Source organism: Dendrobates tinctorius, unplaced genomic scaffold, assembly GCF_039654945.1.
Source record: "Dendrobates tinctorius isolate UK_male_01 unplaced genomic scaffold, ASM3965494v1 ptg000240l, whole genome shotgun sequence".
In the NCBI taxonomy this organism is placed as follows: Eukaryota; Metazoa; Chordata; class Amphibia; order Anura; family Dendrobatidae; genus Dendrobates; species Dendrobates tinctorius.
In genome coordinates this window covers 4,535,655-4,679,833 of record NW_027361907.1, presented here as the reverse complement: position 1 = coordinate 4,679,833, position 144,179 = coordinate 4,535,655, and the positions used below count along the sequence as shown (strand labels likewise).

The 144,179-nt window shown below is 43.6% G+C and overlaps 1 protein-coding gene across 3 annotated transcripts; it reads left to right on the top strand.

The window, feature by feature from the left end:
* The first annotated feature begins 45,700 nt into the window (after positions 1-45,700).
* Positions 45,701-113,782, top strand: ANKRD10 (ankyrin repeat domain 10). 3 transcript variants are annotated; one of them, XM_073556839.1, is made up of 6 exons: positions 45,701-46,020; positions 50,016-50,168; positions 71,637-71,728; positions 99,197-99,435; positions 103,807-103,890; positions 111,912-113,782. In XM_073556839.1, exons 1-6 carry the CDS (start codon positions 45,814-45,816, stop codon positions 112,343-112,345), a joined length of 1,209 nt encoding a protein of 402 aa, XP_073412940.1. In that variant the 5' UTR covers positions 45,701-45,813; the 3' UTR covers positions 112,346-113,782. The 3 variants fall into 3 exon arrangements, with proteins under 3 accessions (XP_073412940.1, XP_073412942.1, XP_073412941.1); XM_073556841.1 differs by lacking the exon at positions 45,701-46,020 and adding an exon at positions 46,027-46,619; XM_073556840.1 differs by lacking the exon at positions 45,701-46,020 and adding an exon at positions 46,665-47,070.
* Positions 113,783-144,179: the final 30,397 nt, after the last annotated feature.

Below are 144,179 nucleotides of genomic sequence, written 5' to 3'. Positions count from 1 at the left end.
CCACGCCATGCCAGCACTCCATGCAGACTCCATAGCTGACTCAACCCCTCTGGCTGGGCTGCCCAGGACTCTCATTCAGCTCCTTCTTTCACCCAGGCTTCCTTGAGAATGACTAACTCACAATATCACCAACAGTGATCAAACACACCTGACACTCATTTATAGAGCATCACACCTGTTTTATAATTACGTGCAGCAGTTTTTTGGTGCTGGGGGGACTCCGGCGACATTATGTGAAAGCATGAATCCCCCCGCAGTTCTATTGTGTTGATTGTTATGAATGGGTCACTGTGGAGGAGAGCAGGTCCAGGCTAAGCCACAGAAAACCAGAGAGGTTGGTACCTAAGTGGATTGCAGACCCCTGATCCTATCCACACAACTAGCAGTAGCCGTGGAGCGTGCCTACGATGATCCTAGATGCCTCAGAACAGCCGGAGAGCTAACAGCCCAAAGCAAGAAAGGGGAAATCTAAACTGCCCCAGAGCATACCCCAAAGGAATAGATAGCCCCCAAACATATATTGTCGGTGAGACAAGATGAAAACACAAACACAGGCAGGGAAATAGACTGAACAAATGATGGGGCCCACACTGACTAGACAGGACAGGAAAGGAAAGACACTGTCTGCAATCACGCAAAAAACCCTGCAAAAAGTCCAACACGTCTGATGCAAAAAACACTGAAGTCACATGACTTCGCCCCCCACTATATCAGCACTCTGGTATATTCTGAAAGCAGAGCAAAAAGAGACCAATCTAACAGGGGATAAAACAAACTGGCACAAGCAGTAACATATGGGCGGTGATTCAGCACAGCCCCAGCCGGAGCTGGCTGACCCGCACCAAGAAGAGATAGACAAAACCAGATCAAATGCAAACAGAATAGCAAATAAACCACTTAGTTGAACATGCAGGGACAGAGCTGGAGAAATCAGACCTCAGGAGGATCAAGAATCACCAGCAGGGATAGAGGGAGTCGGCTGTCTTAAATCCCAATCTGAAACCCTAGATCTCCAATCGTCATCATCATTATCAGGTGGCAAGCCTCTGTCAATCAGATCAGCTCCATTACCTCCAGTAACCACCAGAGGGAGCCCAGAAAGAGAACTCGCAACCCCTCTGCCGATCTGACCAGCTCCACTACCGTCAGTAATAACCAGAGGGAGGCCAGAAAGCGAATTCACAACAGTTGATGCTGTAGCCTCTGGGAAAATGGCCACCGGAGGCGGCTGGTGTGGCAATTTTGATGGTGCTCGGTGCTGCCAGGGCTGTGGAGTCGGAGTCGGTATAAAATGGACCGACTCCTAAAATATATAATAAATTGGGTACAGTAGTTCAATGCAGAATGTGCTGAATATTTTTTCATAGGAATTTGGGAAAGTTATGAAATGTCCTATAAATGGCTGTTCTATTCCTGATCTAAGGCTACATTCACACACAGCATTTTTGCTGCGTTTTTTGAGGATATATTTTTCAGCTGCAAAAGTAGATCAGCTTTTTAAAAAACTGCATCACCTGAAAGGTTTTTGAGCTCATAGATAATGTTCTCAATAGCAAAAGCGGATTAGAAAAACACCGCACAAACTGACATGCTCATTCTTTGTGAGGCTCCGTTATGAGGTTCTGCGGAACAGTATGAGGTTCTGCCCCCCCCCCTTTTATCCTGGCTACGCCCATGGTGTGAATGTAGCCTGAGGATCTAGGCTTTGTCTTAGCTGAGATAAGTCAGTGGTGCACTCCAGCACCAGTCAAGGGTACAAAGTAAACACACTTAGAAAGAAGGAAGTCCTGCACTCATCTCAGAAGAATGCTAGAGTGAACAGGATAACAAGATTAAGGTAATTACTTCTTAAAGCATATTTAAACTTTCAATAAACTGTGCATAAATCAATAGTCCAGTACACTGTATGTTCTCTCTGTATGCTTGATGCTTGTTTGTTTTTTCTTTGAGCTCATATACTTTTGGGAAGCTAGCTTTTATACAATATACATACAATATACAGGGAAAATACAGCAACAGGATTGATGAGGACTTGTATAGGTATAGAAGCCAAACATCAAGTTATTAGCTCTGTTATCAGTTTCTTTGTTCCTGGAGTATGATACACAACAAACTTGTTCCCTCCCTCCTCCCCTCGTCATAGACTGTGAAGCATTTAGTGAGCTGTACCCTAAGAAAAGCCTGAGATTGGAGATTCAAAGTAAAGCTATCTAATAACATCTTTTACAAACTTTATATTTGTCATCTGTACTATTGATTTATGCAGTGGGGAAAGTATGTATTTGATACACTGTCGATTCCCACCTACAAAGAATGGAGAGGTCTGAAATTTTTAATCATAGGTACACTTCAACTGAGAGAAACAGAATCTACAGGAAATGTCTGACCTCTGTAATTGCAAACAAAGGTTTCTGTACCAAATATTAAGTTCTGTTTTTCTATTGTATCAAATACGTATTTCATGCAATAAAATGCATATAATTTACCGTATTTTTCGGACCATAAGACGCACTTTTTTCCCACAAAATTTTGGGGGAAAGTGGGGGTGCGCCTTTTGGTCAAAATATACTAACCTCCGGAGGCTGTTGCAGGTGCCGCGGGGCTCTGTAGTGCGGTGGTGGCAGCAGGCTGTGCTCTGGTGCAGGGGTAGTGGCTCTCTGTGCTCCGGTGCAGGGGCGGCGGCTCCGCCTGCATTTCCTCCAAGCCCAGAGGCCCCCGCACATCCCTTGCTGGCCACCGCCATGTTGCGGTGGCCTCAGGGAACATGGACGCCGGGAAGATGGCTGCCGGTCCAGAGACGGCACATGCGCAGGTTCAGATCTCGTCCCGAGATCTCGGGGACGACATCTCATTGCCGAGATTTGAATCTCGTCCCCCGAGATCTCGGGACGAGATCTGAACCTGCGCATGCGCCGTCCCTGGACCAGCGGCCATCTTCCTGGTGTCCATGTTCCCGGAGGCCACCGCAACATGGCGGCGGCCAGCTAGGGATGAGCGGGGGCCTCCAGGCTTGGAGGAAATGCCGCCGGAGCCGCCGCCGCCCCTGCATTGGAGCACAGAGAGCCGCCACCCTCACCCCACAGAGCCCACCTGCTCCAGCCCCAGCCCAGCACAGCTGCCCCAGCCCCAGCACAGCTGCCCCAGCACAGCCCAGCTGCCCCAGCCCCAGCACAGCCCAGCTGCCCCAGCACAGCTGCCCCAGCCCCAGCACAGCTTCCCCTGCCCAGCACAGCTGCCCCAGCCCCAGCACAGCTGCCACAGCCCAGCTGCCCCAGCACAGCCCACCTGCCCCAGCACAGCCCAGCCCAGCTGCCCCAGTACAGCCCAGCTGCTCCAGCACAACCAACCTGCCCCAGCAAAGAGCCGCCACCGCAAGAACCTGGACCACTGAATGACCCCTGTGACCACTCCTCCACCTGTGCCGGATCCCTTCCCAGGTATGCTGAATTCGGACTGTAAGACGGATCCACATTTGACACATTATTATTTTTTTCCCTATTTTCCTTCTGAAAATTGGGGTGTGTCTTATGGTCCGCTGCGTCTCATAGTCCGAAAAATACGGTAAATCATGCAATGTGATTTTCTGGATTTTTTTTAGTCTGTCTCTCACAGGTGAAGTGTACAATTGCAGACCTCTCCATTCTTTGTAGGTGGGAAAACTTGCAAAATTGTCAGTGTATCAAATTCTTATTTTCTCCACTGTACATGGTTCCCTGTTCTTGCTGGAATTATAATATACATTATTTTATTTTATAGGATAAAATTATTTTGAGCGTGAATTTATATAATTACAAAATGTCTAAGAAGCTCCCCATGAATTCAGCTGTATTTGAGCATTTCACAGTGACTCAAGATGAAAAATATTTTGTGTGTCAATGTATGACAAGTGACCCAGAGGAAAAAAAAATGCTGTGATGCCAAAATCAGTGCATACTCAGGCAGTGATAAAAATGCTCCTAGAAGAGCTTCCAATCTAAAAAGACATTTACAACGCTTCCACCCAGAAGTTTTCAAAGCTGTGACTGAGAAAGATAACAGCAGCACCAAGAAACCCGCGCCCAGCACTTCCTGCCAGGCAAAGGAGGAGGAAAGAGCATCTCAAACATTATTAACAAGATATTTTGTAAGTGACAGCAGATGTTTAAAAGACAGCTCATACAGCTTGTTGTGAAGGACGGTGTACCAATATCATTATTTGCACGACCAGCTTTTACAGCTCTTAATGGAGAAATGGCCTGTAAACTTGGTGTTTCTCTGGAAAGAGAAAATATTAGAAAATTAGTGATTGAAGAAGCCATTAAACAAATGGAAGATCTTAAAAAGACTCTCAAAAGACGCTCCATGTTTCTTAAAATGGATGCCTGCACATGTCACAGAGTGAACTATTTTGCCATCAATGTTCGATATGTTTGTGACAACAAAGAAATTGTTACCAAGACACTGGCAGTAAAAGATACTAAAGCTCATCACAGCAGCCAGTTTCTCCAGGCCTTAATGGAAATAGTTCTGCAAGATTACAAACTCAAAAAAGAACAGGTTCTTGCTATTGTAATGGACAATGCTTCAAACATGATAAGTACAAATAAACTGATGAATGAGCGTAATGAACAACAGCTAGAAGAAAATTTAGGATTCAGTATGTTTGAGATGGAAGGCCACAGTGCTGTTCATGTAACTGAGGAACAAACAGATATCACAACAGAACAGCAAAATTATACTTTAGAAATAGATGATCTTGTTGAAGCTGCTTCAAAACACTTTCATATTCATCACATGCGCTGTGTTGTGCACACGCTGCAGCTGGCAATAAGAGATAGTCTGCAAGAGGGACATGCTGGAAATCTGATTGGAAAAGTGAGGAAATTGGTTATTGCTGGCAGAACGCCTAAAATTGATTCCATCTTGAAGAGACATGCTGGGAAAGGGGCAATTGTCGATCAAGCCACTCGGTGGGGCAGCACTTATTTAATGATTGAGCGACTGATTGAACTAAAACCATTTCTTATAGATATGGCGAACCCTCAGGTAACCCTATATGAAGGTCAATGGACACAGGTGTCTGAATTGAAGGAATTGCTTAATCACCCATTTACCGTGACTAAAAAAATTACAAGCTGAGGATTTAACTCCTGGCATTTTCATAAGAGAGTGGAAGAACTTGATATTTTTCCTGTCCCAAAGAGGAGGTTTAATCGCAGATGGTATTTCTGCTTCAATGAAACGTAGAGAGACACAGCTATTGGAAAATAAAATTTTTCTGGCAGCTGTTTATGTGGACCCAAGTCATCATATACTGCTTGATGATCAACAGCTTACTAAAGGAAGAGAAGCTCTGACTGCGGTAGCAGTTAGGATGAGTGGCCTACAGGAGGACTGCCAGGCGCAAGAGGACTTGGGTCCTGACAGTGCTACTGCTGCCATATCTTCATCCTCATCAGATGAGGAGTTTGACTTTGACAAGTATTTGGATGACATGGAGCAGGCAAAGCATTGCCGCAAGCAAAAAGATTCCACCCTGTCTCCTATAGCAAGCAGTTTGACCATATTTCAGCAAAATGTTTCACTTGCTCTCAAAGAAATAGAAAAATTCTGTGACGGACTCAGCTCCTGCTGAGCCCATTTTCCTTTTTAGAGTGGACCCTCTGGGCCGTGGCACCCACCCACCTAGGGCGAGCTGACCTAGTGAGTACCCACCCCTGTACAGGGAGTGTCAGGGGCAAGACCGGGGGAGTGAGCCACCACGACTGCTGGGACCAGACGGCCGCCTCAGGGGGACACTGCGGGAGTGTCTGACGACCAGGGACAGGCAGGATACCAAACATAAAGCGAAGTCACACAGTTTCTTCCTCAAACGTGGATTCACACTTTATTCAGGTGCAAGGCATAACAGGGAATCAGGTGCAAGGCACAAACAGTGAAACACGGCAGGATGCGTGCAAGGGCACGCCAAATGTTCCAGGCATAGTACGTGCACGAAAACATACCAGGGTCCACGACAGGATACGTGATAGGGATCACACAAGAGTTCCTAGAAGGGATGCATGCTAGGACACGCCAGGATCCAAGACTGGGTGCGATGGCATCGGACTCCGGACTACTGGCAACGACCGACAGGGTCCAGGCATCAGGCTGCGGACATCAGCTCCGGACATCAGGCCGCAGTCATCTGGTTCCGGACCTCTGGCAATGGTCGGCAGGTTTCGGGAATCCGGCAGGCAAGCCAAGGTTCAAGGCAGGGTGCGTGCTTGGAGCCACGCCAGGGTTCAAGGCAGGGTGCGTGCTTGGAGCCACGCCAGGGTTCAAGGCAGGGTGCATGCTTGGAGACACGCCAGGGTTTCAGGCAGGGTGCGTGCTTGGAGACACGCCAGGGTTCCAGGCAGGGTGCGTGCTTGGAGACACGCCAGGGTTCCAGGCAGGGTGCGTGCTTGGAGACACGCCAGGGTTCCAGGCAGGGTGCGTGCTTGGAGACACGCCAGGGTTCAAGGCAGGGTGCGTGCTTGGAGACACGCCAGGGTTCAAGGCAGGGTGCGTGCTTGGAGACACGCCAAAGAACAAGGTAAGACAGAGTGCGTGTGTAGAGACACGCCAAGGCACAAGATACTAGACAAAGTCCTGCGCGTGCAAAGGGGCACGCCAGGGTTAGGCGAGGCAGAGTCCTGTGCGTGCAGAGAGGCACGTCAGGGTCAGGGATCCAGGACAGGGTTAGGGCCTGTGCGTGCAAGAGGGCACGACAGGGGACATGGCAAAGCCTGCGCGTACTTTTACAGAAGCACGGGGAGGTATGCCATGGGCAGGCGAGGGCCTGCGCGTGCTTTAGAGAGCACGCAGAGCACAGTGCGGAAACAGCGTGAAGTGCAAGGGAGCACAGAGGGCACGGCTGGGGCACTGGCTAGCTGATCGGGCTGCGGCACTGACAGACGGGCAAGACTCCAGCAAACCCGACTGAGGCATGGCAGGCGACCCAGCTGTCACTGACCGACGAGCACGGCTGAGGCACAAGCAGGCGGGCACGGCTAGGGCGGGCACGGCTGAGGCACAAACAGGAGGCTAGGAAGGCCAGGCGCATGCAAAGAGCATACGAAGAAACAGAGCAAGGGAAGACAAGACGAGAAACAAGGCAGGGCTTAAGCAGAGTACAGAACCAGGAACGGAAGCATAGGCAGAAACACGGAACAGGAACAGAGCCAGATCAGAGCTAGCAGCGGAGTGTAGGCCGAAGCACAGAGCCGGGCCAAGGGGGAACCTTGGGACTAGCCTAGAAACGTGCAAGAGAGCATAATAGGAAAGAGTCTAGCAGCGGAGCGTAGGCCGAAGCCCAGAGCCGGGCCAAGGCAGAGCCTTGGGACTAGACATGGAAAAGAGCACGAAAGGAAAGAAAGGAGGGATGGTGCGTGTGCCAGGGAGCACTACAGAGCACCATAGGAGAGAACGAGGCAGAGCAAGCAAAGACTGAGACCATAGGGAGGAACAAGGCAGAGCAAGGCAAGGTATGAAACAAGGCATAGCGAAAACAGGCAAGGCAGAGAATAACAGAAGGACTACAAGTCCAAGCAGGACAAGGACGAACATGGCACAACGGACAAACATAAGACAAGGTACGGGACAAGAGATGGAGTACGAGCACGGAGTGTGTGCAGAGACACACGACAGAGCAGAATGCAAGGGCACAGAATAGAGGGAGCGCCCCACAGACCAAGCAGCCATGCAGGAACACCACACAATACTCAGGCCCTGAGCATAGGAAGGGGCGGTCTAATATAGGGCATAGCACCTCCTCTTCCGGGTCAGGACCAGGGGAGAACTTCCTAGTTCAGATGCTCCAGGATCACAGAGCGCAGTCACATGATCAGGGTTTCAGACATGATGAGATGATCACAGAACCAGACAGTGCAGGATCTTAGGAAATGTCACATGATCAAGGTTTCAGACATGACGAGATGATTGCAGAACCAGACAGTGCAGGATCTTAGGAAACGTCACATGATCAAGGTTTCAGACAGGACGAGATGATTGCAGAACCAGACAGTGCAGGATCCTAGGAAAGACACATGATCAGGGATTCTAGACATGACGAAAAGATCACAGAAGGCAAAGCAGAAACGCAGGCATCTTGCAGCTCAGCAGACATGAGGTGAGTGTGCACACTGCTCTAGGGAACAAGAAGGATAGCAGACATGAGATGCGCATGCACACCGCTCCAGGGTCATGAGACAAAACAGACATAGCGGACATAACCGACATGGCAAGCATGACAAATTCAACCGTTCATCAAAACTGTCTGTGCATGAGGCAATTTTTTCCTTTATACCCGGAAATTGTTAGAGATGTTGCCCATGTGGTTACGGCTTTGCCTCCAACCCAAGTTAGTGTAGAGAGGTTGCTCTCTAGCCTTAAAATTATTAGGTCAGATTTGAGGTCATCTATGAAGGAGGATCTGACGGAGGCAAATCTATTTCTTAGAACAAATTCATAGACTGCACAAATGTTATTTAGCATGTTTTTGTTGAAAACTGTTTTTTGCCACTTACATAGTTTATTACATAGTGTTATATACAGTATATATACAGTGGGGAAAAAAAGTATTTAGTCAGTCAGCAATAGTGCAAGTTCCACCACTTAAAAAGATGAGAGGCGTCTGTAATTTACATCATAGGTAGACCTCAACTATGGGAGACAAACTGAGAAAAAAAATCCAGAAAATCACAATGTCTGTTTTTTTTTCATTTTATTTGCATATTATGGTGGAAAATAAGTATTTGGTCAGAAACAAGCAATCAAGATTTCTGGCTCTCACAGACATGTAACTTCTTCTTTAAGAGTCTCCTCTTTCCTCCACTCATTACCTGTAGTAATGGCACCTGTTTAAACTTGTTATCAGTATAAAAAGACACCTGTGCACACCCTCAAACAGTCTGACTCCAAACTCCACTATGGTGAAGACCAAAGAGCTGTCAAAGGACACCAGAAACAAAATTGTAGCCCTGCACCAGGCTGGGAAGACTGAATCTGCAATAGCAAACCAGCTTGGAGTGAAGAAATCAACTGTGGGAGCAATAATTAGAAAATGGAAGACATACAAGACCACTGATAATCTCCCTCGATCTGGTGCTCCACGCAAAATCCCACCCCGTGGGGTCAGAATGATCACAAGAACAGTGAGCAAAAATCCCAGAACCACGCGGGGGGACCTAGTGAATGAACTGCAGAGAGCTGGGACCAATGTAACAAGGCCTACCATAAGTAACACACTACGCCACCATGGACTCAGATCCTGCAGTGCCAGACATGTCCCACTGCTTAAGCCTGTACATGTCCGGGCCCGTCTGAAGTTTGCTAGAGAGCATTTGGATGATCCAGAGGAGTTTGGGGAGAATGTCCTATGGTTTGATGAAACCAAACTGGAACTGTTTGGTAGAAACACAACTTGTCGTGTTTGGAGGAAAAAGAATACTGAGTTGCATCCATCAAACACCATACCTACTGTAAAGCATGGTGGTGGAAACATCATGCTTTGGGGCTGTTTCTCTGCAAAGGGGCCAGGACGACTGATCCGGGTACATGAAAGAATGAATGGGGCCATGTATCGTGAGATTTTGAGTGCAAACCTCCTTCCATCAGCAAGGGCATTGAAGATGAAACGTGGCTGGGTCTTTCAACATGACAATGATCCAAAGCACACCGCCAGGGCAACGAAGGAGTGGCTTCGTAAGAAGCATTTCAAGGTCCTGGAGTGGCCTAGCCAGTCTCCAGATCTCAACCCTATAGAAAACCTTTGGAGGGAGTTGAAAGTCCGTGTTGCCAAGCGAAAAGCCAAAAACATCACTGCTCTAGAGGAGATCTGCATGGAGGAATGGGCCAACATACCAACAACAGTGTGTGGCAACCTTGTGAAGACTTACAGAAAACGTTTGACCTCTGTCATTGCCAACAAAGGATATATCACAAAGTATTGAGATGAAATTTTGTTTCTGACCAAATACTTATTTTCCAACATAATATGCAAATAAAATGAAGAAAAAAAAAACAGACAATGTGATTTTCTGGATTTTTTTTTCTCACTTTGTCTCCCATAGTTGAGGTCTACCTATGATGTAAATTACAGACGCCTCTCATCTTTTTAAGTGGTGGAACTTGCACTATTGCTGACTGACTAAATACTTTTTTTCCCCACTGTATGTAATCGATATTACATAGTGTATTACATATTTACAATTTATTACAGTTTTTTGTGTTCTAAAGTTGTATTCTAATAAATATATAAAGTATTATGTTCTATCTAAATATCTTGATTATTGTATCATAAAAATGATTAAATGTCTGATGTTCACATTGTGCTGCAATACATTTTTCATTTAAATATAAGCAATATATGTGGGAGTCGGAGTCGGTGTAAGGGAAATTGAGGAGTTGGAGTCGCAGGTTTGGCTTACCGACTCCACAGCCCTGGGTGCTGTGGGGGGCTCCGACAACATTATGTGAAAACGCGAATCCCCAGCAGTTCTATTGCATCGATGCTGTGGCCTCCGGGAAAATGTCCACTGGAGGTGGCACATGCACAGATTGAGATCTCAATCTGCGCATGCACCGCCTCTGGCGGCCATTTTCCCGGAGGACAGATTGATTCCCGAGGCGCAGATTGAGATATCTGCAAGGAGATCTCGTCCCAAGATCTCGGGAGACAAGATCTCGGAGCGGAGATCTCAATCTGCATATGCGCCGCCTCCGGTGGCCATTTTCCCAGAGGCCACAGCATCAAGGCAATAAAACTGCGGGGGCTTCAGGCTTTCACATAATGTCGCCGGAGCTCCCCCCCAGCACCGAGCACTGCCGAAACTGCCACACCAGGCTGGGATGGGAGCGAGATCACCGCCCTCCAGCGTAGGACCACTGGAAGAATCGCCTGACTCCAGCTGCCACCACGCTAACTGTAATTACATTCAACTATTAGACGCAACCCCGTTTTCCCCAAAAATTTTGGGGAAAAAGTGCGTCAAATAGTCCTAAAAATATACAGACATACACACTTTCTTGAGGCTACCATATCATCTGTGTAGGTTCCAGTACTAATGTCCAAGTGCAGTTATATGCATAGCCTTAAAATGAAGTGTGTGATGGTTTCGGACATATGCTGGAGATGTAATGGGGCAGTGGGATCCATGTTACATATATGGTGGCGCTGTCAGCGTGTCAGATCCTTGTGGAATGAAATATTTGCGGTATATAATTATATTACTAACAAACAAGTGAAGGCGACCCCAGAGATAGCATTGTTATCCATTTTTCCGGACTCATTGTCCAAAATTAAGAAGAGTATGATGCCATATTTCATGACTGCAATGCGTCAAATTATACCCAGGCTTTGGAGGTCTCCAGTTGTACCGGGACGGATCGACTGGGTGGAGGCGGTGGATGTTCTGTGTCGGTTGGAAGAGGTGAGGGCTTTTGACGACAGGTCGGGTACCAGCTGGTTTGCGGTGTGGCATCCGTGGATCCAATTTAAAGAGTCACAACACTTTCAGTCTTGGCTAACGCAAGGTGCACTACCTCGATTCCCATAGTGAATAAAATATGTGGGGTGTTGGGCTTTTGATGTTCTCTCTATATTCTTGTCTCGCTTTTCTCTCTCTTTCTCTTTAATATTTTCTTCTATTTTTTCATTTTCTTTTTCTTCTACTTAACTAAGTCTTTCTCCCTCTCCCCTTGATATACCCATTTAAGATATGTATGATGATGTAAATGGGATAGGGTAACCTTAGTGGTGGCAATACTGCTGATAAAGGGGAGGAGGGTTGAATGTATCTACTCTCTTAATGTGTGTTAAAATTATGTTTGTTAATATTACTTTATCTGTTTAATAAAAATATATTGAACAATAAAATGAAGTGTGTGTGTGATATATAAATAATGAATCAACTATTTATAACTTAGTAATTAAAGCCAGATACTAATAAATATTTATCTTTCTAACAATAAAAAACATAGCAGCACAGTGTTCATTCAGTGGTGCAATCCTTCCCAGGACAGTAGCCAACAAAGTCATTTGAGTATAACAAAGAGAAGAAATGGAGGCAGCATATTTACTATACTTAGAAATGGGAGGTTTATAGTGCATATTTTCATCAAATTGTGTGAGCCCATCTGCCTTTGTTTTGTTTTTTGTTTTTTTTTTTGCATTATACAGTACACAGCTGTTACACAGTATTTTCAGTCATGTTATTTTCTAGATGATGATCATAACAGAAAACTGTTCCTGCAATATATTGTCACTCGGTGCTGTATGTCTTGTAAATCTGGGCAATCCCTCTCGTGTAGGGAGAATCTAGCAACAAAACAGCCATCTGCTGGCGAGATAGCGAAGCGCTGTCTGCTTGTTATTCTGCAGAAATGACATCATACCCTAATTTCTAAATTTAGCTCAAGCTAACAGCAGTAAAAATATAAAGGTCAGTCTGGGAAGGATGCCAGCCTCTATGACCAGCTGCACAACAGGGAAGTTACATTTATCTCCAGGTTCAATGTTTATGCTACGTACAGAAAGGCAGATTTGTAAATTGATTTTGTATTATCTGAATAACAAAAATTATTTAAGCCACAATAAAGAATCATACGGCAAAAATGTATTCTAGCATGACATCCAGATGCAGGATTCTGTAACAATGCAGTATTAGGATTGTTGTATCCGATTTTGCAATATGATATAAAATATACAGAAATATCATGTATAGAGTACAAACCATAACGATGTACTGACAGACACAGCAAACCTTCTTGCCACAGCTCGCATTGATGTGCCATCCTGGATGAGCTGCACTACCTGAGCCACTTGTGTGGGTTGTAGAGTCCGTCTCATGCTACTGCGAGTGTGAAAGCACAACCAACATTCAAAAGTGACCAAAACATCAGCCAGAAAGCATTGGTACAGAGATGTGGTCTGTGGTCCCCACCTGCAGAACAACTCCTTTATTGAGGGTGTCTTGATAATTGCCAATAATTTCCATCTGTTGTCTATTCCATTTGCACAACAGCACGTGAAATTGATTGTCAGTGTTGCTTCCTAAGTGGACAGTTTCATTTCACAGAAGTTTGATTCACTTGGAGTTATATTCTGTTGTTTACGTGTTCCCTTTATTTTTTTCAGCAGTGTATAAGTATGCAGTATATAATATATATATATATATATATATATATACTGCTCAAAAAATAAAGGGAACACTTAAACAACAAAATGTAACTCCAAGTCAGTCACACTTCTGTGAAATCTACATTGACTGTGATTCAATTTCTCCTGCTGTTGTGCAAATGGAATAAACACCAGGTAGATATGATAGGAAGGTCACTAACATCCATGTGTCTGCTCAGTAAAGCCCCCGTTACACACTGCGATATCGCTAGCAATATCGCTGTAAAGTCACCGATTTTGTGACGTTGCAGCGATATTGCTAGCGATATCGCTGGATGTGATACCTCTGACTGGCTCCCCCGCTGATTATCGCTGATCGCGCGAGAAGCTCCTGGACCATTCCTCGTCGGTCACTTACTGTGGCGCTTCCTGCTGTGACGACGAGCGACGCGTGGAGCCGGGCGGGAGGATGCAGGATCGCTGCGTCTGACGGGTAAGTAGCGATCCCCGTCCCCAGCGATGTCGCTAGTGAGATCTGCCTGTGTGGCAGCTCACTAGCGACCACCTAGAGATGCACCAGCGATCCTGACCGCGTCATATCGCTGGTCGGGATCGCTGGTGAGTCGCTAGGTGTAACGGTACCCTAAGAGTGTCTAGTGTTCCCTTTATTTTTTGGAGCAGTATATGTGTGTGTGTGTGTGTATATATATATATATATATATATACATACACACACTGCTCAAAAAAATAAAAGGAACACTTAAACAACAGAATATAACTCCAAGTAAATCAAACTTCTGTGAAATCAAACTGTCCACTTTGGAAGCAACACTGATTGACAATCAATTTCACATGCTGTTGTACAAATGCAATAGACAACATATGGAAATTATTGGCAATTATCAAGACACCCTCAATAAAGGAGTGGTTCTGCAGGTGGGGACCACAGACCACAACTCAGTACCAATGCTTTCTGGCTGATGTTTTCATCACTTTTGAATGTTGGTTGTGCTTTCACACTCGTGGTAGCATGAGATGGACTCTACAAGCCACATAAGTGGCTCAGGTAGTGCAGCTCATCCAGGATGACACATCAATGCGAGCTGTGGCAAGAAGGTTTGCTGTGTCTGTCAGCATAGTGTCCAGAGGCTGGAGGCGCTACCAGGAGACAGGCCAGTACACCAGGAGACGTGGAGGGGGCCGTAGGAGGGCAACGACCCAGCAGCAGGACCGCTACCTCTGCCTTTGTGCAAGGAGGAACAGGAGGAGCTATGCCAGAGCCCTGCAAAATGACTTCCAGCAGGCTACAAATGGGCATGTGTCTGCACAAATGGTTAGAAACTTACTCCATGAGGATGGTCTGAGTGCCCGATGTCCACAGATGGGGGTTGTGCTCACAATCCAACACCATGCAGGACGCTTGGCATTTGCCACAGAACACCAAGATTGGCAAATTCACCACTGGCACCCTGTACTCTTCACAGATGAAAGCAGGTTCACACTGAGCACATGTGACAGACGTGACAGAGTCTGGAGATGCCGTGGAGAGCGATCTGCTGCCTGCCACATCCTTCACATGACCAGGTTGCCAGTGGGTCAGTAATGGTGTGGGGTGGCATTTCTTTGGAAGGCTGTACAGCCCTCCAGGTGCTCGCCAGAGGTAGCCTGACTGCCATTAGGTACCAAGATGAGATCCTCAGACCCGTTGTAAGACCATATGCTGGTGCGATAGGAACTGAGTTCCTCCTAATGCAGGACAATGCCAGACCTTATGTGGCTGGAGTGTGTCGACAGTTCCTGCAAGATGAAGGCTCTGAAGCTATGGACTGGCCCTCCCGTTCCCCAGAACTCAATCTGATTGAGCACATCTGGGACATCATGTTTCGCTCCATCCACCAACATCACGTTGCACCACAGACTGTCTAGGAGTTGGCGGATGCTTTAGTCCAGGTCTGGGAGGAGATCCCTCAGGAGACCATCCGCCGCCTCATCATGAGGATGCCCAGGCATTGTAGGGAGGTCATACAGGCACGTGGAGGCCACACACAGTACTGAGCATCTTTTCCTTGTCATGACGCATTTCCACTGAAGTTGAATCAGCCTGTAATTTGATTTTCCACTTTGATTTTGAGTATCATTCCAAATCCAGACCTCCATGGGATACTCATTTTGATTTACATTGATAATTGTTATGTTTTATTGTTCTGAACACATTCCACTATGCAATGAATAAAAATTTGCAACTAGAACATTTCATTCAGAGATAGCTAGGATGTGGTATTTTAGTGTTCCCTTTATTTTTTTGAGCAGTGTATATATATTAGCTTAGATATTTATTATATGGGGCTTTGCGTGTGGAGTGGGCGTGGCTTGATACACGCACACATACATACACTCGGTTTTACATATATAGATATTCTATCTATCAATGTTAAAATTAACCTACCCTTAATATTATAGACTGCTCATGTCTTTGTCAGTGGGTAAACTTAGAAAATCAGCAAGGGATCAAATACTTATTTCCCCCACGGTATAGACACACTTTTTACTGAAAGGTCACAGAGGTTGCAACTCCATTAAGCACACAACACAATGAAGACCAAGGAGATCTCCAGACAAGTCAGGGACAAAGTTGTTGGGAAGTGCAAGTCAGGGTTGGGTTAGAAAACAATATCCCAACCTCTGATGATCGCCCGTAGCGCCATCAAATCCTTTATCATCAAATAGAAAGAAAACCTGCCATGAGAGGGCCTCCCACCAAAACTCTCAGGCCAGGAAAGGAGGGTATTAGTCAGAAAGGCCGTACAGAGATCAAAGGTAACCATAAAGGAGCTGCAGGCTCCATCACAAAGGTGAGCCTCACAAAGTAAATTGCAATGTTTACTACTAAAGAAACAAGAAAACTTTTCCAGCATGTATGATAAGTGCTCTAACCAGCAGAGTGGATTGTTTTTAGAAATACAAAGTATTCCCATCATTGAATATTATGGCATATCACTAGGGTGTGTCGTTGTGGGGAAGGTGACTTGACGGACAGATGTGACTGGCAGTAGGAGGGGACGGTTTGAGAAATGACCACAAGATGGCAGGGGAGAGTAGTTTTAGACTTAACAACAGCTTATGGCTCGAGAAACGCACAGTCATGGGGGGCGAAGAGAACCCAGGAGGGGAATTCCCGGTGAGAGAGGGGATAGTTAGAAGTAGTTGGGGTTCCAGAGAGTTCAGTCCCGGGAGGAGCTTAGCAGAGGAAAACAGAAGACGGGGGACAGAGAAAGCTCGACCAGGGGACTAACCGGAGAAGAGACAGTCAGGGGGGTGGCCCTGACCCGACGGACCGCAGGACAGGCGAGGTGACGTACCGCAGGACAAGTGAGGCCCCGGGGGTACCGACTGGACGACGACCTCGGACAGGTGAAGCGCTGGGGATAGATTGGTCTAGGACAGCCCCCAGTGAAAGATCCGCGGGGTGCGTTACTGTGACTGGAACGAAGGCGCAGGTACCCGGGTGATGGAGACAGTGTGAAGAAGCGGCGGTGCGTGTTTGGTGGTCGTCAGGAGGACGACGAATAAATTCGGAACTGTTACACGTGAAATCTGTCTCCGCCACGTCCTTGAGTCGCCTGGTGTCTGCAGCTTCCGAACAGGGTAAGCAGTGGTCCACCCCCCAAGCCCGGCCCCTACCACATCGTAACGCTGTAATTGGTTGTTGCTCAACCTGTGGTATTTGCCTGCCTCAGGCCCTTATTTGGTGGTTTTGGTCGGTATTTACCCTTCTTTTCAATAGACAGCATACAGACACATTACCATTTATGAAGCTGACGGCTTGTCCCTTTATTTATTTTTGCAAACTGATGGTATGCAGAAAAAATATCAAGAGCATCTGATCTGATCTGCACCACAACCATGCCTATTCAAGTGAATGGATCCACAAAAAAAATGGGAAGCACACAGATGACATGTGTTTTCCACTTTTCACGCACCATTGCTCAGACACACTTGTGGAATCTCTTATTGGACCTTTTTTTTTCATTTTTTAGCAAACATTAAAAATGGATAACACACCTATGGGAAAAAAGGTACACAAGGTACACAAATTAAAAATATGAATGATAAATATTAAACTGAGATTAATATGCCCTAAAAAAGGGGAGTCTGAAGTGACAGTTTAATTGTAAAATTGTTTGGATTGGTAAAGGGGTTATCCATACTTTAACATTGATGGCCTGGAATATTAAGTGGCTATGCTTGGTATTAAAACTGTGTCCCATTTACAGGGTTTGTACAGCCCTGGGGAAATGTTTCATAATTGGTGCATCTTGATTAATTTTACCAGTTGCTTTTTGGTACGAGCAATCATCTGTACACATTGTCACGCTTGCAGGTGGTGCACATGGTTTGTGGATCCACTGTGCCACAGAGCCGAGAGTCCCTAGGAAGGGGCATAGCTAAGCGGCCACCTGGTTTTCACTGGAGCTCCTGATGGTGGAGACAGGCTGGGCAGCAGGTAGCCGTCAGGTACCTTTCCTAGGCAGAACCCAGTACTGCAGCTGCTGACCCCAAGGGTCAGGGTCAGATTCGCTGATACGGATTTAGACCTAGAGCTCCATTCAGACTAATAAGTTCATCTACAGAACGGTTACTGACATGGATTCGGGCTACATTCAGACTGGGCTGATTCGGAGACTGGTTTTAGCAGACTGGATACAAACGGACCGGGGGATGATGTTTCAGGCCTGGGCGCACACGGATCAGGGGAGCAGGTTCAGGCACAGGGCCGTACATTGGTTATTCATGATAACCCTATTTATATTCTCACTGTCCCGTGTCTTGTTTGCTTCCATGTTGTCAACATTTATGCATTATGTCTAGATAAAAATTAATAATTTTTTTATGCTAATTACTTATTGTGTATGGAGCCTCTATTGTATCAAGGAGTAATGTTACTACATATCTATATTTATGAAAAAAATAAATTTTTAACAGCCAATGGCGCTGTGCAGGGGTATAGCAGCTGCAAATTAACAGACTACGCCACCTATCCGTCTGAATGTTAAAACCATTAAAAATACAACAGGAATTTGCGCTAATAATACCCGCATAAAAAAACTCTCTCTGTAGGGAAAGCAAAGATAGATGCCAAAGAATATTAATATGCTTCTGTGCAAAACGATAATAATGACCCCCTTACTCACGTGGGGGGTGTGCTATAAATATATGTCTCACTATAAAAAGTGAGTAACAGTTTGTAAAATACAACCAGTCTCACTGCCCAATAAACATGAATGAGTCTGTCACTAGGAAGAAAAAATCATACTGACCGTCCAGATTACTGTTCATGTCATGGGCAATGGTAACAGTCTTGAGTTCAGAACATAGCAACTCCTCTCCTGATGGACTTTGATGAATTCCAGTAGTGGTGTAATGCTCAGTCCAAAAAAAGTTAGCAGGCTAGTAGTGGGTAGACTCCAAAAGAAGGGGGTCACCTCTGCTATAATCGCGGGCGATGCTCCGGCCGGTAGCAATCGCCCAATTCCCCCGATAATGCACTGCCCGTTAACAGTGGGACATGCAGCGGGAGACGCGGTGAATGCCGGCAAGGTACAGGACCTTGCGTGACGTCACAGTCACGTGTTGAGTCACGTGACCGGCTTAGAATGACTGACAGGATCAACAACCAATCCTACGCGTTTCGGAGGCTTACTGCTTCCTTCCTCAGGGATGATTCCTGTCATGGAGGTGACACCTATATACCCAGCCCGTATAATGTATTAGTCCTATTTGTTGAAGGCAAAAAGTTCAATCTCGCTATTCAAGCCATTTGGTCTGAGAGTATTCATTTTAAATATCCACTCACTTTCTACTTTTGACATTTGCTCAATGAAGTTACCTTTTCTCCAGCATTTCTTAACTATTTTAATACCGGTTACCGTAATTCCCTTAATAGAACCTCCATGATGTGTAACAAAGTGATTAGAAAGAGGATGACCGGTAAATTTATTAGTAATATTGCGAAGATGTTCAGCAATTCGTACCCGCATTGGACGAATAGTTCTTCCAATGTATAGTTTACCACATGGACAGATTATCCCATAAATAACCCCTTTTGTATTACAATCAATAAAATCAATTATATTGTTCTCAATACCTTTAACAACAAAATGATTATTAATAAAGGTATTGAGAACAATATAATTGATTTTATTGATTGTAATACAAAATTGCTGAACATCTTCGCAATATTACTAATAAATTTACCGGTCATCCTCTTTCTAATCACTTTGTTACACATCATGGAGGTTCTATTAAGGGAATTACGGTAACCGGTATTAAAATAGTTAAGAAATGCTGGAGAAAAGGTAACTTCATTGAGCAAATGTCAAAAGTAGAAAGTGAGTGGATATTTAAAATGAATACTCTCAGACCAAATGGCTTGAATAGCGAGATTGAACTTTTTGCCTTCAACAAATAGGACTAATACATTATACGGGCTGGGTATATAGGTGTCACCTCCATGACAGGAATCATCCCTGAGGAAGGAAGCAGTAAGCCTCCGAAACGCGTAGTATTGGTTGTTGATCCTGTCAGTCATTCTAAGCCGGTCACGTGACTCAACACGTGACTGTGACGTCACGCAAGGTCCTGTACCTTGCCGGCATTCACCGCGTCTCCCGCTGCATGTCCCACTGTTAACGGGCAGTGCATTATCGGGGGAATTGGGCGATTGCTACCGGCCGGAGCATCGCCCGCGATTATAGCAGAGGTGACCCCCTTCTTTTGGAGTCTACCCACTACTAGCCTGCTAACTTTTTTTGGACTGAGCATTACACCACTACTGGAATTCATCAAAGTCCATCAGGAGAGGAGTTGCTATGTTCTGAACTCAAGACTGTTACCATTGCCCATGACATGAACAGTAATCTGGACGGTCAGTATGATTTTTTCTTCCTAGTGACAGACTCATTCATGTTTATTGGGCAGTGAGACTGGTTGTATTTTACAAACTGTTACTCACTTTTTATAGTGAGACATATATTTATAGCACACCCCCCACGTGAGTAAGGGGGTCATTATTATCGTTTTGCACAGAAGCATATTAATATTCTTTGGCATCTATCTTTGCTTTCCCTACAGAGAGAGTTTTTTTATGCGGGTATTATTAGCGCAAATTCCTGTTATATCTATATTTATGGTTATTAATCGGTGATGGATATTCATTTTTGAGATTTTATTGACAATTTCTGATAGATACATATATCCTTCTCCCTCACCATAATCACGTCCATCCTTGATTCCCTTTTTGACCTTTATGGTCTTCTTCTTTGGTTTTTATGTCTGTGGTCTAGAGGTTTCCTTCCACTTGACCATGTGGAATTTTGTTTTGGTTATACAGGGCCGTACATTGACCAGGGCACTGTCATGATTCAGGTTGGATCTGACAGATTAAATGCACAAAGTAACCTTTTTTTTCCTTTGGCTTTGTGCCAAAGGTGGTTTTACCCACGGTGGCCATTAGGGTCATTGCACTGTGGTGATTTCAGTTGTAGTTTTCCCCCCGGTGGCCATTAGGGTAATTGCACTCTGGTTACCTTAGTTTGTGCACGTGATTATGTAACAGGTGTGATTGCTCTATAAAAGAGTGTCAGGTGTGTCAATCACTGTTGGTGATAGTTCCTCATTTGCAAGCAAGCCTGAGTGAAGAATGGAGCTGAAGGAGAGTCATGGGCAGCTCAGTGACAGTCCTGGAGTGTCAGCTAGGTGTCTGCAAGGAGGGCTGGCATGGCTTGGTGGAGCCGCAGCTATGGTGCCAGCAAGGAGTTCTTGCATGGCTTGGTGGAGTGGCAGCTATGGTGTAGAGCTGCACTCAGGATGCTGGATTCGGTTGCTAGAAAGCTGGACTCAAAATGATGGACTCTTTGCCAGAAAAGCTGGACTCATTTGCTAGACTCTGTTTCTGGACAGCTGCACGCAAGTGGTGGACTCTGTTTGCTCCAAGGCTGCACTATGGTGTTGGATCCGGTCGGAGGAAAAGATGAAAGAAAAAAGTAGCACACACCAGCATAACTGCCATATGGGGGATATATCATAGTATAGGCAATATAGCAGCAAAATACCCCATAATACTCACAGTGCTGTGGACTGTAAAAAGAGCAATTGTCAAACTGACATGAGAGGAGGGGGAAGATAAAATCTTCCAAACGACAATAAAGGTCAAAATATAAAATTGTTTTATTGGACACAGGGCAAGGGACAATACAGATTTAAAATAATAGCTGATAGCTTGTCACAAAGAGGTCAAAAGCACCGTGGTGCACACATGCTGCTTCAATAAAACCCATATAGGGAGGACAGAAAAGTGGGACCATCATTCCGTATAAAATAAAGAAGCAAAGCCTACTCGATTTAACAATGACAGCACATACATACACTAAAAGTGACCATGTAATAAGTAATAAGTACGTCCTACATTACCTAATATGTGCAAATGCACGCAGACAATAGGAGAGACCCGGTGCCCGCCCCGACGTGCGTTTCGGGAACCTTCGTCAGGGGGCGCTATGACACAGTAGTAAAACGTGCTATAAATAGTACAGGGGCTGGAAGAACCATTCAGTTGCACTGGCCGGATGTACGTCATCGCTGCCCAGGCAACCATAGATCTGCCCCTTCGCACAGCAAATGCCCGGCCGTGACGTCCGGATGACGCGGGGCCCCACGTGACTGGACGCCCAAAGCCATCATGCGCCGGCCAGGAGGAAGGATCATCTAGCTACTCTGAACAGGAAAGACCGCGCATGCGCATAAGGTACATACCGGTGTAGACGCCATATTCACTAAGGGCACCAATGCCCTGTATGAGTGGAAGGACACAGACCGCTGCAATACATGTCAGTGCAATAATACCACCCCCACAAAGGCAAAATAGAGTAACCGGTGCCCTAAAGGAAAAGGCAAATACCATAAAGGCAATATAAAAAAGTAACACATAAACATTATAAGTATACCAAATATATAACTATATAAAATTAGTGTTGCAAACAAAAGGCGCCATATAAAGTATATACAGTGGGGAAAAAAAGTATTTAGTCAGTCAGCAATAGTGCAAGTTCCACCACTTAAAAAGATGAGAGGCGTCTGTAATTTATATCATAGGTAGACCTCAACTATGGGAGACAAACTGAGAAAAAAAAATCCAGAAAATCACATTGTCTGTTTTTTTTTCATTTTATTTGCATATTATGGTGGAAAATAAGTATTTGGTCAGAAACAAGCAATCAAGATTTCTGGCTCTCACAGACCTGTAACTTCTTCTTTAAGAGTCTCCTCTTTCCTCCACTCATTACCTGTAGTAATGGCACCTGTTTAAACTTGTTATCAGTATAAAAAGACACCTGTGCACACCCTCAAACAGTCTGACTCCAAACTCCACTATGGTGAAGACCAAAGAGCTGTCAAAGGACACCAGAAACAAAATTGTAGCCCTGCACCAGGCTGGGAAGACTGAATCTGCAATAGCCAACCAGCTTGGAGTGAAGAAATCAACTGTGGGAGCAATAATTAGAAAATGGAAGACATACAAGACCACTGATAATCTCCCTCGATCTGGTGCTCCACGCAAAATCCCACCCCGTGGGGTCAGAATGATCACAAGAACGGTGAGCAAAAATCCCAGAACCACGTGGGGGACCTAGTGAATGAACTGCAGAGAGCTGGGACCAATGTAACAAGGCCTACCATAAGTAACACATTACGCCACCATGGACTCAGATCCTGCAGTGCCAGACGTGTCCCACTGCTTAAGCCTGTACATGTCCGGGCCCGTCTGAAGTTTGCTAGAGAGCATTTGGATGATCGAGAGGAGTTTTGGGAGAATGTCCTATGGTCTGATGAAACCAAACTGGAACTGTTTGGTAGAAACACAACTTGTCGTGTTTGGAGGAAAAAGAATACTGAGTTGCATCCATCAAACACCATACCTACTGTAAAGCATGGTGGTGGAAACATCATGCTTTGGGGCTGTTTCACTGCAAAGGGGCCAGGACGACTGATCCGGATACATGAAAGAATGAATGGGGCCATGTATCGTGAGATTTTGAGTGCAAACCTCCTTCCATTATCAAGGGCATTGAAGATGAAACGTGGCTGGGTCTTTCAACATGACAATGATCCAAAGCACACCGCCAGGGCAACGAAGGAGTGGCTTCGTAAGAAGCATTTCAAGGTCCTGGAGTGGCCTAGCCAGTCTCCAGATCTCAACCCTATAGAAAACCTTTGGAGGGAGTTGAAAGTCCGTGTTGCCAAGCGAAAAGCCAAAAACATCACTGCTCTAGAGGAGATCTGCATGGAGGAATGGGCCAACATACCAACAACACTGTGTGGCAACCTTGTGAAGACTTACAGAAAACGTTTGACCTCTGTCATTGCCAACAAAGGATATATCACAAAGTATTGAGATGAAATTTTGTTTCTGACCAAATACTTATTTTCCACCATAATATGCAAATAAAATGAAAAAAAAACAGGCAATGTGATTTTCTGGATTTTTTTTTCTCAGTTTGTCTCCCATAGTTGAGGTCTACCTATGATGTAAATTACAGACGCCTCTCATCTTTTTAAGTGGTGGAACTTGCACTATTGCTGACTGACTAAATACTTTTTTTCCCCACTGTATGTATATACACGCATGGAACATAAATATTAGATGCCACTGACCAAAGCCCACACAAGAGGACCAATAGGTATTCAAAAAGGTTACATAATCAAAATGCATGTTAGCAAACAATATTAGTGATATCATCATAGCAAATTAAAGAGAGTACATAACATCAATAATAATAATAATAATATGAAAACAAAAAAGTAAAGACTTAGTTATTACATAAAATAGAAAATGGCAGAAAAACATCAGATATCACCAAAAAATATATAAATGTATATATACTGCCGTATTCAAGGAGATAAATGCAAAATGCAAAAATTAATTACATGTAACTCTCCTCTTATAGAATAACATGGAGAGCTGTGTACAGGCCAGCCATAAAGTGCAATAAATCATATCAGGCAAATATGTATCAAGTCATAACAATGCACACAATATGTAAGTATAAACCTTGCCTAATACCACATTAACGATGCCTGAATCATACAAATGACACATTATTGATGAAATAACACTCTTCAAAGACTCAATAGGTCCAGTTGAGGAAACAAATCCAGGTTTACTTCATCCGTGGGCCAACGAACATTCCGGACTCCAAAAGTACTCATATAGGCAAACACTAAAAAAGATATAAAAAAAAATAAAAGTTAAAAACATGTGACAAGAGAACAGCTATAAGTGGAAAAACCACAAACTGGATTCCTACTCCAAAAATTGGGCAAAACTCAGATTTTCGTTCAACCCATGAGGGTGCACAGTTTTGAGCGTCCAAATCCACCGGGATTCGAGGCGCGCTAGCCTGGAGGACAATTTGCCACCCCTAATACCAGCATTGATCATATCAATGCCTCTAAAACGAATCAATTTACTGTCACAATTATGAAACAGCTTAAAGTGCCGTGGAATCGTCTTTAACATGGATGCGTCCGGGTGGTCAGCTGCTGCCTCAATACCCAAAATGTGGTCTCGCACACGCACCTTGAATTGACGTGATGTCAGTCCCACATAGATGAGCTTACAAGGACAAGTGGCATAGTATATAACAAAACGGGTCTCACAGGCGATAGTCTTTTTAATCCGATAGACCCTGCCATTTGAATCCACAAAAGTAGAAGCTCGATCTATGTTTGGACAAGCGACGCAATGACCACAGGGACGACATCCACGTTGGAGAGATCCAAGATCCAAGAATGTAGTTTTTGGTTCTCCTACATATAAACTATGAGTTAAATGGTCTTTTAAATTTTTAGCTCTCCTAAAGGACATAGCTGGCTTTTCAGGTATTATTTTAGAAATAATAGGGTCTACTTGTAAGATGGGCCATGATTTTTGGAGAGCCTTGCGTATACTGTCAGCTTTAGAATTATAATTGGTCACAAATCTAATCTGCTGTGACTTTGCTGGCAGAATTCCCTGTCTATTGACCACCTGCGAAACACCCCGGATAAATTTGCGGTAATAATTGGCGAACCCCAAGAAGCGCTGAAGACCCTTAAGATCTCAGGGTTGCACCCAATCTGCAATGGCCTGCACCTTCTTGGGGTCCCTGCGAAAACCCTCACAGGATGCAATCTGCCCTTGAGCCACCGTCCTCCATTCTGCACCCTGGGGTGGTGTTAGCAGGGATCTTGTCTGAATTGGAATGGGAAATTGAGGGGACCCAGTCGCTGGCTCCTGCGGCCAAGCCATGGGGAAAGTTGTTTGTCCCAGAGCAACTCCGCCTTAAACTCTTGCAAGAGTTCCACGAATCCAAGTTGTGTGCCCACCCTGGTAGAAGAGTCTTGAGGAGATCATTTGCATATTCCCAGTGCCTTCTGGGATAAGTGAAGAGTCTCCGCGAGCTCTACGATCACTGGGTTTTGGCCGTTGCAGCTGAAAAGAGGAAATCGGAAAACCAGGGGAAGAGTCTTGAGGAGATCATTTGCATATTCCCAGTGCCTTCTGGGATAAGTGAAGAGTCTCCGCGAGCTCTACGATCACTGGGTTTTGGCCGTTGCAGCTGAAAAGAGGAAATCGGAAAACCAGGGGAAGAGTCTTGAGGAGATCATTTACATATTCCCAGTGCCTTCTGGGATAAGTGAAGAGTCTCCGCGAGCTCTACGATCACTGGGTTTTGGCCGTTGCAGCTGAAAAGAGGAAATTGGAAAACCAGGGGAAGAGTCTTGAGGAGATCATTTGCATATTCCCAGTGCCTTCTGGGATAAGTGAAGAGTCTCCGCGAGCTCTACGATCACTGGGTTTTGGCCGTTGCAGCTGAAAAGAGGAAATCGGAAAACCAGGGGAAGAGTCTTGAGGAGATCATTTGCATATTCCCAGTGCCTTCTGGGATAAGTGAAGAGTCTCCGCGAGCTCTACGATCACTGGGTTTTGGCCGTTGCAGCTGAAAAGAGGAAATCGGAAAACCAGGGGAAGAGTCTTGAGGAGATCATTTGCATATTCCCAGTGCCTTCTGGGATAAGTGAAGAGTCTCCGCGAGCTCTACGATCACTGGGTTTTGGCCGTTGCAGCTGAAAAGAGGAAATCGGAAAACCAGGGGAAGAGTCTTGAGGAGATCATTTGCATATTCCCAGTGCCTTCTGGGATAAGTGAAGAGTCTCCGCGAGCTCTACGATCACTGGGTTTTGGCCGTTGCAGCTGAAAAGAGGAAATCGGAAAACCAGGGGAAGAGTCTTGAGGAGATCATTTGCATATTCCCAGTGCCTTCTGGGATAAGTGAAGAGTCTCCGCGAGCTCTACGATCACTGGGTTTTGGCCGTTGCAGCTGAAAAGAGGAAAGAGAAACCAATCACAAACTAAAATGTTTCTATACTAATGCACAAAGCATGGGCAACAAACAAGGAGAATTGGAACTACTAACACAGGAAAAGAAATATGATGTCATTGGAATCACTGAAACTTGGTGGGACGATACACATGATTGGAATACAAGACTAGAAGGATACAACTTATTTGCAAGAAACAGACTTGATAAACGAGGAGGAGGTGTTGCATTGTATGTTAGAAACGCGTATATCTGCACAGAGATTGAAGCTTCAGAGACTGGGAGTTCTGTGGAAACTGTTTGGGTAAGAATACAAGGACAGAACAATGGAAAGGACACCATTGTAGGCATTTACTACAGGCCGCCTGTGCAAGCTGAAGATATGGATGAACTCTTTATGCATCAAATGGCCAAGTTCTCCAAAAAATATGACATAGTTGTCATGGGAGATTTCAACTATCCAGACATTTGTTGGGAATCTCTCTCAGGCAAAACTAACAGGTCAAGGAAATTCTTATCCTCTCTTGCTGACAACTTTATCTTCCAAAAGGTAGGGGAGAAAACAAGGGGAACTGCTACCTTGGATCTAATCCTTATAAACAGGGAGGAAATGGTTGAGGAGGTAAAAGTGGCTGGAACCCTAGGAGGTAGCGACCATGCTATTTTAGAATTTTGGATAACTAGAGGCGGAAGACCTGTGAAGACTCAGACGTCAAGGTTAGATTTCAGAAAGGCAGATTTTAAGGGATTCAGAAAGATAATTGGAGGGATCCAATGGCTGGATATCCTTAAAGACAAAAATGTCCAGGAAGGATGGGAAATCTTGAAAAATGAAATTCTCAAAGCACAGTTGTTAACAATTCCGAAAAGAGGGAAGAATAGGAAGCATTTAAGGAAACCAGGATGGGTGAACACAGAACTTAAGCACATGCTAAAAAGGAAGAAAAAAAATGTTTATAAAATGGAAAGAGGGAGGCATATCTAAAGAAGAATATAATGCTGTCTGCAGAATCTGCAGGGCACAAATCAGATTAGCTAAAGCTGAAAATGAATTGAGGCTTGCAAGAGATGTCAAAAGCAATAATAAAGGATTTTGGGGATATATCAAAAGTAAAAGAAAAGTCAAAGATGCTATAGGATTTTTACAGGATGAAAATGATGAAATGGTAAGACAGGATGTTGAGAAGGCTGAACTTTTAAATTCCTATTTTGCATCTGTTTTCTCTCAGAAAGGAAATGTAACACCAACTGTTATTCACTGTCCTATTAAGGGAATAGAAGAATCCAGGATATCTATAAACAGAAAGATAGTGAGGAAACACTTAGCTAACCTAAATGAATTCAAGTCTCCAGGTCCAGATGAATTACACCCCAGAGTACTGAAGGAGATAGCAGAAGAAATTTCTGAACCACTCTCCATAATCTTTGAAAATTCTTGGAGAACAGGAGAAGTGCCAGAAGACTGGAGAAGAGCAAATGTTGTTCCTATCTTCAAAAAGGGGAAGAAGGTGGACCCAGGCAACTATAGGCCGGTGAGTCTGACTTCTATACCAGGAAAGATCTTTGAACAAATTATTAAACAACATGTAAGTCAATACCTGGATAAGAATGAAGTGATCAAACAGAGTCAGCATGGGTTTGTAACTAATAAGTCATGTCAGACTAACTTAATTTCCTTCTATGACGGTATCACTGATTGGGTGGATCAAGGAAATGCTGTAGATATAGTATATCTTGACTTCAGCAAAGCATTTGACAAAGTCTCTCATACAATCCTTATTGAAAAAATGACTAAGTATGGAATGGACAAGGCAACTGTTAGGTGGATTCATAGCTGGCTTAGTGATCGGACCCAAAGAGTGGTCGTAAATGGCTGCACATCCAGTTGGAAGAATGTCTCAAGTGGGGTACCACAGGGCTCTGTCCTGGGCCCTGTATTGTTCAACATCTTTATCAACGATTTAGATGAAGGAATTGAGGGTAAACTGATTAAATTTGCTGATGACACAAAGCTAGGAGGGATAGCTAATACTAGAGAAGAGAGAGAGAGGATTCAAAAAGATTTAAATAAACTGGAGAAGTGGGCAGTAACTAACAGAATGGTTTTTAACAGGGAGAAATGCAAAGTACTACATCTGGGCAATAAAAATGAAAAAAGCATATATAGAATGGGAGGAATAGGGCTAAGTGACAGCACATGTGAAAAAGACTTGGGTATACTAATAGATCACAGACTGAATATGAGTCAACAGTGTGATGCAGCAGCAAAAAAGGCAAATGCAGTTCTAGGATGTATTAACAGAAGCATACAGTCTAGATCACGTGAAGTCATTATTTCCCTCTACTCCTCTTTGGTCAGACCTCATCTGGAATATTGTGTCCAGTTTTGGGCACCACATTTTAAAAAAGACATCAACAAATTGGAGCAAGTTCAGAAAAGAGCGACCAGAATGGTGACCGGTCTGCAAACCCTGTCTTATGAGGAAAGGTTGCAGGATTTGGGAATGTTTAGTTTGCAAAAGAGAAGACTGAGAGGAGACTTAATAGCTGTCTACAAATATCTAAAGGGCTGTCACATTGTAGAAGGATCAACTTTATTCTCATTTGCACAAGGAAAGACTAGAAGCAATGGGATAAAACTGAATGGGAGGAGACACAGATTAGATATTAGAAAAAACTTTTTGACAGTTAGAGTGATCAATGAGTGGAACAGGCTGCCACGAGAAGTGGTGAGTTCTCCTTCAATGGAAGTCTTCAAACAGAGGCTGGACAGACATCTGACTGGGATGATTTAGCAAATCTTGCTTTGAGCAGGGGGTTGGACCAGATGGCCCAGGAGGTCCCTTCCAACTCTACGATTCTATATCAGCCACGCGACTGGCGGTGGCTAGGATCTTCTGGTGGCCTACCCTTGGTTCTGATATAAAGAAATTCATTTCTGGTTGTGGGGTCTGCGCTCGTTCTAAAAGCTCCCATAGCCGGATGGCGGGGGAGCTGATGCCCTTGGAAGTTCCCGAAAGACCGTGGACCCACCTGTCCATGGATTTTATTACCAATCTTCCCTCTTCCAGGGGTAATACGGTGGTATGGGTAGTGGTGGACAGATTTTCAAAGCAGGCTCATTTTGTACCCCTGTCCGCATTACCTTCTGCTGAGACCTTATCCAGATTGTTTGTGCAGCATGTGGTCCGCTTGCATGGGGTACCCCTGAATGTGGTGTCTGATTGTGGTGTGCAGTTTGTGGCTAAGTTTTGGCGTGCTTTCTGCAAAAAATTAGGGATATCTCTGTCCTTTTCGTCTGTATACCATCCTGAGAGTAATGGTCAGACGGAACGCACTAATCAGTCTCTGGAACAGATCCTCAGATGTCTGACTTCTGCTAGACAGAATGACTGGTGTGATATACTGCCGTTGGCTGAATTTGCCTTCAATAGTCGGGTGAGTCAATCCACTGGTATGTCCCCTTTCTTGATCAACTATGGGTTCAGTCCTCATTTTGGTGAGTTTTCTCGTCTGGATTCTGGATGTCCCGGGGCTGAGGACTCTGTTCAGAGGTTAAAAGATACATGGGCAGAAGTCCAGTGGCGTATATCTAGGTCTCAAGGCAGGTATAAGTTTTTCGCGGACAGGAAATGAACACCAGGTCCCATGTTTCAGGTTGGAGAGAAAGTTTGGCTCTCCACGCGAAACATTAAGTTAAAGATTCCGTCAGCCAAGTTGGGCCCCAAATTCATTGGCCCGTACAAGATTGTGGAAAAAATCAACCCAGTAGCGTACAGGCTGTGCCTTTCACCCTCTTTCAAGATCCCTAACGTCTTCCATAGATCTCTACTGAAGCCTTTTGAAGCAGTCCGGGGAGAATCCGAGTCCGCTGCTCCTCCGGTTTCGGTTGAGGGACATGTGGAATATGAGATTGGTCACACCATAGATTCTAGGTTGGTACGGCGGTCAGTACAGTACCTAGTTCATTAGAAGGGGTATGGGCCGGAGGACAGGTCATGGGTGCCGGCCCGGTTGATGCATGTGGATCGCCTGGTTCGGGCTTTCCATGCTAGGTACCCGGGCAAGCCTGGGGATCCATAGGCCCCCCGTTGAGAGGGGGGTACTGTCATGATACCAGTGCTGAGTGACCGGCACTTCTGGGATTAATGTTTTGATCTCAGTGCAAACTCTTACCTGCACACCTGGGACCTATTATGGTGGCCTCTCATTGGTTCTGGGAAAGCTTCTTATAGCCTCAGGAAGCTCCTATCCCCCGTCAGTTGTACTTTCGCCCTTGGCATAGTGTGGTGACCCCTGAGTGTGTTTGTGCTGTGCTCTGGTTGCTTGATTCTCGGTGTACGACTCGGTCTGTTCTCTGGATATTGCTTTGGATTCTGCTTGGTACCTTCTATGTCTGTTTGGTTTTGACTTCTGCTTGGCCCTGACTATCCGTTCTGTCTCATCCCTGGTACTTTACTGATATCTCTGTGTATGACCTCCGTTTTGCCTGACTCTGAGTATTTCTGTATAGTGTCCTGTCTCTGAAAGCAGGACGCTAAGCCCCGCCCCCTTGCAGTCACATGACCGTAGGTCCGGTGACTGCTTGCTAAACTTCAGCGTCCACAGGTCCTGTGTATCTGTACTTTCCGGCTGTACCTGACCCTGGGCCAACCTACAGTGCGGGTGAGTCCCTGCTCAGTGGAGGCTGCACGCCGGCACTGACAGGATCCTGACAAGCAGGACTTGCTCATACAGGCGGACGTACCCAGACAGGTGCATGCAGTTGGTCCCCATGGTGCTGTCTGGGGTTCCCCGAGGTGAAGGGGTGCGTCCCTGTAGTGAGCAGACTGGTGTGATAGTCCGTGGGGTTTACGCCAAATCTTCCATACCACCGAGGAAGCCGCCCCTCCTGGTCGTTCGGAGGAAGGCGACCAGGGAGTGTATTTTTCCTCCATATCCTGGGCCCCTTCCCTCCAGTGTGAGCAGCAGGTGTGCAGCAGGAGAGTAGGGGCATGTCTCAACCCTCTCCATTAGCCAACCCAGAGAGGTGCAAACCTCGTGGGGAAAAGGGTTGGAAGGTGGTGTTCCCGTCGTGAATAGCGGGGGTGTGAGTGTGGTGACACAGGGGGACGCCTCTGTTGTCGATCCCAGAATGAGTTCACCGAAATATGACAAACGAATGTTTGACCTGTGTGTGAACGAGCATGTATGGGTGGCCACCAAAAAACATCCTGTGGAAGTGTGTTGTGGAGTCTTACCAGCTCATACCGAACATGCACATACATAACTCGTTCCCCAGGTCGGCGCTTTGGAGATTTGTGGTGCCTCCAGAACATACTTTGCCAATACCAGCGGTACGTTTGTCATTAACCTGAAGTGTCAGGTAGTGGTTGGGGTGAACTCTGGATCTGGGCGTCCCCGCTGTAGGTGATGTCCTGATGAGGAGTGGGCTTGAGGGTTCAGAGGCCCCTCATTAAGGGGAGGGTACTATCATGATCCAGGTTGGATCTGACAGATTAAATGCACAAAGTAACCTTTTTTTTTCCTTTGGCTGTGTGTCAAAGGTGGCTTTGCCCCCGGTGGCCATTAGGGTCATTGCAATGTGGTGATTTCAGTTGTAGTTTTCCCCCCGGTGGCCATTAGGGTAATTGCACTCTGGTTACCTTAGTTTGTGCACGTGATTATGTAACAGGTGTGATTGCTCTATAAAAGAGTGTCAGGTGTGTTGATCACTGTTGATGATAGTTCCTCATTTGCAAGCAAGCCTGGGTGAAGAATGGAGCTGAAGGAGAGTCACGGGCAGCGTAGTGAGAGTCCTGGAGTGTCAGCTATGGTGTCTGCAAGGAGGGCTGGCATGGCTTGGTGGAGTCGCAGCTATGGTGCCAGCAAGGAGTTCTTGCATGGCTTGGTGGAGTGGCAGCTATGGTGTAGAGCTGCACTCAGGATGCTGGATTCGGTTGCTGGAAAGTTAGACTCAAAATGTTGGACTCTGGCAGAAAAGCTGGACTCATTTGCTGGACTCTGTTTCTGAACAGCTGCACGCAGGTGGTGGACTCTGTTTGCTCCAAGACGGCACTATGGTGATGGATCCGGTCGGAGGAAAAGATGCACGCAGGTGGTGGGCTCTGTTGCTGGGAGCGTAAGCAACAGAGCAAAGCTAAGTGGTGTTTCCCCTGTTTTGTCACTTTTCCTTATGTGTGTTTAGTGCAGTGGTGGGATTAGTTTCCGCACCGACCATTTCCCTATTGAGGGCTTAGGTGCAGGGCGAGTCAGGGTTTTTAGGTTCCTAATCGGCGCCCGGTGCGGAACCGGCCTAGGGAACGTTAAGGCCCCGTCACACTAAGCGACATACCAGCGATCCCGACACCGATATCAAGGTGTCAGGATCGCTAGTAAGTCGCTATGTGATCGCTGGTGAGCTGTCACACAGACAGCTTCACCAGCGATCAGCACAGCGATGCCGAGCGCCCGGCATCGCTGGCCATCGCTGAAAAAAATAGAATCAAAATAAAAAATATAGTTATTCTCACCTTCTGACGTCGCGTTCAGCCATCCTGCCTCTCTCCACGCTCCGGTCCCAGTGATCCTTTGCACGAATGACCGCGAGATGTCACAGTCTGAAGGAATAAGAAAGTCTCGCGGTCATTTGTGCAACGGATCACTGGGACCGGAGCGTGGAGAGAGGCAGGATGGCTGAACGGGACGTCGGAAGGTGAGAATAACTATATTTTTTATTTTTTTTATTATTTTTTACACCTGATCGCTGGTCTCCCGCCTGTCACACACAGCGATGCGTGCTGGTCAGCGGGAGACCAGCGACCAAAGAAATGTCCAGAGATTTCTTGCAGCGATCAGCGATACCGGCAAGGGGGCCGCTCGCTGATCGCTGTCACACATAGCGATCTCGCTGGTGAGATCGCTGTTACGTCACAAAAGTTGTGACTCAGCAGCGATCTCGCTACCGAGATCGCTTAGTGAGACGGGGCCTTTAGGTGTGTAGAGACACTGACTCAGGGGAGTGCACGTCCCCGTTCCCTATCGCAGGGCCACCATTGTTATTATTACCCAGGTTTTCCCTATTCCCTGTGTCTGGTTGTATTAGTTACCGGTCTGCGGGCCGCGTCACACAGGACAATTACACGTGCCGCGTCCTGTTGTATTAGTTACCGGCCTGCTGGGCATGTCACACAGGACGGGGCATGTGACAGGCATTGGTCACACCGGGACCAGGGATTCGGGTTGAAGACGCTGGCCACACCTCACAACTCACTAGTAGGAGAAATAAATATTCCCTAAGGGGAAGGGAGGTTTTTTTTATACAGGATGACTCTTAGCAATTGGCTGGGAGCCATCATACAGGTGTACTAATTATACTAAATGCCTCTCTGATACATTCTGAGGGCATTTCACTATAAGCGTGCACTGCCCCTTTAAGAGCAGGGGAGCAAACGCACCGCCAGGAACTGTGGCGTGCACTACAACAGAAAACAGGGAGCACGCAGGGAACCATGCCACGAGGCCTGGGCGGTAACTATGCCAACGTCCCTGCATGGAGGGGGAAGGGGAGCCATATGGAGACGCCAGCAGGGATAATTACACACACGATCACAAGTATGCAATTTGCTTCCTTTTTGTCACGTGCTGCTAGCTTCTCTCAACAAAACATTGAGTAAAGCATATAAGAAGCTGGTTGGCGTGTGGCCACAAGTAAGAAAATCACAAGTCAATGGCATCTACTCAAACCGGCAAGCACAGGTGAATCCTAACAGTGTGTATATTGCAAACTGCTAGGATTTGACAGACTGCAGTGCTTGCTGAAAATTTCTTCAGGACTTGACAACCCCTTTTAAAATGAATAGGACAAAGTTGCAATGCCAGGCACTGCAGATACTAAAAGTATGGTGGAGTCTAATACAGACTAATGTACTCAATGAAGGGCACACAATACTCACAGGAGTACCACAGGCCCCTTATATCAGCTGTTCGTCAGGGATGCCGAGAGTTGGACCCCCAATAATCTAGAATTGTTGTTACAAAAGCAGATGAGCTCTTTCACCATAATGTCTACCTGTAAAACAAACATGTTAAAAAAGTAATACCGTATATAGAGTGAAATAAATACAATTATTATAAATAGATCAGCCAAAATAATATGCAATAATGCTAAAAATGCACAGCAGCCAAAAAACTTAATAAATGACATGAATTAAAGGAGACACTGACGGCAGAAATCACATCTAGGGAATTCTTAATAACTTGCACCCTACATGTCCACACCCAAGCCAATCCCAAATCTCACCTGAGCTCGAGACACAGTGAGAAAACTCCCAGGGATAACAGGAGTGTGCGATGTTGTTATCTATGAATCAGCGTCATGTAGATAAAATCCCTTTTAGGTCACAATGGTTGTTGCTGTGCTAAATGTCTGTGTACAACCTCTGATATCCCTGCTACAATATGGATTTACTGTGAATATATGACTGTAAAATAATTAGCAGCCAAGTTCCTTTATTTCCATAAAAACTGATTAATAGAAAAAAAAAGTCCCTAGGTAGAGAATATAAATAATAATAACAACATGGACGGAAATACCGCCAGACTTGTCTTCTTGATCTGTAGCTTCTGGAATATGTTACTACAAAAGATACCTTGTCTGACGGAGCTTCCACAGGCCACAACATGATCCTCTCCATCACAGCAATGGAAGCATGAACTTACAAGAGGTAAAGCTGCTACATCTGAACACTGAAATGTTGTGACTTAAAGGGGTTTTCCAGGCCAGGCAGGGGCTGTATCATGCTGAATCCTATTAGGCTTATCCCATTCTCGCCACGTCAGTAGCTCCCTCAGAACTTCCATCTCAAACTCTGAAAATTGTGATTCAGCTGTATCTGACTTCAATGAAGCAGACTGATTCGCTTAGTGCTTTCTCATCTCAATTTCATCTGTATCCGCCTTTTTTCAGTTGACCACGCTTTTGTGACAGCTCCTTTACAGTTGACACTTCTCTCCCCATGTACACACATGTGAGAAACCTGTCAATCAATTAAGGGGGTGAAGGGAGAAGCTGGGAAGGGGCAGTGCCGGACTACTCCGGTCTTTCCATATAGTCCTAAGTCGGCTCTTCAAACTATATTTTCTCCGAGATGCCTCAACGTTTCAAAGAAAGACATACCTGGCTGCAATCACACAGCACCGTGGATCAGGCAATATGAATCTAATGCCTGTTTCCCTTTACCACTTCCATCATTTTGAAGTGAGCATTGTGTGTGAACCAGCCTTGGACCTAATGAGACTAGTGTTCTTACTCTGAAAATCCACGTCAGTATGGGCTGTACAATGTTAATACAAAAATGTGCATTTTATGAGTCCAGCTACAGCTAAATGCACATTTTAATATCAGATGGGAAACATCTGGAAGAGGATTATACGTCATTCTGACAGTGATAGTTGGACATGCACCCAATGATTACAGCAGTGTGTGATATATTTCAAGAGGCTGGTATGAAAACCATTTGTAGATGGGATTACGTGACTGCAGTATCAGAAACATACAGCAACGTGGTGTGCTGCAATCACATCCCCGAATGCATAGCTCACAACCATCCCGAATCCAGCGGGACTGTGCTATATTATGGGGAGCTGTTCTGGGAAGTTGTATGTCCTCAGGGTGCAGAAACAGCTGAATATAACAGAGGAGCAGGGAGCTAACTAGTCTTTCCTCCAAAATTTAAAGGGGCTGCCCACTACTAGGGCAACAACCCTTTCTTGATATAAATGTTTGGCCATGATAAAATAAAAAAAGCTTATACTTCCTCCCGTACTGGCGCCATTCCCGTGGTGTCAGCAATCGCTATCTGTAGGGCTGCTGTGCTGTTGTTGTGACATATGAGCCTGCCGCCCAATCTAAGCTGGCATCACTGTCCCCGCCTCCTGTCGAATTGAACATGACGAGGAATTCCGGGCTGCAGGTGATGCCTGACATTTTCTTCATGTGCAATTAAACAGAAGGCGGAGACAGTGAGGCCAGCGCTGATTGGGAGGCAGGCTCAAATGTCACAACAGCACGGGAGCCCTAGAGAGGGCGAGTGCTGACACTGCGGGAACTGCGCCGGTACGGGAGATGAGTACATGCTTTTTACTTTTATTGGGGCCAAGCAATTTAAGTCTATGCAGTCTGAAAGGACATTTGGGTCATGTGGAAATCTCAGGTCACGTGATTAAGCAGTGAGGTAGAGGAGCAGGACAAAGACATGGAACGTGTTTGACAGAGCAGTTATATGTTGATGTAGCAAATCGGAGTGATGGGGGGGGACTGGACCATGTGAGGAGACTCTGCCGGGGGCATCACGCTGTGGGGGGCACACTAATAATCTTCACTAGACTCAGGATGGGATTTCCCATAGGGCCAGCGCAGGCCATGGCTAAGGGCGCAGTAGTCAGGGGGGCGTATGTACAGAAGAAATAACCAAATATTTACAAATTTTTCTGTATTATTTGGAAAATGCCATATGAAATGCTGTTTTTTGACATCACTATAAATAAATTGAGAGTTAGATTTACGTTGTCTGTATCTACAGCTTGCGCTGTCTTGGTCAGTCACACACGGCATAAATTGCGTGTTCAAGGAAAATTCCAGATTTGCTGTTACAGTAGTGATCCACTGCACTTATGTCGCTTCATGGCTACATATCTACTGCCATCATAGATGCTCTAGAACACCCCCAAAGTGCCAAAACCCAAAAAGCAGCACTCGAGCAGCAGCTAGACAGGCACTCGGCGAGCTGTGAACACGTAATACGGCGCTTGGGGTTGGGGACCGCCGCTGCTTAGATTACACCACATGGGCAAGGATGTGCAGAACATGGGCATTGATGGCTCTGATCACTAGTAACCTTCCTGACAGGACTGCGAGAACAGTTTGATTTATATGACAAAAAAGTATAAATATTTGTGAGAGGAAAATATATGAGGAGAGGAAAGTACACGTGCTTCTCACAAAATTAGAATATCATCAAAAAGTTAATTTATTTCAGTTCTTCAATACAAAAAAATGAATCTTATATATTATGTAGAGTTATTACAGAGTGATCTATTTCAAGTGTTTATTTCTGTTAATGTTGATGATTATGGCTTACAGCCAATGAAAACCCCAAAGTCATTATCTCAGTAAATTAGAATAAACAACAAAAAACACCTACAAAGGCTTCCTAAGCGGTTTAAAAGGGTCCCTTAGTCTGTTTCAGTAGGCTCCACAATCATGGGGAAGACTGCTGACTTGACAGATGTCCAGAAGGCAGTCATTGACACACTCCACAAGGAGGGTAAGCCACAAAAGGTCATTGGTAAAGAAGCTGACTGTTCACAGAGTTCTGTATCCAAGCATATTAATGGAAAGTTGAGTGGAAGGAAAAGGTGTGGTAGAAAAAGGTGCACAAACAACAGGGATATCCGCAGCCTTTAAAGAAAAATTGTTAAAAAAAGGCCATTTAAAAATTTGTGGGAGATTCATAAGGAGTGGACTGATGCTGTAGACACTGCTTCAAGAGCCACCACACAAAGACGTATCCAGCCATACTGGAGTCCTCAACTATTTGGCTAGAGTCAATACTGATGATGGCGAGGAGGCATACTCGCGCAGCCTGGCCTTTTACCTTCGTGCCCTTTCCCGTGAGGTGAGGCTCCGTATTCGAGGATGTTTTCAGATCCTGCTTGATGCTTGCACACACCCCAATACCCCATATGAATTATTTGAATATCTGGAGAGGTGGCAGCTTTCACCCAGAAATCTAATGTGCCATAGACACCCCACACACATGCTTGCTCAAGCAGGCTCTGAGGATCCTCAAATACGTGGGCCTACACCTCACCCCCTTCCTCCCCCTACCCAACCTTCCCAACAGCAGTCACATATGTCTGCATCTAGCCAACCTCACCAATATGGCCACTTGTTCTCACCCAGTGTTGGAGGCTGGTCCCAACCTGGTTGGGGACGACATGGATATATTGGTGGGTATGAGACACGGGCCTACCAGACCCAAGATGCCCCTCTTCAGTCTCACTATGGCCAGTACCCACAGCAATCCCAGGAGGCAGTACATTACCCACATCATGGGCAACAGTATGCCCCCACACAGGGCGATGTTGGGCAAAGTAGCCAGCAGCAACCACAGGCTGGTCTTCCGCCTTCTCCTTCCCCAACTTTCCACAATTTATAATGTAGCCATTTTGGTATTGCATAATGTTTTGTTTTTATTTTTGTCTCTATGTGTGCAAATGTTATTTTGAACAAATGTTGACATCTGCAAAAAGGCCAATTTGGTCCATTGCCACAGTTCTCATATGGCAATAATATGCTTGGCTTAAAAAAAAAACAACCAAAAAAATAGGCAAAAGTAAACATTTGTCTACTACATTTAATGTCTCTGTGTCAATTATAAAAAACAGTGTCAGCATACTAACATACGCTTACCAATGCAAAAAAACACTCAAAGAATCATAAGGGGTCGAAATATATATATATATATATATTTAGACACACATAGACCAAAAAATTATAACATAGACAAAGCATGCTCTTGCCAAGAAGTTTCACCCTCAGGTGACATAAAGTAATTTGTGAAAATATCACGCACTTTGAGCCCAGAGAGTGGTCTACGTTGAGGGTTGATAGGTGGTCTCGCCCTACGCACATTGTCCAACCCACGCACAACACCAGCAGAGGAGGAACAATCATGTATCCTGGTAAAGTTATGAAGAACCACACAGGCTTTAACTACTTCATTAACTTTTTGTTCACTCAGCTGAATGGCAGATTGGAGTACCCGCCATTTGGCACAAAGAATGCCAAAGGAACACTCCACCAGTCGCCGAGCACGTGACAGGCGCAAGTTAAAAATTCTGCGCCGGTGGTCAAGGTTGCGCCGGGGATATGGCCTCATGACATTGCGTGTTAACTGAAACGCCTCATCTGCCACAAGGACATAAGGGACAGATTCTTGAGTGGAGCCTGGTAGCTGGCATGGTGGGGGTAGATCCAACTTGTTGGTGTGTAGCCGCCGAGACATAATGGAAGTATTGAAGACTCGAGAGTCTCCCGTCCTTCCATAGGCCCCAATGTCAACAATTATAAATTTGTATTGAGGGTCGACCAGAGCCAACAATACAACAGAAAAGTATTGTTTATAATTGAAGAATTGGGAGCCAGAGTTCGGCGGCTTACGCATCAGGATATGTTTGCCATCAAGGGCCCCAATATAATTAGGAAAGTGGCATTCCTCCTCAAAGTCCCTTGATATCCTCAACCAGTCTTCCATCCTGGGCTCGGGCATGACGAGTTGATGTAGTCTTGACCATATCTCACTACATGTCGACCTGACTATGCCAGAAATGGTAGATCTTCCAATCAGAAACTCATGGTGGAAGGTGGCATAAGACAGGCCAGTGAACAGGAAGCTGAAGAACAACATAAAAGGGACATTTTAGAATGCACAAATTAAACAAAAAGCAGGTACATACATACCAAACTTGTTAGGATTTCAGATCTACTAACACACACATATTTGGTTGCACAATGACTAAGTGATATTCAGTACATATTACACATAACATTCTGGTCTGTAAGTTTCAACATATCTGGAATAAGATGAGGGCATTAAAATTAGTCCATGAAGTAATAAATACATACTTTTGGCAACACATCATGAACATAGAGAATGTGGTTGTGTAGTACATACCGTAATGTGAGTAGAAGTCGCTCCTCTGCAGATATAGCTTTGCGCATCCTTGTGTCCTGAAAGGTTATCCTAGGGCGCACTGTCTCCAAGAGTCGATCAAATGTTGCAAGGCTAATGCGACAATATTGGTAGAATTTTGCAGGATGCTCCCGCAGAGAATAGAGGCGGTGAAAATGACCTCTTGTGACTCGTTGCCTCAAAATTGGATGTACCCACATGCGTCTCCTCCTCCGCGGATCCACTATCACTGGGTATGGTTGACCAAAGCGGCGTGACAAAAGCCAGTTGAAGAGAACCTGCTCAGTTGTGTTGAAAGTCAGACTGTCTGCCATGTTGCACATACAACAGCAACACACCTAGTGAAGGCAAGGTCACAAATGGACAGAATGGAGGCAGCCACCTGTTCCTGAGGCAATAAATAGGGTGCAGGCTAATGATTTAAATAGTTAGCAGGCCTCAAAACCGTTAAATGTCCATTTTGCAAGCCTGCGAGAAAATCTCGCAATACGGATTCCATACGGATGCTGACATGCGCAAAATACGCCACCATCCTTGCGTACGGATGACATACAGAGCACAATTTAGGGGTCATTCATGCGCATTACGCATGTAAACTACGGACCGTATTTTGCGTCGGTTAGTGTGACCCCGGCCTTAGGGGTGTGTTGGGCTTAGGGTTGGAGTTAGAATTGGGGGTTTCCACTGTTTAGGCACATCGGGGGCTCTCCAAACGCAACATGGCGTCTGATCACAATTCCAGCCAATTCTGCGTTAAAAAAGTCAAACGGTGCTCCTTCCCTTCCAAGCTCTGCCATGCGCCCAAACAGTGGTTTACCCCCACATATTGGGTATCAGCCTACTCAGGACAAATTGCACAACAGCTTTTGGGGTCCAATTTCTCCTGTTACCATTGGGAAAATAAAAAATTGGGGGCAAACAAATTTTGTGGAAAAAAAATATAATTTTTTTTATTTTTATGGCTCTACGTTATAAACTTCTGTGAAGCACTTGGGGGCTCAAAGTGCTCACCACACATCTAGATAAGTTCCTTGGGGGGTCTAGTTTCCAAAATGGGGTCGCTTGTTGGGGGTTTCTACAGTTTAGGCACATCAGGGGTTCTCCAAAGGCAACATGACACCCGCAGACCATTCCATCAAAGTCTGCATTCCAGAACGTAACTACTTCCCTTCTGAGCCCCGACGTGTGCCCATACAGTAGTTTTCTCCCACATATGGTATATCAGCGTACTCAGAACAAATTGGACAACAACTTTTGGGGTCTAACTTCTCCTGTTACCCTTGGGAAAATAAAAAAATTGGGGACTAAAAGATCACGTTTGTGGAAAAAATGTTTTTTTTTTATTTTCACGCCCGTGCATTATAAACTTCTGTAAAGCACTTGGGGGTTCAAAGTGCTCACCACACATCTAGATAAGTTCCTTGGGGGGTCTAGTTTCCAAAATGGTGTTACTTGTGGGGGGTTTCCACTGTTTAGGCACAACAGGGGCTTTCCAAATGCGACATGGCGTCTGATCTCAATTCCAGCCAAAAAAGTCAAATGGCGCTGCTTTTCCTAGCTCTGCAAAGCGCCCAAACAGTCGTTTACCCCCACATATGCGGTATCAGCGCACTCAGAACAAATTGCACAATAACTTTTGGGGTCCTGTTACCCTTGGGAAAATAAAAAAGTGAGGTAAAAAGATCATTTTTGTGGAAAAAATATGATTTTTTAATTGTACGGCTGTATGTTATAAACTTCTGTGAAGCCCTTGGGGGTTCAAAGTTCTGATCACATATTAAGTTCCTTGGGGGGTCTAGTTTCCAAAATGGTGTCATTTGTGAGGGTTTTCCACTGTTTGGCCACATCAGAGGCTCTCCAAATGCGATATGGCGTCAAGCCAATTCTGTGTTGAAAAAGTCAAACGGCGCTCATTCCCTTCCGAGCCCTACCATGCGCCCAAATAGTTGTTTACCCCCACATATAGGGTATCAGTGTACTCAGAACAAATTGCACATTAACTTTTAGGGTCCTGTTTCCCTTGGGAAAATAAAAATTGGGGGTGAAAAGATCATTTTTGTGGAAAAAAATATGATTTTTTAATTGTACGGCTGTACGTTATAAACTTCTGTGAAGCCCTTGGGGGTTCAAAGTTCTCACCACATATCTAGATACGTTCCTTGGGGGGGTCTTGTTTCCAAAATGGGGTCACTTGTGGGGGGTTTCCACTGTTTAGGCACATCAGGGGCTCTTCAAACATGACATGGCGTCCGATTTGAATTCCAGACAATTTTGTGTTGAAAAAGTCAAACGGCGCTTCTCCCTTCTGAGCTCTGCCATGCGCCGAAACAGTGGTTCCCCCCACATATGGGGTATCAGTGTAATCAGGACAAATTGCACAATAACTTTTGCAGTCCGATTTCTCCTGTTACCCTTGGTAAAACAAAAAAAATTGGACCTGAAGTATTTTTTTTGTGAAACAGTTGAATGTTCTTTTTTAAACATTCCAAAAATCCCTGTGAAGCACCTGAAAGGTTAATAAACTTCTTGAATGTGGTTTTGAGCACCTTGAGGGGTGCAGTTTTTAGAATGGTGTCACTTTTGGGTATTTTCTTTCATATAGACCCCTCAAAGTGACTTCAAATGTGATGTGGTCCCTAAAAGAAGATGGTGTAAAAATGAGAACTCGCTGGTCAATTTTTAACCCTTATAACTTCCTAACAAAAAAAAAAAAAAGTTTTATTCCAAAATTGTGCTGATGTAAAGTAGACATGTGGGAAATGTTACTTAAGTTTTTTGTGTGCCATATCTCTGTGATTTAAGGGTGTAAAAATTCAAAGCTGGAGAATTGCAAAATGTTCTAAATTTTTGCCAAATTTCCGTTTTTTTTCCACTAATAAATGCAAGTTATATTAATGAAATTTTACCACTAACATGAAGTACAATATGTCATGAGAAAACAGTGTCAGAATCACCGGGATCCATGGAAGCATTCCAGAGTTTATTACCTCATAAAGGGACAGTGGTCAGAATTGTAAAAATTGGCCCGGTCATGAACGTGCAAACCACCCTTGGGGGCAAAGGGGTTAAAAACAACAGTATCACTGTGCTTTAATGGCCAGCAAACTCGCCTGACCTTAACCTCACAGAGAATCTATGGGGTATTGTCAAGAGGAAGATGAGACACCAGACCCAACAATGCAGACGAGCTGAAGGCTGCTATCAAAGCAACCTGGGCTTCCATAACACCTCAGCAGTGCCACAGGCTGATTGCCTCCATTCCATGCTGCATTGATGCAGTAATTGATGCAAAAGGAGCCCCGACCAAGTATTGAGTGCACTTACTGAATATACATTTCAGTAGGCTGACATTTTGGATTTTAAAATCATTTTTCAAGCTGCTGTTATAAAGTATTCTAATTTACTGAGATAATGACTTGTGTTTTCATTGGCGGTAAGCCATAATCATCAACATTAACAGAAATAAACACATGAAATAGATCACTCTGTAATGACTCTATATAATATATGAGTTTCACTTTTTGTATTGAGGAAATGAAATAAACTTTTTGATAATTTCGTCATTTAGTGAGACGTGCTCGTATAAGGCCTGTTTCACATATCAGTTTTTTTCGTGAGTTAAAGTCCGCTAAAATGGCAGACAACGGATCCGTTCCTGTACTGACCACAACGTTTGGCACTGGACCATTGTTTTAACGGATCCGTTGAAGGAAGAATTTTAAAGGAACCCGCTGCCTGGGGGGGGGGGAAGAGAATTTTTTTCAGCCGCCAGAACAGGGTTTAGGGTTAAATTTGCGGCTGAGGCAAATCCTCCGGGCATGCGCAATGTAAAATGCGGATCCGGCCGCCTGAAAAAACATTGCATTGTCCGTCCAGGCATGTCGGCAGACGCCAAAATTTTGGCGGATCCGCAAAAAAACGGATCCAACGGATGGCCATCCGTTAAGATCCGCCAGTAATGCAAGTCTATGGGGAAAAAAAACGGATCCGCCAAGAAAAATGGCGGATCGTTTTTTTTTGCAAAACGGCGGATTTTGACTGATGGTAAAATTCGGATGTGTGAATAAACTTTTTGATAATTTCGTCATTTAGGGAGACGCGCTCGTATAAGAGAAACATTTTTTCCTCAGAAAGCTTCAGTCTCATGACTCCGGTGATGGCAGAGAGCAATGAAGAGAGGACTCTCTTCCAAGCTATACAGTCCTACGCTTTAGGCCTGTTTCACACATCCGTTTGTGACCATCAGTCAAAATCCGCCGTTTTGGGAAAAAAGCGGATCCGTTTTTTCCCCCATTGACTTTCATTATCGGCGGATTTTGACTGATGGCCGTCCGTAGCATCCGCATTTTTGCAGATCCGCCAATATTTTGGCGTCCGCTGACCTGACCTAACGCGGTAACGTTTTTTCTCCCTCCGGATCCGCTATTCTGTGATTTAACCCGCAATTCTGTCTGCTGGATGAAAATCTCTCTCTCTCGCCTTACCTGCCTCCTCCATTTGTCGCGCAGTACTGCCCTCCCTCATGCCATCACTGCTCACCGCAGATACCAGTACATCGCCCGGTATTAATTTTTGATTGTTTCTTTATTCCCAGGCACGGTTCCTTTAAATTTTTACCATTGGCGGATCCGTACATCCGCCGTCCCCCGTTTCTGTCAGTCCGCCTGCGGATCCAGTTTCCGCTATTTTGGCGGATTTAGACTGACAGAAAAAAACTGAAGTGTGAAAGAGGCCTAAGGGTACGTGCACACGCTGCGGTTTCCGCTGCGTTTCCGCAGCGTGTGGACACACCCTCAGGCTGTGTGCACACGCTGCAGATTATGTGTGGATTCATCCGCACGGATTTTGTAAAATCCGCAGGTGAAACCGCAGGTCAAAAGACCTGCGGTTTTACCTGCGGATTGCTCTGCGGTTTTTCATCTCCTCAATAGAGATGGCAAACCGCAGGGGAATCCGCAGAAAGAATTGGCATGTCAATTCTTTCTGCGGATTGAAAACCGCAGATAATCCGCGTGGAAAATTCCGCACCGTCTGCACTGCGGTTTTTGATTCCCATAGGGAATCATGGTACTGTACACCGCAGCGGCCAAAACCGCTGCGGAACCGCAGCGTGTGCACACAGCCTTAGAGGGCAATGCTATGCTTTGGCGGATGAAGCAGTAAATCCGGCCCAAGTACACCACTCTGTGAGGGCACATACAAAGGACTCGGGGGTTAGGGCATTGCCATGCGCAGTGTGTGTCCGCTCATCACTGAAGGCTGGGCGCTACTAGGACTGTCACACCCGCTATTCCCGCGCACTGCCCTGTGAGCAGCAGCCACCTTATCACAGCTCAGATTAGCAGTATTCCTCCGCCAGCACCGCCCACCTGTGGCGCAGAGCAGGTCACATGACCCGGTTGGGCGTGTCCGTGCGCGCGAGTACACAGAGCCATGCCGCTGGGAGCCGCCCCGGCAGTGAGTGTCGCGGGGCGGGGCTGTGCATAGCTCCTCCCGGTCCCGGTGTGTGCTGCGTTGTCTAGTGGCGGCTCTCGGAACCATGATGTCTGTGTGCTCAGAGCCCGGCTTCTCCAGTGAGGAGCTGCTGAACCTGCGCTTCCCTCTGCACCGAGCCTGCAGGGATGGCGACCTCGGCTGCCTTCAGTCGCTGCTCCAGGGCCCGCCAGGGAGCACCGCACAGCAGCTCAGGAAGGAAGACTCGTGCTACGGCTGGACTCCCATACACTGGGCCGCACACTTTGGGAAGGTGACGTTACGGGGACAGTTTGTGTGTGGGGTAGCACGGGAACATCACTGAGGAGATGCACGGTGGGAGGAGATGGCGCCATTTTCCTCGGCTCCTTCCCTCCCTGTCGGGACTGAGGCAGGAAGACGAGTGAGGGACCAGAGTGACAAAGAAAAAGGGGAGGTGAAGCGGGCGTGGTCTGCGCCGGCGGGGGAGGGGCGTGTAGTGATGGCGAACAAAGGTGGGAGGAGCTAGCTGTGCCCGAAAGCCCGGAGATAGTGATGGGAAATCGAGTTCGTTTTGGTGATTAGTTCGTTTAGTATTTCTCTGGATTCTGCTGAGAAGAGATTGATCAGCTCTAGTTCGTTACGCAGAAGTTTTGTTAAAATGATCATAAATAGTTAATAAATCTGATCAAACTCTTGGTAAAGGGTTACTCAGTCTGGAGAAAAAAAAATTCTAAAGTTATTTATTCAATCTAGTAATTTCCTTTTTTTTCTTTTTTAAATCTTCAAGCCTCCCAGTCCTTCTCAGCTGCTGTATGTCCCACAGAATGTCAGGTTGCAAGGAGCTCGGTGTCAGATGGGAAAGATTATATGGCTTCCGGCATACAGCAGCTGGTAAGTACTGGAAAGCTTACCTTTTTTTTTTTTTTTTTTTTTTTAAATGTATAACTTTCATCAGATTTCACTAGCCAGAGCAATATCAGAAAGCTGACCTGTGATTGGTTGCTATGGGGCAAAGAAAATCTTTCTGTAAGGCAGCCTGATAATTCTCCACCCTATCCTGTAATAGGAAATGCATCATGTGACCTGTGAACTAAATGAACTGCTGAACTAAATGTTCTATTGAGAATGAATCCGGACAGCCTAGTTCAATCTGATGCATCTCACTGAGCCCAGCAGCGCCGCCTGTGGTAGTGTAGAGTACTGACTGCTAATGATTGTGTATGAGGGAGCGGAGAAGCAGTTCAGAATCCACCATTTTGAGAACAGAACAGGAGCCAGTGGTAAAGATTTTAGCAAGACTGATCTTCTAGGCTACAGGAGGCTGATCTTATCACAAAGACAGGTGAGGGACATGAACCACACACAGAAACACTCTCATACACACATGAGCTTTGTCTACTGTGCAACCCCAGATTTTAATAATATTATTATTACTATTATATTTGTATTTGATGTGTGGTATAGTGTTTTACTACCTTCTTTTCCAGCATCAGGAGCTATAGAGCAAGTGTGAGACAGACCAGGGAGCTTCCTGGAGCTGTATGACGGATCAATCTGTCTCCTCCCACTTGCTGTTTAGTTCATAATGAACTAATCTCTGTCAGGATGGTGACTAGATGAACTAGTTCACTCTGAAGATTAGTTAATTTTGAACTACTCACTCACGAACTACCCATCACTAATACTATACCCTGTACACAGTCGGAAAGCCCCGAGACACAATACTGTACTCCATATACATAGACGGAAACCCCCGAGACACAATACTGTACCCCGTACGTACACATAGATGGAAAGCCCCGGGACACAATACTATACCCCGTACACACAGATGGAAAGCCCCGGGACAGGATACTATACCCCGTACACAGAGACTGAAAGCCCCGGGACAGGATACTATACCCCGCACACAGAGATGGAAAAGCCCCGGGACAGGATACTATACCCCGCACACAGAGACGGGAAAGCCCCGGGACAGGATACTATACCCCGCACACAGAGACGGAAAAGCCCCGGGACAGGATACTATACCCCGCACACAGAGACGGAAAAGCCCCGGGACAGGATACTATACCCCGTACACAGAGACTGAAAGCCCCGGGACAGGATACTATACCCCGCACACAGAGACGGGAAAGCCCCGGGACAGGATACTATACCCCGCACACAGAGACGGAAAAGCCCCGGGACAGGATACTATACCCCGCACACAGAGATGGAAAAGCCCCGGGACAGGATACTATACCCCGCACACAGAGACGGAAAAGCCCCGGGACAGGATACTATACCCCGCACACAGAGACGGAAAAGCCCCGGGACAGGATACTATACCCCGCACACAGAGACGGAAAAGCCCCGGGACAGGATACTATACCCCGCACACAGAGACGGAAAAGCCCCGGGACAGGATACTATACCCCGCACACAGAGACGGGAAAGCCCCGGGACAGGATACTATACCCCGCACACAGAGACGGAAAAGCCCCGGGACAGGATACTATACCCCGCACACAGAGACGGAAAAGCCCCGGGACAGGATACTATACCCCGCACACAGAGACGGAAAAGCCCCGGGACAGGATACTATACCCCGCACACAGAGACGGGAAAGCCCCGGGACACTACCCCATCATTTGTTGGGAATGCTACAGGCCTCCATGTAATGCCAAAGGCACGACATATGATATCTCTATTTTTTTTTTCTCTTTTGTACAAAATCACTATATATAAAAATGAATGTGTGTATCACTAACCAATCAGGAAGCATCTTTCATTTCACCAGAGCTGTTTAAAAGAAGCTGAGCTGTGGTTGATTGCTATAACAAACAGTTTTCCTTGCAACCAATCACAAAACATCTCATTTCACCAGAACTGGTTAAAAGAAGGTGAGCTGTGATTGGTTGCTATGAGCAAGTTTTTTCACTTGACAACACCTCAGCAGACACTGACATGGTGGGAGAAATCTAACATCCCCGGGAACATAAGCTCCCAGCCATTGTCTGCCCCCAGAAAGGAGCAGAGAGCACATGACAGAAATGAATCTCTTCCCCCCCCCCCATGCCCATATACACATCCTCCATCCAATAGGCACATCTTCCCTCTTAAAGGGATCATTGGTATGGAAGTTAGGGCAATTCCACTAAGCGCTCTGGTTCTGACCCCAGGCCCCTCTTAAAGGGATCTCCGGTATGGAAGTTAGGGCAAATCCCTCAGCGCTCTGATTCTCACCCCAGGCTTCTATTAAAGGTATCATTGGTATGGAAATCAGGGCAAATCCATCCAGCGCTTTGGTTCTAACCCCAGTCCTCTCTTAAAGGGGTCCCCTGTATGGAAGTTAGGGCAAATCCCTTACGCTCTAAATCTGACCCCAGGATTCTATTACTTTTAATAGAATCCTGGGGTCAGATTCAGAGCGTAAGGGATTTGCCCTAACTTCCATGCAGGGGATCCCTTTAAGAGAGGCCTGGTGTTAGAACCAAAGCGCTGGATGGATTTGATCATTGGTATGCAAGTCAGGTCAAATCCACTCCGCTCTGGTTCTGATCCCAGGCTCTCTTAAAGGGATCCCGGTATAGCAATTAGGGCAATTCCACTCTGCGCTTTGGTGCTGACCCCAGGCCTCTCTTAAAGGGATCTCCAGTATGGAAGTTAGGGTAAATCCCTCAGTGCTCTGATTCTCACCCCAGACTTCTATTAAAGGGATCCCTGGTATGGAATTTAGGGCCATTCCACTCAGCGCTCTGGTTCTGACCCCAGGCTGATGGGATGATATGGGATATTAGTGGTAGTAGTCCGGTGGCTCTGGCTGACGGGATGATGTGGGATATTAGGGGTAGTAGTCCGGTGGCTCTGGCTGACGGGATGATGTGGGATATTAGGGGTAGTAGTCCGGTGGCTCTGGCTGACGGGATGATGTGGGATATTAGGGGTAGTAGTCCGGTGGCTCTGGCTGATGGGATGATGTGAATGTGGCTATGCGGAATGGGCGGGGCTATACACTCAGCTATATATATATATAATTTGTTATAACTAACCGTAGTTATTTACTATGCCCGGGTAGCGCCGGGCTCTTCAGCTAGTACTGTGTAATTACATCATGTCATAAACTGGTTAAAGCACCTTGTTTTGCAAATGGAGAACCTTTGTTTGATTTTTATATTTTAGTCTTACTATTTCTGTTTTTTTCTGTTACAGATTGCATTTGCAATTCTGGATTTTAGGGCTCTTTGTATTTTTACCTGCTTTTTCTATATATTAACTGCTGACCTTTCTGATGTATTTTCACAGTTGGAGTGCTTGGTACAGTTGGTGGCAGCAGGTTGTTCTGTTAATGCCAGCACAACCCGGTTTGCTCAAACCCCATCTCACATTGCTGCATTTGGAGGACATCCACACTGCCTGGTGTGGCTAATTCAAGCAGGTGCCCATGTAAATAAGCAGGTAACTAATCTGCAATGTGCTGAATAAAATGATCTTCCTCTAGTGTGCTATGTTATTGCGTTCTTTTTTAAAAAAATATAAATAAACAGTACTTTGCAAGTGTTTTAGCTATATGTGGAAAAATGCAGTAGAGTAAGAAAACGTAACAAAGTATTCACACTTCTTTTTTTTATATCATTTAACAAAATACAAAGTGAATAGACAAAAGAGAAATCAAAAGCAAATTAATGTTTGATGTAACCACTCCTTATCTTCAAAACAGCATCAATTCTCTTGGGCACATTTGCACAGGTTATGAAGGAACTCGACAGGTAGGTTGTCTCACAATCCTCTTGTAGAAATAATTACAGATCTTCTGTGGATTTAGTTTGTGCAAATCCTTTTGTCTCTTGTAATCCCACACAGACTCTCAGATCAGGGCTCTTTAGGGGCCTTGTCATCACTTTTAGGACTCCTCATTCTTTGCTCTGAAGATATTTCTTAATGACATTGGCTGTATGTTTGGGTTTGTTGTCCTGTTTCAGAATAAGTTTGAAGCCAATCTGACATCATCCTCATGGTACTGCATGATGGGTGATATGTGCCTGTTTTTCTCAGCATTGAGGACATTATGAATCCTGACCAAATTATCAACTTCTATTATCTGAGATGTAGCTCCAGACTTGCAAGTAAACTCCACCAGGCTTCACTGTTGTCGGCAGACACTCGTTATTGTACCACCCTACAGTCCTTTGGCAATGAAACTACCTTGTCTACAGCAAAATATTTTATATTTTCATTCATCAGTCCAGAGCACCTGCTGATGTTTTGTCTGCACCCCAATTCCCATGTTTTCGCACATAGTTAAAGGAGTTTTCCCATTCACAAAAGGTAATTTTAATCAATAGATCTTGGAATAATATGTTCCACAATTGTATGTGGTTTAATTAAAATGTCCCTGTGCTGAGATCTTATAAATGTGTCCCTGCCATATCCTGTGCCTGACCGTTACAGGGTCATCGTCTGATCATACCACATCTGGGCAGGGGACGCAAAGGAGAGAATACAGACATTACAGCACAGGATCACAGCTGATTCTTTCTTTGAGGTCAAATATTGTTTGAAAACAGGCAGTGAAATGTTTTAACTCTCAAAAGGAATCGGCTGTGATCCTTTGCTGTAATGTCAGTATAATCTCCCCTTCCCTCCCCCTGACCAGGAGATGTGATATGATCAGACCATGTTCCTGCACGGCCATTACACAGTACACAGCATGGACACATTTATAAGATTATCTCGGCACAGAAACCTTTTATTTAAACACATCCATTTGTTGAAGTTATCATGATGCCGATATCTATTGATTAGAATCAAGTTTTGTTCTTGGGAAAACCTGTTTAAGTCGATTATAAGTATGAGCTTTGTCAGCAATTTGCTACCAAAACTGGTTGCTGCCAGTTCTGAGCTGATGGCACTGATGTACATCTTTAGAATTTTGAAGAGATGTAAGCATGATGTCTTTCATCTGCTGCACTAAGTGCCTTGGCCTTCTAGTGTCCTCGGTTGCCCATTTCTTGGTGTCCTCAATACTGAGAAATACAGATAGATACATATTAGTGATGAGCGAGCGTGCTCGATTAAGGTGTTTTCCAAGCATGCTCGAGTGCTTATAGACCATCTACGGCATGCTCGAATGCTATGGTCATGGTGGCTGCACTGATACTTATCCATCATGCAATACAACCAGGTAGGCATTTGGCTTCAAATTTATTCTTCAGCAGGACAATGACCACAAACATACAGCCAAACTCCCAGTTAAGTTCATTCAAAATTGTGTGTAAGTGTACCTAGAATAATTGCTTTATTCTTTTGACAGCTAAGGGTAGTCACAAAATGATTTATATTTCTCTTTTGTTTATTCACTCACTTTCTATTTTAATTGATAGAACTGTTATTTTTATAAGCTTTCTTACTTTGCAGGATTTTCAACACCTGCCTAAAACGATTGCACAGTATTGCACAATATATTACAATGTGTTTTTTATGTCCTATGTATCAAGATCCTGATGACTTCAGGACCGTACTAACGTATAGCTGATCGGTTATACCTCAAGTCTTGTGTAACTGGATAACTATAAACAGGTTTATTTTCATTGCAAAATCTTCAGTTTTACTCCAATTAATTAAAAATGAATAGCCCCCTTTTGAAAAATCTATTGCTTCTCATCTTTTGTATGAACTCTCTGATTTTTAAGGACTGCATCAATACAATCTAGGCATGGAATAAACATCTTGTTGACATATTGCAACATTTATTTCCATTCTTCAAGAACGACGTTTTTCAGAGCTTGGATGCTGGATAGAGAATGATGATCAACTCGTCTCTTTAGAATTCCCTCATAGGTGTTTGATTTGGTTCAGATCAGGAGACATACTTGGCCACTGAATCACTTTCACCCTGTTTTTCAGAAATGCAACGTGTGTTTTGGATCGTTGTGGTGTTGGAAAGTGCACGTCTACTAAGGGCATGGAGTGATTGTAGCATCTTCTCTTTCAATATAGGATAGTGCACCTGTAAATTCATGTTACCATCAATGAAATGTAGCTCTCAGAAACTAGTTGGATTCATGTAGTCACACGAGTGCCACCACAGTTTCACTGTAGGCACCATACATTTTTTTTTTTTTTTTTTTTTTTAAACAAATTCAACTTTCTATATGCATGATGCCTACAGTGAAATATGATGGTGGCAGTGACCTTATGTGGGGCTGCATGAGTGTTGTTCATTGATATGCATCAAATTCACAGAAGCACTGCTCTATATTTTGAAAGAGAAGAAGTTACCATCAGTCAGTGCCCTTGGTAGATGTACATTTTTCCCATATGACAATAATCCAAAACAGTTTAGTAGTTTTAAGGTTGACGAGAAAAGTTAAGTTTGAGTCCAACACATAGCCTAACATGTTGATCCAGAGGAAGGTAAAAACCCCAATGGGGCATACATTAACCCCTTTATGACCCAGCCTATTTTGACCTTAATGACCTGGCCATTTTTTGCTAATCTGACCAGTGTCCCTTTATGAGGTAATACCTCAGGAACGCTTCAACGGATCCTAGCGATTCTGAGACTGTTTTTTTCGTGACATATTGGGCTTCATGTTAGTGGTAAATTTAGGTCAATAATATTTCCGTTTTATTTGTGAAAAAGTGGAAATTTGGCGAACATTTTGCAGTTTTCTAATTTTGGATTTTTAGTCTGTTAAACCAGAGGGTTATGTGACACAAAATAGTTAATAAATAACATTTCTCACATGTCTATTTTACATCAGCACAATTTTGGAAACAAATTTTTTTTTGTCAGGAAGTTATAAGGGTTAAAAGTTGACCAGCAACTTCTCATTTTTACAACAAAATTTACGAAACCATTTTTTTTAGGGACCGCCTCACATTTGAAGTCAGTTTGAGGGGTCTATATGGCTGATAACACCCAAAAGTAACACCATTCTAAAAACTGCACCCCTCAAGCTGATCAAAACCACATTAAAGAAGTTTAACCTTTCAGGTGTTTCACAGAAGCAACATGGAAGGAAAAAATGAACATGTAACTTTTTAGTCACAAAAATGATCTTTTAGCAACAATTTTTTTTATTTTCCCAAGGGTAAAAGGAAAAAGTGGACCCTAAAAGTTGTTGTCCAATTTGTCTTGAGTACGCTGAAACCCCATATGTGGGGGGGGAACCACTGTTTGGGCACACGGCAGGACTCGGAATGGAAGGAGCGCCATTTCACTTTTTGAATGGAAAATTGGCGTCAATCGTTAGTGGACACCATGTCGTGTTTGGAGAGCCTCTGTGTGCCTAAAATTTGTAGCTCCCCCACAACTGACCCCATTTTGGAAACTATACCCCCTAAGGAACTTATCTAGATGCATAGTGAGCACTTTGAACCCCCAGGTGCTTCGCAAATTGATCCGTAAAAATGAAAAGTACTTTTTTTTTCACAAATTTTCTTCTAGCCTCAATTTTTTCATTTTCACATGGGCAACAGGATAAAATGGATCCTAAAATTTGTTGGGCAATTTCTCCTGAGTGCACAGATAGCTCATATGTAGTCATAAACCGCTGTTTGGGCGCACGACAGGGCTTGGAAGGGAATGAGCGCCATTTGACTTTTTGAATGGAAAATTAGCTCCAATCGTTAGTGGACACCTTGTGGTGTATGGAGAGCCCCTGTGTGCCTAAACATTGGAGCTCCCCGACAAGTGACCCCATTTTGGAAAATAGACCCCCCCCCCCCCCCCCCCAGGAACTTATCTAGATGTGTGGTGAGCACTCTGAACCCCAAAGTGCTTCACAGAAGTTTATAACGCAGAGCCATGAAAATAATCATTTTTTTTCCTCAAAAAATGATTTTTTTTTTTAGCCCGCAACTTTTTATTTTCACAAGGGTAACAGGAGAAATTGGACCACAAAAGTTGTGCAGTTTGTCCTGAGTGCGCTGGTACCTCATATGTGGGGGGGGGAAACCACTGTTTGGGTGCACGGCAGGGCTCAGAAGGGAATGAGCGCCATTTGACTTTTTGAATGGAAAATTAGCTCCAATCGTTAGCGGACACCATGTCGCGTATGGAGAGCCTCTGTGTGCCCAAACATTGGAGCTCCCCCACAAGTGACCCCATTTTGAAAAATAGACCCCCTCCCCCCCCCAAGGAACTTGCCTATATGTGTGGTGGAAAAATATTCAGGATTGAGAGTCCTCAGTAGTTGATACCTTTTAATGGCTAACTGAAAAGATGGTAACACACTGCAAGCTTTCGAGACTACTCAGGTCTCTTCTTCAGGCTAGACTAATACAAAATCTGATGTCACATATTTATGCACAATAAAGCCTAGAAAAAATGCAATAGATAAGACAAGTGACGTGAAGCAGAACTATCAATATGGGAGAGGGAGAAACATAAATATAAACATTGGACCAGTTCATAGATAAGGAGTCCGGATGTTTTATGGTCCTCTGATTGGGGTCTAGTTCTGTGTTGTGATGCCCCCACGAGGTTTTAAAAGGAAATTCCTTAGTTGATGTAAAAAGACATAAATCCATGCGACACATTCATTCCAGCACTGAGAGTGTCAAAATTCGTCATAAATTTATACTCCCAAACTCGTCTCTCTCTCTGAGAATTGAAGTTACCTTTCAATACCAGTAATTTCATATCCACGTTGCTGTGATCAGGGATACAGAAATGTTTTGCCACAGGTAGATCCATTCTTTTTTCTCTTATTGTGTGACGATGAGCATTCATCCTTGTTCTAAGCTTTTGCCCTGTCTCCCCCACACACAGACCCCCAGTTGGACATTTAGTACAAATAATTAAGTACACCACATTAGATGTAATGCAGGTGAAAGTACCTGGGATCTTGTAGTCCTGATGTGAGTTGGGGATCTTTATCTTGTCCGTGGTCATTATAAATGGACATGTTTTATATTTTTTCTGGTTGCAAGGAAAGGTTCCTACAGCTGTTGGAGAGGACAGGGAGCTTCTGACAATGATGCTTCTTAAATTTGGGGGCTGCCTAAAACACAGCAATGGGGGGTCTGGAAAAATGGATTTTAATCGGGCATCTTTTTGTAGTAAAGGTTGTAATTTCCGTGCAGCTCCTCTTAGCACCTCCAGATTTGGGTTGTAGGTGACTACTAGAGGCACTCGGTTATTTTCTTCTTTAGCTTTGTAATGTAGCAGGTGATTCCTTGACAATCTGGTGGCTCTTGTAATTTGGTTTTCAATTGTTCTTGGATGGTAACCCTGATTCAAAAAGGTCTTCTTGAGGCGACCAAGGTGTTTGTCTCTATCCATGGGGTTGGAACATATACGATTGTATCTCATGGCTTGGCTATAGATAATAGAACTCTATCTATAGCCAAGCCATCAGATACAATTGTATATGTTCCAGCACCATGGATAGAGACAAACACCTTGGTCGCCTCAAAAAGACCTTTTTGAATCAGGGTTACCATCCAAGAACAATTGAAAACCAAATTACAAGAGCCACCAGATTGTCAAGGAATCACCTGCTACATTACAAAGCTAAAGAAGAAAATAACCGAGTGCCTCTAGTAGTCACCTACAACCCAAATCTGGAGGTGCTAAGGGGAGCTGCACGGAAATTACAACCTTTACTACAAAAAGATGCCCGATTAAAATCCATTTTTCCAGACCCCCCACTGCTGTGTTTTAGGCAGCCCCCAAATTTAAGAAGCATTATTGTCAGAAGCTCCCTGTCCTCTCCAACAGCTACAGGAACCTTTCCTTGCAACCAGAAAAAATGGAAAATCTGTCCATTTATAATGACCACGGACAAGATAAAGATCCCCAACTCACATCAGGACTACAAGATCCCAGGTACTTTCACCTGCATTACATCTAATGTGGTGTACTTAATTATTTGTACTAAATGTCCAACTGGGGGTCTGTATGTGGGGGAGACAGGGCAAAAGCTTAGAACAAGGATGAATGCTCATCGTCACACAATAAGAGAAAAAATGGATCTACCTGTGGCAAAACATTTCTGTATCCCTGATCACAGCAATGTGGATATGAAATTACTGGTATTGAAAGGTAACTTCAATTCTCAGAGAGAGAGACGAGTTTGGGAGTACAAATTTATGACGAATTTTGACACTCTCAGTGCTGGAATGAATGTGTCGCATGGATTTATGTCTTTTTACATCAACTAAGGAATTTCCTTTTAAAACCTCGTGGGGGCATCACAACACAGAACTAGACTCCAATCAGAGGACCATAAAACATCCGGACTCCTTATCTATGAACTGGTCCAATGTTTATATTTATGTTTCTCCCTCTCCCATATTGATAGTTCTGCTTCACGTCACTTGTCTTATCTATTGCATTTTTTCTAGGCTGTATTGTGCATAAATATGTGACTTCAGATTTTGTATTAGTCTAGCCTGATGAAGAGAACTGAGTAGTCTCGAAAGCTTGCAATGTGTTACCATCTTTTCAGTTAGCCATTAAAACGTATCAACTACTGAGGACTCTCAATCCTGAATATTTTTCTATCTACTGGCTAACACGGTACAAAGATATACATCTTTCCTGTATCTATATGTGTGGTGAGCACTCTGAACCCCAAAGTGCTTCACAGAAGTTTATAATGCAGAGCCGTAAAAATAATCATATATATTTTTTTTTTTTCCTCAAATTTTTTTTTTTTTTCTAGCCCGCAATTTTTTTTATTTTCACAAGAGTAACAGGAGAAATTGGACACAAAAGTTGTTGTCCAGTTTGTCCTGAGTACGCTGATACCCCATATGTGGGGGGGGAACCACTGTTTGGTCAGACGCCGGGGCTCGGAAGGGAGGGAGCACCGTTTGACTTTTTGAGCGCAAAATGGGCTGGAATCTATGGTGGCTCCATGTCGCGTTTGGGGACCCCCTGATGTGCCTAAATAGTGGAAACCAGGGCTGTGGAGTCGGTAAGCCAAACCTGCGACTCCGACTCCTCAATTTCCCTTACACCGACTCCAACTTCGACTCCACGACTCCGACTCCCACATATATTGCTTATATTTAAGTGAAAAATTTATTGTAGTACAATGTGAACATCAGACATTTAATCATTTCTATGATCCAATAATCAAGATATTTAGATAGAACACAATATCTATTTATTGAAATACAACTTTAGAACACAATCTGTAATAAATTGTAAATATGTAATACACTGTATACGGTACAGACCAAAGTTTGGACACACCTCATTCAAAGAGTTTTCTTTCTTTTCATGACTGAAAATTGTAGATTCATTCTGAAGGGTTCAAAACAATGAAATAACACATGTGGAATTATATAATTAAAGTGTGAAACAACTGAAAATATGTCTTATATTGTAGGTTCTTCAAAGTAGCCACCTTTTGCTTTGATTACTGCTTTGCGCACTCTTGGAATTCTCTTGATGAGCTTCAAGTGGTAGTCACCAGAAATGGTCTTCCAACAGTCTTGAAGGAGTTCCCAGAGATGCTTAGCACTTGTTGGCCCCTTTTGCCTTCTCTCTGCGGTCCAGCTCACTCCAAACCATCTCGATTGGGTTCAGGTCTGGTGACTGTGGAGGCCAGGTCATCTGGCATAGCACCCCATCACTTTCCTTCTTGGTCAAATAGCCCTTACACAGCCTGGAGGTGTGTTTTGAGGCCATTGTCCTTTTGAAAAATAAATGATGGTCCAACTAAACACAAACCGGATGGAATAGCATGCCGCTGCAAGATGCTGTGGTAGCCATGCTGGTTCAGTATGCCTTCAATTTTGAATAAATCCCCAACAGTGTCACCAGCAAAGCACCCCCACACCATCACACCTCCTCCTCCATGCTTCACGGTGGGAACCAGGCATGTAGAGTCCATCCGTTCACCTTTTCTGCGTCGCACAAAGACATGGTGGTTGGAACCAAAGATCTCAAATTTGGACTCATCAGACCAAAGCACAGATTTCCACTGGTCTAATGTCCATTCCTTGTGTTCTCTAGCCCAAACAAGTCTCTTCTGCTTGTTGCCTGTCCTTAGCAGTGGTTTCCTAGCAGCTATTTTACCATGAAGGCCTGCTGCACAAAGTCTCCCCTTATCAGTTGTTGTAGAGATGTGTCTGCTGCTAGAACTGTGTGGCATTGACCTGGTCTCTATTCTGAGCTGCTGTTAACCTGCGATTTCTGAGGCTGGTGACTAGGATGAACTTATCCTCCGCAGCAGAGGTGACTCTTGGTCTTCCTTTCCTGGGGCGGTCCTCATGTGAGCCAGTTTCTTTGTAGCGCTTGATGGTTTTTGCCAATGCACTCGGGGACACTTTCAAAGTTTTACCAATTTTTCGGACTGACTAACCTTAATTTCTTAAAGTAATGATGGCCACTCGTTTTTCTTTACTCGGCTGCTTTTTTCTTGCCATAATACAAATTCTAACAGTCCATTCAGTAGGACTATCACCTGTGTATCCATCAGACTTCTGCACAACACAACTGATGGTCCCAACCTCATTTATAAGGCAAGAAATCCCACTTATTAAACCTGACAGGGCACACCTGTGAAATGAAAACCATTTCCGGTGACTACCTCTTGAAACTCATCAAGAGAATGCCAAGAGTGTGCAAAGCAGAAATCAAAGCAAAAGGTGGCTAGTTTGAAGAACCTAGAATATAAGACATACAGTATTTTCAGTTGTTTCACACTTTTGTTAATTATATAATTCCACATGTGTTAATTCATAGTTTTGATGCCTTCAGAGTGAATCTACAATTTTCATAGTCATGAAAATAAAGAAAACACACTGACTTATCTCGGCTAAGATAAAGCCTAGATCCTCAGGCTACATTCACACTATGGGCGTAGCCAGGATCAAACCTAGGGGGGGGGCAGAATCTCATACTGTTCTGCAGAATTTCATACTGCACACCTCAGCTGCTGCAGAGCCTCATACTTGACACCCCTACATTTGAAAATAAAGCCTGCACCTTAAGAAGATGTGGTGATGAATGCAGTCTATTTATTCCAACTTTCAGTTGATGTTACTGAAGACGAGCAATGCCTGTCCTGGGCGTCCTTTTGGGCAGCTATGAGGTGTATCTGACTGGTGCTAAAAAAAAAGGAGTGTTAGTCTGTGTGCTATCCGGCTTTCATTCTTTTTGGTACAGATATGATATGGATAGACAGATATGGATAAATGGATAGAGCAGATTTCTAATCTACTTTTGCTATTGAAAACATCTATGAGCTCAAAAACCTTTCAGGTGATGCGGTTTTTTAAAAAGCTGATCTGCTTTTGCAACTGAAAAACGTATCCTCAAAAAACGCAGGAAAAACGCTGTGTGTGAATGTAGCCTTAGATCAGGAATAGAACAGCCATTTATAGGACATTTCATAACCTTCCCAAATTCCTATGAAAAAATATTCAGCATATTCTGCATTGAACTACTGTACCCAATTTATTATATATTTTCGGAGTCGGTCCATTTTATACCGACTCCAACTCCACCAAAATGAGCAACGACTCCCGACTCCACAGCCCTGGTGGAAACCCCTCAATTCTAACTCAACCCTAACCCCAACACACCCCTAACCACAAGCCTAATGTCAAGCCTAACCATAACTCTAATCCTAACCATTCCAGCCCTAATCATTCTAATCCTAACCATTCCAACCCTAACCCTAATAATTCTAATCCTAATTCCAACCCTATCCCTAATAATTCTAATCCTAATTCCAACCTTAACCCTAATAATTCTAACCGTAGCCCTAATGGGGAAAGACAAAAATAAATTTCTTTATTTTATTATTTGTCCTTGCCTATGGGGGTGATAAACGGGGGGTTAACTTACTTTTTTTTAATTTTGATCACTATGATAGACCCTATCATACTCCAGTTTCTCATACGGGACTCGGAAGGTACCGGGAGGGGAGAGGGGAAGCAGATGCTGACGGCAGCGACCGATCACTGCCGTCAGTCGTGGGGGGCAGGTTAGATTGCAGCATCGGCCATGGCTGGATTGTAATATTTCACCAAATTTCATTGGTGAAATATGACAATTGCTTTGATTGGCTGTTTTGCTTTTAACAGGCAATCAGAGGGATCATAGCCACGGAGGGGTGAAGACACCCCCCCCCCCCCCCGGGGTCAAGTACAGAAATGACCTGCAGGAACACGATCCCCCGCCCCCCATGACACACCATATGTGTCACAGGTCGGATTGGCACAGACTTTCATGACGCATACGTTGTCACAGGTTCGGAAGGGGCTAATGGCTCCAAATTGGGGGCTAAAATTCCTTCCTGACTCCGTAAGGCAATTAGACTAGCTCCCTGGATCAGCGCCCCATCACAGAATCTAGTGCCCATAATCTGTATTATTATGCTGACAAAAGAATGGACCCCACCTCCAAAAAAATCACATGCACTGATCTAATGCCACTAGGCAAAAATACATATATCTGAACATGAAGTTAACATTCTGATCAGACTATATGAAACACACTGCCATGTCACGGCAAATCTCTCAGTGGGTACTATTATTTTTTATTTTTTTTTTATTGCCTTAATGGAGCGGCGTTGTACGCTAATCACCACCACAGCGACAATGCACCAGCAAGGCTAACAGTCTGGTTCCTCACAGCACCCGTGCTGCACGACTGAGTCTCCATGACTCCAGACCGCACTGCCCCACAAGCAGAAAACCACAGCAACAATGGCCGCGCCACAGCACCAACACTAAATGAAAGGAGCATTGAAACTCTCCTTCCTCAAGCTCTCAGATGAGATCAAAAATAGGCTGGAGCCCTTTGCAGTCTGCTAATCAAAATCACCTGTGCCAAATGGGAGGAGTGCAGGTCCGAAAAAAAATAGAATTGAACATGAGGTTCTGAGTTTAACCTGATCAGACTGTATGAAGCCCACTGCCACAGCTAATCGCTGCCGCAGGGACCGTGCATCAGCAGAGCGGGTGGCCTGGTGCCTCACAGCGCTCATGCTGCAAGACTGAGTCTCCATGACTTTTAATTGGTAGGGAAGTGCAAAGGGGATTCAGCCTATTTTCTTTATCGCCTTATTGGGGGACACAGATAACCATGGGTGTATGCTGCTGCTGCTAGGAGGCTGACACTGCAAAACAAGAAGCTTAGCTCCTCCCCAGCAGTATACACCCACCGACAGGCACCAAGCACCTCAGTTTGTGCTTAGTGTCTGTAGGAGGCGGACCGGATCTCCCTAGATCCGCATTTAATCATTTTCTTTTCAGGTTTTTGTTGTGTTTTTTTAATGTTTTCCCCTTTTATTTTCCAGACACAGCATCAGGAAACGGGATGTGAGTTCATCCTGCTTTTCCTTTTAATGCGGCTGAGCGAGCAATGTGGTATTGCCCACATCGCAACTCTCAGGCCCGCAGGCAGGACCTTCCCCTATCACCCTCGGGTGCTAGGGGCCATGGATGGACGGTCCTAGCCGATTCCCCTCCTCATCCCTCTCCTAGGACAGGGCTGAGAGGAAGACGGCGGTCGCCAGCCGTGACGTTTCCCCTGACACTGGGGTTGGAGCCGTCTTCTGCACCATACGGATGGTGCGGGTACTGAGGATCGCCTGCGCTGTATCGTGGGCCCCTGCGGTCAGCCTCGTCAGGGACATCAGGTAAGCTTCTGAATGTTCCCTTCAGCCCCGCTCTCATAGACCTATCAAGGACTTCTGCAATCAAGTACAGCGAGTACCTCACTCCTGCTTTTGACACGGCGCTCTGACGCGCGGCCCTCCTGTCGCCGGGGGGGGGGGCGCTGCCTCGGTCTGCGTCCCCTGTCCTCAGTATTCAGCCCAGAGGGAGTTCTCCTTTAACTGTGGTAGTAGGCATCCCGGGCGCGCAGTCGCTAGTGAAAGCAGAGGGAGCGCTTTCATTTTCAAAGCGGTCCTCCCTCTCCCTGTGCGTGCGCTTTCTTCGCGCGCTTCTACAGCCTATCTCAGGGCTCCTTTCTCTTTAGCCCTGTCAGCGTGTCATTAACCACGCCCCCTCCCCGGGTCTCAGCCAATCGCGCAGTGCGGGGGCTAAGCTCCGCCAGCGTTTTCTTCCTCGATTTCCGGAGCTTCCTCCTCTCTGGATTTTTGCCTGGGGGCCACAACGCTAGTGTGTCTGCTTCTGAACCTCGGTAGGCTCGACTCTGACTCTCCCTGACGCTTAACTTAGCTCCCCCCCCCCCGCAGTTTCTTTCAGGTAGTGTTTCTACCACTGAGACTTATGCCCAACCCGGCAAGGGCCTTCTGCTCCAGACCCACCGCTACTCACTGCGCCTGCGCGCGCTGTAAAAAGAAGTGGGCTTCGGGTCAGTCGTCTCCCCTCTGCCCGTCTTGCAGCCCTTCCGCCATGTCTGCCCCTCAGGAGCACTCCGAACCCCGGGTGGAGACCACCACATCCCCTGAATGGGCTGTGGCGATGTCTGTCAGTTTCTGATCTGACAAAAGTGTCTCAATCGCTGGTCCAGGTCTTAGAGCGGTTACCTCAGTTATCTGCAGTCACCTGTGCACCGACTGCCTCTCATAGTGAGTCGACAGCACCGGACCGTGACCCTCAGACGGACAGACCAGGTAGGGGCTCTAGGAAGCGGGTCCTGTCTGGCTCTTCTTCCAGTTCGCAGGGTCCCTCCGCTTCTCTCAGGCTACGCTCGTCTCCTTCATCGGCAGACGATCCTGGGTCAGACGAGGATTCACAATCTGGATCAGACTCCGAGGCGGACAATATAGCTAGAACTCGGGATATGGTAGATAGTCTCATATCGGCTATATACCAAACACTCAAGATAAAGTAGGATAAGGCCCCCCTCAGGAATGCTCTGTTTCCCTTAAGAAAGCGAGGCCTCCATCTCGAACCTTTCCTAATAACAAGGATTTCGACACTTCCTTAGCCAATCACTGGCAACACCCTGAGAAACGTTTTTTCAGGCCGCAAGTACTTAGATGTACTTTATCCCTTCGATGTGGATCTAGTCACGAAATGGACCAAAGCTCCCGAGGTAGATCCACCAGTCTCTCGTATTTCCTCTAAGACGGTTCTTTCCCTTCCGGACGGAGCTTCTCTTAAGGACCCATCAGACAGGCAAATAGAGTCGTTGGCTAAGTCAATCTTTGAGGCATCCGGCGCATCCCTCTGTCCTATCTTCGCATCCGCTTGGGTGGCGAAAGTCATTTCGGCTTGGGCAAAATTTCTGCGCAGGGGCATTTCAGCAGCAGCTCCTCTGGACGAGCTGGCAGATTTAGCAGACCAAATTAATCATGCAGGCAAGTACCTTTTGGCCGCCTCCTTGGACGCGGCAGGGTGCGTAGCTAGAGCTAACAGCAACATTGTGGCCGTACGCCGCATCCTTTGGTTGAAGTCTTGGAATGCGGATACCACCTCAAAGAAGTCGCTCACCAACCTGGCATTTCACGGTACTAGGCTCTTTGGCGCCAAGCTGGATCAGATAATCTCGGATGCCACTGGTGGAAAGAGCACTTCCCTTCCCCAGTCCCACCCTAAGAGGTTCTTTAACAGGAAGGTTTCTCAGTCCTTTCGCCCCTTCTCTCACGCAGAAGGTTCATCCCAGCAGGACCGGAACACTGCTTTCAGGGACCGGAGAAAGCCATCTTATAAGCCGGCCCCTCGCTGGAGATCCAGCGGTCAGCCTTCCAGGTCCTCAGGCTCTCGATCCGGAAGGTTTTCATCTAAGTGACGGGTCACCCCCACCTGGAAAGCTTTCCAGGGTGGGAGGCAGACTTTCCTTTTTCAGGGGCGCGTGGCTATCCGTTGTCGACGACGCTTGGGTCAGGGAAATCATCACATCCGGATACAAAATCGAGTTTTCTTCCCTCCCAAACAGTCGTTTTTGTCTGTCTCGATCCCCAAGACAGCGATCACAGGTTCCAGGGTTTCTTCAGGCCGTCTCCTCTCTCCTTTCCGCCGGGGTCATCGTTCCCGTTCCTACAAACGAACGGTTTTTAGGGTTCTACTCGAATCTCTTCATAGTCCCGAAAAAGGACGGTTCTCTTCGTCAAATTTTGGACCTCAAGCTGCTCAATCGCCACGTGAAGATCCGCCACTTCAAGATGGAGTCTCTGCGTTCGGTAATAGCCTCGATGGAGCCCGGAGAGTTTCTCTGCTCGGTGGACATACAGGATGCCTACCTCCACATCCCCATTTCTCTGCGGCATCAGAGATACCTCCGCTTTGCGATTCAGAGCAATCTATCAGTTTGCGGCCCTTCCCTTCGGCCTAGCCTCCGCCCCTCGTGTCTTTACGAAGGTGATGGCAACAGTCATGGCCATCCTTCGATCCAGAGGGATTTTTATCATCCCTTACCTGGATGATCTCCTGATCAAGGGCTCGTCCCGCCAAGACTGTCTTCAGTCTTCACATAACCTTGGATGCCCTCAGACGCCTCGGATGGATAGTCAACAAGGACAAGTCCACTCTGCGCCCTACCCAGCGTCTGACCTTTTTGGGCATGGAGTTCGATACGAATCTAGCCCGAGTGTTTCTACCGAGGGACAAGTTTTCTACCCTTCGCAAGGGGATCCAGTCCCTTCAACGCTCGAGGATCATGTCCCTTCGGTCCTGCATGAGAGTCCTGGGGAAGATGATAGCCTCTATGGAAGCAGTGCCCTTTGCACAATTCCACTCTCGCCCTCTCCAACTGTTCCTCCTGTCAGTCTGGGACAAGACCTCGTTTTCTCTGGATCGCCCCATTCTTCCGCTCAGAGTCAGACAATCGCTGACTTGGTGGACGTTGCCGGCGTCAGTTCTCCGCGGAAGATCCTTTCTCCCGCCTCGGTGGCAGGTCATCACCACCGATGCCAGTCTCCTAGGATGGGGGGCGGTCTGCTATCAGAGAACGGCCCAAGGGCGTTGGAACGCCCTGGAGACTCTTCTGCCCATCAACCTTCTGGAGATCAGGGCAATCTTCCTCGCTCTCCTTCGATGGCAGCATTTTCTCGTAGGCAAACCGGTCCGCATTCAGTCAGACAACGCCACGGCCGTGGCGTTCATAAACCACCAGGGCGGTACTCGCAGCAGGCAGGTGATGTCAGAAGTGGCAAGGATACTCCGTTGGGCAGAGCGTCACGTGCCGGCGATTTCCGCCATTCACTTTCCAGGGGTGGAAAACTGGGCAGCCGACTTCTTGAGTCGCCAAGGTCTAGCGTCAGGCGAATGGTCCCTTCATCCCACAGTCTTCAGTCAGATATGCCAGCGTTGGGGCACCCCGGACGTCGATCTCATGGCATCTCGGATGAACAACAAGGTTCCTCACTTTGTAGCCAGGTCCAGGGATCCTTTAGCCGTCGGTTACGACGCCCTTGTAATTCTGTGGTCCCAGTTCCAACTACCTTACCTGTTTCCTCCGCTTGCCCTGATCCCAAGAGTGGTCAAAAAGATAGTCAGAGGGCATCCCAGTCATCTTAGTGGCTCCAGACTGGCCGAGACGCCCTTGGTACGCGGAGTTGGTGAACATGCTCGCGGACGTCCCCTGGAGGCTTCCAGACTGTCCAGATCTTCTCTCGCAAGGCCCCCTTTACCACCAGAGTTCTCAGTCTCTGAGTTTAACGGCATGGCTGTTGAGGCCGCGATTCTGAGGGAATCAGGGTTTTCCGACCGGGTCATTCAGACCTTGATTAAGGCTCGGAAGCCGGCTTCCTCCCGCATTTACCATAGGTACTGGAAGGCCTTTTTTCGTTGGTGTGACGAGAACGATGTTTTTCCACTATCATTCTCCATTCCTCCCATTCTTGGTTTCCTCCAATCCGGTTTGGATGCGGGCCTATCCCTCAGTACCCTCAAAGGCCAGGTGTCTGCCCTAGCAATCCTCTTCCAGAAGGATCTAGCTTCCTTACCGCAAGTGAAGACTTTTCTCCAAGGAGTCGCCCATGTGGCTCCTCCTCATCGTTCTCCGATAGATCCATGGGATCTCAATCTTGTTCTTGGCGCTCTCCAGAAGGCGCCGTTCGAGCCAATCCAGGATATCCCTCTGTCTTTTCTTTCATGGAAGGTGGCTTTTCTAATCGCCATTACATCCATCAGGAGAGTTTCTGAGCTGGCGGCCTTATCCTGTCGTTCTCCGTACCTTATCCTCCACCAAGATAAGGTTGTTCTCAGGCCAGTTCCTTCTTTCCTTCCGAAAGTGGTATCTCCCTTTCACATTAACGAAGATATCGTCCTTCCATCGTTTTGTCCTGCGCCTGCTCATCCTCTGGAAAAGTTGCTCCACAAACTGGATGTAGTGAGAGCTTGCGTGTTTACCTTGCCAGGACCGCTTCCTTTCGCCAATCTGATTCCTTGTTTGTCATTTCTGAGGGTCGCTGGAAAGGTCTTCCGGCTTCCAAATCCTCAATTGCTCGTTGGATTCGGTCTACCATCCTGGCGGCCTACTGTCTTCAGGAGAAACGGCCCCCTCCGGGAGTGAAAGCCCACTCCACCCGGGCTGTAGGGGCTTCTTGGGCTGTGCGGCACCAGGCTTCGGCCTTACAACTCTGCAGGGCCGCGACCTGGTCGTCTTTGCACACCTTTGCAAGGTTCTACAGGGTTCATACCCAGGCCTCGTCTGATGCAGCTCTTGGTAGGAAGGTTCTGCAGGCGTCGGTGGCGCATCGACCGACCTAAGCCCTTCCTTATTTCGTTCCTTTATTGTTGTTCCCACCCTCGGGACTGCTTTGGAACGTCCCATGGTTATCTGTGTCCCCCAATAAGGCGATAAAGAAAGAGGGGTTTTGGGTTCTTACCGTAAAATCTCTTTCTTGGAGCCTTCATTGGGGGACACAGCACCCTCCCTGTTTAAGTAGTACTGTGTTGGGTCTGAGAGTCCCTTGTTGAGTTGGTACATATGTTTATGGTTTTTGGTTGCTTCTCCTACTGCTTTTTTCACCAACTGAGGTGCTTGGTGCCTGTCGGTGGGTGTATACTGCCGGGGAGGAGCTAAGCTTCTTGTTTTGCATAGTGTCAGCCTCCTAGCAGCAGCAGCATACACCCATGGTTATCTGTGTCCCCCAATGAAGGCTCCAAGAAAGAAATTTTACGGTAAGAACCCAAAATCCCTCTTTTGCTCTCATTTGAGCGCTTGAGGAAGATGAGTTCCAATGCTCCTTTAATTTTGTGTTGCTGTGGTTTTGTTCATGTGGGGCAGTGCGGTCTGGAGTCATGGGGACTCAGTCTTGCAGCATGGGCACTGAGAGGCGTGTTGTTGGGACGGTGGTTAGTACACGACGCCTCTCCTTCAATGCAATAAAACTTAAGACTCACCGAGAGGTTCGCTGTGACATGGCAGTGGACTTGATACAGTCTGATCAGATCAATGTATGATTTTGGAGGTTCTGTCCATTCTCCTTCTTTCAGCATATTGCGTGACCTGTAAGATTATATTTATCAAAGGCATCCAGACCCTTCTTGAATTTTTGTAGTGAATGAACCATTACATCATGTGGCAGAAGGTTCCATAGTCTCGCTGCTCTTCCAGTAAAAAATCTGCTTCTGTGATTCCATTAAAGGGGTTTTCCCATGAACAGAAGTTCATTTTAATCAATAGATCTTGGAATAATATTTTCCACATTTGGATGGGTTTAAAAAAAAAAAAAAAAAATGTTCCTGTGCTGAGATCTTATAAATGTCCCCCTGCTTTGTACTGTGTAATGGCTGTGTCTGACCGTACAGTGACATGGTCTGATCATACCACATCTCCTGGTCAGGGGGGTGAGCAAAAGAGAGTATACAGGTAGGACATCAGAGGATCACAACTGATAATTTTTGTGGCATAAAACATTTCCCTGCCTGTTTTTAGCAATGTTTTACTTCAAGGAAAAGATCATTTGCGATCTACTGCTGTAATGTCTGTTAAAAAAAAAAACTTTTTTCATTCCACACCCTACCCAGGGGACGTGGTATGATCAGACCATGTTCCTGTACGGTTAGACACAGCCATTACACAGTATATAGCGGGGGCACATCTAGAAGATTATCTCAGCACCCAAACTTTTTTTTTTTTAAACTGCAGTTTTTGATATTTATTCCAAGATTTATTTATTTAAAATGAGCTTTTGTTTGTGGGTAAACCCTTTTCCGACATCGGGTGTACTAGTACGCCGATGTCAGACACAATCTCTTTGTTGTGGGCTCCGGTGGGGTGGTGAGTCCACATCTTTCTCAGCACATGTCGGCAGTTTTGGGTTGTCGTAGCGGTGCTGATCAGACAAGTGCAGCTTCTAGTCTCCCATGGAGATTATTAAAGCTTACCAAAAATGAAAAAAAAAAAAAAGTTTTTAAAAATATAAGTTCGTAATCACCCCCCTTTTTGCTTATTCAAAATATAACAATAAAAAAACAAACATCCATATATTTGGTATTGCCACATTCAGAATCCCCCGATCTATCCATATTAAAAAAAAATTAACCCAATTGCTGAATGGCGAAACAGGAGTCAAAAAGCTAGAATTATGTTTGTTTGTTTTTTGGTCGCCGAAAAAATTGCATTAAAATGCAATTAAGGGGGAATCAAAAGATCGTATCTGTACCAAAATTGTTTAATTAAAAACGTCAGCTAGGCGTGCAAAAAATATGCCCTTCCCTAACATGAGATCACGAAAAATGGAGACGCTACGGGTATCGGAAATGGCACAATTTTTTTTTTTTTTTTTCTTTTTTAACAAACTTTGGAATTTATTTTGCCACTTATAAAAAGAACCTAGACGTGTTTGGTGTCTGTGAACTCATAATGACTTGGAGAATCATAATGGCAGAGCAGTTTTAGCATTTAGTGAACATAGTAAAAAAAGCAAAACAAAAAACATTGTGGAACTGTACTTTTGGGATTTTTTTTCCTGTTTTCCAGTACACGATATGTTAAAACCAGTGATGTCATTCAAAAGTACAACTTGTCCTGCAAACAACAAGCCCTCACATGACCACTTTGACTGAAAAATAAAAAGTTATGGCTCTGGAAAGAAGGGGAGCAAAAAAACGAAGCTGCAAAAATGAAAATACCTCTGCTCATAAAGGGGTTAAGCCTTTATTTTTCCAAACAGAATAACACCAAGTTAATAGCATCTGTTGCATTTCTGAAGATAAACAGGGTGAAACTGATTCAGTGGCCAATTCCGCATCCATGCTCTAAATGAGGTCCTTCTGGAAGAATGGAAAAAGAATAGCGTTGCAATAACATCAACTTGTTCATTTCATGCTGTCCTTTAAAAACCATGGAGGTCATACAGACTACTAGCTGTAGTAGTTTTTGATGTTGGTTGTATTCATTTTTGCATCTACTAATTTGAATAAAACTCAAGATTTTGTCATGAAAGTTATATTAGTTTATTAAAATTACTTTTCAAAGTGGGTGTACTCATTTTTGCTGACCACTATATCTTTACTGGGAGAGACCAGTCATCATAGGACAGTGGCGGCGACCTGCCTCTTGCACTAGTCATCCTAATCCCATTGTTGCTAGTGGCCATTTAAAGTGTTTTTTTTCTGAAGCACTGCAGAATTTGCAGTCTTCTTCCACATCTAGCACTGCTCCAGTCCTCTCCTGCAGAGTATGACAGAAGCTCTTTTGCTGTCTCACACTAAAGACAGTTATTCCCTCACATGAGCATGTAACTTGGATGATTTCTATCCAATGTTTTATCGGATAGCGCTCAAAGCCAATGTTCTATGGGGCAGTGCAAATGTGCAAACCTTTTTATACCTGCGTTTTTGCTACAGATTTGACTGACTCAGTTGAAGTCAATGGGTAAAAAAGCTAAAAATCCGCACAGAGTTGAAATGCATCAGAAAAAAACGCACTGCAAAAATACTAAAGGAAAATTACTGATCATGTGCACAGCACTTCAGGGTTATCATTGAATTAGCTGGCATAAGGATTCCATAGAGTTTTTGGCCCAGTTCCGCACGGAATAAAATGCCGCAAAAACAGTGTGCATATAGCCTTAATGATACCTGAATAACTTGCATTCAAAGCTGTAAGAGGGAATAATGACTTTATGACCATTCGAAGAGCTGATTATTCTGTGCAGAGTTAAGGGCCTGTCACACTAAGCGATATCGCTAGCAATATTGCTGTAACGTCACTGGTTTTTGTGACGTAGCAGCGATATTGCTAGCGATATCGCTATGTGTGATACTTACATCCGACCAGCTCCCCGGTGGTTATCTCTGATCGCGTGAGAACGTCCTGGACCATTTCTCATTGTCAGCTTCCTGCTGTGGCGACGAGCGACGCGGGCGGATGGATGTCAGGATCGCCTCGTCTGACAGGTAAGTAGCGACCCCCGACCGCTGCTATGTCGCTGGTGAGATCTGCCTGTATGGCAGCTCACTAGCGACCACTTAGCGATGCACCAGTGATCCTGACCGCGTCATATCGCTGGTCGGGATTGCTGGTGCATCGCTAAGTGTGACAGCACCTTCAGAATATTAAGGATATGTGCACACGTTGCGAAGTTACCCTGCAAATTTTTCCACCCAGATTTGGTTAAATCCGCAGGTCAAATGACCTTCGTTTTTTATCTGCGGACTTTGTGCGGATTTCCCCTGTGTTTTGACACCTGCAGATTCCTATAAATGAGCAGGTCTCAAAATGCTGCAGTTCCGCACAAAGATTTGACATGCTGCGGATTTAAATCCGCAGCATGTGCACAGCATTTTTGGTTTTAGGTTGACTTTAATGATACTGTACAATACAGCAGAATCTGCTGCGGATCTGCAGCAGAATCCTCAAAGTGTGCACATACCCTACACTATCTGCACATTTTTTGTTTGTATCAAATGTATGTGTTTAACTGCTGATAAAGTAAGAATTGCTTTGGTATAGTTTTAGACTTGCGTAGTGTTTTACATGAGCCTCCAGAGTGCCAGGTATTTTAGCTTTGCATTTGTTGTAAAATATTGTTTTTATAACTTAATTTATATACTTTTCTCACTTTTTTCTTTTTGTTTTCTTTTTAGGACTATGTGGGTGAGACCCCTGTCCATAAAGCAGCAAGGGCTGGTAGTATGGACTGCCTTAAGGCCCTTGTATCAAATGGCGCACAAATAGAGTATGTGCCTCTTTTGTTTCTATTTCTTATGTTGCATATTTTATGAACACTCAAGTACTACACATACATTCTCTATCTATAACAAATGAGTAGACTCATTTGTGGGTCGCAATTTGTACTTTTATGACCTATTGTTTCCATACATTACAGAAAACATGGCGCATGTTGTTTTATATGATCTCACACATGACATTTATAAACAAATTCCATAATTATCTTGGATACGTTATTGTGCTGCTGTTTTGTACTTTGTTTAACCGTTTTTGTCTTGAAGGTTTATAGGTTTCCTTCTAAAGTTCTTCCACCAACAGAAGTATTTTCTCATGCAAACCCCAACAACGACCGGTATATGACTTTAGTCATGTGGCTGAGCAGGTTTTTCTTTCTTCTTTTCATCCTTATGCTGCAAATTGTTTAAAAATCAACATTTCTTTGTGTTTTTGCTTTATATCAATATGATTGCTAGATGAACTATTGGTGCCATGTAGTAACAGCTTTCCATCTTAATTGATTGGAAAGTGTCTTTATAAGCAAAAGGAAACCTACAAGTGTTCAATTTTGTGTATTTGCCCACATTTACAAAAAAAAATAAAATATTTAGAAAATTCCATCAATTTTAAGGATGCACCACATCTACCACCATGGATCACACTGATACTTTGCCTATATCTTGTTTGAAATTAGGTACATGATCAAATTGGCTTACTTAACAGTACTTTTCACCCTAAGACCCTGGTGCACAGTCTGAAAGGGTTATTCTCAAGTTGTCACTTGAGTGGCTCCCAGCCCTGCAGTTTTCTTAGTTTCTGGTGGGGCGGGCACTTCTACTTGAGTGACAGTTCTGGTGAGTAGCAGAACTGTAGTACTTTAAAACTCGGCACACATTTTCCTGTAACATATTCAGCTGTCGTTTGTTCTACATTCACTGAATTTTCAATAATGAGCGGAGAGGGAGGGACGTTAACAGGTATTTGCTGTACAGCAATTAATGGTCTGAGGAGAGCTCACTGGTTTGTAAGGCGTTAACCCCTTTACTGGAATGTAATCGCTTGACCAGAGCCTAAAAACTAGTGGCTGAGCTTAATGGAAACCATGTAAGATAAAAGCTCTCATTGCAGGAAAATGACAGCAGATGGAAAACGCAAGTCAATAGCAAACTTGCTGTAATAACATGGGAATACCCCTTTAATATATGTGCCATATTTCTCAAATCTGTCTTGTTTTAGACACTTCACACCAGCCATTGCATAGGGAAGTGCAAACAAGCTTCAAATGTTATACAGGTATGCAAAAGTTCTTTCTCTGGTGTATAACCGACAAGAGACTGCTTCATAAACATGTATAAAATTCTTTGGGCTTATAAATTCTGTTGGCTACTTGATCTCCAGTTTACTTTAAAGAAACACTCCCTTTAGTTTTATTGGTTAATCACATGTGAATATAGTGTTTGTGTTAATGCACTCACCGATCACTATCTCTGGTGCCTGGCTTCGGTCCTCTAATTCATCACAATATGGCTATTCTGACCCTGGATCACAGTGTGCAATATTAGAACTGGGAGACTATGGAACCTTATTCTGACACTCCATATGCTTACACTGTAAAAACCACTTTCAGCTCGAATAGAGTGCAATGTAAGCTGGCAAGTCAGAATATAAGTCACATGACTCGGAGTACCGGAACAGTGCTGGAAATGGGGGAACGCTGCTATCAGTGAGTACTAACAATCACACAGGGTTTAGCAAATTAAAAAAGTGAGAGTTTATTTACTTTTATCTAGGTCAATTTACCATTTACAAGCTCTTAGAGAAGCAATCCAGTAAAGTTATTAAATCTACCAGCCTAAATACCGTATTTTTGGGATTTTGGATTATAAAACTCTCCGGATTATAAGAGGCACCCCAAATTTTGAGGAGGGAAAATTTTTTTTTTAATAAAATGATGGTGCTTCTTATCCATGCATCTTATTGCTTACTGGGGGTGGTGACTGCGGTGAAGCATGGTCACTGCTGGAGAAGGCAGGAGTGGGTTGATAGTGGGTTGATGCTGGGATGAGAGGATATCCAATGTGCAGGGTGCCCAGCAGTACGGGTTGCTCTTCTGACATTTTATGAAAAGCCAGAGCCCCCCGCATTTCCGTGGTTTGCTGGACTCCGGGAAAATGGCCGCCTCGCTGAAATCTAATCTCCCGAGATCTTGATGCCGAGATCTCCACCTGCGCATGCGATGCCCCCTGGCGGACATTTTTCCGGAGTCCACCGTACAGGAAACAACGGAACTGCGGGGGGCTCTGGCCTTTTTACAAAATGTCAGCAGAGCCCCGCAGCACCGCCCCGGGTACGCCCTCATCCCACCCTTCAGCAACGTTACCGGTAAAGGTATATACGCATTATAAGAAGCACCCCTCGTTTTCCCCAAAAAAATTTTTTGGGAAAAAGTGCGTCTTAAAATTCATAAAATACGGTAAATATGGAGCCACCTAGTGAAGATAAATGTCCTTTGTTATACACTATATAGAACTATGTGCTGCTGGATGACATTACACTCTGACACCGTCCCCACCCCCAGTGAACTCTATGGTGATCACTCAAGAGCAGCCAATACAGGAGAGCATCCCTGCTTATCCGAGCCTTTGCAGTAGCTTAAGGCTGTGTGCCCACGTTGCGTTTTTTTTAAGCGTTTCTGCTGCGGAAACCGCTTAAGAAAAGCATCCCATGGAAAACCGCACATGTTGTGCTAATGGTGCATTTTTTTCCGCTGCGGAAATGCTTAGCAGAAAAAAAGCAGCATGTTCATTAATTTTGCGGAAATGCATGTGTTTCCACATACATTCCATTGTATTGCAAAAACGCATGCGAAAACGCTTAACAAAAGCGTCAAAAACGCTTACAAAAGCGCTTCATAAAACGCATGCGTTTTCCCGGGAAGAGGGATTGTGTTTCCGCTCAGGAATATTCTGCATAAAAAAATGCTACGTGGGCACATAACCTAAGCGTTTCCGCAGCGTTTATGCCGGATCAGACGCTGCAGAAACGCTTAAAAGAAGCTTCCAATTAAATTTAATGCATTTTTGGCTTCTTGTGCCAATGCTTGCGTTTTTTAAACACTTAGAAAACGTGCTTAGAAAACTTTTAGCAGCTAAAAACGCAGCATGCTCATTATTTTCCGCTTAGCTGAGCAGTTTAGCCATTTCCAATGTTCCCAGAAATCGCGCGGGGAAAAACGCATCAAAAACGCGCTGTTTTTGTGCAAAAATCGCGCAAAAAACGCACGGTAATAAAACGTGCGGTTTCTGGGAAGGAGTCCGGTTTTCTAAGCATTTATAAACGCTAACGTGGGCACATAGCCTAACAGTATAGCTGGGAAGACTACTGAAGAGAATGCCTATCCTCAGCGGTACAGATTTTAAAAACACAAGCGGAAGCAAATAAAAATCAAAGTAATATAAATTTGGACATGAACAACCTTTCAGGACCTTTGACATGAAAATGATAAATGGGGTAACTCCATTCAAGCTGTATGGGCACCTTCAGTTTGTTTTTATTTTTTACTATAGCTGTGAGATATAGACTTTTTTTTTATGGGATGTCCACGCTGTTCACTTCACCGATACGTGAGCAGCACCGATTGTTACGTTGTCATATTCCTGTGGAACACATGTCCACATGTGTATCTGTTGATGCAATTTCATCAACTCTGCTCACCTCGCCATGCGGAAACAATTTAGACAATCCCTTTTAAGGAAAACTTACTATGTAATAGAATAAATAATCAGTGTGGTTCTCTGATAGTCTCAAGTGTAGCATATTAGATGGTTCCTCGTGGTTCTGTGGTGCATCACATGTGACCTCTCTCAGCAGCTGTGAAGTCTTGTGGGGCTGCTTATTGGATACTGTAGGTCCTTCGTATAGCTTTTTACGGCCATTACTGACTCCCTACTTTAAACATGTTAGTTCAAATATTTGATCATCTTCTAGAAATTCAGGTTGTCTATTAAATGTATATATGTATACAGGAACAATATAGAGCACATCTTGGACCATATAGAGCGTAGGTTTAGCATGAAATGTTGTCTGTAAATTATTGATGGCAGATTCTACACGTGTCTTGCACTTAGTTCAGTAGTATTGGTATACAGTATGTAGTGCCCACTTTGTAATACCTACCCTGCTCATCTTTGCTGCAGAGGTGCCTGTGACAGACTACAGTGACTTGAAAAAGGATTCATGCCTGTGAACTTTTCCACATTTTTCCTTGTTACACCCACAAACTTAAATGTATTTTATTGGGATTGCATGTGATATACCAACACAAAGTAGCAAGTATTTGTAAAGTGTGAAGAAATTTTGGAAACATTTTAAAAACCTTACATTTAAATCCAGAAATGTTTAAAAAGTGATGCAAGTTTTGGCATTTTAGCTGTTTATAATAACTATCTTGAATATGTTTTGGTAATCCATATGAGCGTAAAGTGTAGACTCTCAGCTTTAATTTGATGGTATTCACACCCTAATTGAAGTAGGGGTTTAAGAATTTCAGCTCTTTAATATGTAGCTGCCTCTTTTTAAAGGGACCAAAAGAAATTGTTACATTTTCTTAAAAGCTTTTTAATGTGCTGCATAGGCTATTCCCTCATTAATACTTCATCAATTAAGCAGGTACAAGTCTGGTGCCGATTTTAGGTGTGGCAATTGCATTTGGAAGCTTACTGTGAATCCACAATGTGCGGTGAAAGGGGCTTTCAATGAAAGGGAAGCAGACCATCATTAGGCTAAAAAAGAAATTCATCAGAGATAGGAGAAATCTTAGAAATGGCCACATTTACAGTTTGGTACATTCTGCAGAAAACAAAAGGGCACACTGGTGACCTTTGGAAACTCCGTGTCCATGGAAGACAACAGTGCTAAATGATCGCAGAATCCTTTCCATGGTGTAGAAAAACTAATTCAAAAGATTCACCCAAGTGAACAACACTTTTGGGGAAGTGTTTCAGTATCTAAATCTACCATAAAAATTGGACTTCATGAGAGCAAATGGAGGGTTCAGCGCAAGATGCAAACCATTAATGGGCCTTAAAAATTGGTAGGCTAGATTAGTCTTTATGAGAAACATCTAAAGAAGCCAGCTCAGTTCTGGAAAAGCATTATTTGGACAGATGAAACTAAGATCAACTTGTACTAGAATGATGGGAAGAGGAAAGTATAAAGAAGGCGTATGTGTGCTAGTGTTCATTTGTGACTAAAGACAGAAGAAGCCGGATTAATTCTCAAGTGTACAAGGCTATACTTCCTGCTCAGACTCAACCAAATGCTGCAAGGTTAATTAGACGGTGTTTCACAGTACAAATGGACAATAACCCAAAAACATACTGCGAAAGCTACCCAGGAGTTTTTAAAGCAGAGAAGTGCAATATTCTACACTAGATCTCAACGCCATACTGCATGCATTTTATATGTTTAGACAAAACTGAAGCCAGAAAGACCCACACACAAGCAAGTTAACTGCAGTAAAGACATGGAAAAGCATCACAAAGGAAGAAACCCAGCGTGTGGTGTTGTCCATGGCTTCCAGACTGCAGGCAGTTATTAAAATTGCAACTCTAAGGGTATGTGCACACGTTGCAGATTCGTCTGCGGATTTTTGCGGCGGAATCTACAAAATCCGCAGGTCAAAATTCCTGCATTTTTACCTGCGGATTTCTAGAAGATTTAGTGCGGATTTGTCCTGCGTTTTTACACCTGCGCGGATTCCTATAATGTAATGGGTGTAAAAACACGGTGGAATATGCACATAGAATTGACATGCTGTGGAAAATAAACCGCTGCATTTCCGCACGGATTTTTCTGCAGCATGTTCACAGCGGTTTTTGTTTTCCATAGGATAACATGTACTGTACATTCCATGGAAAACTGCTGCAGATTCGCAGGGACTAATCCGCAACGTGTGCACATACCCTAATGCTGATGTCCTTGCATTTTTCCCCTTTCCCGTCCATGAAGGAACATAGGCAATAGTTGGGAGGCATCTGAGTATGAAAGGCACCCCATTAGGGAGGTGCCTGTGCAACACCTATAGTTTCCTAGTAGTTGGTAGTGTATGTCACTGTCCTAATATCCTGAAGTTGGTACCGAAACCTCTGGTCCTTGTGAGGCAAGTGACTGAATCTCCCCTGGTTAGTGTGTGGCCAGTGTCTGAATCTTCCTGAGTTCTTGAGTTCTATATATTTATCCTAGTACTCCCGAATTGTCCAGACTGTTATAGTAGTCTCTGAATCTGGCCCTGTCTGTGCCTCCATGTCAGTATCCGTTCTGCCCAAGGAGTAGTCTGAATGGAGCCCAAGTCCAGTCCGTCTCAGCTTACCTGGCCCCTGCGGTCAGCAGCCACAGTAACGGGGACTGCATAAGAGTGGTACCTGGCAGCTACCTGCAGCTCCACCAACAGGAGCGCCTGTAAAAAAAACAGCAGCTTGGCTACACCCCTCCTAGGTAAGCCTGGACCATTGGCACAGAGGGTCCACAAACCACACGTGCCATCTGCATTTGTGACAAGTATTAAACATGAGCATTTTATTTAAGCTTATTTTGTCAAATTACTTTTGAGCCCCTGAAGGCTTTGTAGAAAAATGGTTTAAATTCCTAAACGTTTCACAGGATTTTTTTGTTCAAACCCTTTAAACCTGGAAGTCTACACTTCAATTGTATCATTTCCTTAATAAAAAAGAAAGTGGCTTTCAGAGCCCAAATCGCAAAGATTCAGTCACTGTCCAAAATTAGTATATCAAAAAGTTAATTTATTTCAGTTCTTCAATGCACTACATCAAAATGGCGCTGGAGGTGGCGCATGCGCAGTAGCATAATCTGCAATTGATTGTCAATTTACGCATACACGCGCACACCGAGGAAGTCCTCACAGCAAACTATTTCTCAACCCTGGAATAATGTAATCAACCCCACTGTGCCACCAGTGTATTAAAATATAAAATTAATATTAACCTGGATGCCTGTATAGTGAGATAGTAATAGGGTGAGACAGTGTAGGTATGTATCCTATAAATATCCCTATGTATTAGATGCTAATACACAGGAGCAGCCCACGGCGCCATTTTGATGATGATTTTTTCCTTTCCCCATGACAGCACCGCAGACATGACATGGTATCCGCCCCCAGGAAACCGGAAACCTGTAGCAGAGACCTAAGAAGGGGCGACACCTCTCTTCCTCAGTTTGGTTTCCTGTTTCCCGCAGGCGGATGCCGGGGGCAGAGTCCGTACCTCCGGAGGGATCCCCCTCTGATGTCGTCCGGTCAAGAGGCCGAGGTCCGCGGGGAGAGGATGGCAGCGTGGCGCGCGCCTGTCAGCCCAGCTCGGTGGGCGCTGTGAGCGGTGTCGTCCTCCTCGTGAGACTCCCTGGCGGCCGCTCCAGTGGGAGGCTGGTCCGGGGGGAGGCGTGGCCACCACGACGCTGGCGCCGACTACTTCCGGGGTCGCACCGGAAGTAACGTCACACGCCGGGGGAGCGGTGTACTGGGCACTTCCGGGCGGGAGCGGTCCCAGAAGTGCGCACCGCTCCTCCATAAAAAGGGAGGCAAGGCAGGTGCCACTGGTCCCTGAGAGGCTGCACACAGGCTCCAGAGTTGTAGAGCCAGATCAGCGGAGCGCAGATGGATCCTGAAGGCGAGATGCATGCGCAGGAGGAAGAGCTACCGGGGTACCCAGAGGGCCGGGTGAGTGCCTTTGTAAGGCAGCACAATATATTAACAACAGCCCTATGTATGTCTTCTGTAGGGAAAGGCCACATCAAAGCAAAAGAACAAGGAATGTGCACTATGCAAAAAGGCCCTAGCTAAATCTTATGAGAAGCGACTTTGTCGCTCGTGCATTAAAAAAACAGTGGCCGAAGAGTCACCATCCCTGCTCCAGAGCATTAAAACTATGATCTGGGATCAAGTAAAGTCGACGGTAAAAGATGAATTAAAGGAGCAGACTACACTTGGCTCCGATATAACTCCTGCTTCACCCCCACCTCCTCCTCCCTCCCACAGAAATAACTACAGACAGAGTCTGAGGAAGATCAAGGGGAGATGGGGCCCTCGGACCTGGACTCCTCGTCCATATTTCCTATCTGAGGACATTGGGAAATTACTAAAGCTTGTAAGGTCCACAATGGGACTTGAAACACCAAAAGAGCCAAAGTCAATTCAAGATGCTATGTTTAGCAATCTTGAGGGGAAAAAATGAAGGGTTTTTCCCTTCCATGATAACCTGTTAAATTTGATCAAGAGGGAATGGAAGAAACCCAAAAAATGTCCATACTGCAGGCGCTCAAACGTAAATACCCGTTTGAGGAGGTATGCGATAAATGGGAAAAAGCTCCCAGACTAGATGCCGCCATTTCTAGTACATCCAGGGGAATAGTATTGCCATTTGAGGACATGGGCGCCTTAAAAGATCCCCTTGACAAGAAAGACGCTTTTCTAAAATCTGCTTGGGAAGCATCGGCTTGGTCATTTAAGCTGGGGGTAACCGCCACTTGTACAACGCATGCTATGGTCAAGTGGTTAGACAAATTAAGAATAAATGCCCAAGGGAGACACTGCTGGAGGCAATACCTTCCCTACAGAAGGCAGCGGGATTCCTGTCTGACGCCGCTGCAGATTCCGTCCGAGGTGCCGCCTGTGCATGCGCCCTTTCAAATTCAGGCCGCAGAGCACTTTGGTTAAAGAACTGGTCGGCAGACTTCCAGTCAAAGGTTAAACTCTGCGCAGTCCCGTGTGAGGGTCAATACCTATTTGGGAAAGCATTGGACAAAATTTTAGAAAAAGCGTCAGATAAGAAAAAGCGGTTTCCACCCCCCCCCCCCTTCCCTAGGCGTCGGTGGACTGAAGCTCGCTCGTCCTTTCGTGGAGCAGGGAACAGAGGGAGCCGAGGGTGACCAGACGATAGAACCACGCGGGGCAGACCCTGGAGGGTAAAAGAGAAAGGATTCCTCTTTAGTAAAACCACCCCGAGACCCGATGCTAAGCAATGACGCCAGGGCGGTTGGGGGAAGGCTTCGGTTCTTTGTCCATCAAAGGGTAGCATTGCCCGCCTCAAAGTGGATAACCGACCTGTTAGCCGAGGGCCTATGACTAAGTTTTCTAAGTCATCCACCTTAAAGAGTAAAAGTGACCCGGGTAGCCAAAAAGAATCAGGCCACGCTAGAAAAGGAGATTCAACTCCTCATGCAAAAGGAGGTACTAATAAAAGTACAGTGTCATCAAGTAGGGAAAGGATTTTACAGCACTCTGTTACTCACGCCAAAACCAGATGGGTCACTAAGAACAATATTCAATCTCAAAACCCTGAATCAATACATCAGAACAGAGAAATTCAAAATGGAGACCTTGGGGTCAGCAGTGAAGCTACTCGACTCAGGTTTCTACATGGCAGTAATAGATCTTACCGACGCCTATTACCATGTCCCAATATGGGGGGAAAACCAACAATATCTAGGATTGGTAGTAGAGATTGCTCAAGTCCCCACTCATCTACAGTACCAGTACCTACCCTTCGGGGTATCAGTGGCCCCTCGTATATTTACAAAAAAATCATCGGGGAAGTAGCGTCGTTTATAAGAAGAGAAAAAATCCTGTTGGTACCCTATCTAGACGATTTCCTCGTCATAGCAAACGACAAGCAAAATTGCGAAAATGCAGTTACAAAGGTCCTGGAAATATTAACCAGGTTAGGCTGGATGATCAATCTAAAAAAAATCCAAATTAACTCCAGTGCAGTCACAAGAATTCCTTGGAATTCAATTGGACTCATTAAAACAGCAGTGCATTCTTCCAGAAAGGAAAGTTGGGGCTATCCAACAAAAAATGCAATGGATACAATCCGGGCGAGCCATATCAGTAAGAGAGGCAATGTCGCTCCTGGGCACGTTAACAGCAACAATCCCAGCGGTCCGGTGGGCACAAGCCCATACGAGAGAACTACAGTGGCAGATCCTATCCAAACAGGAGAAGGGCCCTTCCAATTTAAATCGGGAGATCATTCTCTCACCTCAAGTGCAGGAGTCATTAAAATGGTGGCTGAGCACCGAAAACTTAAACAGATCAGTGCCCTGGACTACTCAAAACTCGGTGGTACTGACCACGGACGCAAGTCCGAGTGGTTGGGGGGCACACATAGAGAAACGAACCCTACAGGGCCAGTGGGAACCCGGAATGAGGGATGCATCCTCAAATCTAAAAGAACTGGCGGCTGTGAGGCGAGCCCTTCCCCTAGTAAAGCGAGAAGTGCAAGGGAGACAAGTCACCATATTATCAGACAACAACACGGTCATAGCATATATAAACATACAAGGGGGTACAAGGTCGGCAACCCTTATGGCAGAGGCCAGCGAATTATTCGCATGGGCGGAAAACAATCTTCTGTCCTTATCGGGTACTCATTTAAAGGGGGCAGACAATTATCTTACTGATTATTTAAGCCGTCATGTACTACACCAGGGAGAATGGTCCCGAAGTCAAAAAATATTTGGGGAAATCTGCGCTGCCTGGGGCACACCAGAAGTAGACCTGTTTGCTACCAGAGAGAATCGAAAAGTGGACAGGTTCTACTCCCTAAATCCAAGAGAGCAATCGGAGGGGGTGGATTCGCTACTACACCGGTGGAAATTTCGTCTGTCCTATGCGTCCCCCCCCCCCCCCCCCCCCGTTTCCATTGATTCCAGTAGTCTTGAAAAAGATCCGACAGGACAAAGCTCGAATAATCCTGGTTGCGCCCTTCTGGCCGAAAAGGGCATGGTTCACATGGCTCAGACGCATGTCTGTCTCGGACCCATGGATCCTCCCAGATACCCTGAATCTGCTATACCAGGGCCCAGTAGAACACCCCAGGGTTCACAGGCTGCACCTCACTGCGTGGAACTTGAGGGGACTCCTTCTAGCAAAAGGGTTCTCAGTCCCGTTAGTAACCACCCTGCTCGCTAGCAGAAAGGAGGTAACTTCACGTAAATACCAAAAAATTTGGGAAAAATTCTTGCAGTTCACGGGCCGACAATGGACTGGGACAGACCAGAAAATACCAATAAGAGATCCTAGAGTTCCTCCAGAAAGGACTAGAAAAAGGACTGTCCACAAGCACCCTAAAAGTGCAGGTATCGGCCCTGGGTGCGTTGTTTGATCAAAAACTAGCTGATCACCCATGGCTCTATAGATTCATTTGGGCCTCCTTTACATCCAGGCCCACAAAATTAACATCTAAGGTAGCTCCCTGGGATCTAAATTTAGTATTAAGGGCACTGACAGCGTCTCCATTTGAGCCTATTGCTTCCGTCTCAATAAAGGCGCTAACGCTAAAAACAGTACTCCTGGTGGCCCTAACCTCAGCTCGTCGTGTCTGCGAGCTGCAGTTAATATCTGTAAATCCACCATATACCACCTTCTTGGATGATAGAGTGATCATAAAAACTGATCCTTCTTCCTACCGAAGGTAAATTCCACAGGGAGCAGGAGATAATTTTGCCCTCGTTTTGTCCAAATCCCAGGGTGAGAAAACCTTCCATTGCTTAGATGTCAGACGTTGCCTGCTTCAATATATAGAAGCCTCAAAATCATGGCGACAGTCTTCAGCCCTTTTTTTGTCTCCTTTCAGGGGACAAACAGGGGTACGAAAGCTTCATAATCAACAATTGCACGATGGCTACGTATGGGTATTGCACTGGCTTATTCTTCTTTAGATCAGACTCCCCCACTGGGTGTAAGAGCTCACTCTACGAGAGGCATAGCCACGTCCTGGGATGAAAAGGGCAAATGCTTCGGTTGAGCAGATCTGTAAAGTAGCAGTATGGTCCTCACCATCCACTTTCTTCTGACACTATAGACTAGACCTAGGGCCCTCATCTCTGGCCTTTGGGAGAAAAGTGTCTGCTGTTGTCCCACCCTAGGAGTCAATTCTATCTTTCCTCTCATGTCTGCGGTGCTGTCATGGGGAAGGAAAAAAATAATTACTTACCGGTAATTTGATTTTCCAGAGCCATGACAGCACCACATTGTTCCCGCCCTGTCTTGGTGATGGTTGTGTGGTGCACCAGAAAATTTAAAGTTGTATCTGGATATGTAAATCTATGTGAAAAAATATAAAAAAAATAAAGGAAAAAGGTGAATATTAGTGACACTGTTATATAACATGTATGTAAACTAATAAGGAGGTTACCTTTGCATACTCTGAAACAAACTGAGGAAGAGAGGTGCCGCCCCCTTCTTATGTCTCTGCTACAGGTTTCCTGGGGGCGGATACCATCTCTCATGTCTACAGTGCTGTCATGGCTCTGGAAAATCAAATTACCGGTAAGTATCATTTTTCTTGTCAATAGCGCAAGATAATAGGCACTAACTGACAAGTGATAGTGCGCAGGCGCTGCCATTTTGATGAAGTGACATGTTTTGTTTTGAACTACACATATTAGCATATTCATTATGCAAACTAGGGGGCAGGTCCCTGAGGGATCAGTGACCTCTCAGCAGTCTGCATTATGAATATCTAATCAGCACCACATACATGAACCCGTCCTTAGGACACCAGCATATTAACTAAAAACTAAACACAGGGATTAAAAAAGAAAATCCATCTTGTGCTTATCAACAAAGGAATCATTTTATTCAGTATAAGGCTGTGTGCACACGCTGCGGATTTTGCTGCGGTTCCGCAGCGGTTTTGGCCGCTGCGGACCCGCAGCAGTTTCTGCTGCGGTGTACAGTACAATGATTCCCTATGGGAATCAAAAACCGCAGTGCAGACGGTGCGGAATTTTCCGCGCGGATTATCTGCGGTTTTCAATCCGCAGAAAGAATTGACATGTCAATTCTTTCTGCGGATTCTCCTGCGGTTTGCCATCTCCTCCATTGAGGAGATGAAAAACCGCAGGGCAAAACCGCAGAGCAATCCGCAGGTAAAACCGCAGGTCTTTTGACCTGCGGTTTCACCTGCGGATTGTACAAAATCCGCGCGGATGAATCCGCACCTAATCCGCAGCGTGTGCACACAGCCTAACGGCGCCAGCCTGACACTATAGGTTACTATACACAACCCTGCTGACAGGTTCCCTTTAAATGCCATACTTTCATGATAAAGTTGAAGATTAAATTATCTTTAAAAGGTCCAAAGTTAAACATGGCATTTCCTTTCTATTTTAGGCAAAAAAAGTAATCTTTAACTTTGGGCTGTTTAGAGATGATTTAACCTTCAACTGGCTTATCAGTTCACAATAACAGTAATTTTGACCTTGTGTCAAAATGTTTACGTACGTACATTATGTTATCCCAAGCTCTTAACACTTCACACATCACTGTTAAATCAATCATCCAAAAATAGGAATATGGCACAATTGCAAGCCTACAAGACATAGCCGTTTACCTAAACTGACATCTCAAGCAAGGAGAGCCCTAAATGGAGAAGTCGCCAAGAGACAAGTGAATCACTCTGGAGGAGCTGCAGAGATTCACAGCTGAGGTGGGAGAATCTGTCCACAGGACGACTATTAGTTGTACACGCCACAAATATGACATTTATGGAAGAGCGGCAAGAAGAAAGTAATTTTTAAATGCAAGCCATTAGTCACATTTTCAGTTTGCAAAAAGCCATGTAGGGGACACAGCATGTGGAAGCAGGTGCTCTGGGCAGATGAGCGTAAATTTGAAGTTTCTTGGGCTAAATGTGAAACGCTATGTGTGGCAGAAAACGAACACTGTACATCACCCTGAAAACTCCCATCGCCACCGTCAAACATTGTGGTACCCGCAACATGCTGTGGGGGTGCATTTCTTCAGCAGAAACGGAAAGCTGGTCACAGTTGATGGGGGGGGGGGGGCATGGATTACGCTAAATACAGGGCAATCGCGGAAGATAATCTGTTACAAGCTGCAAAAGACTTCAGACTGGGGTGTAGGTTCACCTTTCATACTGTCAGGGCTACAGTGGAATACTGCAGCTCAAAACATTCATATCTTTGGCCCAAAGTAAAGACCTAAATTCCATTGAAAATCTGTGGCAAAACTTGAAAATTGCTGTTCAGGGGTTGATACCCCAAAAGACTTACAGCAGTAATTGCAGTGAAAGGTGGTCCTACAAATACGCATCACAATTTTCAGATTTCAATTTTTAAAATTTTTAGAAAGCCATGAATAATTTCCTTTTACACTTCACAAATGCTTGCTACTTGTGTTGAAATATCACATCAAATCCCTAAAAAATACATTTAAGTTTGGGGTATAATGTTGAAAAGTTCACAGGGTATGGATACATTTTCAAGGCACTTTACCTCTTGACAGAAAACTGGTATGATGTATTGATACATCACCAATTACATAGCTCTTAGAATGGAGCAAGTCTGTTACTTTCAGGATAGGTACTCAGTGTAGATATGACCAAACCCAGTGCAAGACAAGTACAGAATCCATGAAAATTGATTTCCAAAAGCAAGAGTCATCATTACATGTGTATTTGTTGCGTTTGCAGTTTTGTTCAATCGTATTTTACATGCATCTTGGTAATGCTGCCCTGCCCTGACAAACACATGCAAGATTCTTCTGTCTTTACTCCTGCCACCCCCATATTTACACTGTCCAAACTGAATTATTTTTTAGTAGAAGCCAGTTGAGACTATGTATTTTTATAAATTAGTCTTTTCACCCCTACCTAAACCAAATTCTCAAAATTTTGCCCATTCTGTATCACTTTTGACTTTGCATTAAAGATTAAATCCATTTTCCTACTTGTTTGCGGCAATATTTTTCACAAGAACTAGGCATGGGTTTACTTAGAAAAGCTTTTACCTGATAGATGAAGATTAAGTGCTTTTGTCTGTTTCTAAAACAGTTTTACATACAGTGGGGAAAATAAGTATTTGATACTGTCTATTTTACAAGTTTTCCCACCTACAAAGAATGGAGAGGTATGTAATTTTTATTGTAGGTACTCTTCAAATGTGAGAAACAGATTCTAAAAATAAAAAAAAACCTGTATGATTTTTAAATAATTCAACTGCATTTTATTGCATGAAATGTGTATTTGATTATCTACCAACCAGCAAGAATTCTGGCTCTATTTTTCTTGAAGAAGCCCTCCTACTCTGCACTCATTACCTGGATTAATTGCACCTGTTTGAACTCATTACCTGTTTAAGACACCTGTCCACACACACAAGTACACCCCAGCCTCTCCACCATAACCAAGACCAAAGAGCTGTCTAAGGACACCAGGGACAAAATTGTAGAACTGCTCAAGGCTGGTATGAGCTACAGGACAATAGGCAAGCAGCTTGGTGAGAAGGCCACAACTGTTCGCACAATTATTAGAAAATGGAAGAAACATGATGACTGTCAGTCTGGGGCTTCATGCAAGTTCTTGCCTCGTGAGGGAAGGATGATTCTGAGTGGTCAGGAATCCTCCCAGAATTACATGGGAGGACCTGCTCAATGACCGTGAAGACAGCTAGGACTATAGTCTCAAACAGTACCGTTGGTAACATAGTACGCTGTCATGGATTAAAAATGCTGCAGGTCACGCAAGGTCCCCCTGTTCATGCCACCACACGTCCAAGCCCATTTGAAGTTTGCCAAAGACCATCTGGATGATCCAGAAGAGGCACAGGAGAAGGTCATGTGGTCAGATGAGACCAAAATAGAACTCTTTGATATCAACTCCACTCACCGCGTTTGGAGGAAGGAGGAGGAGTACAACCCCAAGAACACTGTCCCAACCGTGAAGCATGGTGGGGGAAACGTCATACATTGGGGCTGCTTTTTTTGAAAAGGAGACAAGACAATTGCACCGTATTGAAGGAGGCTATATGGGGTCCTGTATCACAAGATTTTCGTTAACCACCGTCTTCCCTCAGTAAGAACACTGAAGATGGGTCGTGGCTGGGACTTCCAGCATGACAATGACCTCAAACATATAGCCAGGGCAACTAAGGAGTAGTTCCGTAAGAAGCATTTGAAAATCCTGGAATGGCCTAGCCAGTCTCCAGACCTGAACCCAATAAAAAAATCTTTGAAGGGAGGAGAAACTCAGTGTTGCCCAGCGACAGTCCCGAAACCTGAACTATCTGGAGAAGATCTGTATGGAGGAGTGGGCCAAAATCCCTGCTGCAGTTTGTGCAAACTTAGTCAAGAACTACAGAAAACTTAAGACCTCTGTAATTGCAAGCTAACGTTTCTGCACCTAGTATTAAGTTCTGTTGTATAAAATACTTATTTTATAAAATAAAATGCAATTTAATTATTTAAAAATCATACAATGTGACTTTATGTGGTTTTAGACCATTTTAAGAAAAACTTAAAGGGAATCTGCCACCCCTTTTTTCGAATGAGCTGCTGGCACCGCAATCAGGGGCTTATCTACAGCATTCTGTAATGCTAACAAAACCCAAGGAAGAAAAAATGTGTGTATATACCCTAATCTAATATAATAAATGCCCTAAGCAGCTTCCGGTTGTAACAACTTCCGTCCAGTTGTAACCGGTGACATCACCGCACACCTCTTTCCATGTTAACCCTCAACACACCACTCCTCAACACACACTCCTTTCACCATCTCCACTCACGACCCTTTCTCTCACTCTGTCTCTCATACTCACGCCGTCATCGCCGCTGTTCCACGATCCCCGACATCTTCCGCCGGCGCCATCCTGGATCCAGACGTCCTCCACGCCGGCGACATGTTCTTGCGGCGACGCCATCTTGAGCATCGCAAAATCCCGCGATACTCAAGATGGCATCACCGCAAGAACATGTCGCCGGCGTGGAGGACGTCGGGATCCAAAATGGCGTCGGTGAAATCTCGCGAGATGATGTCGGGGATCGTGGAGTAGCGGCGATGACGGCGTGAGTATGAGAGACGGAGTGAGACAAGGGGTCGTATGTGGAGTGAAAGAGTGAGTGGACGTGAGTGGAGATGGTGAAAGGTGAGAGGAGTGTGTGTGTTGAGGGTTAACATGGCAAGAGGTGTGATGCTATCGCATCCTCCCGATGCTATAGCCTCAGGCCATAATCTAGTGAATATAAATAAGTAAATAAGCAAGTGCATTAAATAACATAGGGTACTTGGTAAACACTATTTTGATCAAAAAAGTATAAAGCTGTCCCACCACGGCAAGGTCTACCCATTTGAGACAGTAACTACACTAACGTTTAAAACCTACCTAGTGTGAATAGTGGCAGAGTCTCTGGGTCCCAAACGGACACCCAGCTTCAGAGGGACTATAAATGAACTACACAGCTCAGTAGAAAGGAGGCCGCACCCTATTTGTACTGAATACAAAAATGCTGAAGAAAAAACAAAAAAAACTGAACTGGAGTAGACTTGAATGACATGCATGATGTAAAAGCATGTTCACACTGGCCATAAAAGCAAACAAAACCCAAGGAAAAAATGTGTATATACCCTAATGAAAATAAATAAGTAAATAAGCAAGTGCATTAAATAACATAGGGTACTTGGTAAACACTATTTTGATCAAAAAAGTATAAAGACTCTGCCACTATTCACACTAGGTAGGTTTTAACCGTTAGTGTAGTTACTGTCTCAAATGGGTACACCTTGCTGTGGTGGGACAGCTTTATACTTTTTTGATCAAAATAGTGTTTACCAAGTACCCTATGTTTTTTAATGCACTTTCTTATTTATGTATTTATTTTCATTAGGGTATATACACACATTGTTTTTTTTTCTTTGGTTTTGCTTGCTTTTATGGCCAGTGTGAACGTGCTTTTACATCATGCATGTCATTCAAGTCTACTCCAGTTCAGTTTTTTTGTTTTTTCTTCAGCATTCTGTAATGCTGTAGATAAGCCCCCGTTGTAACCTGAAAGAAGAAAAAGGAGTTAATTATACTCACCCAGGGTCGGTCTAGGTCTGGTTCGGGTCCGGGTCCGGAGGGAGTCACGGTCCGGTCCAGCGCCACCCATCTTGCAGCGATGACGTCCTCTTTATTCCTGCCCGTTGCCGTGCAGGCGCACTGAGCTGCCCTGTTGAGGGCAGAGCAGAATACTGCAATGTGCAGGTGCCAGACCTCTCGGCGCCTGCGCACTGCAGGACTTTGCTCTGCCCTCAACAGGGCAGAGCAGTGCGCCTGCGCAGGAGCCACGACAGGAAGGAAAGAGGATGGCATCGTATGAAGATGGGAGGTGCCGGACCAGATGACGACACCCATCGGGCCGGATGCCGGGGTGAGTATACTCTAACTCTTTTTTTTTTTTTTTTTTTTTTTTTCTTCTTATCTTTCAGGTTACATTGGGGGCTTATCTACAGCATTACAGAACTCTGTAGATAAGCCCCTGATGGCGGTGGCTGCAGCTCATTCTAAAAAAAAAAAGGTGACAAATTCCCTTAAGTGTTAGATATGGTACCAGTGTGTGCACTGAATTGTAGAGAATGACTGCGAGATTTAAGTTACTGTATCAAAGTATCCTGTAGCATGGGGACAGAGGAGAAAACTTGTAATTAGTGGTGGCCATTTTTTTTATACAGTGTTGATTCTTAAAAATGCCAGGCGGAAACTTTAGATCATCCTTTCCCTGACTGAAATTGAGAAATTTCACTGAATATTAAACACTTTGTACGTTAAGTGCAACTCTTCACTTTAGAGATCACATTTTATATAAAGTGCCTTAACTTTTTGGCTGAAGCTGTTAATCTTCTCTTTTGAATCTGTACTTTTTTTGACTTGTTCACCTGTTCTGGTTTTTCGACATTTACTGGAAGATTCAGTAACTTCTCTGTAATCTTTGTTTTACTTAGGCTTTTAAAAATTATGCTCAAATGTTTTTAGTTAAGGTTTGTCATTTCCTGATGAGGAAAAATGAACTCCTTCCATTTTATTTTTTTTTTTTTAATTCCGTATTAATAATTTCAATTATCCTCCATTCATTTAATATGTAAATTCCTGAATCTTGCCATTTGTGCATTTTTTTTTTTTTTAATCCACTTCATCCCTTCATCTATCATGCTCGTATGTTCTTGGGTATGTCATATGAACAACTCCTGTACGATGGCTAGACAACAAACTGCAAACAGCATATTGCTTCTTGGAAATCAATTGACATTATTTTGCAGCATTTTGGTGAAAATCAAACTTGCTTTGTCAAACTGCACCAAAATATCGGTCACTTTTTACCGTTAATTTATTTAAGCAGCAGTTGCGCCTAAGTGGTTATTAACACATTTAACTATATTCCCGTTTTAAATGAATTTATCAACATAGGTGGTAAACCTTTTTATCTTGATTGAGGAGCCCAAATTGCAAGTTGTAGTAAATATATTTTTAAGATGGTCCATAATTTACAAACCTTTAATGATAACTTGGGCTCTATTCACTTTTTTGGGTTTATGTAAATGTCTTAAATGTTGGATATAGATATGTGATCACTTAAATGATCAGTTTCCTGTTTATTTTTCTGTAATTTGCCATTTCCCTATTTTAAATTAGACGTTTTTGAAAAAAAAAAACTGTGAAAACTACACATGTCAATGTTTTACAGCTACGTAATTCGAATTGACTTGATTTTTTCAAGTAATCCTAGAAAGGGGAGCATCCCAAATAGAAACTGCTGAAACTGCCACAGGTGCTTCTCCGAAAACCTTACAGTTGTGGCAATGAGTGTTCAGTATCGCTTCCTTTCTGCACACAAGGCATACTGTTGAGGTATTTGTTGCGGTGATTGGTTTTAATGCTAATGTAGGAATTCCGTTATAGACATTTTAGACTTGCATGCATATATTACCCTAATATACAGCGTAAGCCTTACCTATTAACTAACGATAGCTATGTTGAGGTTAGATATTTTACTATTGTAAAGGGAATAAGATGTGAGGGTTCACCTAAATTGTCTGCTGGCATTTACATAAAAATGGTGCTAAAATATTTGTTTCTATTTTATAAAACATTCAAATATATAAGAAGATAAAGTTGTCTGTGTCTCTTCAGTGTTTCTGGATTCTTTGTCCAGGGTACAATGTCCTTCTGAAACTGATCTACTGGGGTTATTTCTCTAAGAGTAGTGAATATTAACACAATGCTGTAATCCTACTGGCTTCACTCATCTTCAAATTGTCTTTCTTATTACTTGTATTTCTTATATTTAGTCCACAGCGCTTTTGCCATGTTTGCTTTTCTTTTTTTTATTGGTCAATAAATTCAACATTTCTTTTTCTTTCAATGTGCAAAAAATGTACGATTCACACTGTTCCTGTTCTTTTCACCCAAAGCATAGTGTTATGATCCCTCACAAGTTGAAACAAACTAATTGCACATACAGTTTTAAGGTATCCAGGACCTCTTCTTGATTGGGTGGGTAGTTTAACGTCATCAACATTTTGACAGCACTATAATATGTATTGGCACTTCCCTTTCTTCACTTCCCAGTATTTTTACGCAAAGCTCTGTTATGGCGCTTCTTAGTATTACAAATTTCTGGTAATATCCCCTTCCTAATACAAACAATATGATAGCATGCCCTTTTTACTTCATTTTATGGTCTTAACACTTTCTTTCATTTTATCTCACATCACTAATGCTAACATTCAAAGTGTTCAAACCTAATTTAAGGCTTAGACAACATTAAAGTGGTGCTTGGAAGTTTGACAACCATTCAGCATTTCTCTATTTCTGCATAAACTTGACCAAGAATTGCATTTTCGCACAAGTGCTGAAAGTAGAGGGAGAACCAAATCAAAGGTGTCCAGAATATTAGACTTAGGGAAAAAAAATCTATTGAGGAATATGATTGAATGTCACATGTCTTACTGTCGATAATGGTGTCAACCTCTAGGATTCGTATGTGCAAATAGAATATGGTATTTTCAATCAATGGGACAATAAGGTGTGCGTGGAAGACCTGTTTTATTTAAAGAACAGGGATCTATCAGAGTCTGATCTTCACAACACGTTGGTGGAAGTGTATCATGGCACAAGCAAATTAGATTTTTGAGGACCTTAGAGTTGTTGATGCTTCAGGCTGGAAAAGTTAACAAAATCATCTGTAAAGGGTTTGGACTCCACCAATATACAAATGGAGAAAATTCAAGAATATTATCCTCCCTAGTAGTGGTTGACCCACAAAGAAACAAAAATCATTCTGTGAGCAAGACATACAATAGTCTGTGATATCACAAAGTATCCCAAGATAACCTCTAAGCAACTAAAGGCCTCACTAATGTTTGAGTCCACCATCAGGAGGACTCTGAACATAATGGTTTGCCTGGCAAGAATGCAAATAGAAAGGCACTGCTCTCCATTAAGAACATTGCTCCTTGTCTGTGGTTCACTAAATATTATTTGGACGAGCCAGAAGGCTATTGGAAAAATGTTTTGTGGATAGATGAGACCAAAATAGAGATTTTTGGTTTAAATGAGAAGCGTTCTGTTTTAGAAGAAAGAAAAACACTACATTACAGAAAAAAGTTACAACCACCATAGTGTTATATAATGGTTTAGGCCTCTTCTGCTGTATCTGGACTAGGATGACTTGCCATCATTGATGGAACAATGAATTCTGAATTATATCAACAAGTTCTAAAGGGAAACGACATCTGTTCATGAGCTGAATCTTGAGAACAAAGTTTATGTAGCAAGACTAACAGCCAAAGCACGCAAGGCGTGCTTCAAAAGAATAGCTAAATAGTATTGCAATAGATCAGACAAAATCCTGACCTTAAACTTACAGAAATCTTGTCCTGAAGTGAGCAGTTCATGGGAGAAAATCACCAACATAGGAGTTTAAGTTTTTTTAATGTTTAGATGTGGTTAGCTCTTGTTACACAAGGGGGTTACAGTAGATTCTTAAGAAAGATTCACATACTTTTGCCTCAAGCATGTGATATTGGATCATTTCCCTCCATTTGAAAAAGTAATATTTTAGACTCATTTGTATATTTTTAGGACTTGTGTGATAATCCTATGTACTTTTGGGTCCAATTTAGAGAGCAGTATGGAAAATTCTGAAGGGTTCACAATCTTTCAAGCACCACTATATATTGTCAGGCTTATAAGAAATATCTGCATATATTCATCTACATATATACTCTACAGAATCCATTGCTGGAGCCCTGTTCTTGAGATTAGTGGGGGCCCCAGTGGACGTACCCTCAGCAATGGGAAGTTATCCCCTATCTTGGTGGTACAACCCCTTTTAACGGACACTTATATTAACGCCTTCCTTTCCAAATGAATTCCATGACGCACAAAGGTGTCTTTAAACTAAAAGTTTCCTTCACAATATGTACTCTTAACAAAAGTGACAAAATACATTACGCCAATAAATGGCAGACCAGCATTCTCTGCAGTCGCATGCAGAGTTGTGCGGTAAATGAGATAAGTAACACCAGAAAGAATCCTTCTACACCTTGATTTGGGGATCTTTAAAAACTTTGCATTACTAATGTTATATTCAACAACAGTATCCTCCGTATTTTTCCATCACTCCGGACAACCTAAGAATCTGTCATGTACCACACATTGTATATGCTCTGTGTCATGAGACCCTCACACTATTTTTCAGTTTCTTTTTCTTGTTTTCCTTTTTGCTACTTGTCTACCATTGCACAGCTGCTTGTATTTTTATGCTCTTTCCGTGTCATGTAGAGTTGTTATAGCTGTTGCCTTGCAAATCAAAGCTGATCTGTCACCAGTTCTAAAATTGTGTATACATTATGAAATTGACCACCTGACCCTGATGAGGATGGTCTATTTACTTTGCAAATCAATTACAAATTGACTCCATAATTCTTTCTGAATGCTCAGAATTTTTGGTCCAGCTGGAGACTGCCACTTGGGGCCTGTGCTCCATACTTTCATAAGCACATTTCTATTTACCAGAGCAAGCTTGTGGGCTTTTGTCACATTTCTTTATTTGAGAATGAGTAGAATAAGCAGTTTTACAGCACAAACTTTTAGATAAGTGAAATATTACAGTAAACATGTTAATACATGCCACACTGACTTTTTGTATGCTTCTTTACTTTTTTTAAGGTGTTGTCCCAAGTTTGGCACAAAAGTCTTGCAGTCACTGTGTGATGGCTTGCGCTATCAGGATCCCCTGGGAGCGGGCAGTCGTGAGCAAAAAGTATGGCTTGGCATACTCCCGGTTGCATTCTGACTAGACATGCGGGCATCGCTCAATACGAGTGAATTGAGTGAGACCGCGCACATCTAGTCTTAATTTGGCTGGGAGTACGCATAGTACATACATCGGTCACCTGACTGCCTAGGCTTGCCACTGGTACCAAGGAATACCGACTACATGCACAGTGAAGATTCATAGGTTTGCAATCACATACTGACTGCAGACTTAAGTGCCAAACATGCCAAAACCTATTAAAGAGGTTGTCCGGTCCAAATCGATAAATCTGCAGTCACTCTGAATCCCCCCAGCGTATGTACAGTGCACTGCGGGGATTTGCTGATTTCTGACCCTGGACCGGAGGGTATGTATGTGTTATGTATACTCCCTGTCAGTGGGCGAGGTCTCTTTCATACAGTTGTATGGAGTGAGACAGTGGCATTAGACTGGGCCATGGCCTTGCTTAATACATGTGTGGAGTGAGGCCATGTCCACTAGACAGGCCCTGGCATACATACCCTCTGATCCTGACGAATCCCTGCAGCAGACAGTGTGCACGTTGGGGAGATTCATAAGGCTGCAGTAGAACAGTGACTGCAGATTTATTGCTTTGGACAGGACAACCCCTTCAAGTATGGAATTGAGTAGAACACAATCGGTCAATTTCTACTGTATATGCATTTTGCTATCCTTTACTCATGACTATCACTTCTCATTCATCATACCTTTCCAGCAGCTTTCTGACATTTTTGTTTGCATGTTTGTGGTTCATTTTGTCTTCCATCTGATATTAACTACAGAGAATTGTCTTTTAATTTGATGTTTCTCATATCTACCAGTCATTTCAATGCCAGAATTACATTTTTTCCCTTAGTAATTCTGGTGGCATATTGCTTGATGAGTAAATAAGCCTTTATAACTCTTGTTCAATATTTAAGTACCCATTTAATTGTAAAAAGATGAGTGGGGGTTCAGGTCCTGCCATACTCTGGAAAGAGTTGTGCTCTCCTGTCACCTGAGCTATCCACCTATTATGGTTAAGGGGGGGGTTATGTGATCTCTAGACTCCCACCTATGTGCTTGCATTTAAAGGGTACTTAAATAAAAAAAAGTGTATTTAATTTTTTATTTATTTGAAACTATTAGTTTACATACACTATATAAAAAGACACATGCATGTTTTTCTCAATATCTGAAATAAAATCAGAATAAACCTTTCATGTTTTAGGTCAATTACAATAATTATTTGCCAAATGTCAGAATGAGTTTAATGCATTATCATTGCTTACTGCAAAGTCAGAAGTTTGCGTACACTGATTTACTGTGCCCAAACATTTTTGGACTGCCCATATGATCTCATGTATTTGGAAGCTTCTGTGTTTTGGCAACATCTGAGTTAGAGACCCCTGTGGATGTATTTTAATGCACACCTGAAACACTGCTTCTTTGTGTAGCATCATGGGAAAGTCTAAAGAAATCTGCTAAGATTTCAGGAAGAGAATTGTGGGCTTGCACAAGTCTGGCTCATCTTTGGTTACAATTTCAAGATACCTGAAGGTGCCTCGTTCATCTGTTCAAACAATTATACGCAAGTACAAACAAGATGGGAATGTCCAGCCATCTCACCGCTCAGGAAGGAGACTGGTTCTGTGTCCCAGAGATGAACGTGCTTTAGCCCGACATGTGCATATCAACCCAACGACAAAAGCAAAAGACCTTGTGGAGATGAAGCTGGTAAGATTGTGTCGATATCCACAGTGAAACAAGTACTGCATGGGCTGAAAGGCTACTCTGCCAGGAAGAAGCCACTACTCAAAAAGAAATATAATAAACCCAAATTATTATTTGCAAATGCACACAGGACCAAAGACCTTAATTTTTGGAGACCTGTCCTGTGGTCTGATGAAACTAAAACTGAACTTTGTGGTCATAATGATCATCGATGCATTTGGAGGAAAAAGGGAGAAGCTTAGAAGCCAAAGAACACCATCCCAACTGTGAAACACGGGGGTGGTGGACTCGTGCACTTCAGTAAATGGCATCATGAGAAAAGATTGTGGCAATACTGAAGCAACATCTCAAGATATCAGCGAGGAAATTAAAGCTTGGTCAGAAATGGGTCTTCCAAATGGACAAATACCCGACGCATGCTGCCAAAATGGTAACAAAGTGGCTTAATGATATCAGTCAATGTTTTGGAGTGGCCATCCCAATCCCTAATCTCAATCCTATTGAAAATTTATTGGCAAAGCTGAAAAGGCAGGTGCAAGCAAAGCAACCTACAAACCTGGATCAGTTGCACCAGTTTTGTCAGGAGGAATAGGCCCAAATTCCGACCAACTATTGTGAGAAGCTTGTGGAAGGATATCCTAAACCTTCGACCCAAGGTATTCAGGTTAAGGGAAATGGCATCAAAGACTAATGAAATGTGTGTAAAGTTTTGACTTTGTGTTAAGGCATTTTTATTACTTACTGCATTGTCTCTGATTATTCTGGCAAATATTAATAATTATTGTAATCCTAATTGACCTAAAATGGGAAAGATTTATTCTGATTTCATGTCAGATATTGAGAAAAACATTCCTTTGTGTTTCTTTATATAGTGTATGTAAACGTCAGGTTTCAACTGTGTATATATGTCTAGTTACCATTTAAAATTGATTTGTATATTGTCATGTATTAAATGCTGTACTCAGATGTTAAGTTGTACTTCAAAATTAGTTCAGGCAACTACAATATACCCCTTAAATGTTAGTTTTCTGCCCCATAGACTTAATCACTTTAGCATTTTACAATTCTGATCTGAAAGTCATTCCAGAGAAATGTGCATAGAAGTTAAAGGGGTTTTCTGGCACAACTTACTGCTATGGATCTGATAATGTTGTGTGAAGAATAAGATGATCTAGAAAAAGGAAAGTCCAGCTCAAGGAGGAAAATCCAGAATTTTCTTTATTTCATTAAAATACAAGCATGGCTGCTATAGTCTTCATTGCGGTTTTTACCCTGACATGGGATAGCCGCACAGAAAGTGCCCAGGAGGTTCTGTACGCGTTTCGAGCGGTACACGCTCTTAGACTCTGAGTCTAAGAGCGTATGCTGCTCGAAACGCGTACAGAACCTCCTGGGCACTTTCTGTGCAGCTATCCCATGTCAGGGTAAAAACCGCAATGATGACTATAGCAGCCATGCTTGTATATTAATGAAATAAAGAAAATTCTGGATTTTACTCCTTGAGCTGGACTTTCCTTTTTCTATGAAGTATTCCAAGACGTCCAAGTGGAGACGTGTCCTTGCTCGGACCTTGCTGCAGCATCAGTGAGGGGTGAGCTGAACTAAATCCTTTTTTCTCCAAGAATAAGATGATACCTGGTGATTGTGCAAGCGTCCTGGCAGGTACATGCCGATGCAATGCCATCGGAACCACTCCCCTACTGAAAAACGGTGCTGGAGAACGCCTTTCAATCCTAATACCTGTCAAAGGACTTTGGATTACCTAGGTGCCATATGAGGAAAGCTTTAGGCATTTTGGCACCATTTTCTTAAAACATTTTAATATATGGTAGTTTAGACTTTTGCAGTTTATTGCATGTTATGGGGCACTTGCAAAAATCCTTTTTATTTGATTTGTTCACTTTACCAACGTGACAGGATGTGGAAGTGGCTCCAATCAATGGCCAATAATAAATTGCACTGGATCTGAGTCTATTTTGTGGGGGATACAGCATTTGACATTGATGTAAATATTCTTTTTGCATTTTGCTGAGCAAGAAAAACTTTAGTAATAAGTCCATCGAAATCTGTTATCACATCATCTTACATGTTAACATTTGTATAGCAAACCAATGCTTAGATGCTAAATATTTAAGATGGAATAAAGGCTTGGCAATGTCCCGTCTGTGCTGCATAGCTTTCATCCAGTAGGAGCTACAGGTTGTGTCATAATGATGCTATACCCCAACATTTTCTATAATCACCTTTTCTGAGCCAAGACATGGGAAATGCCACAGACAATCTATATTTGGTTATATTCAGTGTAGTTTTCTGCTATAGTTTGTAGCATAGGTATAATAAACTCTTGTGATTTAGTTAGTTGTCATTCTAAGTACTGTGAGATAATAGGATTTTGTGTAGCATTAAAAGGAGTTTTAGGAAATTTTAATTCAGCATTTAGCATTTATATATTTTAGAATGAGACATGTTTGTTTAGAAATAGCTAAGACTTTACAAAAAATAAAGACCTATCTAGATGAATTTAGAGCAACTACAGTTTGTATGGTTTTATGATTGTTCAGTCTTCAGATAGTTAGTAACTGAGGGCACACCCTATGTAAAATGTAGGATCTAATTCAGTTCTTTGTTATGCAGCTTTAGGAATGCCAGTGGCTTGACAGCGGCTGACCTCGCACACTCCCAAGGCTTCCAAGAGTGTGCTCAATTTCTCCTTAACCTCCAGAACAGTCAGCTGAACGGTTTTTATTACAGCAGCTCCTTAAATGGAGCCCACAAAGTCAACACCTCTAATCATTTTACTGGAGGTTCTATAAATCGCAAACGATCCTTCAATGATTTAGAGGCTTATGCCTTCAAGAAGCTTCGAACTGAAGGTGAGAAATTCACGTTTCTTGTCCGTGGTTTTGTATAATGAATTGACTAATGCAGTACTGCAGTATTTCATTCAAGCACCTTTTAACAAAAAAAAAATCTTTGAAATGGACGTTAGCCCCCCCCAATATACACTGGGCATGATGCATCAAGACCAGCGTGAACATGGGCTGAAGTCATACGCTCCTGATTCATGAAGAGGAGCATCGAACAAACGGCGTACATCTCTGTGCGCGCGTTGCCACAAGTCCTATTTTACCACCTGGAGAAAGATTTGTGGCGTAGTGAACACCGCTGCTCGATATGAATTTGACGAGCCACGGTTGCCACGTCCCTGCCCTGCCCTGCCCATTTGGCCTGAGCTGGGAGAAACAAAAAGTTGAAAAATGTTGGCGCTGTTCTGAGTTGCAACTAAATTTTGAGATTTTTCAAACAATTCTGGCATGAAATCTCTGATGCATCAAACCCGTTGTCTGGTGCGGCAGACTTGAATCTCTCCTGGAGCAGTCAACAGTCCATTGTTTGGGGAACCTCCTATCTATACCTGGACAGATGATGTCGAGGATGAGAAGGATTTGGATTTTTTTTACCATGAAATGAGCTACTGCCAGAGGTATTTTACAGTGTCTCATAAAGAGCACAAAAAAATCTGCTTGGCCGAGCATTTCTGTGTATGCCAGAGTAAGGGAAGTTGTCTGTTGTATGGGTAATAGTTTGACACTGTAATGAGTATATGGGCTTTAAAGGGAATTTGTCACCCCCTGGATTTTGTTTTAACTTATTAATATGGGCATACAGGTGGTAAATTGGTTAAATTAGTAATAACTGTATGACCATATCTTTGGTCTTGTTAAGAAATTGTCTTTTATTTCTTTATGCTAAGGATTTCTTCCAGGCTCTGGTGCGTGTGCCCCCTCCCATCAGTCACAGCGCCCTGTGACGTGTATTGCTGGCCCCAGAATCCTGCAATAACGCGGTTATACATACCTTATCCACCCTTCTATGGGCATTAGCTTCATTGTTCTTCTGTGGAGGCAGAATTAAATTGCAGATTATGCCCGTTTGTGACTTTATCATACAGTGTGTGTATGTGTGTGTGTGTGTATGTGTGTGTGTGTGTATATATATATATATATATATATATATATACACACTCACTGGCCACTTTATTAGGTACACCTGTCCAACTGTGTGTTAAGACTTAATTTCTAATCAGCCAATCACATGGCGGCAACTCAGTGCATTTAGGCATGTAGACATGGTCAAGACAATCTCCTGCAGTTCAAACCGAGCATCAGTATGGGGAAGAAAGGTGATTTGAGTGCCTTTGAACGTGGCATGATTGTTGGTGCCAGAAGGGCTGGTCTGAGAATTTCAGAAACTGCTGATCTACTGGGATTTTCACGCACAACCATCTCTAGGGTTTACAGAGAATGGTCCGAAAAAGAAAAAAAATCCAGTGAGCGGCAGTTCTGTGGCCGGAAATGCCATGTTGATGCCAGAGGTCAGAGGAGAATGGGCAGACTGGTTCGAGCTGATAGAAAGGCAACAGTGACTCAAATTGCCACCCGTTACAACCAAGGTAGGCAGAAGAGCATCTCTGAACGCACAGTGCGTCGAACTTTGAGGCAGATGGGCTACAGCAGCAGAAGACCACACTGGGTACCACTCCTCTCAGCTAAGAACAGGAAACTGAGGCTACAATTTGCACAAGCTCATCGAAATTGGACAGTAGAAGATTGGAAAAACGTTGCCTGGTCTGATGAGTCTCGATTTCTGCTGCGACATTCGGATGGTAGGGTCAGAATTTGGCGTAAACAACATGAAAGCATGGATCCATCCTGCCTTGTATCAACGGTTCAGGCTGGTGGTGGTGGTGTCATGGTGTGGGGAATTTTTTCTGGGCACTCTTTGGGCCCCTTGGTACCAATTGAGCATCGTTGCAACGCCACAGCCTACCTGAGTATTGTTGCTGACCATGTCCATCCCTTTATGACCACAATGTACCCAACATCTGATGGCTACTTTCAGCAGGATAATGCGCCATGTCATAAAGCTCGAATCATCTCAGATTGGTTTCTTGAACATGACAATGAGTTTACTGTACTCAAATGGCCTCCTCAGTCACCAGATCTCAATCCAATAGAGCATCTTTGGGATGTGGTGGAACGGGAGATTCGCATCAGGGATGTGCAGCCGACAAATCTGCGCCAACTGTGTGATGCCATCATGTCAATATGGTCCAAAATCTCTGAGGAATGCTTCCAGCACCTTGTTGAATCTCTGCCACGAAGAATTGAGGCAGTTCTGAAGACAAAAGGGGCTCCAACCCCTTACTAGCATGGTGTACCTAATAAAGTGGCCAGTGAGTGTGTGTGTGTATATATATATATATATATATATATATATATATATATATATATATATATATATATATATATATATATAATGTGTGTGTGTGTGTGTGTGTGTATTTAAAAAAAATTTTTTTTTCCTTTCTCTACAGCTCTGGCAAAAATTAAGACCACTGCACAGTTTTATAAAAATCAGCTTCTCTACATATCTGACTTCCATTCCAGTGTCAGTTGAATTTCAACCAGAGTACACCTAATTCTACTTTACTGTGCTTCTGATTAGGTGATCACCTGAACCAAATCTTATTTAACGAAGAAAAGTATAAAAAAAAAAACCCTACTGTGGTGGTCACAATTCTCTTGCAATAGGACCATCTGGATAGCAAAACAAGTGCTAGTAATATCCCAAAAGTAATAGGAATGAAGAAATAACTTTAAACCATGCCAAAGGAGTTGAAAAGAAAAGTCTTGAGTGAGGAAGAGAAGGGCTCAATTCTGGCTTTACTGGCAGAGGGATACAGTGAGCGTCATGTTGCCTCCATCCTTAAAATTTCTGAGACGGCAGTCCATGACAACAAGGCTACAAACTGGCAGAAAGCGAAAATGACTCTCCACTGACCGGGATGACTGTCGTCATATTTGAATGTCACTCAGCAACCGCAGGATCAAGTGACCTAGAAAAGGAATGACAAATGGCAGCTGGGGTGAAGTGCACGGCAAGAACAGTTCGTAACAGGCTCCTAGAGGCAGGGCTCAAGTCATGTAAAGGTAGAAAAAAGCCTTTCATCAATAAAAAGCAAAATAGAGCCAGGCTGAAGTTTGCCAAAGACCATAAGGATTGGACCATAGAGGACTGGAGTAAAGTAATCCTCTCTGATGAGTCTAATTTTCAGCTTTGCCCAACACCTGGTTGTCTTATGGTTAAACGGAGACTTGGAGAGGCGTACAAGCCACAATGTCTTGCACCCACTGTGAAATTTGTTGGAGGATCGGTGGTGATCTGGAGATGCTTCAGCAAGGCTGGAATTGGGCAGGTTAACTTTTACGAAGGACGTAGGAATCAAGCCGCATACAAGGTTATCCTGGAAAAACGGTTAATTCCTTCTGCTCAGGCAATGTTCCCCAACTCTGAGGACTGTTTGTGTTTTTTTTTTTTGTTTTTTTTTTTTTTTTTTTTGTTTTTTTTTCTCCAGCAGGAATAAGCGTCATGCCAGCTGGGTCAATCAATGTGTGGATGAAGGACCATCACATCAAATCCCTGTCATGACCAGCCCATTCTCCAGACCTGAACCCCATTGAAAACCTCTGGAATGTAATCAAGAGAAAGATGGATAGTCACAAGCCATCAAACAAAGAAGAACTGCTTACATTTTTGTACCAGGAAGCAGCATAAGGTCACCCAAAAGCAGTGTGAAAGACTGGTGGAAAGCATGCCAAGACGCATGAAAGCTGTGACTAAAAATCGTGGTTATTCCACAAAATATTGATTTCTGAACTCTTCCGGAGTTAAAACATTAGTATTGTTGTATCTAAATGATTATGAACTTGTTTTCTTAGCATTATTTGAGGTCTGCAAGCACTGCATTTTTTTTTTTTTTTTTTTTTTTTTTTTATTTTGACCACTTCTCATTTTCTAAAAACAATACAAAATTTATTGCTTGGAAATTCAGAGACATGTTGTCAGTAGTTTATAGAATAAGAGCATTTCATATTTTACTCAAATATACCTATAAAGAGAAAAATCAGACAAACTGAAAATTTTGCAGTGGTCTCTTCATTTTTGCCAGAGTTATAGGTGGGCCATCATTCCTGTTTTTTTACTTGGATTCCACAGAATCCAAATATACCTTTTGCCCCAATTTTTAACTATATTCAGTAAAATAGATTTGTATTTTGTACTTGTGTGAGTGGTTGTAATGAAACTAGTAGTTTATCTGCTTTTTGTCTAAAACCATTTTTCTCATGTTTGATAAGTTTTTTCCTAGTCCTCAGTATATTTGCATCTATTGTTTCTTTCAGGAGGCAGCATTCATCTCCAGGCTGATTTGGCTTTGGGGATAGAAGACGAGAGTATGCATGTAGAGAGTCACTCGGAGATATCAGGTGGGGTTGGGCAAATTTCTGACAGATGCTACAACGTACAGCTGGTTGAAGATATGAAACCACAGGAGAACACCTCTGTTAGACCAGCAAATAATATTTGCACAGTGTCTCCGATGCAATCGCCTTTTCGTTGCATAAGCCAATATGCTTATTTTTGAATGTTCTCGTGTATGAAATAATGGTATCGCCATCATCCTTCCTGATTTGTATCATATCTTCATATGTTTATAAAAAAGAAGAAACAATAAAGACTTTGGGAGGGATCTGTATAAGCTGGTAATCAAGGAGCATTAATCCATGTGGTACTTGTGTAAAAATAATCGATCTGTCCAGGCTTCAACTACTATTGTTGCTTTTTTTTTTTTTTTATTTCAGTTTATTTTTGAGCTTTTGAATTGTAAATTTGTGCGTATATAGACATTCACTTCTAATAGCTTGAATGTTGTAGTTATTAAAATCCGTACTAAATTGGATTGCACTTGTATTGGTTTAATACGCTAAAACATCCAGTGTAATAGTTTAATGCAGATATTGGGAAAGAATAAGACAAAATCTGAAAACTGACCATTTTAAGAGAACTTTTCACCACTACATGCTAACCTGGCTACATGATGATAAAGGAGCTGAAGATATAAATGAAATGTAGTTTTATTAGTTTGTATGCCAATTTCCCCTTCAAGGAGGCATTGGCAAAGATTCTTCTCTGAGAGAATTTGCTTCTTCCCCCCCATATGACTTTGGTCAATTGTAAACAGGCAGCAATATATGGATTTATGGGAAGGAAAAAATGGAATGGCCCCAGAAAATCTTGGAACCGGCTTTCTCAAGTGTAAGACGGTAAAACTGTTGTCTAGGTGGGTTATACAGATCTTACTGCCGGTACATGTGCTGGTGGAGGAGAGTACCATTGCAGTATGTTACTGAGGCCGGGGTCACACTTGCGGGAAACTCGCACGAGTCTTGCACCTCAATACCCGGCACTCGGGAGCGGAGTGTTCAGCTGCATAGAAATATATGCAGCCGCGTACTCCGGTCCTGAGTGCCAGTGGCAGTGCTGGGTATTGAGGCACAAGACTCGTGCGAGTTTCTCGCAAGTGTGACCCCGGCCTAAGGTAGATGCACAGCAGTATAAGTAATGACACACAGCGCAGTGGAGGTCCTCCCACTGCACTTGTACTGTCAGTACTTGCCGGAAGTGAGCACTTGGTAATAGTCTTGCCATATTACACTGAGAGCCTTTTCTAAGCTGCTCTCGCTTTCTCCCCCTTCCTCTGTATGTGTTTGCCTATTTGAGGGGGGATTTTTTTTTCCCACTGTATGACTCAGCCCCGTGATTGGGTGTTTTTTTGTTTTTGTTTTTTTTTTTTTAAGCTGTAGAGACATGCACAGATTTTTATTACTGTATTTTTCACTTTTTACAGTTCAGTGAATGTCTTATAGGTTTTATGGCTTGTGGACTTGTATCACTTATATTGTTAATGATTTATTATGATCATCTAATGTGTCATTAAAATGAAGTTGTGATTTTTTTTGAGAAGCTTTCCAGAAAAAATAAAGTTGGCAACCCTGTGGGCAGTTGCAGTTTGGCGATTTTTAGTCGTTAACGTCTATTTAAAAAAAAAAAAAAATGTTGACACGTGTTCCCTAATAATACCCTTTTAAAGAACCTGACTTTCTATTAAGTCTAGACAATTACAAAAACCTGGCACTCAAGATTGTGAAGAAAAAAAATGTTCCATTAATTTTGCTTCCAGACAGTATAACGTTATTGAACGTTTTCGGTCCACCACTGGACCTTCATCAGAATAGTCTGGTTCAAAAGTAAAGATGGAGTGGAGATTCTTCTAGAATGGTTACGGAAAAGGCGCCTGGATGCCGTAGCACAAGGTATACAGAAACGGCGCGTCTGTGTCTTGCGACATCCGTCGCTATGGATATGCGCTGATGGCCGGAGTGAGTTAGAATCGCGTGTCTGCGGTGTGCGTTCCCCGCCACTTTGGCGTACATCCACAGCAGCGGGGGAACACACACCCCAGACACGCGATTCTTCTAGAAGCATCTGCACTCCATCTTTTTTTTTTGAACCAGACTATTCTAATGAAGGTCCAGTGGTGGACTGAAAACGTTCAGTAATGTTATATTGTTTGGATGCAAAATAAATGGAACATTTTTTTCTTCACAATTTTGAGTGCCAAGTTTTTGTAATTGTCTACATGCTGGGTTGGACACCCTACTTGAGCACCTAAAACTTACCACCGTATGAGTGCTGTGTTTTTCTATATTTTTTCTAGTACGTCTCGTCTGGACTTTCAGATCCCACAAACCTACCGTACTTTGCGCTACTTGCAGTGAAAAGTGCGAGATCACAATAACGTGAGATCCTGCGAAATGAATGAAACAAGCTGTGCTACATCCTTTAAAGAGCGGTCACTGGAAACTGCTCCAGTGTTGTCACCTTTAGGAAACCGCTCCGTAAAGGACCTTGCACAACTTGTTTATTTCAAAGCGCGATATCTCACATTTTCACGGCGAAAGTCGCATATCTCAACCTTGGGTTCTTTATGGGGCCATTAGGGACACTTGCCAGTGCCTGTTTTATTAGTTTTTTTCCATCTAATTGATGATTTTAGTAAGTAACCTTGATCTGTAGCTGCGCATTGCTTGTTTTCTGAAATGAAAAGGGCAGCCACAGATTGACGTTGGGCACTCTTTAGTGTTCAGCCCACGTTATTCTTTTGATGCTGAGCTTGGGCTTTGTTTCACCATGAAAGGTTGAGCAGATTTTCCCATAGCTTTTATGAACGCTTCACATGCTTTCAGGTAGAATACCAGAGAAGCCACAGTCTTTTCATGTATGATAGAAGAACACTGCTGTGGTGAGTGGGTATAATATAAATGTGTTACGATTAAAATTAATATATAGTGCAATTGCAGAAACTGAAGTGAAACCAGTTTCCCTTCAGATTTTATCTTCATTTTCCAGCAGAAACAGGCAGAGTTGCACACTTTAAAGGGACACTCCCATCCTATAAAAAGATGGCAAATTCCTTATATTCAACTACTTTTTTATTGGTGGTCGTCTTAATTCTGAGATGTCCACAGATCCTGAGCATGAAGGTGCCTTTAGTGCTAGTTTACCATTGTCTCCCATGGTTTTCCTGTTTTTGCCTCTACTAGTCCCTAGAGAATGGAACACAATCTTGTCGTCTTAAAGGGGTGGTCTGAAGGCAAAGTGTTTTTCCTGATGTATTTAGTTCAGTAATCTAAGCTATTTTCTAATATACGGTACGTGCTTTAAAAATTCCATACCGTTTCCTAACTACACAAACTACTTTTGTATTTTTTCTCTACTTCCTGTCTGACTATTTGTTTGAGTATCACCAGTGCATGCTGGGGGTAGACTCTACACAAGGGATACCCACAGGGACCAACCCCTGAAATGAGCATAACTGATGACACTTTGTTTGAGGGAGGGGCCAGGGGCTGTGACAATATCCGCAACCCCAACCCCCTGATGATGCCTCATGAGTATCCCAGCATGCACTGGGGATACTTAAATGAATCATCAGACATGAAGTACGAGACAAAAAAAAAATACTAAAGTAGGTAGTTTAGTGAGGGAACGGTAGTGAATTTTTAACGCAAGTATAATAGAAAATGGCTTAGATTATGGGACTAAATAGGGAAAAATGCTTTGCCTTGAGATCACCCCTTTAAGAAGACAAGATTGTATATAAATATAGCAGTGGAGGGGTCTCATTGATAAGTGACTTCTTCTCATCCTGTTAATATATTTTCTCCAATTTAAAGGAAACCTGTCAGTAAAAAATACAGGTTCATAACAGTTGTTCATCTCACTTCAAGGATGGAATATCACCTTGAAGCCAATCACAACCAGGCTTTTAAAAGGAAATAAATTTAATAATATTCAAGCTTATCTATCTTTTTATGCTGTCATTATTATTAAGCACATTGTCATTGTAATATATATTGTAGCAAAGCTAAATGACAAAGCTCTGCTATACATTATATGCACCCACAATGCTACTTGATGTGTCAGAAGCAAGCTTTGACATATATTTTCGTTAGGTAAAAAGCTAAGGCCTGTTTCACACTTCCGTTTTTTCAAATCCGTCAAAATCCGTTGTTTTCCGTAAAAAAACGGATCCGCCATTTTTTGCAGGATCCGGTTTTTTTTGTCCCATAGACTTCCATTACGGTTACCGCGGATCCGTCAAAAAAACGGATCCGTTTTTAAAAAAACGGATCCGTTTGCATCAGTTTCCGTCAAAAAAACGGAAACGGATCCGTTTGGCGGACACAAAAACGGAAGTGTGAAACAGGCCTAAGTAATATAGTGCAATATTTACCTTTTACTAATACAAAGTGACTGTTTGCTGTAGTCAGATGCTGCATTCACAATTCTGAAGGCTTCAGAGTATTAATCTGCCAACATGCATCGCTTGCTTAGCATCAATCCAGTGATTTTTTTTTTTTTTTTTTGGGAAAGTCTCTAGTCAGTGTATCGGGAATCTGATGTGGCAAAACTGAGCATTTCCAATACATTATTGGAGATCCTTCTTTTTTTTTTTTTTTTTTTTTTTGTCTAGAAGGATTGTGAATGCAGCGTGGTAGTATAATGCTGGCAAGTAATTTGGTGCAGGGTAAGTAATACGTTTACAAGTTTCATATATTTAATCCTATTTTTGAAAGTAAATAAATTTAAACAATTGCTCCGGCAAGACAGCCCACATCATGTATAGAGGATAGAATAAAATGCTCAACACAATAAAAATTAGAATCTGTAATCAGAAACTATTCAAACATTCTCTGTTTATTATCTGATTTATAAATGCAAAGTAATATACAGTTAGGTACAGAAATATTTGGACAGTGACCGTCTTTGTGATTTGTGCTCTGCGTGCCAATATTTTTTTTTTTTTTTTTATTTAAAATGAAATACCTGAGATACAATTGAAGTGTAGAGTCTCAGGTTTAATTTTAAAGGGGTTGAACAAAAATATCCTGTAAAACTTTGCCTGAAGTCTGGAAGCCATGGACGTTACAAAACTGGCTTTACTGCAGCTGACTTCAGTTGTTGCTTGTTTGTGGGTCTTTCTGCCTTAAGTTTTGTCTAAGCATGTGACGTGTGTGCTCGGTGGGGATGAGAATTGCCTCAACGATTGCAGAATATTCCAGTTCTTTCCCTTTATAACCTCCTGAGTTGCTTTCACAGTATGGTTTGAGTCATTGTCTATCTGTACTGTGAAGCGCCGTCCAATGAACCTTACTGTATATGGTTGAATCGAAGCCGAAAGTATTGTGCTGTACACTTCAGAATTCATTCGGCTGCTTCTGTGTTCAGTCACATCATCAATAAACACTAGTGTCCCAGCGCCATTGGAAGCCATGCATGCCCATGCCATCACACTGCCTGCACCATAATTTACAGAGGATGTGGTGTGCTTTTGATCATGAACCGTTCCAAGCCTTTTCCATACTTTCTTCCCATCATTGTGATACAGGATGATCTTGGTTTCAGCAGTCCAAAGAATGCATTTCCAGAACTGGGCTGGCTTCTTTAAATGTTCTTTGGCAAAGTCTAATCTGGCGCATCCATTTTTGACCCCATCACCCCCGAGCCATTTTTCTGTTTTTTGTTTTCCTTTTTTCCTTCCCAGAGCCATCGCTTTTTTTTTTTTTTTTTTTTAATTTTCAGTTCGTATGGCTGTATGAGGGCTTGCTTTTTGCGGGATGAGTAGTACTTTTGACTGCCATTGACTTTACTATATAGTGTACTGGAAAATTGAAGAAAAAAATTCCAAGTGCCGTGAAATTGCAAAAAAAAAAAAAGTGCAATTTCACAATTGTATTTTTTATTTACCATATTCACTATATAGTAAACTATGTTATTGCATTTTATTGGAATGTTGCGACAACTAAAAAAAAAAAAAATACAATCCTGGCGGTTTGATTTATTTATTTTTTTTCTTCATTACGCTGTTTACCAATCTGATTAGTGTATCTTTTTTTTTTTTTGTTTTTTTTTCTTTTTAATGGGGCAAAAGGGTGGTGATGTGAACTTTTGTGCCTTCTTTTTTTCTCTCCTTTTTACATTATTTAATAGTCCCCTTAGGAGAACTCCTATTGGTCAGCCCCCGCAGGAGGATGGTGACGACAGTCACGTGGGTCTTCTGCAGTCCCCCAGCTGTCATAACCCATCGGAGCCCCGATGGGTTATGAAAGGTGTGGATATGCGGTCTTGATGCACTTCCGGCTGGCACGTGTTAAACACCGCTGTCACTGACGGCGGTATTTAACGTAACAGTTGCGTGTGGATCTCTGATAAACACACACAGCTGTTAGTCGGTTGTGAAGGGAGTTAATGTTGTTTAATGGTTTGCACCTTGTGGTGAACCATCTGTATTTGCCTCAAGTCTTCTCTTTATGGTAGACTTAGATACTGAAACACCTACTTTCTGGACAGAGTGCTTCACTTGGGTGGACAATGTAGTGGTTTTTCTACACCATGGAAAGGATTCTGAGATCATCCACCACTGTTTTCTAAGGATGTTCATGCATTTTTCAGTTCCCAAGCTAACAAGTGTTTTTGTTTTTGCAGAATGTACCAAACTGTTCATTTGGCTACTCCTAATATTTCTGCTATCGCTCGTATAGATTTTTTCTTTTCTTTTTCCCAACCTAATGATGGTCTGTTTCTCATCCATTGTGAGCTTTTTTTTTTTTTTTTTTTTAATGTCCATTATAAGGTTCAACGGTAACATAATAGATTTTCAAACATAATGAAATAAATTGATAAACAGCTAAAATGCCAAAACTTGTCAGTATCCAAATATTTCAGTACCTAACTGTACAATACTTAGCTTTTAAAGAAAAGTTGTTGAAGGTCATGTAGTTCTATTTTGGGTAGGTGATTAACATTCTCTTGAAACCACATATAACATCTATGTGAAAATAAACACAATATTATATCAAAATACAGTGTCAACTAATTAAAGAAGCACTCCAGTTAACTTCCCACCCCCCATATCCTTGTGTTGGTTGTAGTGTCTATGTAGTAATATACTCACTGATCGACTTCTAATTTGATAGCTTGCACCGTTCCCTTCTGAGTCACATGACAGCAATTAAAACTCTCCAGATCACACTGGAGTCTGTAAGACTAGTGCCTTTTACAATATACATTTATGGAGCGTCGTTCTGACTCTTCCAGCTCTTTTGGAACCCAGTGTGATACGGAGAGTCATGGTGCAAGAAGCTGGATAACACCATGATCGGTGAGTATATTAACACTTGAACACTACACTAACATTCACACAGGTTTAGGGAGCAAAAACTTAATGTGAGTGCATCATCAACAAATTTATTAAATATAGGTTACAAAGATATAGGTGTAAATGGAGGAGAAAAAGCAACTGTATAAAGATTGTTGACAATTAAAAGGAGTTGTCCAGTCTTAACAGTCCTGTAGCTGCTGCTTCTTCATTCTTACAGCGTGTGCCCTGCACGCTGTCAGGATTGTTTGATGTTGCCTGTGAGAGCGGCGGGCATAGGACTGCAAGTATGTGATTTTTCACACATGTGGTCACGTTCTATCTGGATAATTTTGCTCAATACAAGTGAATCGAAGGAGACCAAGCATGTCAAAATGTGGCAGGAAGTATGCAAATCACACACCTGCAGTCACTTGACTGCACCCTCTCACCGGTGTTCACGCTAAGTATTCAGAAGTCTGAGTTTTACTACAAGTCCGGACACCCCTTTTTAATATGGTAATTATTCATGTCTGGACATTTTGTAAACTGATGCTCCCAAGGGTTTAGAGCACATGTAAAACTGTGAAATATGTACTCCTTGTTTTTATAAGTATATGTCTACTATTTTTAGCATAGCTCATCTCCATGTTTACATAGAGGGGGACATTAAGTGATTTTCACTTTTCTTTTTGCACAATTACACTTTGCGCTTCAAAGGTTTGACAGGTTTGTTTCTTGATACAGATATGAATGGTAGCTTCTCTACGTTAACAAATGGACAAGCAAGTAATGGATTTATTGCGCTACATGGAGACATGGATTCAAGTCCTGCAAGGTGCCTTCAGTTTTCCAATGAAATCAGCAATGTCACAAATGGCAAGAAGGAGAGCCCTGGTGAACATGGGACTTTTACTGAAACCAACATTAATGCTGTAAATTCTCAGACCTGTGGCTCTCTGCATGTTAATGGGAGCCCCAGTAGCTGGGTTGCATCCAGGCCTTCATTGGGTGATGGAGCTGCTGATATCTTACAGTATGGCTACTACCATGGATTTGGAGACTCTGCTGAAAGCTTATCTGAGTACAGTAGTCTTCTAGAACATTCTGATTCGGTCAGTGTTGAACATAGGTATAAAAGTACTTTCATAAGCACACTTCACCAGTATCAGGGATTCTGAGGTTACATACCAGTGTGCAAGGAAGGTTGGTAATTTGGCATTTTGGATTCCAGTAGCATAAAAAATTATCTTTAATGCCCGTTTATATACAAATATAAAGAAGTTGTGTTTTTTGGTGTGGGGGGAAGCCCATGGATAACTAAACCTGGGTAGAATTGCCTATATGTAGTCCATTGCAGTTCACTCAAGCTTATACTTGTAAAGAGTAGAATTGCGCAGAAGGGTCCCTTAAGCAAAGAAGCTAGGATGGGGCATCAGGTGTGAGGCAAAACAAGGGTCATGAGTAATGCTGTGTTATCGTATGCTATGAAAACAGTACTTTTACAATGTTATGTCAAATGACACTTGCATTTCCAGTTTTTTAGGCATTATTTTTCTAACTGCTATGCAAATAGTAAGGAAAGCTAGTTTTGTTTTGTTTTTTTTTAGTTTCGTATAAATGTTCTGTTTTTTTAGTATGTGAAAGTTGTCATAACTGTACTCCCCGCATCCTTGGAAGCATACTACTACCATTTCATTTTTGGTACCAGTTTTAGCCAAAAAAGGAAAATGGTTGTAAGATTTCTCTTTTGAGACTTCCTACATACAGGAGAAAAGGACAAACAATTCAAGTTGAATTTAATGAATTATTTTATATTTTAGTAAATATTGCTTCTAAAACTGTAAGAAGCCTTTACTACTTCTTTTAGATACTTCCTGCTGAAGGTAAACTTAATTGACATTTCATAGATTTTTTTTTTTTATTATGAAAAGATGTTTAATGGTGGTAGCAGGTATTATTTTCTAGAAACCTGTATTGTACACTATTAAACAAAGGAATATTTGTATTTTGCAATAATATAACAATGACTTACTTGTACCAATTCCAGCAAGAGCAGTCGACATTTGATGTGGATCCATGTACTATGTTAGTTATAATCGTTTTTTATGTAAACATGACGAGGCATGAAGAAAGTTACATTCTATCAAGATCTGTTTTCTCATTGCTTCTGTGTTTGATTTCTTTTTCTTTCTTAATTACCAAGCTTGAAATCATTTACATTTTGTCTGTGTAAACCCTCACAATTTTCTGCAAATACTTCAACACCAAAAATTTGCCACTTAGGCCTGTTTCACACTTCCGTTTTTTCAAATCCGTCAAAATCCGTTGTTTTCCGTCAAAAAACGGATCCGCCATTTTTTGCAGGATCCGTTTTTTTGGTCCCATAGACTTCCATTACGGTTACCGCGGATCCGTCAAAAAAACGGATCCGTTTTTAAAAAAACGGATCCGTTTGCATCAGTTTCCGTCAAAAAAACGGAAACGGATCCGTTTGGCGGACACAAAAACGGAAGTGTGAAACAGGCCTTACTCCCTGCTTGGATCGGATTGTTACAGAATACTGAATAGTATATAGTATTCATGTTTGCAATCTTATAGTTTTTTTTTTTTTTTTTCTTTTATATGAATGACCGATTTATGTTCATTCCTTACAGAAACAAAAGCTACCTGTGTTTTATTGGATAAGACTATGAAGTTCAATTTTCTTATCCAAATTTTCAGTGTTTCAGTAAAAACACTTCACTTTGGCTCAGAGTTTGTGGCATTTATATATATTTTTTTTTTTTTTTGCAAAAACTGACTCCCTCTTTTTCGCTTTTTTTTTTCTTTTTCCATTCATATACAGTTTTACATTGCAATGGGAAAGCATGTACCCTATGATTTGTCTTTGATAATAAAAAAAGATATTAAGCTACTGCAAAAACCTTGTTTTCCATTCCTTGTTTGTTTTATGGATTTTTTTTTTAGTTTTACAGGCAGCAGTTAAGTACTAAAATTACCTTGCAAATAAATTTCTCAAGTCGCCTGTAAATCTGAGATTTCAAATATATTGATAGGAAGGTAGTGAAATCAGATTATTCAACAATTTAGAATAAGCAACAGTTCTTGATGAGGATACTGGCCAGTATACAGCTATACCTATACTCAGTCTTTTGAGATTAGCTGGTTAAGAAAACATATTTTTTCCATCATACATGACGGCACCACGAGAGAGGGGATCCGCCCAACAAGGACACGAAACCTTCAAGATAAAAGGGGCGGCTCCTCTCTCCGCATCAGTTGGTTTCCTGGGGAACCCTCAAGATGAAGACTCTGAAGATTCTTGAAGAAAGAAGAGGATTCCTTGGTCGGATGATTACTGGCAGGCATCGGTCTGCTACATCCATCACCAGGTACCGGTAGTCGCCTCGGGGGCCATGTATTTCCATGCCCCCCTGAACAAGTGCATGGCCACAGCCCGTGAGGCAAATGCCCGGGTGAAGTTAGAGCCTCAGAGGCCACATTAGGTGTACCCTCCCAGATGCCAACAAACCCCATAGGCCACGGAGGCCACTTTTTGTGCTTCCTGTTGACGTATGATGGCCATGCAGCCCGTGAGACACATTGGTGCCCGGGCAGAGGTAAAGCTCGGAGGGCTCAGATGGGTGCCCTCCCTGTTGAGACCAGACCCCACTGGACGTGAGCCCTGGATATAAGTTTTTGATACCTGTTTTCAGTGGTGGCCAGGGTGACATCCATGTTCCTCCGGTGAGATCGCAGGTATGAGGGGACGAGGTGTCATGGCGTTGGTGGCGTGGGAACGCCAGAAGTGGAGCTGGCACGCGCACCGGATCAGAATCCGGGAGCGCGCAGACACCCAGGGAATGGAGGCACCAACTAGGCAGCAGTGTGCACTGGAAATGCTCCAACAGGCCCCGGAGGCATAGGTCCGACGGGTGCAGAGCACACAGGCCAGCAAGGGCAGAGTGTCAGCAGCGTGCACCGGAAGTGGTTGCCGGGTGCGCACATACATGTGATCCCCGGCCAGTTAAGTGCAGGGAGTGTATACACCCGGGTAATGGACTGACGGACACTAAAGTAGCGCGCACCGGATGTGGTTGCCGGGTGCACGCATAGGCCAACAGCAGTGCGCATGTGTGGGGGTACATTTAGGTAGCGCAAACTGCCGGTATGTGCAAGGCCAACCAGGTGGTCAATTTAAAAAAAAAAAAAAAAAGAGACTGCTGTTATTTAAAGGCAGCAGAAAGGGCTGACAGGCATCACACCTTTATTGGGTTGGATGTGACTGCTCTCATCAGGAAGCGGCAGCAGCTAAGCAACTTATAGGATGGAGAGACCATCACCGGAGCACTTGCAGCCGCACCAGGAGGTGCAGGAAAGGCAGTCTCGTTCAGAAGAGAAAAGCCAGACACGCAGTAGCAGTGGGAGCCGCTCGGGCAGTGCACGGATGGATCGTCACCGCAAAAAGGAGGGGTCTCTAGTCTCTTTGGGAGACCGTGATAATTCCAGTCAGCCTCCAGATCCGGTACCCATCCTGTGAAGCGTCCAAGTGGTGAGTGAGCTTCGAGAAAGTCCAGTATGCTAATGTCTGTTCTTTTTCTCTCCCTTGTCTCCTCTCTCCCCTCTTTTTTACATACATTGGTGGGGTGGAATATAGGTCGTCCCTAAGAAAAGTAGATCAAAATCTAAAAATAAGGAATGTCCCTTATGCAATAGTCCCTTAGGAGCATCATGGAATAAGAAATTGTGCGAGGACTGTATTAATAAAACAGTAGCGGAAGAGGCACCCTCTTTTTCTCATAACCTGAGATCCCTGATTCAGTCAGGTCTGTAAATTAGTGAGGGCTTTACAATCTACGGATAGCAAAGCAAGACATAGATCCAGCCCCTCACTAGTCTCTCAGGAGGACTCCACAGGGTCAGAGGAGGACTCGGATAAATATCGCTATTCAGATAGCAGTTCCAATGAGGAAGACGCATTCCCAGTGGAAGCTACAGATAAGCTTATAAAAGCAATCTGATATACTATGGGGCTGGTAGATGAGCGAGCAAAAAAGACAGCTCAGGAACTCATGTTTAGCGGGTTGCAAAAGAAAAAGCCTAGAGCCTTCCCTATTAACGAACAGCTGGAAGGGCTCATAAAAAGGGAATGGGAAAAACCAGAGAAGAAGTCCCAGAAAATCAATTCCCTGAAAAGAAGGTACCCCTTTGATGAAGAGGCATCCTCATCCTGGGATAGAGCTCCAAAGATTGACGTAGCGATCTCAAAAGTTGCCAGAAAATCCTCCCTACCCTTTGAGGATTTAGGTTCCCTAAAAGAACCTCTGGACAGAAAGACCGATAATTGTCTTAAAACAGCCTGGGAGGCCTCGGCTTGGGCACTAAGGCCAGCCATTGCGGCCACTTGTGTTGCTAGATCCCTAAAAATATGGGTTGATAACCTGGAGGATCAGCTAGAGCAAGGAGTCCCCAGGGAGTCTATTTTAGAAGCAATACCGGCCATCAGAGCAGCGGCAGTCTTTCTAGCTGAGGCTTCAGCGGATTCAGCCAAGCTAGCAGCAAAATCAGCAGCTTTAACTAATGTGGGACGCCGTGCAGTATGTCTCAAATGCTGGCCAGGAGATACACAGGCAAAGATGAAACTGCTCTCTACCGTGTGAGGGAAATTTCCTGTTTGGACCGGCATTGGATGACATGTTGGAGAAAGCCGGCGACAAAAAGAATTTCCCAAAACAGTCATTTCAGGCCTTTCGGTGCTCCTTTCAGAAGGGCCGAAAATTCAGAAGACAGCAGTACAGGGATCGAGACAGAAATAACTCTATCAAGCGATCCAGAGGAGGGAGAGGTTTCTACTTCGGCAAGCCCTCCAAAGACACCAAAAAGCCCTCCCAGTGATGGTCCTTCTCAGGTGGGGGGAAGGCTCTCTCACTTCCTCCCAGCCTGGGAGAGGATCTCATCCAGCACCTGGATCCGACAAATTGTGGGGTCAGGTCGGGAGTTAAGGTTCCACCACTGGCCGCCACGAAGATACATGCAGACTCCAGTGCAGTCCTCTCAAGAAAAGCAAGACAGTCTGGAAGGGGAAGTAATATCGCTCCTAGACAAACAGGTCCTGGAAGAGGTTCCCGGAAGAGGAAATAAAGGAAGGTTTTTACTCGCCCCTATTTCTCATAAAAAAACAGACAATTCCTGGAGGACAATTATAAATCTAAAAGGCCCCAACAAATATCTGATAGTTCCATCATTCAAAATGGAAACAAAAAGAACAGCAGTGAAGCTCCTCTTTCCTCAGTGCTTTATGGCAGTCCTGGACCTCAAGGATGCTTATTACAACGTCCCGATCAGACAACAGGATCGCAAATACCTCAGGGTGGCGGTCCAGATGAGGTCTCGGTGGCGTCACTTTCAGTACAGGGCTCTGCCCTTTGGAGTAGCAATAGCCCCCGAATGTTCACAAAATTAATTGCAGAGGTCACAGCACATCTCAGGGAAAAAGATACTCTGGTGATACCACATCTGGACGACTTCTTGATAGTGGGAAGAAATCTCTCTCACTGTCAAGAACAAGTCAAAATAGTGATTGAGACACTACAGACGCTGGGATGGCAGCTGAACCTCAAAAAATCCAAACTGGAACCAGCAATGATCCAAAATTTCTTGGGGTTAACAATGGACTCGGTAGTGCAGGAGTGTCGCCTCCCAGAGGAAAAAAAGAAAAAAATCAAATATTTAATCGTCACAACAATAAAAAAACCCAGAAATGACTCTGAGAAGGGCCATGTCAGTGTTGGGGTCCCTAACATTCTGCATACCGGCAGTGAAATGGGCCCAGTTCCACACAAGGGAACTACAGTGGTGTGTGTTACAAAACGACATGAGGCTTCAGGGACAGAGCAGAAGCTCACCCTCCCGGATCCTGTACTCCAGTCACTCAGGTGGTGGTTACAGATAGTCCTCTCCAAGAGGTGTACCCTGGACACACACAGCCTCCAAGGTGGTCACAACGGTAGCCAGTCCTTGGGGGTGGGGAGCCCACCTAGACACTATGGCTCCAGGATCCCTGGACCCAGGAGGAAAGAAATCTATCTTCAAACAATTGGGAACTGCTAGCGCTCGAAAGGGCACTGAAAGGGTTGTTGACACACCTAAGAGGACACCATGTGAGAGTCGTATCAGACAACCGGACAGCAGTCGCATATGTAAACCACCAGGGCGGTACTCGTTCTCAGTCCTTGATGCAGATAGCAAAAAGGATCCTGACTCTGGCGGAACATCAGTTCCTCTCATTATCGACCCTGCATATCTGAGGTGTAGACAACCTGAAGGCAGACTTTCTGATCAGGAACCACTTGAGGCAAGGAGAATGGTGCCTAAAAGAGTCCATTTTTCAACAGTACACATGTGGGGAAAACCCAGTATAGATCTCTTTGCCTCAAAAGCCAACAAGGTTCATAAATTCTGCTCCCTAAGTCCAGCAGACAGCCCATTGGCAGTAGACGCCTTCAGGATAGAGTGGACATCAGGTCTCCTGTATGCCTTCCATACAATATGCCTCATTCCAGCAGTTCTGAGGAAGATCAGGAAGGACAGAGCCAGAGTGATTATGATAGCTCCCTTTTGGCCGAAAAGACCATGGTTCTACTGGCTGAGAGTGATGTCAGTGACAGACTCATGGGTTCTCCTTGAGGACCATGACCTCCTAGCACAGGGTCACTTCAATCACCCTCAGAAGTCCGGGCTGCATTTGCCAGCCTGGAATTTGAAAGGTCACTACTAGAAAAAAAGGGATTTTCAAGGGGGTTAATATCCACCTTACTCAATAGCAGAAAACCAATGACTACAAAAATTTATGGAAGGATATGGAAAAAATTCTTATCTACCTCAGGCCCAATACGGGAAGGAGATGTCCCGATTGTGGCAGTATTGGAATTTCTGCGTAAAGGTTTAGAGTTGGGGTTAGCTGCCAGTACCCTCAAAGTACATGTCTCAGCCTTATTCAACTGCGACCTGGCAAACAATAGGTGGGTGGCCAAGTTTATCCGGGCCTGTACTAGAGCTGACTGTCCCGTCCTCCTCCTTGGGATCTAAACTTAGTCCTATCATCTCTGACAGTCCGTTTGAACCACTAAACACAACATCAGATAAAGTTCTAACACTAAAAACAGCCTTACTAGTGGCACTCACATCGGCCCGTAGAGTTGGGGACTTACAGCAGACCCTCCCTACACTCAGGTCATGGCAGGGCTGTTCCAGAGGGTCTGAAAGCCCACTCCACGAGGGCCATGGCGATGTCCTGGGCGGAGAGAGCAGACGCCTCCATCGACCAAATCTGTAAGGTGGCCACTTGGTCCTCTCAGTCTACCTTTTTTAAACATTATAGGTTAGACCTATCTGCTACCTCTGATCTCGCATTCGGGAGAAGAGTGTTACAAGCAGTGATCCCTCCCTAAAGAGAATACAAATCTCTGTATCTCTCTCATGGTGCCATCATGTATGATGGAAAAACACGGGTATTACATACCTGGTAATGTGTTTTTTCATGAGACATGATGGCACCCTTATATTCCCTCCCTATTGATCACATCATTAGTTGGGTGCATTATTAGCATTATACACTCCCTTGGGTGTTGGAAATTTAGTAGTATAAAGGTGTATTATTTATATGTATACTAATCTGCGGTGTTCCTCTCGTGCTCTGTAAAACAACTGATGCGGAGAGAGGAGCTGCCCCTTTTATCTTGAAGGTTTCCTGTCCTTGTTTGGTGGATCCCCTCTCTCGTGGTGCCGTCATGTCTCATGAAAAAACACAGTACCAGGTATGTAATACCTGTGTTTCAACCCACTTGGCTACATACCTATATTGGCCTAGGTTTGACCAGAAGTTACATCCACATTGACCACATTTAATGGCATATTATCCTGCACATGCTTGCAAAGGGAAACCTTTTATTATGGTATTATTGCAGGATATACAGTGTGCAATATGTCTAAGCTGACTCTTCAACAGGTTGAAAAAAGCGGCTACAACTTTTAACGTTATATAACAGCTCTCTGAAGACAATAAAAAAGCCTAAATTGACATGTGGTTAACCCTTTCCCGACTTATGACATAGTTATGTCATGTTGGGTCCCTGGCTGAATTATTTAGCAGTCATCTGTTTCTAACAGCCACAGATGGAGCAGAGTTCTGCCCACAGCTGATAAATGTTGCTGTCAATCTCTGATAGCAGTATTAAGCACACGCCGGTAGGGGGGATGCGTCATTCCATGGGCTTTTTGGCACATTAGTGACATGACTGCAGGGTGCCGATGGGTTGTCATGACAGCTGGGGGTCTGCTAAAGATCTCAGTCCTAGTCATGACAATTCTGTGAAAGGCCAGCCTGTAGCTGGTGGTCATAGGAGACCATGATTTTCGCTATACATATGTAGTGCATCAGCACTGCTATAGTAAGCAATCAGATGATCACAGGTTCGACTTCCCTAAGGAGACTAACAAATACAATAAAAAGTGTAAAATGTTTTGAGAAATACAAAAAATCAAATCCCCCCACCTTTGACCCAATAATAATAATCTTTATTTTTATATAGCGCTAACATATTCCGCAGCGCTTTCCAGTTTGCACACATTACCAGCACTGTCTCCATTGGGGCTCACAATCTAAATTCCCTATCCGTATGTGGGAGGAAACCGGAGTACCCGGAGGAAACCCACACAAACACAGGGAGAACATACAAACTCCTTGCAGATGTTGTCCTTGGTGGGATTCGAACCCAGGACTCCAGCGCTGCAAGGCTGCAGTGCTATCCACTGAGCCACCCTATATTAAAAATAAAGCAATTAAAAAATACACATTTGGTATTGCGTTCGAAAAAGTCCAAGCTATCAATATGTTTAATATAATTCAATAGGTAAACGGTGTACTGAGAAAAAAATCAAAATGCCAAAATTACGTTTGTTTTGGACGTCACAACATTGCAATGAAATGCAATATGAGGCGATCAAAACGTTGTATCTACCCATATCCCATAGAATCTAAGTCCGCAAGGACAGGGTCCTCCCCCCCTCTGCACCAGTTTGTCATTGTAAATTTGTTTACTGTTAACGATGTCTATAACTTTGTATGTAACCCCTCTTCTCATGTACAGCACCATGGAATTAATGGCGCTATATAAATAATAATAATAATCTACCCCAAAATCGTATCAGTAAAAACATCAGTTGAGGGTGCAAAAAAATAAGCCATCCCACAGCCCATTATCCTGAAAATTGAAAACGTTATGGCTCTTGGAAAAGGGAAACGCAAGCAAAAAAATATATATTTTCAAATGTACTATTTTTTTTTTTTTCTCTTACTAAAGAATCAAAAATCCTATACGTTTAGTATCTGTGTAATCGTACTGACTTGGGGAATCCTATTGTCAGGTCAGTTTTAACGTATAGTGAACACGGGAAATTAAAAACACCTTGTGGAATTGCTCTTTTTTTTTTTTTTTTTTTTTAACAATTTCAGCATACTTTGACTTCTTTGCCTGTTTTTCCAGTGCATCACATGATAAAATTGTGTACTTTTGTCTCACAAGCAAAAGCCCTCATACGGCTAAGTAGACAGAAAAATTAAAAAAAAAGTAATCGCTCTTGGATGAAGTGACAGGGAAAAAAAAGGAAAATGCTCTGGTAATGGAAGGAATAAATGTTTTAGCTTTCAGCATAGTGGGCCCCAAAGAATGTATAGTACCTTTTTAAATAGCAAACTCATCCAATACTCGCCATCCCCAAGTGTAGCACTAGCTCCCCAACGCTGCTCGGGACTCTGTATTGACTATAGCGATGACATCATGTCAACTACTCATGTCACGGTTATAGCCAGTTTCTGAGCTCAGCGTCAGATGCCTACAAAGTCAGTGCACAAGCACTGAGGTCAGTGATTGGCTAGCCATGATCCATGCTGTTGAGATCCTTACTGTAATCAAAACAGCAGGACAAGAACAGCGACAGGAAACTGGTGCTGAACTTGGGGAAGATGAGTACCTGCTGAGTTTATTTTATGTATTGACCTGATTGGTTGAAGTCCTGATGACATTATTGTCATGCAAGCCAATGATTAGAGAAGAGTGAACCTTTCAAGGTTTGGTTCGTCGAACATACCGTAAACCTTTTGAATTAAATGGAAGTCAAAACTCAACTCATAGACAACATCCTAAGGGGGGCCAGAAAGCTTCCCAAACAACTCAAATTAGGGGCAGACACCAGGAAAAGTGGCATCAACTGACCCAGAGTACAAATAGTATGTGCAGCATAAATGCATGGGACAGGGCTTGGACCAGAATTTCTAGCTGAAACGTTGCTCAGTAACAGGTGGATTAGTGACAGGTGTAGGACTGCTGGTCTGAAATCCCTGCCAAATTGATGTAGGCCTGCTGTGCTCGGAACCCCGATACCTCATGCAGCAGCTCAAATTGCCTTTTTGCGCAGCCACACTCAGGTGGCACAAATATCAGCTTGGTAGACCACTACCACTAATGTTACCAAAAATTAAAGAAAAGTAATACAGGTAGTTGAAGGTAAGTAAGTGCAAGCCTGCCAGTCTGGGAGCACAAATGCTACAGACAAAACACATAAAGGAGACCCAACTTGGGAGTGCAAACATCTCAAAAAATTGTCACACATCATTAAAGTGGCATCAATATTCCCAGAGTAGAAATCGTATAATCGGCCTCTGACACCCCTTCCACTACAGGCAACACACTAGGTAGATACCCAACTTTGCGTCTCCACATTTAAAAGCCACAACATAAGTGTCACAGACTGCAATCATGTGAGATCAATGCATCACGCTAAAAAGGACAGCATCGCCTTGTCTGTCCAGTCTGTGACTGAGGTGCAGAAGTCATTGGAGATCCATGACTTTTTCATCTTGATGAAAGTTAGGTACTCTACGCTTTCAGGGGACAGTTGAATGCGCTTAGCCATCAGGACCCCACCAGCAGCGCTGAAGACACGTTCTGAGAAAATGCTGGCTGCCGTGCATGACCTCTAAGGCGTGACAGGCGAGTTCAAGTCATGCTTCCATTCTTGAAGACCGAAATGCAAAAGGGTCCTAATTCCCCCTGATGGCATTGATATTGAGCTTGAGATGCTCCTGTACTAGCCTCTCCAGTCATTAACAAATTGTGTCAGACTTGTGCTCTGTTCTGATGGTGCATGGACGGGTCTAAAGAAATTGTGAAATGACTCACAGAAATTCATTTTGCTACTTACACTGCTGCTGCTAATGTTTTTGCATTGACAACTCAACATACCGGAGTTGCAAGTCCATAACCGTGATACACAGTGTACTGCTTCTGTGTTGGGGAAAACCACTCTTAAGTTTGTCTATCGCTACTGCAGCATGCTCACGTCCCTTTCCACTGGGGGACTCATCTGGAAAAATTGACTCTTGTACCGTGGATCTAACTAGATTGGCAATCCAGTTGTCAGCAATATTTCTAATCCTGACAATACGGGCATTATGTTGCAGATAGTGCAGCAAGAAGGCGCTCATATGATGAGCATTTCCAATAGGTCTAAGTCCATGGTGTGTTGCTGGCAGGATAACACTCAACCTTGCTTCCTCCGTCCCCACTTGCTAACCACAGTAAACAGAGAGGAGATCACTATCCCCATTTCCTGTTACATGCCCACCTCTTCCTCCATTTGTTCCTTGGCTTCTGCATCTTCAATAACAGTTTGTCTGGTACCATGAGCCCCCTCGATCACTGTAATTCACCCTCCCATTGGCACCCGCCTGTGCGACGACAGAACTTAGATATTGTTATCTCTTCCGCATCCTCTCCTTCCACCTCTATTTCTGGGACCACCACCTTCTCCCATAAACTATTCAAAGTGTACGCCAGCATGTAGATGACCTGAATACTGATGCTGATGACGGTATCGTCAGTGCTAACCATCTTGGTAGCCATTTCAAAACTGAAGAGCGGTGCAGAGGTCGTTCATCTGTGTCCATTCCATAAGCATGATTTGCACTATGTCCATACTGTGCTGGCCCAGGCTATGCAAAAGGACATACGGCACCAGACGTCGGCGCTGCTGCCATAGTCGCTGCAACATGTGTAGAGTAGAATTCCACCTTGTTGGCGCATCGCAAATCAAACGGTTAATCGGTAAGCCGAAAGACCTCTATCGGTGCAAGTTGATCTGTTGGGTGCGAACGGAGGAAGTGAACACACAGCGACCTTGCTTTCTGCAGCAGCGCATCCAGGCGGGGTTAGTGGTGGAGAAATTGCTGTACCTATCGCCAGGTTGAAGACTTGAGCCATTCACGGCTCGTGTGTGAGGTTGCCCCGGCGTAGAGCCACCAGTTTTGCAGTTATCGGACAACAGCCTTCCCTGGATACAGGTTCAGAGGAGATAGCCATTGATCAAACTCAGCCTGGAGAGCGGTCCACAACTCTTCAGCTGTATGACTGCGATGTCCAAGGCATATCAATTTTAATATCGCCTGATTGCGGTGAGCCCTGGCAGCGCAGTGTGGAGGTGGTGGGGATTCACTCTGCACTGTTGAAACGCGTGTCTCGTTAAGGCAGAGGTTGAGGGCGCAAATGGAGGCCCTAGAAGAGGCAGAAGCAGTGGAGGAAATGTTAAATGTAGAGGTTTGTCCTGCAAGCCTTGGGGAATCTAAGACTTGTGGAGCAGCGCCTGTCCCCACAGCCACCAGAATCGCCCAGTGCCCAGTCAGCGAGATGTAACGTCCTAGTCCATGCTTACTCGTCCAAGTGTCTGTGGTGAAATGCACCCTGGCAGACCAGAGATTTAGTCAAGAAATGTGTGAGGTTTGCGACATGCTGGTGAAGCACAAGCACAGCTTTCTTAGAAAAGTGATGGTGACTGGGCAATTGGTACAGGGGACTGCGATGGCCATCAGCTTTTGGAAACCATCTGTATCTACCAGGCGGAAAGGCAGCATTTCTGTGGCCATTACATTGTAGATGGTGGAGTTCAACCTCTTAGCTTTGTCATACATAAGCGGAAACAACCTTGTACGTGACCACAACTGCCACCACCAGTTTTGCACCGTTATCGCACATGGCCTTCCCTGGCTCCAGGCTTAGTGGAGTCAGCCATTGCTCAAATTCGGCCTGGATAGCTGTCCATAACTCTTGATCTCTGCACTGTTGGAATGCGTGTCTAATTAAGGGAGACGTTGAGGGCACAAGTGGAGGCCCTAGAGGAGGTGGAGGCAGAAGCAGTGTTGGATATAGAGGTTTGTCCCGCAAACCTTGGAGATTCCGAGACTTGTGGAGCAGTCCCTTGCCTGCCTGCCCTCACAACCACCAGAGTCACCCCGTGCCCAGTCTGCATGATGTAACAGCCCTAGCCATGTTTGCTTGTCCATGTGTCAGTGTTGAAATGCACCCTGGCAGACATATTTTTTTCAAGGAACGGGTGATGTCTGCAACATGCTAGTTTGCTTTCTTAGAGTAGTAATGGAGACTGGTCAACTCGTACTGGGGGACTGCGATGGCCATCAGCTTTCAGACACCCGCCTGTATCCACCAGGCTTAAAGGCAGTATTTCCGTGGACAACAGATTGGAGATGATGGAGTCCAAGCTCTTAGCTTTGGCATGTGTAGGAGGAAACATTCTTTCACGTGACCACAACTGCGGAACTGAGGGCCGGCTTCTGTACTCAGAGAGGCTGGAGTAGGGTGAAAACAACAAACTGCTGCACTGTGAATACGGTGCAGGTGCAGATGTTATGGTGGATTGAGAAAGATGGTGTTCTCGGTGAAACAAAAACAGCAGGCATCTCCACTTCCGTGACAGCTGACGGGCTCTCACCATAACTGTAGGGAGTAAACAAGTGGAGGCTCTGCAGCCAGAGACCTGTGTGAGAACACTTGCCACAGTGATGGAGGAGGAAGATGCAGCAGATGCGGTTGATGGGACAGGTGCTGTTTGGCGAGGCCCGCTAGTCCTTATTTATGCACAGTGAGATTCACAGGCTAACACATGTGCCAGTTCATGCATGTAGTAGTCAAGTTATTGCATTTTTTTTCCTCTACTGAGACATTTTTTATAAAGTTGGCAGATAACGTGAGTTGGGTTATCCTTAGCAGTCTCAAAAAAGGCCTTGTCTAGGCAAGACTGCAAACTCGTGATCGCTGCTGGCCACAGCCAGAGCTGTGGCTGAGGATGCAGTGCTTGTTGTGGTTGCATCACTCCATGTCTGTGCGGGAAGATGCAACGTAACCTCTTCGTCTTCCTCCTCAACCTCTGCAGAGCTACTCAGCTGCGTGCCTCTGGGTTCAAGTGTGATTTACAACCTCATCGTCATCCTCTCTGTTCTTCCACTCCTCACCCTGAGAGTCACCCTCTTCCCACCCAGACAGCACAGTACAGTCCGCGTGCGCCTCGGGTATCTGAGTCTCATCAGGGTCACCAACACTCCCAGCGGTTAACATCTGGCGATGATGTGGATTCTGCTCGGACCCTACTTCATCTGGCCCTGGATCCAACAGGAACAATTTCGACAGTCGGTGCAGATGCTTTCCTCTGTGTTCTGTGAATCTTTGGAGCAGATCTCTGATGCCCATGGAATAGAATGTGTGAACAGCTTTGCAGACTCACCCATCTGTAGTTCTTCATAGTCAGTTGGCCTGTTGGAGCTTTGCAACGCGGGGGAAACAAGGGTAATTGGGGTGCCACCTCTGAGGATTAATATGTTTGATGTTAAAATGGAGGATGAGGAGAGGTCATTTGAAGCAGCACTTACCATCCACTGGAGCACATCCTCTTTCTGGCCCTCATATACAAGGCATGCTGCCAAAGAAAGGGAGTCAAGTAGCCTGTCCAGTAACATGCTGGATGCACCCTTCCCCTCTTTTAACCAGCTGTTTCACAACCCTACGCCCAGACTGGTCAGTCACGTCACTAAATTAACAATCAGTATTTATTTGCTGAAATAGTGTGCCGGCACAACAATATTGACCCAAATGATTTTGATTAGGAAATGGGGCCTGGTGCCTTCACAAAAATATCCCAAACGAATTTGATTAGCATATGTGGACTCCTGCCTGCACTCCAATATTAGCCCAAATGATTTTAATTAGGAAATTGGGCTTCCTGACTGCAACACAGTATTAGCCCAAATAATTTGCATTAGTAAATTGGGCCTCCTGCCCCCACCCAAATATTAGCCCACGCGATTTTGATTAGGAAATGCGGCCTCCGCACTCCTGATTGCAACACGGTATTGGCCCAAAGGATTTGGATTAGGAAATGGAGCCTCCACCCCCAATATTAGCCCAAACTATTTTGATTAGGAAATGGGGCCTCCTACCTGCACCCCAATATTAGCACAAACGATTTTGATTAGGAAATGGGGCCTCCTGCCTGCACTCAATATTAGCCCAAATGATTTCGATTAGAAAATGGGGCCTGGTGCCTGCATCCCAATATTAGTCCAAACTTTTGTTTATGAAATGGGGCTTCCTGAGTCGTGACTGCAACAAACTATTAGCCCAAATTATGTGGATTAGGAAATAGAGCCTGGTGCCTGCACCCCAATATTAGCCCAAACGATTTTGATAAGTAAATGTGACCTCTTGAGTCCTAACAGCAACAGCCCAAACGATTTTCTTAGGAAATGTGGACTCTTGCCTGTACAACACTATTAGTACAAACAAATTAGATGCTGGAATGTCGATTTCATACAGGACATGATCCTATCTAACTACAGTATATGACAACTTACAGCAGGAGCGGTCTCTCTGCGCTTACACTGACAAAATGGTGCCAGCAAAACATGTCTGCTTTTTATATGGAGAGGGACATGTGACTTTGGCAGCCAATGACAGAAGCCCTTGTGTATGGATGTTGTGGATGGTTTCTGCCCTCTGGCAGACCGAATGTATACACATTAAGACAATTTTAAAAAGAATATACTGTCGCTCCTCTGACCTATACACATCCCCTCCCCTCATAAAATACATCCCCCCCCACTCATCATACAACACCACTTTCCTAGCCAAATCACTAACAAAAGCATTAGTGGAAATGCGATGATTTACCGATTTGTGAAAGAATTTTACGGAGTTTAAGGAAAAATGATTGTGAAAACGAACACAAATCCGAATGTACAACATTCGTGCAGAATTTGAGACTGGCAAAAGTTTTCCGAACAAGTTCGCTCATCTCTACCAGTGACCCAACCACTAAGAAAGTTTATTGTAGTAAAAATTTTTACTGGCTGATTTGCTTCATGCATAACACTTTCATATAGTGATCAGATTAGAGACCTTGTGACAAGCACTTCTGACAATAGGTTTGAGAGTGAGCAATCTTGTCATATTGTAAAACACACACACCTGAATCCCTCCCCCAACCACGCTTTCCCAGTTAGTCCCATCCATTTATTAGTTATATAGGGTTAGATAGGCTAAATGTTTAGCATAGGTTGATGTATAAATTAGATTATTCATAATTAAATTACATCTTGTACATCATTTCAATATTTTACAGCTAGTTTATTTTTGTATTATAGTATACGAATGTGTATCCATATGGGAAATATACGGCCATAAAAAAAATATCGTATATACTTGTGTATAAGCCGAGATTTTCAGCACATTTTTTGTGTGCTGAAAATGCCCCCTTGGCTTATACACGAGTCACTGTGAAGAAAGCCAGTGGGGGAGGGGGAGCGGTGGCAGGAGAAGGTGGCTGGGACATCATACTCACCCTCCTGTGCCGTCGCTGAACGTCCCCTGCATCCTCTGTTGTCCCCAGGCTGACGGCTTCTTCCTGTCATCAGCGGTCACATGGTACCGCTCATTAAGGCCATGAATATGGACGCGACTCCACGCCTATGGGCGTGGAAGCATATTCATGACCTTGATGAGCGGTACCATGTGACCGCTGAAGACAGGAAGAAGCTGTCAGCCTGGGGACAACGGACGATGCAGGGACGTTCAGCGACAGCACAGGAGGGTGAGTATGAAGGAGTAGGACGGGGGAGCACAGAAGAGCTCAGAGGAAGACTGGGGAGCACGGAGAGGGATGGAGGAAGCATGGAGGAGGACGGGGAGGACAGGGAGCTGAGCCATACATAGAAGGATGGGACAGGGGAGCCGAGCCATGCATACTGGGAGGGGGGAGAGCCACACAGAGCAGGACAGGGATGAGGGGACAATGCATACCCGGCTTATACTCGAGTCAATAAGCGTACCCAGTTTTCCATGGCAAAATTAGGGACCTCGGCTTATACTCGGGTCGGCTTATACTCGAGTATATATGGTATACAGCTAATGAATTGTTTTGAGAACCCTGCTATTAGAAGTGAAATAAAGAACAAAAACAACAAGTTGTGAATGAAAATAGAGGAGGAAGAGAAACCGACTACAAGCTAAAATGTGTGTAAACAAATGCACAGAGCATGGGAAACAAAGAGAATTGGAGCTGCTAACACAGGGAGAGAGATATGATGTCATAGGCATCACTGAAATTTGGTGTGGTGATACATATGATTGGTATTAAATATTAATTATGGGTATTTATTCCTAATTCTTTTACTAAGTATATTGCTTCAACCTCATGGAAGGTTTAGCTGACATTAAATGTGTTATTTCTGTACATTTAGCTCAGGGTTGATGTTGACAACATATATAGAGAACAGGTGCTATGTGAGACATATAACCACATGACACCAGATGAAGGGGGCTCTTTACACTGACATCAGGCGCAGGTTTTCGACACTGAACAGCTGACCTGTAAGTTAACCACGTGCGTCTTCAAACCATGCTACTGACACAGACAGACGCAACCTACCGTTCAGGATCCCAGGAGAGATGGGGAACAAACTTTGATATGGACAATCTCTTTGTAGTTATTTCACCTATTTTATGTTTTGATGCAATGATTCTTTTTGGGGGACAGTTCAATAAACCACTACATTTTTTTATAAAAAACATTGTGACATTTTCTTTGGAGTATCACATCTGGTAAAAAGTCCTGAATAAATATACAAAATATGTATATTTAACAATTGGTATATAAACCTTTAAGACTACAACTTATTTATTAGAACCAGGATTAACAAGAGAGGATTAGGTGTTGCATTGTATGTTAGGAAAATATATATCTCCACAGAGATCCAAGCTTCAGAGAATGGTAGCTCTGCAGAAACTTTGGGTAAGAATGCATGAAGAGAAGGACATAAAGGACACTATTATAGGTGTTTACCATAGGCCATTTGGTTAAACTGAAGATATTGATGAACTCTTTTTACATCAGATGTCTATTTTCCCAAGAAATTATGACAGTGATCATGTGTAGTGTTGAGTATTCCGATACTGCAAATATCGGGTATCGGCCAATATTCACTGTATCGGAGTTCCGATACAGAGTTCCGATATTTTTACAATATCGAATACCGGAATCGGAAGTTCCCATAATGCAATGAGCCAGTTGTGTTAGCCATGTTAACTAATGGCATGGCTGTGATTGGCTGCTGAAATGATGTCATCATGATGCGTGGTCTGTGCGGGCCTGCCGGGGGTCTGTGCGGGCTACAAGTCCTATCGGGCTATGCCTGCTAAAATGACAGTGATTGACACATTAGCCAATGATGGGACAGTAGTAGTCCCATCATCCGGCTAATGTGTTGAATGTAAAAAGAAGAAAAAAAAACCATACATACTACAGACATACTACATATATACAACATTCATACAACACACATACATACTACATACTTCATATGTACTACATTCATACAACATACATACTACATATATACTACATTCATACAGCATACATACATGCTACATAATACATACTACATATATACTACATTCATACAACATACTACATATATACTACATTCATACAACATACATACTACATATATACTACATTCCTACAACATACATACATACTACATATACTACATTCATACAACATACATACTACATACATACAACATGCTACATACATACAACATACATACTACATACAATACATTCATACAATACATACATATAGACATACAGTACATATAGAGTACATACTCACCATCACTTGTCACTTTGATCCCCGAAGCCAGTGTCATCTCACTGTAAAAAATATTAAAATAACAAACAACCAATATACTCCCTGATCCGCAGAAATCCACGAGTGTCCCACGACGATCTCCTGCAGTGCATCACTGAGAGGTTACTATAGTTCACTGGTCTCACTTTATGGCAAAAGCTGCGTGGGAACTTTCTCACACAGCAATGCCAAAAGTGAGACTAGGGACTATTTTTTTTACAGTGGCGGAGGAATACAGTGCAGAAGGATACCTACCTCCCGTCATTGTATTCCTGGAGCCCCTAGAGAGCGGTCGCATCAGCTGATGCTGCTCTTCTCCACGGGAGATCGTCGTGGGACACTCGTGGATTTCTGCAGATCAGGGAGTATATTGGTTGTTTGTTATTTTAATATTTTTTTACAGATGACACTGGCTTTGGGGATCAAAGTGACAAGTGATGGTATGTACTCTGTCTATATGTACTTTATGTCTATATGTATGTATTGTATGAATGTATTGTATGTAGTATGTATGTTGTATGTCTAGCATGTTTTATGTATGTATGTAGTATGTATGTTGTATGAATGTAGTATATATGTAGTATGTATGTTGTATGAATGTAGTATATATGTAGTATGTATGTTGTATGAATGTAGTATATATGTAGTATGTATGTTGTATGAATGTAGTATATATGTAGTATGTATGTTGTATGAATGTAGTATATATGTAGTATGTATGTTGTATGAATGTAGTATATATGTAGTATGTATGTTGTATGAATGTAGTATATATGTAGTATGTATGTTGTATGAATGTAGTATATATGTAGTATGTATGTTGTATGAATGTAGTATATATGTAGTATGTATGTATGTTGTATGAATGTAGTATATATGTAGTATGTATGTATGTGGTATGAATGTAGTATATATGTAGTATGTATGTATGTGGTATGAATGTAGTATATATGTAGTATGAATGTAGTATGTGGTATGAATGTAGTATATATGTAGTATGAATGTAGTATGTATGTATGTTGTATGAATGTAGTATGTATGTATGTTGTATGAATTTAGTATATATGTAGTATGTATGTTGTATGAATGTAGTATATATGTAGTATGTATGTTGTATGAATGTAGTATATATGTATGTATGTATGTTGTATGAATGTAGTATATATGTAGTATGTATGTTGTATGAATGTAGTATGTATGTATGTATGTTGTATGAATGTAGTATGTATGTATGTTGTATGAATGTAGTATGTATGTATACAAAGGAAAAAGTTTTTTGTCAGCTCACCAAACCGTAGCAAATGCGAAGTCTGGAGGAATGCAATCAATCCTGGGCGGTGCAGGGAACTTGGATTCCGGAAAATCTTGTAGGCACAATACTTGGGAGATGTTCCAGCAACTTCGACCAAAGGATGGTTAAAATCAAAAGACTTTATTAAAAAAAAATGATTAAAAACAGAATAGATGCATAAAAAACATATGGTTCACCAATGTGGCAGACTCTTACGCGTTTCGGACTAGAGGGTCCTTACTCATAGCTTAACATCTTACAAATAAGCATATACCTATATGAATTTGATCTATAATAATAATTTTCCCTGGAGTGAATAGTTCATTTTCTAAAGATAAAGACTATTTATATAATATGGCTGAAGGTGAAGTGTCCTTTAAGGACTCGGAATTTTTTTCTATAAAAAATGTGGATAGACTTAACAAGGCCGCTGCTGTGTTTTCTAGAACAAATAGAGTGGATTTGAAAGATCATGATAATATTGAAAAATCTATATCAGAATTGGAAAAACAAATGATCATTAGATTAAAAACGTGGTGGGATCTGACCACTTTGCAAAATTATATAGTTCATGAAATGATCCCTAGAGGTTTAAGGCTGGTTTCACATTTGCGTTTTTTAGCGCTGGAAAAAAACGCATACCTGCGCATGCGTTTTTTCCCCTATATTTAACATGGGTGCGCATACCTGCGCGCTGGTAAGTGCATGTATGCGATTTTCATGCGCTGCGTTTTTTTGGGGTGTGCGTTTGGATTTTCCAGACGCAGCATGTTGCATTTCTTGGCCCTGCAAAAAAGCGCATGCGCACATATGCGCACGTTTTGCGCTAAAAATGGCCATTATAGCCTATGGATGCGCATACATGCGCACTGGCATGCTCATGTATGCGTTTTTTTGCACATGCGTTTTTTTTGTTAACCATGGAATTTAGGGGTTTGGGTTAGAGTTAGGGTTAGTTAAGGGGGGTTAGGGTTAGGGTCAGGGTTAGGGTTAAGTATGGTTTGGTTAAGGGTCAGGGTTGGGGTTAGGGTCAGGGTTAGGGTTAAGTATGGTTTGGTTAAGGGTCAGGGTTAGGGTTGGGGTTAGGGTCAGGGTTAGGGTTAAGTATGGTTTGGTTAAGGGTTAGGGTCAGGGTTAGGGTTAGTTAGGGTTTAGGGTTTGGGTTAGGGTTAAGTATGGTTTGGTTAAGGGTCAGAGTCAGGGTTAGGGTTGGGGTTAGGGTCAGGGTTAGGGTTAAGTATGGTTTGGTTAAGGGTTAGGGTTAGGGTCAGGGTTAGGGTTAAGTATGGTTTGGTTAAGGGTTAGGGTTAGGGTTAGTTAGGGTTTAGGGTTTGGGTTAGGGTTAAGTATGGTTTGGTTAAGGGTCAGAGTCAGGGTTAGGGTTGGGGTTAGGGTCAGGGTTAGGGTTAAGTATGGTTTGGTTAAGGGTCAGGGTCAGGGTTAGGGTTAGGGTTAAGTATGGTTTGGTTAAGGGTTAGGGTCAGGGTTAGGGTTGGGGTTAGGGTCAGGGTTAGGGTTAAGTATGGTTTGGTTAAGGGTCAGAGTCAGGGTTGGGGTTAGGGTCAGGGTTAGGGTTAAGTATGGTTTGGTTAAGGGTTAGGGTCAGGGTTAGGGTCAGGGTTAGGGTTAAGTATGGTTTGGTTAAGGGTTAGGGTCAGGGTTAGGGTCAGGGTTAGGGTTAGGGTTAGTTAGGGTTTAGGGTTTGGGTTAGGGTTAAGTATGGTTTGGTTAAGGGTCAGAGTCAGGGTTAGGGTTGGGGTTAGGGTCAGGGTTAAGTATGGTTTGGTTAAGGGTCAGGGTTAGGGTCAGGGTTAGGGTTAAGTATGGTTTGGTTAAGGGTTAGGGTCAGGGTTAGGGTTAGGGTCAGGGTTAGGGTTAATTAGGGTTTAGGGTTTGGGTTAGGGTTAAGTATGGTTTGGTTAAGGGTTAGGGTCAGGGTTAGGGTCAGGGTTAGGGTTAGGGTTAGTAAAGTCATGGTTTGGGTTAGTGTGAGGGGCCACCTAATGTTGGAAAAAAACGCAAACGCGGTAAAAACGCACTAAAAACGCATACAAACGCATAAAAACGCTGCGTTTTTTTCATGCATGCTCATAAAAATGCTTGAAAAAAACGCAGCAGTTGTATGCTTTTGTATGCGTTTTTTCAATGCGTTTTTTTGCGGGAAAAACGCGCTGCAAAAAAAAGCAAGTGTGAAACTAGCCTAAGATTGAATAAACGCTCCACAGTTCTATTTGATGTCTCATTTTCTGACAAGTGGAATAACATTCTGTCAGATTGTTCCATAAAATTAATGTCCCTTATTATCCAGTATGAGGAAGAAAAAGTTTCCGTTTTGGATAAAAAAATCAAAGATATTGAAACTGAATTAATACAATTTGAGAAAACGGATTATTATATCAAATCTAAAAAGAAGATCTTTGATTATCTGAATATGCTGGAAGGGGACATTGTAAAAAGGAAACAAGAAAAATTTAAAAGAGACAGTAGAGATTATGATGAAAATGTGGTTTACAGTTGGAAAACATTCAATAGAAATAACACCCCGAACAGTAGTTTTCGAAAGCGGTATAAATCGCACAGACATGTGAGTTTTTCGTCTACTGATAATACAGATGGGTGTACTGATCAGTCTGATATAGACATAGAAGAACAGGCAGCGGCTACTAGTTCTATCCTGACAAAAAACTTGGATTCACAGAATAAAGGATTGTCATCAAGAAAAAACGGAGGCGGGCAGGGCGAAAATATCGTAAGACGAAATTACTACACCAGGCACTACCAAAAGAGGAACAAACAGTTCTAAACCTGTCAGCTACAATTTTGTCAGATGCACAGGTGGAAGTTCTGGAGAATGGACTGGGTTTTGTCCCAAATAAACAGTTTAATCTTTTTGACACAATTCTGGACATGAATAAATTTATCAGAGGTTTAACAATAAAGAAACATTTTTTTGATGAATAAGACTCTATTCATACTGTCCAAGATGAGATTCCACCTGTGAATGAATATTCAGAAAAATCTTTTTCAGACCAGATTATTTTAAAAAATTTGTATGAAATGTCAGAAGAAGAAAAAAATTTTTTGGACATAAATGACCGTCTGTTTGGAAACAGGGTTCCCAATCCTACTTATACAGTGCAGTCACGTAGCACAGTGATGGAGGAATTTCAAATAGTGGTGGAAAGTGAACTTACTAAATTGGCCTTGGAAAATAAAAATCAGAACAATAAAAAAAACTTAACAAAAAAACAAAAAAATGCATTGGAGGAATTGAAGAAAAATTCTAACATTGTTATAAAAAATTCAGATAAAGGTGGATCTACTACTATACTGGACACTGGTCTTTATGAACAAGAAGTGCATAAGTTGCTTCAAGACAGTGTTGTGTACAAGCCGTTATTGAAGGATCCTACAGAGGAGATAAGAGTTCTTTTAATGAAAATTTTGGAAGAAGGACATTTGATGGGTTTTCTTACTAGTCAGCAATTGGAATTTATGAATCCACCTTTCCCCAGAATTCCTCTTTTTCATGCCTTGCCCAAGGTTCATAAGGGGGTATTTCCCCCACCTATGCGGCCTATTGTATCTGGAATAGGGTCATTATTGGAGAATTTGGGGGATTGGTTGGATGCACGACTTCAACCACTAGTATTGAGATCACCTAGCTATATCAAGGACAGCAAACATGTGTTACGTGTAATGAAGAACATTAAGTGGAATAGTAATTATACATGGGTTACTGCAGATAATGCTACACTGTATTCATCTATACCTCATCATCTAGCTATTCGTGCACTTCAGGATCAGTTGCTTAAATATACTAAATACAGTGTGGAATTGCAGCAATTTATTTTATCTGTAACTGAATTTTTGTTAAAAAACAACTACTTTATGTTTAAAAGGAAAAGCAATTTGTTCCTTCAATTACAAGGATGTGCGATGGGGGCGAAATTTTCCCCATCGCTTGCAAATATATTTGTTACTTGGTGGGAAGAAGAAAAAATTTATGGTCAGGAAAATATTTTCATGGATCATATAGAATTTTTTGGAAGATTCATTGATGATCTGATAAAAATATGGAAGAGTGATCCAGATAATATAAAAGAATTCATAAAATTCCTTAATACTAATAATCATAATCTAAAATTTACATATCATATGAATAAGGAACGAATTGCTTTTCTTGACATGATGTTGATTGGAAATGAAGCAGATTTTAGGGTTGAAGTATGTTTATATAGAAAACCGCAATCAGGTAATTCTTTGCTGCATGCTAGCAGCAACCATCCCAAACATGTCATTAATAATCTCCAGTAGGTGAATTTGTGCGTGCCAAGAGGTGCTGCACAACTGATTCATTTTACAGACAGGAATGTGAAGTAATTGACGAACGATTAAAGACTAGAGGTTATCGCAAGCATCAAATTAATAGGGGTAAAATTGTAGCAGAAAGAAAAACAAGAGATGATTATTTGGAAATAAAATCAAAATTTAGTAATTTTGAGGAGAAACCAGTTTTTATTACTAAATATAGTGATCAATTTAATCAAATAACGGAAATTATTAAATCAAATCTACCTATTTTACGGGTGGATCCAACTTTGAGAACTATATTGGATAAAGGCTGCAATTTTATTCCTAAAAAAGGAACTACAATTGCGAATATTTTGTCCCCCAGTGATCACATTTTGCGTTATTCATCAGAAAATAATTCAAGCTGGTTATCTGTCTCTGGTAGCTATCGTTGTGGAATAAGATCATGCGGTTTATGTAAATACATGTATAATACGTCTACATTTAAATCCACAGTTACAAAAAATGAATATGTCAAATATGTTTGCCAACTGTAGTTCCACATATGTTATTTATTTAATAACATGTGAAACATGCTGCATTCAATATGTGGGCAACACCACACGTCCTCTTCGCAGAAGGATTTCTGAACATCTTTATGATTCATGTAATAAAACTACAAGGAGTCCCTCGGGAGCCTCTCAGCATTTTATTTCTGTACATGGAGGAGATGTCAGTACTTGTAGGGTTAATATAATAGAAACTGTCCCAAACCCCAAGAGGGGAGGTGATAGAAAAAAGGAATTGCAGCGTAAAGAAGCAATGTGGATTTTTAAGTTAAAAACACGATATCCCGCAGGCATGAATTTAAAATCTGATCTTTTATATATATATATATATGATTAAGATGATGTGGTGATTTCCTCCATGTTCAGATACTATGCTTTTTTTTTTTTTTTTTTTGGAGAAAATCCTCCCTTCCTGCTATTGTGGACCTCCGCCCATTTTGTTTCCCTCCCACTTTACTTCAGCCAGCAAGTGTATATACACTCACTGGCCACTTTATTAGGTACACCTGTCCAACTGTGTGTTAAGACTTAATTTCTAATCAGCCAATCACATGGCGGCAACTCAGTGCATTTAGGCATGTAGACATGGTCAAGACAATCTCCTGCAGTTCAAACCGAGCATCAGTATGGGGAAGAAAGGTGATTTGAGTGCCTTTGAACGTGGCATGATTGTTGGTGCCAGAAGGGCTGGTCTGAGAATTTCAGAAACTGCTGATCTACTGGGATTTTCACGCACAACCATCTCTAGGGTTTACAGAGAATGGTCCGAAAAAGAAAAAAAATCCAGTGAGCGGCAGTTCTGTGGCCGGAAATGCCATGTTGATGCCAGAGGTCAGAGGAGAATGGGCAGACTGGTTCGAGCTGATAGAAAGGCAACAGTGACTCAAATTGCCACCCGTTACAACCAAGGTAGGCAGAAGAGCATCTCTGAACGCACAGTGCGTCGAACTTTGAGGCAGATGGGCTACAGCAGCAGAAGACCACACTGGGTACCACTCCTCTCAGCTAAGAACAGGAAACTGAGGCTAAAATTTGCACAAGCTCATCGAAATTGGACAGTAGAAGATTGGAAAAACGTTGCCTGGTCTGATGAGTCTCGATTTCTGCTGCGACATTCGGATGGTAGGGTCAGAATTTGGCGTAAACAACATGAAAGCATGGATCCATCCTGCCTTGTATCAACGGTTCAGGCTGGTGGTGGTGGTGTCATGGTGTGGGGAATTTTTTCTGGGCACTCTTTGGGCCCCTTGGTACCAATTGAGCATCGTTGCAACGCCACAGCCTACCTGAGTATTGTTGCTGACCATGTCCATCCCTTTATGACCACAATGTACCCAACATCTGATGGCTACTTTCAGCAGGATAATGCGCCATGTCATAAAGCTCGAATCATCTCAGATTGGTTTCTTGAACATGACAATGAGTTTACTGTACTCAAATGGCCTCCTCAGTCACCAGATCTCAATCCAATAGAGCATCTTTGGGATGTGGTGGAACGGGAGATTCGCATCAGGGATGTGCAGCCGACAAATCTGCGCCAACTGTGTGATGCCATCATGTCAATATGGTCCAAAATCTCTGAGGAATGCTTCCAGCACCTTGTTGAATCTCTGCCACGAAGAATTGAGGCAGTTCTGAAGGCAAAAGGGGGTCCAACCCCTTACTAGCATGGTGTACCTAATAAAGTGGCCAGTGAGTGTATATGTATGTATGTATGTATTATGTAGTATGTATGTTGTATGAATGTAGTATGTATGGTTTTTTTTATTTTTGTTTTTTTTTTACATTCAACACATTAGCTGGATGATGGGACTACTACTGTCCCATCATTGGCTAATGTGTCAATCACTGTCATTGTAGCAGGCATAGCCCGATGGGACTTGTAGTCCCATCGGACGACCCCCGGCAGGCCCGCACAGACCCCTGAGAGGCCCGCACAGACCCCTGAGAGGCCCGTAAGACCTCGCACACACATGCACAGTCTCCGCCCACGCACCGCCCACACTCTTCTCCACTCCCGAACTGGATGTGCAAGGAAAGAAAGGGTTTATTTTCATTCCGATATTTGTGCCCCATTGACTTGCATGGGTTTCCGGTATCGGATTCGGCGACACCCAATATTTTTGGGGTATCGGTCCGATCCAATCCGATATTTCCCGATATCGGAAGGTATCGCTCAACACTAATTATGTGAGATTTTAACTATCCATATTTTTGTTGGGAATCTCTCAGGCTAAAGTATTGGGTCCAAAATATTATCTTCTCTTGTTGACAACTTTATCTTTAAAAAGCATAAATCAAAGGAAAAGAGAGAAGCTATGTGCCATAAAGGTATAAAAACACAAAATTTTATTGGAACAATAATAAAATTACCATAAAAACAGTTTACAGAAAATGGAGTCACAATGCACAAAAAACACCTAATTAAGGTAAGTAGGCTAAAGCATGCGAGAGAAGCCTATAGGAAAATATTTAAACGGTCTGTGGGAAAAATAACCTCACTCAAATGTACATACAGCGGGATCAATCAGCAAGAATATTATATATAATGGCCTTCCATGATATAAATAAGTCCCAAAATATAAATGCACAACAGTACAGGCTTAGAGTAAATATAGCTCAAATGAGCAGCAGTAACCAGAAGTAGCCCAGGGAAAAAAAAACAGCCAAAAAAAGTGTGACAATTGGGAGAACTGAAATAAATGATGGAGGAGAAGTGTTGCCTACATTATCTCAGACGGTGGCGGTACCCCAACGCGTGTTTCGCTAGGTGCTTTTCCCCCTCTTTTAGCAGACTCAATGTATGCCAGGTTCTTGTGATCATTAACCACAGTAATGGGATGAACCACCCCCTCCAAAAAATGCCTCCATTCCTTAAAATCCAGCTTAACAGCCAGAAGTTCCAGATTCCCATGTCATAGTTCCTCTCTGCCGGGAAGAACTTCTTAGAAAAGAAGGCGCATGGACTCAGATTGGTCAAATTGGCGGGCTCCTGAGACAACACCGCCCCCACCCCCACCTCTGAGGTGTCAACCTCTACCACAAACGGTTCAGATGGATGTGGTTGAACCAGGACCGGGGAAGTCATGAAGCAATTTTTCTAAGACAAAAACGCCACAACAGCTAAGGCCGACCAGTTCTTAACATCAGCCCCCTTCTGCATCAAAATCAGTGAAGGGATTGACCACCTGAGAGAACCCCTTAATAAACCTCCGGTAATAAATGGCGAATCCCAAGAAGCGTTGAAGTCCTTTCAGGTCATGGGGCTGTACCCAATCCACAATGTCCTGAACCTTCTTGGGATCCATACAAAACCCCTCACCAGATACAATGAACCCAAAAAAGACAGTTCCTGGACAAAAAAATTAGCATTGTTATCCCTGAGTCTCTGGAGAAGTGCTCGAAGATGACCAATATAGGCATGCTTATCAGATGAATAAACCAGAATATCATCTAAATACATAACCACAAACTGCCCAATGAAATCAGAGAACACATAATTGATGAAGTTCTGGAAGTCCACTGGCGCATTGGTCAGACCGAATTGCATAACTAAATTTTCAAACAACCCCTCAGAAGTGAGAAACACAGACTTCCACTCATCCCCCTTCTGTACCCAGATAAGGTTATATGCCCCCCGCAAATCCAGCTACGAAAACCATTTGACCCCGGACAATTGGTTACACAAATCGGGAAGAGGGTATGTGTTTCTTACAGTAATTTTAGTAAGTTCCGAAAGTCGAGGCATGGGCAGAGACCACCATCTTTTTTGTTTACAAAAAAGAATCATGCAGTTACAGGAGACACGGAAGGGCGGATATGACCCTTGCGGAGACTCTCAGATATATATTCTTTCATTGCGGCCTGCTCGGCGCCAGAAAGGTTGAATAATCAGGCCTTAGGTAATTTAGCCCCAGGAATCAGGTCAATTGCACAGTCAAAAGGGAGGTGCGGTGGTAACCCCTCGGCCTCACTTTTGGAGAACACGTCCTTGAAGTCCTTCAGGTGCTCAGGAATACCCTCCAGACCGACGGACGACACAGATCCAGACATCAGACATTTATTTACACAATTAGGACCCCACTTAGCAATTTCTCGGGCCTCCCAGTCAATGACTGGATTTTGACATTGCAACTAAGGAAACCCCAGAACCAGCCTGGCAGGGAGGTTGTCCAGAACAAAACAAGCTATGTGCTCCAGATGAACAGAGCCCATCTTAAGGATGAATTCTTTAGAAATGGAACGGATCCTTGATGAAAGGTGTAGAGTCAATAGCCACAACCTTCATGGGTGTCCCCAACCTGAATGTCCCTATCTCACAATGGACCACTAATTTAGAGTCAATTAAATTCACTGAGGACCCGCAATCCGCAAAAGCAGAAGAGGGAAAAAAACAATTGTTCACACCAATTTCCATTTTCAGCAACAATTTGAAAACTGAGGAAAAAAGTACCTGAGGATCTGGGTAGCCTCCTCAGCAGCTACCCAGACCTAGGCATTTCCCGAGACCTTGGAAACCGGCAGACCGGAGGGACAGTCCTTTCTCCAATGTCCCGGGGCTCCAAAATAAAAGCAGAGGCACCCACTTCCATGGGCTCAACCGACGGTGAGGGTTCCGATTTAGCCGGGAACAAAGGTGCCTCACGTTGCACCACACCTCTCTCTCGCAATCTGTGGTCCATGTGTCATGGCCTCCTCCAGAGAGTCAGGTGGTGGATGCAGAGCCAACGCTTCCTGTAAATGCTTGGATAGGCCCCTTCGGGAAAGGCCTCTGAGTGCCGAGTCATTCCAAGATACTTCTGGTGCCCATCGTCTATGCTCAGAACAGTACCACTCAGTAGAGAGATTTCCCTGGGTAAGACTCAATCGTGTCCTCAGCCAACCTCACTCGATCGGGTTTATCGTAAAACCCAAGGCCTCAAAGAAGCGATCAACAGACAATCTCTCAGGGACGGTGGGGGATAGGGAGAAAGCCCAAGACTGCGGCCCTTCCCGTAATAGAGATATAATTATCCCCACCCTTTGACTCTCATCACCCGAGGGAACAGGGAAAACAGTAGTTTACAAGTCTCTCTAAATACCCTGAATTTACTTTTATCGCCAGAAAAGGTATCCGGAAGTTTGATAGAAAGTTCAGGAGAGGGCAAGGAAACATCTGACACACCACCATCCACACTGCCAGAATAAGGAGGCACCCCGGACAGAGTTAACAGTGTCAGTCAACTCTCTTTGCACCTGTTTATGCGAAGCGACTAAGGGCCTTTGTTCTACAGACAGGGTCTGCATCATTTTGGTCAGGTTGGTCACCTGATATGACAGAGCATGGAGCGGATCCAAGACAACAGTGAATCAAAGTGCCTCCCTCAAAATGTTAGGGACGGTGATAATGTAATGACACAGGGTTGGTGTCACAGGAGAACGCGCCTAGGGGCGCTGCAGGGTTAACGGTGATGCAGAGCAGATAGCGGTTCATGCACACCGCTACCAGCAGGGAGAGCGGGAACCTGAAACAGGCTGGGTGCCGGGAGGACAGGAGCGTGGGTCTGAAGCACCAGACGATAGCATAGTCAGAGGTGAGCCGAGGGTCAGAAGCCAAACGGGAGCATGGGAACCAGAGGGCTAGACAGGAGAGTAGTCAGGGGCGAGCCGAGAGGTCAAGGAACCAGGAAAGACAGAACAGTACTGAAGCGGAAGACCAAAGCAATAGTCAGGGGACAAACCGGGTCACATACAACAGAGCTCAGTCAAACAGAGGTACAACAATTACAGATCAGTAACCTGGGTCAGCTCCTCTAGCCGAGTAAACGGAAGTAACACTAACACCGGACTCAGGAAACACCAGAATTAAATAGGCGCCCCAGAACCAAAGAGAGGCAAACTAAATTAACCCTGACCTGGCCAGGATGGAGACAGAACCACTCCATCCTGAGTCATGACAATAAATAAGAGAAAGGTGCTTGACAATGAAAAGAGGGACTATGAAGCCATGGGGTATCCCAATACAAGACCCACGAATGAGGTATTGCCCAATTATATACAGTATATGAAAAAAGATTTATCTAAGGTGCAAAATTTGTGACTATCAATTATAAATACATAAAAACTGCCAAGAAATAAATAAGCAATGGCAGGAAGAAGCAGAGCGGGGGCAGAGGGATGCCCGGGGATTTCAACGTGCCGATAATTAGGTATGATATGCCCTTTCTCTACTAACTATTTCCTATTGAGAAACTAATTGATGCAGTGTACACTTTAGACATAGCAGCTACAGTTGTGGCCAAAAGTATTGACACCCCTGCAATTCTGTCAGATAATACTCAGTTTCTTCCTGAAAATGATTGCAAATGCAAATTCTTTGGTATTATTATCTTCATTTAATTTGTCTTAAATGAAAAAAACACAAAAGCGAATGAAGCAAAAAGCAAAACATTGATCATTTCACACAAAACTCCAAAAATGGGCCAGACAAAAGTATTGGCACCCTCAGCCTAATACTTGGTTGCACAACCTTTAGCCAAAATAACTGCGACCAACCGCTTCCGGTAACCATCAATGAGTTTTTTACAATGCTCTGCTGGAATTTTAGACCATTCTTCTTTGGCAAACAGCTCCAGGTCCCTGATATTAGAAGGGTGCCTTCTCCAAACTGTCATTTTTAGATCTCTCCACAGGTGTTCTATGGGATTCAGGTCTGGACTCATTGCTGGCCACCTTAGAAGTCTCCAGTGCTTTCTCTAAAACCATTTTCTAGTGCTTTTTGAAGTGTGT

Excerpts from the sequence above, each read along its gene's own strand:
- ANKRD10 (XM_073556839.1), top strand. The coding sequence starts at position 45,814 with ATGATGTCTGTGTGCTCAGAGCCCGGCTTCTCCAGTGAGGAGCTGCTG. Across the intron at positions 99,436-103,806 it reads CAAGAAGCTTCGAACTGAAG|GAGGCAGCATTCATCTCCAG; the intron begins GTGAGAAATTCA and ends TGTTTCTTTCAG. Across the intron at positions 103,891-111,911 it reads GAGTCACTCGGAGATATCAG|ATATGAATGGTAGCTTCTCT; the intron begins GTGGGGTTGGGC and ends TTCTTGATACAG.